This window comes from Microcaecilia unicolor, chromosome 1 (genome assembly GCF_901765095.1).
Source record: "Microcaecilia unicolor chromosome 1, aMicUni1.1, whole genome shotgun sequence".
NCBI classification, from domain to species: domain Eukaryota; kingdom Metazoa; phylum Chordata; class Amphibia; order Gymnophiona; family Siphonopidae; genus Microcaecilia; species Microcaecilia unicolor.
The window spans coordinates 617,736,630-617,879,481 of record NC_044031.1 but is presented as its reverse complement, the minus strand read 5'-3'; the positions used below and the strand labels follow the sequence as shown (position 1 = coordinate 617,879,481).

The window sequence follows — 142,852 nt, the reverse complement described above, 5'->3', positions numbered from 1 at the left end:
AGGCACTGGAATCACAAAGACAGGTTCTAGATACCCAGGGCTTTTTTTTGAGGGGGTACTTGGGGGTACCGGCAGCTTTTCCATTGTCTGCTAAAATTGACCCATGGAACCCAAGTTTTAACGAAAGAGCTCAGACTCTACACACCAATTCTGTCTTGTTATAGATTCTGTGACTGATTGCAGGGGGCCTACCTATTATGGGGTAGGTCCCTCATGGATCACGCCGCGCCTGAAGAGTGTCCTAGCATTTAAGTACTGGCACCTTTTTTGCTAGAAAAAAAATCACACAGTAGATACCATATGCTTTCTACAGCTCTAGGACAATTTGCACCTGGACAATAACAAAGACAGACCGGCTAGTGTTTGATAGAGGCAGCTTGATGATTTACAGGATACCTAGCCAACACAGTCTTCTTACATAATGGCAGCCATGTACTCTAGCCCATACGCTTGTTTGATAATGCTAAGTGTGTAAATTCAATTCACAAAGTCTGGGAGCAGCAAGGAATTCGGAGGCTAGGATGACATCACAGCACTTGGCGGCAACATGTGACATTACAGAGCCTGAGAGCAGCAGGGAATCCAAAGATAATGTGACCAGCACCAAACGGTGGAGATACTGTAATGTCATAGAGCCCAGGTACAGCAAGGAAGCTGGAGGACAGCATGCTATCACAGCATCTAGGAGGAAAAGAGAGTGAAGATGGTGTGCCCTCACAGTATCTAGGAGCATTAGGGAATCTTAAAAATATTATAGCATGAAAAGAGCTCAGGCCGGGGACAGCAGCAGCTGGAAGAACTAGGCTATCCTTGAGACAATATACCATAGAACTGCAAGGAACTAAGACACTGTGATACTAAAGAGCCAAGGTAACAGCAGCAAATCCTGGAGCTAGTGTGAGCTCATGGAACACAAATAAAGTCACAGCTTCCCCACCCCCCCCCCCCCCCCCCAAAAAAAAAAACAACCAAAAAACAGGCTGTACACTAGTACATATAAACTATGTAAAAAGTACATGAAAGAGAGAGTACTTTGACCCTTGAGGTTAGGGTTACCATATTTTGTCCTCTGAACAAGAGGACATGTCCCTGCCCCGCCTCCTGTCACATATTCCCCTCTCCTGCCCGTCTCCTCCCCTTACTATCTGCTGCCCTGGTGGTCTAGTGACCTCTTTGGGGCAGGAAAGAGCCCCCTCTTTCCTGCCTGGAGCTCTGTCCTTACCCTGCATCCTGTTGCAGTGACGGTCTCGGGATTCAAAATGGCCACTGAGAGTTGAAGTCTCGCGAGGCCGCGTCAACTCTTGGCAGCCATTTTGAATCCCGAGACCGTCACAGCAACAGAATGCAGGGCAAGGCAGTGCTCTGGCCAGGAAAGAGGGGGCTCTTTCCTGCCCCGAAGAGGTCACTAGACCACCAGGGCAATAGATAGTAAGTAAGGGAAAGGGAGGCTAGGATAGGCCCAGAAATCCGGACGGACAGGCAAAACCCGTCCGGACATGTCCTCAAAGAGAACATGTTCGAGTAAATCTGGATGTATGGTAACCCTTTCTGCTGAAACATGGCCCTGTGTCGTCTTTTTTAAAGTGTGGGTGCTTTGTCGATAAAATTTCATTTATCACACAATGGAGTGAGTGACATTATACAGCCTACAAAACCAATGACTGCTGAGGACAGGGTGGCATATGATATGCAGAGCAGGAGGAGCTATCCAGACAGACAGAAGAGACGAGAGGAAATGGGCTTGGGAGGGGGGGCAGGGGAGAACAGACTTGTACCTGCTCAGACCTTTCTGAACTCCAGAAGTGCTAATCCATCCATGAGCACTAATGCATGGCTGACTCACCTTGCTTGTCCATGGAAAAAGCCCAGGAATGGTGTAACACTGCACCTTACAATGGACACAAAATCCTGGGGACAATGCAATATCAAGAGCGCCTAGGAGCAGATGCAAACACTAAGGCTAGTGTGACATTTTGACCAGGAAGCAGCAGGGAATCCCAGAGATAATTTGACAGACTATAATAGAGAAGTCCACAAATATGATAACAGACACTAAATTCCAGAAATATAGCACAGACCTTGGAAGCAGCAGGGGATTGGGTAACACCTCAGAACCAGACCAGTCAGGACAACTGGGGACAGGATGACACAGCTCTCGTTGAAGTACAGAATCCCAGGGACGATGTGACATCACAAAGGCTGGGAGAAGCAAGGGATGCTGTGGCTAGGGTAGCATCATGAAATTGAGAGGAAGCAGATGAACAATAAAGACCCTGTCACAGATAGAATAGAGGGCTTCTGTCTAATCTCATCATGGAGCAGCTTTCACACTGGAGCTACTTATAACTATTAAACACCAAAGATCAGAAATAGTATTTTATTCAATGTATATACAATTAAATTATCAATATCCACACAACCTCCACAAACAAGGCCTTGATCTTCTTAGAGGCCAACTGAATTTCCATTTCAGCACCAAAACTGGCCTTATATTCAATCAGCTGTGTTTTGGTGCTGGATGAAATGCTGGTGCATTTTTAGAAGAAATCAACCCCTACCCCCCCCCCCCCCCAAAAAAAAAAAAACACTGCTCTCCTACCACCCATAGGCCTGGGGAGGGCAGCGCTTTCTGTCAGGGCAGGGGGAACAGTTTCTGTTTCAGGTGAAAGCAAAAAAACCCCAGTTTGGTCACTCTATACCTCTGCTGCCTGCCCCCCCCCCCCCCAGGATGCTCTTTAGTGGGATGCCTTTAACTTCCTGTTCCCAGCCACAGCTGAGCTCACCAGTTCCAACTCCAACTGCAATCTCTTACTTTTCAGCTGCTGGACTGGGGTGTGACCCTCAGCACTATCCCTCTTATACAAATAAAAAATAAATGACTAAACAAGAATATGGAGACAATATGAAACTAAGGTAATAGGTACATTGCTGCCAGGTCAGAGTCCTCACCTCCCTCTGGGTACCTCTTTATTCTGTCATACATTCCTAGTTTTCATAGGCTGGTAGTCAGTTACCAGGAATGTCTGTATTACAGTTGTACATTCTCCATAGGGACATTGCTACTAAGAACTTGTCCTTCCTATGGGACGCTCCCTAACCTCTGGAATCTACCGATATTACTGTGGTCCCTCTCCTGAGGCCCTGGCCTGGGAGTTGCTATAGTATTAATTAAACCCCATGTAACTACCCAGAGAGAATTGCATACAGTATATTAATTTGCTGTCAGGGTCTTTTGGGACCTTATAAAATAAGATCAGAATGAACCAAGCTGGAGAGCTTTAAGCTCTCTTAGCAGTGGCAGTTCTCACACAGCTCTAAACACTAGAGTCCCACCACCTTCCTGATGTATTTTCACAGAAGCCAAGTGTCAGTGTGCTTTATACAATAACATGACTGCACCAGAATTTCCTCCAGCTCTGGGTAATTCTTTTCTCGCCATGGGGGCAGCACCTGGTGGTTGTTAAAGGTCTGCAGACTAGGCGTGCCTCTTTTCAGTAAGTCATACAGACAAGACCAGCGGCTCTGGAGAGCAAGCCTGGTCCTATGGTTCAGGATAATACCACGGATGGTCTTTTTAATTCTCAGCTCCTTCAGGGCAGGCAGGTTGAGGTAGCTGAAGACCAGGCCCCGGCTCTGAGATACATCCAGGTGCTCCAAAGACTTGGATTCCAGCAAATAAGAGACTCCCAAGTCTTTAACTGGAACGAGGACCTGAAGAATCAGGCTGTGGAGGTTAGGCAGTGCCTTCACAAGTTTCTGCATAGTCTCGGGAGGGACCGCTTTGAAAACCCAGAAATAGTTCAGCTCCAAGATTCGGAGCTGCTGGAACTGAGTCAGTACCGCCACCGAGTGCTCGGACCAATCAAAGGGCAGCTTCATCTTTGTCAATTTTGGAGAGCTACAGGCCAGTCTTTCAAAAAGGGTTTGGAAACCAGTGAACTGGTCATTTCTGGCCAGGCAGATCTGGGCCATGCTATCAGATGGATGGAAGGTGTGGGGTTTCAAGTGGGTCAGTGTCCATTTAAGTTCCAGCTCCTTCAACTCGCCACAGTGAATGCTCTCTAGGAACTGCAAGAGGAAGTTTGCCCACTTGGTCTTCTGGTCCCCCAAGTCAAAGCTGGCTCGCAGGACCAAGAGGCTGGCACCACGTGAAGTGAGGTGGTATGCATACTGGTGAACCCACTTCTTCCACCTCTCAAACTCCCTGACGGATACCAGTACCTCCTCCATCCCTGACTGGACAGGTCCCAGCCTCATGAAGTCTGCCACCCTCCACAGCCTTGGAGTGCGGATCAGTTTGCTCCAGTCTGTGCATACCAGTGCTGCAGTACACTTCTCTACTTCAGAGAGGAAAGAGAAAATGTGAAGCTGGCAGTCCACAGGCAACAGGCTGAAAGGGAAGGGTGGCTGCACTTGAGCCTTGGGCCGACACTGCTCAGATGGTGACTGCCTCCAGCCAGGTTTCAATTCCGCTAGGTGTGAGGCCCTCACACAGCAGGCCTCTACAGGTGCCTCTTTCCGGGCCAGCTTCCTTTCCCGGGACATTCTGCATACAGTTACCTCCAAAACATGGATTTTCTTCCACTCATCACCAAAGCTGGATTCACACCTAGTCAAAGAATACAAGGCAAACATCAATGTTTAGATCTTAGCACCTTTCAGCCCTGCAAGTCCTGGAGAATTCTGGATTCTCTGCGGTTTGTGATACCTTCTTTTGAAGCAACATGAAAATGATCTCAACAGCGAAATTGTGTAAGATCTTGAAAACAGTCGTACACTACTGTATGTGAATCAAAGGTATCACAACATGAAGTTAACCAAGAACATACCCAACAGCATCACCAAACTTTAAAGAAAGAGAAACATTCAAACGACGACTGCGTACCAACGTATATCCACATTTCATTTAATGGAGTCCATGGACTGTAAGACAGCAGAGCCATATGCTATGTGATAGCTGGACCACTAGGGATCAATTTGGTTTCTACCTCCTGAATCTATGTGAAGCAAAGTGCTGCAGAAGGAGACTAATAACTACTACTACTAATAGCATTTATATAGCGCTACCAGACGCACGCAGCGCTGTACATTTGAGACAGTCCCTGCTCAAAGAGCTTACAATCTAGGTAACACAAACAGACAAGACATTAAGGGCAAGGAAATTACAGGGTAAAGAGGAACAGGGGAGGAGGGCAAATGAGTAGTGGTTAGGAGCCAAAGGCAGTAGTGAAAAGGTGAGCTTTCAGCATAGATTTGAAGACAGGTAGAGATGGAGCTAGACGTATGGGTTCAGGAAGAAGGTTCCAGGCATAAAGTGCCGCAAGATAAAAGGAACGAAGTCTGGAGTTAGCGGTGGAGGAGAAAGGGGACGACAAGAGAGATTTGTTCAGAGAGCGGAGTTCACAGGGAGGAATGTAAGGAGAGATGAGAGAGGAGAGGTAGTGAGGGGTCATAGAATGTATGCATTTAAAGGTCAGTAAGAGGAGTTTGAACTGTATACGGAAGCGGACAGGGAGCCAGTGAAGTGACTTGAGGAGTGGGCTAGTGTGGGCATAACGGTTCTGGCGGAAAATAAGTCGAGCTGCAGAATTCTGGACAGATTGGAGAGGAGAAAGATGATTGAGTGGAAGACCAGTGAGAAGTAAATTGCAATAGTCCAAGCGAGAAGTAACAAGGGTGTGAATAAGGGTTTTGGTGGCATGTTCAGAAAGGAAGGGGCAAATTTTGCTAATGTTGAAGATAAAGAAGCAACAGGTTTTGGCGATTTGTTGAATATGAGCAGAGAAGGAGAGAGAGGAGTCGAAGATGACTCCAAGGTTACGAGCTGAGGAGACAGGGAGGATATGAGAGCCATTAACAGAGATAGAAAATGGGGGAGGAGGGTTTAGGGGGAAAATGAGAAGTTCAGTTTTAGCCATGTTTAATAAGATGTCTCTCCTGAAAGAATATGCTTTTCTTAAACATGGCAAAGGGTTTGCACATTTGCTGGCCATGAACAGTAACAGTGGGGGGGGGGGGGGGGGGGGGGGGGGGGGGGGGGGGAGGTGGGAGAGATATTTGCTATTAAATATGTACTTTAAGAAGCTCCCTGGCATGTATTGCAACAATGGGAGCACGTGGGTGCATCCAAATTTATGGTTCAGCCCCAGATACCTTACCCATGGCACTCATCACTCAGTTCATTTAGACTCCCAGGCAGTCTGCTTCTTCTCACAGGTCTCCCAGTGTCAGTAATGCCAAGTTACCCAGTTCCAGATGGAAGATTCTAGGCAGTCCTTGATTTCTGGCAACCCCATCCTGGTGGGACTTGCAACACCAATTTCAATGAGCAGGATCAGGCACTATAAATCCCACACTGCTTTGGGATGTATGTTGAAAAACAGGACTGAGAACCTGGCATTTTTGCAGTTTATCCAGAGCTTGAACATGGGAGCTGCAGGTGTGGAAGGCTGTGCCTAGCTTGGTTTCCCCTCACTCCTCCAGCCCATCAGCACTGAAATCAGAAAGGAACAGAGGAAGGAAGCTGCTGGGGGCACAAGTGCAGAACACAGCAGAGATCACATTTTGGTCTCTGCAATGACCCTCCTCTCTAGTACACACGAGTCAATATTCAGCCTGTAGTAGCTAGGGTTTTTTTTTAATTTTTTTAGCTGCCGCTGGCATTATTCCCAGATAGTCAATGCAGGGCCAGGTCCAGGCAATGGCACTGAATATCTGGGTTTATGCGTCCAGTTTTCTTTTATGCAGTTAAGTATGATATTCAGCACTTTACCACCTAAACACCACATAAAGATAGGACTGACTTTTACACAGTTCGGTTTGATTGCTGAATATTGGCACAACCACATAAATACCAACTTCACCTCCAGACTGCCTACAAAATACCAGCTTTCACCTTAGTGGTCTGTGGTGATATTCAGTGGTAAAAGGGGCGTAGCCAGACTTCGGCGGGAGGGGGGTCCAGAGCATATTTTAGCCCTCCCCCCGGCGCCGCAGACCCCTCCGCCATTTTGAACCCCCCCCCCCCCCCCCCCCCCCCGGCGCCAACCCTTTCAACCCCCCTTCCCGCTGCCACCAACCCTCCCCCGCCGTCACCATCACGTACTTTTGCTGGCGGGGGACCCCAACCCCCGCCAGCTGAAGTCCTCTTCTCCGGCGCGGCTGTGTTCCTGGCTGATCTGCAAGGCTTCGTTCTGTTTCTGTGAGTCTGATGTCCTGCACGTACACGTCAGACTCACAGAAACAGAATGAAGCCTTGCAGATCAGCAACATGGCCGCGCCGGAGAAAAGGACCTCAGCTGGCGGGGGTTGGGGTTCCCCGCCAGCAAAGGTGGCGGTGAGTTAGCGGGGGGGGGGGGGGCAGGGCCAAATCTATGGGGGCCCATGCCCCCGTGGCCCCATGTAGCTATGCCCCTGAGTGGTACTAACTGGTTAAGTGCTGCTGAACATCAATGGATAGCTCCAAACAAGCAAATCAACCAACCAACCAGGAAATGTTTCTGGCCGGTTAAATTGCTTTATTTTAAATCTTTTTATTGAGAAAAACAAGAAATAAACAGAGCAGTAAATGGTACACTTCCTTATGTACAGTACATCCAACAATTAAACACCCCCAGTTGGAATTTGCCCACATCAAATTTCCTCTGCTGTTTGGATGATCAGTCTTCCAATTTCCTAAGGTCCTGCAACTTTTCACAATCCAACTATGATTTGACAAATTTGAATAGTTTTGATTAAGGAGGAAGGAAGACAAAGTGCAAAGAGATGGAAAGGGAGAATTTAGAAAGAAGGGGGAGTGATGAAGGTGGTGCTATGGACATGAAAGCAGAAGGAAGAAAAGAGGGAATGCAAACATGATGCGATGACTGAGAGAAGAGGGGCAGAAAAGGATGAAGAGAAATGTCATCATTGACTCGGTGAGAAAACTAGAAAAGAGTATTTGAGATGCAGATGGAGAAAGACTGCCCTAGCTCTTTTTCAACTGCATTGCCAGTGGCTGAATTCTATTCTGGTTAATGTGGAATCTAGCCCACCAGAATACACTCCCCTTCTCCACAGTGGTCCCCCAGATCCTAACAAATTTAGAGCCCTTTGACTTGCACCATTGTCTCAGCCACAAGCTCAGCCTGCCTCTGAGTTAGGAGTGTTTCTGTTACCTGAGAGGTTCAGGATTTCCAAAACCTCTCTTCTGCATCTTCCTCTATCATTGGTATCCAAAGGAGCCATGACAACTGTCCCTCCACTCCAGCACGCTGTTAAATTGCTTTAGTCAAGTAGTTAACAGCTCTATACAAAGGCTGCAGAATAACCTGCACATGAGCAGTAGTTACAAACCTAAATGAAGGCATGGGGGATAGCCCATATGGCACTGCAGTTACAACCCAAAACACCTTACTGACAGGCTGCATAAGCTACACTGGTCTTTGCCTACCATCACTCAGTATGCTATTACGTCTACTTCCTTCCTACCAGGCTGGCAACTTACTGTTCCCAAGGGATCCCCATAGCCACAAGTTCTCATCATGAAATCACCAATAACAAAAGCAGTCCTCGCCCTACCCTCCTGGGCATACACCCGTGTGAGAGGGTACCACAGCTCTTCACAGGCAGGGCTCTGCTATAGAATCAGAATTTATCTATTCCTCCACCCTCCACTAAAAAAAAAACAATAATCATTTCTTATTTTCTGTAAAGGCTCATATGCTACAATTACATAACAAATACCTCATATACAATGACAATGTTATTTCTTATATCTTTGCCATTTATTGTTCCCATTTACCCCTACCTTCCCTTACCCTGATTCTATTTGTATTTTTTTTTTAACATCGACCGTATTCGAGCTCCCAAATACGGTGACTTGTAAGCCACATTGAGCCTGCTAAAATGGGGGCTACAAATGCTGCAAATAAATAAATATACATTAGAGCAATTCTGTATAAAGTGCACCTAACTGCAGAATAAACACCACATAGAGGCTTCTTCTGCCCAAAGCGCTATTCTGTAACCTTGCGCTTAACTGGCATAGTACGCAATTGTGAAGGGGGTGTACACATGGGAGGCACGTGGGCATGTCAACCATCAACATGCGCAGCTTACAGAATACTATAAGTTGTGTGCGTTAATTGGCACATCTAGGTGCACCCACTTATGACTGCCATTGACTTTACGTAAGTGGGTCCACCAATGAGGGTTTGCAAAAGTATCGTATAATGGATGCACTTATAGAATTGGTGCTTCCCACACTGCATCAGGGCATAATTTATTGAATTACTCCCTATATGTGTAAGTCAAATATGCACAAAAACTAAGTTAATTCTTTGCCATGGGTTTTACTGAAGAGGATGTTGGGTTCCACCTGTACCAGCAACATGCATTGACTGTGGGGAATCAGAACACCTAAGGCAAATCACTGTAAATCTACTAGATGTAACCAAGCAAATTGACAAACTAAAGAGTAACAAATCACCAGGACCAGATGGTATTCAGTCCTGAAAGAGCTCAAACATTAAATTGCTAAGCTGTTACTCATACTCTATAATCAATCATTTAAAATGGCCACAGAGCTTGAGGACTGGAGGGTGGCAAATATAAGGTAAAATTATGTATAATCATACCTGATAATTTTCTTTCCATTAATCATAGCTGATCAATCCATAGACTGGTGGGTTGTGTCCATCTACCAGCAGGTGGAGATAGAGAGCAAACTTTTGCCTCCCTATATGTGGTCATGTGCTGCCGGAAACTCCTCAGTATGTCGATATCAAAGCTCCATCCGCAGGACTCAGCACTTAGAGAATTACACCCACGAAGGGACACTCTGCCCAGCTCACCACCGCCGAAACGGGGGAGGGGAATTAACCCAGCTCATCCCCACACAAGTGGGGGAGGGGAATCCGTCCAGCTCATCCCCGCGGAGCGGGGGAGGGACACCACACCCGCCGATGCGGGGGGATCTGGCTTATCCTGCAACCGCAACCGCGGGAGGAGCTGACTGACCCTAACACCGCCGAAGCGGGAAGGGTACAAAACTGCCCTACAGCCGCACGAAGCGGGAGGGAGTGCCGGCAGAATTTATGTCTCAATCCAGCCCCGTAAAACGGGGGGGAGAGGAATGCAGCAGCTCACTGTAACACAAACTCGTCTCAACTCTTGAAGAATCCAAGTGAAAAAACTTGAACACGAAGTCTTTCTGAAGTAACTGAAGACTAAACTTGAACCTGAAATGCAACCAGAATAAAAACAGTACAGATATCTGGGAGGGGCTATGGATTGATCAGCTATGATTAATGGAAAGAAAATTATCAGGTATGATTATACATAATTTTACCTTCCATATCATCAAGCTGATCAATCCATAGACTGGTGGGATGTACCGAAGCAGTACTCACCCAGGGCGGGACATTGAAATCCCTGACCGCAACACTGAAGCTCCAAACCGGGCCTCCGCCCGTGCAGCCACAGTCAAACGGTAATGCTTGGAGAATGTATGAGCCGAAGCCCAAGTTGCCGCCTTGCATATCTCTTCCAAGGAGACGGATCCGGCATCTGCCATCGAGGCCGCCTGAGCTCTAGTGGAGTGAGCCTTCAGCTGGATAGGCGGCACCTTCCCCGCGGCCACATAAGCCGCTGCAATGGCTTCCTTGACCCATCTTGCCACTGTAGGCTTAGCAGCCTGCAGACCCTTACGAGGACCTGCAAACAGGACAAACAGATGATCCGATTTCCTGAAATCATTGGTCACTTCCAAGTATCTGATGATGACTCGTCTCACATCCAGATATTCAAGAGCGGAGTACTCCTCTGGGTAGTCCTCCCTACGAAAGGAAGGGAGACAGAGCTGCTGATTCACATGGAAGCGAGAACCAATCTTGGGCAGGAAGGAAGGCACTGTGCGAATAGTCACTCCTGCCTCAGTGAACTGCAGAAAAGGCTCTCGACATGAGAGCGCCTGGAGCTCGGAAACTCTTCTGGCTGAAGTAATAGCCACCAAAAAGACTGCTTTCAACGTCAGGTCTTTCAGAGATGCCCTCGACAAGGGTTCAAAAGGCGGCTTCTGCAATGCTCTTAGCACCAGGTTGAGATTCCACGCAGGCACCACTGAGTGCAGAGGAGGGCGCAGGTGATTAACTCCCTTGAGAAAGCGCACCACATCTGGCTGCGAAGCCAGGGAAGCACCCTTCAGGCGACCCCTGAAGCAAGCCAGAGCCGCTACCTGGACTTTAAGGGAACTGAGCGACAGGCCTTTCTCCAGACCTTCTTGCAGGAACGCCAACACTGAAGAAATTGGAGCAGTGAAGGGAGAAAGTGAGCCTGCTTCACACCACGCTGCAAACATACGCCAAACCCTGGCGTAAGCAGTAGAAGTAGAGCGCTTCCTCGCTCTTAGCATAGTGGCGATGACCTTGTCTGAGAAGCCCTTCTTCCTCAGACGCTGCCGCTCAATAGCCAGGCCGTAAGACCAAAGGGGGAGGGATCCTCCATCACCACGGGACCCTGATGTAACAGGCCCTGCTCCACTGACAGCCGCAGAGGATCGTCGACTGAAAGCCTGATCAAGTCCGCATACCAGGGACGTCTGGGCCAATCCGGACCCACCCGGATTACCCTGCCGGGATGCTTTGCCACCCTGTCTAGCACCCTGCCCAACATGGGCCAGGGCGGGAACACATAGAGGAGCTCTTGTGTCGGCCACTGCTGGAGAAGAGCATCTACTCCCAGGGATCGAGGGTCCCGTCCTCTGCTGAAAAAGCGCGGCACTTGGCAATTGGCCGATGACGCCATCAGAACTAGGCTCGGCTGGCCCCAGCGCTTCGTGATGTCCAAGAACGCCTGAGCAGATAGTTGCCAGTCTCCGGGCTCCAAGGGATGGCGACTGAGAAAGACCGCCTTGACATTCATGACTCCGGCAATGTGGGCCGCTGAAAGCTGCTCCAGGTTCGCTTCCGCCCACTGGCAAAGACTCATAGCCTCCTTGGCTAGAGGGGCGCTCTTGGTACCTCCCTGGCGGTTGATATAGGCCACAGCCGTGGCATTGTCCGACCGGACCCGTACAGGCTTCAACACCAGTACCGGGATGAACTCCAATAACACCAACCGAATGGCTCTGAGTTCCAGGAGGTTGATAGACCACTTGCCTCTGCAGGAGACTAGAGCCCCTGCGCTGTCCTTCCCAAGCAGTGGGCTCCCCAGCCCATCAAAGAGGCGTCTGTCGTGACGACAATCCACTCCGGGGTCACCAGAGGCAATCCAGCAGACAACTTGTCTGTCTGCGTCCACCAGCTCAGCGCCTTGCGCACTGCTGGGTCCACGGGAAGGCGCACAGCATAATCCTCCGACATCGGAGTCCAGCGCAGCATTTAGCTGTAGTGGTCTCATATGAGCCCTGGCCCAGGGCACTACTTCCATCGTGGCCGTCATAGAGCCCAACAGCTGCACGTAGTCCCAAGCCCGAATAGGAGAGGCTACTAGGAACTAGTCCACCTGAGCCTGAAGCTTGACAATCCGATTGTCTGGCAGGAACACTCTGCCCACTTGGGTGTCGAATCGAACTCCCAGATACACCAGGGACTGAGTCGGGCGCAGCTGGCTCTTCTTCCAGTTGATGATCCATCCCAGGGAGCTCAAAAGAGCAACTACCCGGTCCATAGCTTTGCCGCACTCCGCATAAGAGGGGGCTCGGATCAACCAGTCGTCCAGATAAGGATGGACTTGTACTCCTTCCTTTAGCAGGAAGGCCGCTATGACCCCCATTACTTTGGAAAAGGTCCGCGGAGCAGTAGCCAACCCGAAAGGGAGGGCTCTGAACTGGAAGTGTCGTCTCAGGACTGTAAAACGCAGAAAGCGTTGGAGAGGAGGCCAGATGGGAATATGCAGGTACTCTTCCTTGATGTCCAAGGAAGCCAAGAACTCTCCTGCCTTCACTGCCGCTATAACAGAGCGGAGAGTCTCCATGCGAAAGTGCCTCACTTTCCAGGCCCGATTGACCCCTTAGAGGTCGAGGAGGCCGGACAGAACCTCCTTTCTTTGGAACCACAAAGAAAATGGAGTAACGTCCCTTGCCAATCTGATTTTTTGGCACCGGAACGATCGCACCCAGGCGGATCAGGTTGTCCAAGGTCTGCTGCACTACCACAGCTTGACCGGAGACTTGCAGGGAGAGAGTACAAACCCGTCTCTTAAGGGTTGGCAGAACTCTAGCTTGTAGCCGTCTCTGATGACTTCCAGCACCCACGCGTCTGAAGTTATAGTGGTCCACTCGCCCAGAAACGAGGACAGCCGTCCTCCAATCTGCACTGGGGCGTGGACCAAGGCCCCGACATTGGGTACGAGACCCTGGGGGAGGACCGGAGGGAGCACCTCCGGGACGGCGGTCTCTGCGAAAGGAATGCTGCTTGGGGGAGAAATTCCTCTTGAAGGAAGAGGGGGCAGAGGAACCCGACTTGCCCGGGCGGTATGGAGGTATCGGGACGAGTACTAACCCGAGCCCTGACCTCTGATAATTTCTTGCCCTTAGACGTGCCGAGATCGGTCACGATTTTGTCCAGCTCGACCCCAAAGAGCAGCTTGCCTTTAAAAGGCAATCTAGCCAGGCGGGATTTAGAGGCGTGGTCAGCAGACCAATGTTTCCGCCAAAGCCACCGCCGCGCAGAGACTGTCTGAGCCATGCCTTTAGCTGAGGCTCTCCAGACATCATACAGCAAGTCTGCCAAATAGGCTAAGCCCGATTCCAGGGCCGGCCAATCAGCCCTCAAGGAATGATCCGAGGGGGAAGCCCGCTGCACCATAGTCCGGCACGCCCTGGACACATAGGAGCCGCAAACTGAGGCCTGCAAACTAAAACAGCTGCCTCAAAGGACGACCTTAAGGCCGCCTCCAATCTTCTGTCTTGGGCGTCCTTTAGGGCCGTGCCACCTTCCACCGGCAACGCCGTTTTCTTAGTCACCGCAGTGATTAAAGAATCCACGGTAGGCCACAGATAGGCCTCACGTTCACTCACAGCCAAAGGATAGAGGCGGGACATAGCCCTAGCCACTTTAAGGCTCGTTTCCGGGACATCCCATTGAGCCGCAATTAAGGTGTGCATGGCATCATGCACGTGGAAGGTTCTAGGCGGGCGCTTCGTCCCCAGCATAATGGCAGAGCCAACAGGGGCTGAGGGAGAGACGTCCTCCGGAGAGGAAATCTTCAAAGTGTCCATGGCCTGTAACAACAGGTTGGGCAAATCCTCTGGGCTAAAAAGCCGCACTGCAGAGGGGTCATCCGCTCCATCCGAGCGGGGATCTATCTCCTCCAAGGAATCCGCAAAGGATCGTTGGAAGACCTCAGACACGCTGCCCTCATCTACATCGGAGGAGACAAAAGTCCTCCAAGGCCTGGGAACCTCAACCTCTTTATCAGAAGAGGGAGCAGGGGCAGCGTTTTGCATGAGGAAAGCCTGATGCAGCAGCAAAACAAACTCGGGGGAAAAACCCCCCAGACTGTGCACTTCCGCAGTCTGGGCAACAGCCCTAGACGCACTCTCAACCGGCGCTCGCACTAGCGGGGGAGAGACATGCTGCGCATCCAAAATGGCGTCCGGCGCGAAACTCCGTGAAGGAGCCGCGCGGGAAGAACGGCGCTTAACTTTAGCCGCTTTTGTGCCGTCGCCCAAATTAAGGGCGTTCATGGCATTAATGTCTCCAACCTCAAGGGCGGCCCACGAAGAAGCCGTCCGAGCCGCGTGGCCGGCCAAGATGGCGGAGGCGAGGAGCGGGGGATGGGCGGTTATGGCGGGAAAAAAACCGCCACGCCGGAGGAACGACCGGGACATTCATCGGTCACTAAACTATCACCCATCAAGGGCGAATCAGGTTGTAAAACCCCCGCATCCCCTCTAGAAGCGCTCCAGCGATCCGGGGAGCGACCCTTTGCGCCCTCGCCCTCCGACGCCATTGCCACGAGGAGAAGAATCGGGGAACCCCCTGCCCGCTATAAAAAGGTAAAATTACCTGCTTGCCGCTCCGAGCTGTAACGAACTGGTGTCCCAGTGAGTAGCTGCAATGAACGTTTAAAGAAACGTCGAATTAAACGCCTTTAAAGACGTTTAAAAATTTTTTTTTTTTTTTTTTTTAAACGGAGCCAGCGGGAGGGGGAGAAAAGGAGGGACCTGGCACCACCAGGTTTGCACTTGCTCAAAAGAGCCCTCAACCCCAGGCCTCAACAAAACCTAAGGATTAGGCTTGGAGGCCTAGCCAGAGCTGCTGCTGTGTGTGACCACCACCTGCTGAGATAGAGAACATACTGGGGAGTTTCCGGCAGCACATGACCACATATAGGGAGGCAAAAGTTTGCTCTCTATCTCCACCTGCTGGTAGATGGACACAACCCACCAGTCTATGGATTGATCAGCTTGATGATATGGAACATCCACTTAAAAAAAAGGAAGGAGATTATAGGGGAGAGACAAATGTTGATGTGAATAATACATCTGTTATACTGTATGGAGCGGAGGAGTGGCCTAGTGGTTACAGCACCGGTCTTGACATCCAGAGGTGGCACATTCAAATCCCCACTACTGCGCCTTGTGATCTTGGCAAAGTCACTTAATCCTCCATTGCCTCAGGTACAAAATTAGATTGTGAGCCCTCCAGGGACAGGGTAATACTTGAGCTACTGCTGAAAAAGGTGTGAGCAAAATTCAAATAAATATATTGGAACAATCTATTGAAGACAATTTATTTTTTGTTTATTTTTGTTACATTTGTACGCCGCGCTTTCCCACTCATGGCAGGCTCAATGCGGCTTACATGGGGCAATGGAGGGTTAAGTGACTTGCCCAGAGTCACAAGGAGCTGCCTGTGCCTGAAGTGGGAATTGAACTCAGTTCCTCAGGACCAAAGTCCACCATCCTAACCACTAGGCCACTCCTGCACTCCAATACTGAAAAGGTTATGTTGCTTGTTTCTTTCGTGTTTGAGCGAGACTTAAATGCAATTTTAAGACTTTACTTTCACAATTTGAGTATTCCTTTTACTGGGACCTTTGACATGTGGAGGGGTATTTTCGATGCGACATGAAAGTCTGATTTAGGACATTTTGCTGAAAATGTCTAAAAATCAAATGGCGAACATAGTGATTTTCAAACCAGAAAAAGTCTATCTTTTTTTTTTTTCAAAAATTTGCTGTTTTCTAGATGTTTTTGTGCTCAGTGCGTCTATCTTTCGGTACCATTTTTGAAAAAAAAAAAAAACATCCTAGAGAAAAATGCACAAAAATAAAGTCATTGGGATGTCTAGGGGCTATACAGACATCCCAGCAAAGCAGTGGGGCAGTTAAGGGAGCACTGCAGTGGACTTCACATAACAGGTCCCAGGTACACATCTCACCATAACCCCCTTATATTGTATGGTGAGCCCTCCAGGAATAGCAAAAAGTGTACTGTACACTACTACAATAGCCCTTAAGCCTGCACATGTCATCTAAATGTAGGTACAGTAGGTATTTTGTGTTTTTTTGAGGGCTCACACTTTCCACCACAAGTGTGCCAATTAGAGTGGGATATGGGCCTGGCTCCCGTTCTCTGTAGTCCATTGCACCGACCACTAGGCTACTCCAGGGACCTGCTTGTTGCTCTAAGACAAATGACCATTATATCTACAGCTGTCATAAAGCCTGGTATGTACTCTCACTTTCACCTCTTAAGGGAGTGGGAGGGGACCAGTGTCCACTAGGAGATTAAGGAGGTGGGGGAGTCATGCCTTTGTTTCTCCAGTAGTCATCTGGTCAGTTTGGACACCTGTTTTGTCACTCAGTTGTTATTGAAACAGGTTCAGCCTAAAATAACATTTTTTGCCCTGGACATTTTTACAATGTTCCATTATCACAAAAAAAACCATCTAAGTTATATGCCCGCTCTCATTCTACCCCAAAACATGTCCCATTGAGATTTAGACGAACTGCATAGAAAAACATCCTAAAAATGGGTTTTGAAAATAGTGATTTGGACATTTTGGCAAAAAAAAACCCATATGCTGACTTGTGCCACTTTTGGACATTTTTCTGTTTTGAAAATAAGCCACTTAACATTTCATAAATGATGTAGAAAAGGAAGCAACAATGAGGTTAACAAATTTGTTAAAACAGGATCTGCATCCAGCTTCTGTCCACCTTCTCTCCCCTTTCCATCCAGCTTCCGCACACCTTCTCCATTCCTTCCATCCAGCTTTCGCCCACCTTCTCTCCCCCTTCCATCCGGCTTCTGCCCACATTCTCTCCCCCACTCTATCCAGCCTCTGTCCCCTCTCCCCCTTCTGTCCACCTTCTCTCCCTCCTCCATCCAGCTTCTGCTCACCTTCTCTCCCCCTTCCATTCAGCTTCTGCCCACATTCTCTCCTCCCTCCATCCAGCCTCTGTCCCCTCTCCCCCTTCCACCCTTCTGTCCACCTTCTCTCCCTCCTCCATCCAGCTTCTGCTCACCTTCTCTCCCCCTTCCATTCAGCTTCTGCCCACCTTCTCTCCCCCTTCCATTCAACTTCTGCCCACCTGCTATGCTGTGGCTCTAGCTCTCAGCAGCAGTCTAACGCAGCGGTTCCCAAACTGTGCACCATGGTTAGACTGTTACTGAGAGTTGGAGCCACAGCATAACAAACCACCCTGCAACCCGGAACAAGGTTAGTTTTCAAACCACCCTGCAACCCAGAACAAGAAGGTTAGTTCCCTATTAAGGTGGGGGGGGGGCACCTTATTTTGCTGCTGCTGCTCATCTAGAGAAGCAGCAGCGGCAGCTTGAATGGCGGTGGGAGGGAGGTGCAGAAAATATGCCACGACACACCTGCAAATTTTCCTCAGCGCCCTGGGGTGCCGCCACACACAGTTTGGGAACTACTGCCCTAGGGCCTTCCAGATTTTTATTTGGCTCCGGCCTGCGCCCACCTCAGTGTATGTGACTAGAAACGCTGCAGTGCTTTTAGGGAATTGAGATCTTATCTTTGTGGCCCTGGTCTCAGGTGCCCCTGACCTGTGACGAGGTAGCTGGTGCCCCGACTGTGTGTGGTGAGACCAGGGTTACACACATAAGGAAAATAATTCCTCTATGCCTTTGTTTTAGGATTGTACCTGCTGCTCTGTGCTGGTTACACCCCTATTTGTACATCCTCTGATCCTAATGTCATTCCTGCAATACTTAGAAGCATTCTTCAAAGATCTTCAGAAATACTGTATAATCTGTCTTTAATCTCAATTTCCGTATTCTTATTAGTAGGGTACTGTGCAAACAAAAGCCATGTTTCTGTACAAATTGTGCCTTTAAAAAAATCAATTTCTGATCCTTCAGTGAGCGATTCATTATAGCAATCAGCTAAATAAATCCTGCACTTCCACAACTGACTGAACTGATCCTATGAATACAAGTTGATAGCCTTTTCTTCTGATTAACAGCATAGATCCAGGGCATGGATACAGAGACTCCCCTCTCCTGGTAGGTACCTGTATTCCAGCACACATTCCTCTCCCATCCAAGGAGAATCCCTGCAAGAGAAGTAAATTAACACAATCCTTTCTTTTGGCTACTGGGCATGCAGTTGGCTAGCACTTCCCCTCCATCTCCACCTGTTACAGCCCTGTCACCTGTTGAAGCACAGGAACCAATGCAAAAAAAGCACACAAGAGCCTTCAAGTCTGGGACAATAAAGGAAATGTATTTGGTATATGACCCGACCCGAATATGAGCCCATGTGTGCTTTTTTTGCTTTGGTTTGTGTACCCTTGATCCCTCTTTAGTTTTCTGCATGTACTTTTGAGGGATGGCCTTCAAGAACTGGGATAATGTGTTGACCTATGCAACATGGCCGTGTCTGGTCATATTCTGAATAAATTTTCTTTATTGACCCAGTCTTGAAGGCCCTTGTGTTCTTGTTTAGCTTTGGTTTGTGTACCCTTGATCCCTCTTTTCTTTTCTGAAGCACAGGAACTAGGAATTGCAATGTCCTTTCGTCAGAATCGTCCCTGTATATTCAGCTGCTCCACCACAGATCAAGCTGGACTGGATTTCCTCTCAAAATCACTCTGGATTTCATTTAAGAAATAAGCTTGGCGTGTATAAGCCTTCCCCTTCAGTTTTAGGCCTGCAACTTTGGAGTGACAGCTTCTTGCTTGCAATACCACTCATTTTACACACACTTACACACACACACACAAAGCACAATTGTGTGCTTGCTATAGATCAGAAACTGGCTGACTGTAACTCCTCGATCTCCATCTTAAAGAGCCAGCGTAGGCTGCAGTCATCCTGAGTGGAGTAGATCACTAGAGGCAGGCTCAGCATGGGGTCCAAGCTTCAGCAGGAACCACAAGTGCCCCGAGGAGAATTCTAGCAGGAAAGGGGCTCAGCCTCAAGACCACCTAGTATAGACCTGCTGGTTCCCAAAAATCCTGCTAGAAGAAAAAGTCTCTGGATGCAATGGGAAGTCTCCAGAGGAGGCAGAATAATGTTCGGAAACTTTAGAGCTGTGATCACTGGTGCAGACTGACGGGGATGGGGACATTGGGTCATCACACACACTCACATTGCGCTGCCACTCCTGTTCTCTCTCAGCCAGCGCCCCTTCCCATCCCTGGATACTCACTGCTTTGCTTGCACTTACGCTCTGAACGGTGGACTGGCCCTGCCGCCCCTCACTGACAAAGACCTCTGGCACTTCCTCAAGTGTCTGTCTGCCTCTTCTGCAGGGCAGGGGCCTTCCAGGACGAAGGCGAATCCCGCCCCTCCCTTACCTCATTGGTTACTGGTCACATAGTGTGGCCAAGACTCTTCCGGCATGGGATACGTCATCGCGAAGCCCAAGCGGGTGGAGCGCTGCTAAACGGGACGAGGAGGTTGGAAAAAAAAAAAAAACAGAAAGGAGGGGTGTTCCTATCTTGTCCATTATATGGGCTGAAGCCAGTAGGCGGAGCTTGCCGCCGTTTTAGTTCACCCAAAAGCCAAAACAATAGCAAAACGCTATTGAAAACAATAGAAAAAGATTATTAGAAATAAAGGACTGCTTATGTGTGGTCCATCTGTGAAAAGTCTAAACCTGATCCAGCTGGATAGGAAGTGCCTTAGAAGGTAGAGGACAAAAGGCTTTTTTTTTTTTTACTTATTTGACAGTTATTTAATTTATCTGAAAGCTTCCCATTACCATATTTTGTCCCCCAAAAAGGAAGACATGCCCCACCCCCTCCACACACCCCACCCCAGCCCCTTTCACACCCACCCTGCTCCTGTCACACCCTCACTTCGCCCCCGTCACATACCCCGTCGGCCCCCTCCCCTTACCTTGGTGGTGACGGGCCAGGCCGGGTTACCATATGGCTCCAGAAAAAGGAGGACGGATTGAGCCAGCCGGGTTTTACTTCCATTGCTTTCAATGGAAGTAATTGAGCCAGCCGGGTTTTACTTTCAATGGAAAGCAATGGAAGTAAAACCCGGCTGGCTCAATCCGTCCTCCTTTTTCTGGAGCCATATGGTAACCACTCTAGTGACCTCTTTGGAGCAGGAAATGGTTGCCGAGAGTTGAGGTCTCGCGAGGTCACCGCAACTCTCAGCGGCCATTTTGAATCAGCTTCAAGGATCAGCAACAGGAAGGGGGGCTCTTCCTGTCCCGAAGAGGTCACTAGACCACCAAGGGGAGGGGGGCCGACGGGGTATGTGACGGGACCAGCAAAAGAAAAAGTAAAAAATGAAATGAGGTTAAGCATAGATGAGCAGCTTACTCAACCCCGGTCGCACCCGCACTTCCAACGGCAGAGCTAAGTATCGTTATCATCTCATATAACAGTGTGCTGTTTTAGCTCTAATTGAAGAATTGAATATTAGCATTTTCCAGGCAGGTAAGGGAGGGCTGTCAGTGCGATGATGGTGGAAGGGGTGTTGGCATTACAAGCTGTCCTATAGCTTATCTCATGCACCTAGTTCTGAGCACTGTTCAAATCATTTAGCTATATTGCACATCACTAGTGATACAGGGTTCATTCAAGTCACAACCAGTAGATTAAAATAATAGCTTTCTGATTTCCCTTTATAGATTAATATCCTGAGAAACCTTTAGTTTATAGATCCCCAGATTACTTCTATTATTAAATTTTAACCGCCAGACCTTTGACCATTCTTCTAACGTTCGGAGATCCCTTCTCATCCTTTCTACTCCCTCGAGGGTATTGGCTATTTTCGTGTCATCTGCAAAAAGGCACACCTTTCCTTCCAACCCTTCAGCAATATCTACCACAAATATATTAAACAGAATAGGCCCCAGCACCAACCCCTGAGGAACTCCACTGCTCACCTTCCTTTCCTCCGAGCGGATTCCATTTACCACCACCCTTTGCCACCTGTCGGTCAACCAGTTCCTTATCCAATTCACCACTTTCGGTCCTAAGTTCAACCCTTTCAGCTTATTCACGAGTCTTCTATGGGGGACCGTATCAAAGGCTTTGCTGAAGTATAAGTAGATTACATCTAGCGCACGTCCCTCATCCAGTTCTTTGGTCACCCAGTCAAATAAGTCAGTAAGATTCGTTTGGCAGGATTTTCCTTTGGTAAAGCCATGTTGCCTCGGGTCCTGTAACCCGTCGGCTTCTAGAAAGTTAACCATCCTTTCTTTCAGCAGTGACTCCATTATTTTTCCTACCACCGACGTGAGACTTATCGGGTATATGGACAGGGGCAGCCCAAGACAATCTGCCGCCTGAGGCGAGGAGTGAGCTGATGCCTCAGCTACTCTGCTGTCTCTGCCTGGCTCCTCTGCTGCCCTCCCCCCCAGCCACAGTCTGACATCTCCCCCCTTTCTTCCCCAAATTTACTGTTTCTTCTTTTTCAAAGGGCGGCAGCAGCATCAATTCCCATGGGCAGCCCTGCCACTAGTCCTGGCCCTTTCTCTGTACTGTGGCCTGCCTTCGAGGAAACAGGAAGTTATGTCAGAAAGGTGGGCCACAGTAGAGAAAAGGGGCTGGGATCAGTGGCAGGGCAGCCTATGGGAATTGCTGTTGCTGCCACCGCAACATTTTGTAAAACAAGAAAAGAAACGGTAAATTCAGGGAAGGAAAGTGAGGAAGGAAGGGCAGGGGCAATGCCACTTCAGAAGAGTGCCACCTGAGGCCCCCACCTCGGCCTAATGGTAGGGCTGCCGCTGGATGGGAGGGGGGAAGAGCCCAGCCCAGAGACAGGATTAGCAGAAAGTGACAATAGATGACATAGTGGGATGGAGCTGGAAGGCAATAAAAGTGAGCACACGGTTTTTGGTTGTCTTCACCCCTTCCAGGACCCGTGAGGAGAGGAGGTATCCTGGATAGGCCCAATAACCTAAAGCTGAATAAAGAGGAGGTTTTGCCAACAAAAGCATTAACTGGAGTGTGAGGAGTGCTCTGGGTGGGTAGAAAGGGTTAACCCAGCCCGGGAGCAGAACAGGAAAGAGTAGCTCGTGGAAGTACACTTCTGGAAGATGGTAAGGCAGGGAAATCTGGTCCTGAGTCCAGCAGGACAGCTTGCTGCAGAAGCGCTGCAAGCACAGCCTTCAATTATTATGCCCAAAAGGATAGGTATTGGACTGGTGATGCTGTAAATATCTAAATACCCTAGAATTTATAAAGAGACTATTAATTAAGTAGTTAAGATGGGAACAAAGCGGGCCGCCTCCTGGCTAGACTAGCAAGGCTAAGAGGGAACAAGAGGCAGGTTTTACAAATCCAGCGGGCCCAGGGGGTGATAGAATGAACTGAAGACAAGATCAGCGAGGCCTTTGCCCGATACTATAGAGAATTATCCGAGAGCCCCGAGGGAACAGGTTTGTCAGAGGCTATGTAGCTGGACCATATAGACTTGCCCAAACTCAGTCAACGAGACAGGGACAAATTGAGTCAACCAATTCAAGAGGATGAAGTACGCTTGAGTATAACTCAAGGGAAACTACTCAAGGCACTGGGCCCAGATGGCCTACGTATAGAATTTTACAAAATGTTAGGGGAACGCATCGCACCGACCTTGACCAAATACTATAATAAAATAGTGGACACGGAACAAATGCCAGACGGATTGTCTTTGGCACAGATAGTGGTGTTGCCAAAACCAGGAAGGGACCCACTAAGACCAGAGTCCTATAGCCCCATCTCTCTTTTAAATGTTGACACCAAACTACTGGCAAAAGTAATGGCAAATAGAATGAAGAGAGTGCTGCCCAAATTAGTACATGAAGCACAAGTTGGTTTTGTGGAAGGCAGAGCAATAGCCAAAAACCTGCGAAAAATCATAGGGGCTTTAGAGATGAGCAGGTGGAAAAATACCCCCTCCCTGCTTATGTTTCGACGCAGAGAAAGCGTTCGATAAAGTACACTGGGCATTCATGTTTGCAACGCTAGAAAAATATGGTTTGAAGGGCGGTTTCTGTCGGCAATCCGGGCCTTATACCATAATCCCAAAGCAAGGGTGTGTTTAATGGGGTGGAATCGAGGGAATTTCCAATACAACGGGGAACCCACCAAGGGTGTCCACTGTCCCCGATGCTGTTTGTGTTGACTCTCGACCCGTTAATTTGGGACATATTAGCTAGTCCGACAATACGGGGGGGTGAAGATAGGTCACCTGGAATTCAAAATAGCTGCATTTGCAGATGACCTCTTAGTGTACATAACAGAACCACAGGCCAGTGGCGTAGCCACAGGTGGGCCGGGGCCCACTCATTCAGGGCTCAGGCCCACCCAACAGTAGCACACGTTTAATGGTAGCTGGTGGGATCCCAAGCTCGGCCAGCTGAAGACTTTCTCCTGATGGTAATGAAAACGCTACTCTCCACGATACCAGCACCTGCGCATGCTGCTGCGGACTGTCAAGGTGGAAAGAAGCATTTTTCCACCAGCTGAGATATTTTTTTGGGTGGTGGTTGGGGGGAGGGAGAACACTTGGTGCCCACTCACTTCTTGCCTAGGCCCACCCAAAATCTGTTGTCTGGCTACGCCCCTGCCACAGGCATCGTTTAGGGTGTTAATGGAAATACTAAAGGAATATGGAGACTATGCGGGATTCTGCCTAAACTTGACTAAATCAGAGGTACTAGCTTCCTCGGAGGAGGTTAAACAGCTATGGGGCCCGGATTTCCCCCTGAGTTGGGCGGAAGGGTCTTTTAAATATCTAGGGATTAGATTGACCATGGACTTAGAGCAAATATACCACCTAAATGTAAATGCCATGTTGGCAGGGACAAGAAATCAACTGAGACAATGGGAAGACCTCCCAATCACATTAAGGGGAAGGATAAGTCTAATAAAAATGGTAATATTCCCACGATGGCAGTTCCTTATGCAGACCCTCCCAGTGCACTTACGGCAGAAAGACGTGACGCAGATTCTACGAGCATTCAGTACGTTTTGTTGGACAAACAAGAAGCCTAAAATTCAAATAAAAATGATGATGGGAGGATGGGATCAAGGAGGGTTGGGGTTACCAGACTTAGGCTTGTATAACCAGGCATGTTTGTTGAGGCATGTGGGGGACTGGGTAGGCCAATCAAGTACATTTACAATGGAAATGGAATGCGCCTACTTTGCCCCCTACGACACGCTTACAATGTTACACCTAAAAAGTTACCAGATCCCAGCTCAATTTAAACTCAGCATGTTGTTACAACCGATGCGTATGGCATGGAAGATGAACATGGGAGGCCAGCCCATAGTATCCGAATTGTTGGCCCTGAGGGGTAATTCCAATTTCGAAGCTGGAAGGAGTAATAACGCTTTTTTGCGTTGGGAAAAGTTAGAGATTACAAGGGTGAAACATTTGTTAGGAAGCGAAGGAGACCTAATGAAATACAACAAGGTAAGATAGGGAATACATGGGGAGATCATTTCGCATATGCCCAGGTTGTACATGACATTAAGCATCTTGATCAATTGAGTTTACAGATGAAAATAGGGCAAAAAATAATCACCTTTTTCCATAAGTTGGAGATAGGGGGCCTGACGGTGTCCACTTTACATAAAGCCCTGGTGAAGAGTGTCCCCCCTAAGAATTTTGGTTATATTAAACAAAAATGGGAACAAGAATCGGGGAGGTCCTTGGAGGGGTGGGATGTACGGGCAACACTGAAACATATCCTGGTTCTCTCAATAGATGAGAGGTATCGCGAATGTGGGTACAGGGTGATAATGAGAGCATACATGTCAGAGATGCAGAGGTGTTGCCTCTAGAAGCCCCTGGCTCTATACATTCAGAGCTCTCAGGGGCTGGGCTGCTTCATCATTGGCAAACACCCCTGAGCTACTAAACAGTTCAATATCCTGCATGCACTTAATTTTTCTTTTTCTTTTTTTCTATTTTAATTTTTTGCTTCTCATGCAGAATATAAGTCTATAAGGAGTTTAGCTTGAAAACTACCTCAGCTAAGAGAGCACACAGCTCTAACGGACCAACTTGGAACAAAAATGGCTTCTCGGGTTTAAATACTCTATTACATCAGACGCCAAAGGTTGGCCTGACATATCAGCTTGCGTTCATACAGGACTTTCATTTAAACAAACCCCGGATGTCTCTACTACTTCAAATATCTTAACATCCATCACCAGATCATCCAAAATTAGAAAAAATGACCTCTTAGTTGAGGTGTCTGCAAAAAATGCTTTTCAAGAGAGATAAGTACTGTGAAGTTTTGCCTAGTATTAAGTTTGGCTTTTAACTACATATTCTCTCCGTTGTAGATTGATGCCGACCTTATGACCCTGAAGCAGGTGACGAAAAGCTGGCCACCGTTGGTCGTGGTCGCGCTCAGTGCCAAACAATAAAGAAAAGATCGGACCCCTGGAAAGCTAAGTAGTTTTCAAGCTAAACTCCTTATAGACTTATATTCTGCATGAGAAGCAAAAAATTTAAATAGAAAAAAAGAAAAAGAAAAATTAAGTGCATGCGGGATATTGAACTGTTTAATAGCTCAGGGGTGTTTGCCAATGATGAAGCAGCCCAGCCCCTGAGAGCTCTGAATGTATAGAGCCGGGGGCTTCTAGAGGCAACACCTCTTTAATTCAATGATTTATTCTGTGGTCAGGATGTATGCCAGTTGTGCTTTTTCATATCTCCTTCATATTTGAGTTTGTTATATAGATAACGTAGTAAGAAGGAGATAACCTTCACAATTTACTTTAATTGATTAGCATACATGTCAGGACAGCAATGGGGACATATACACAGTACTCGGGAGGCAAAATGTACCAATTGTGACCATACGCCCCATACGTTGTATCATGCTTTTTGGGGATGTCCGGGTGTGCGAGCCTTTTGGGGCTGGGTGCAGCGTTTTTTGTCCAAAACAACGCTGGCACCGGTAGGGGGGATTTGGGATAATTTTGTGCTAGATACTCCATCAGCCTTTAGGGCGCAGGCTGCAGGACTGCAGATGTGGTGCCGCAAGGTATGCTTAGTGGCATGTAAAAATATCCTACAGAAGTGGATAGCACCGGAGCCGCTGGCATACTGGCAATGGAGGAACCAGGTACACGAACTAGCTACATGGGAAGCTAGGGAGGCGAAAGGGAACCCGAGGTGAAAAAAACATTTTCTCTTGATATGGAGTTCTTACATACAGGGGCTAAGTCCAAGAGGGCAAAGCTTGCTTCTTAACCTGCTGTGAATAAAAAGTAGAAGGCTTTAAGATGAACATTGTTCTTCATCCTTGTAGTGGTTGGCACAAGGGGGGGGGGGGAGGGGAAGGAGATAGGCCTACCTGGACTATCAGAAACTAAGTCCAGGTAGGCAAAGAGGAAATACGAGGTACATGGAAAGAAGGGGGGGGTGGGGGGACAGGGAAGGAGGAGGGAAGGATAGGAGTGGGGAAGGGGATAAAAATTTTAAAAGTTTGCTGATGGAATGCGACACATGGGTGTGAGGAGCTATGGCAAGTAATTGGATATCTGCACCCTTAAAAGGTGGAATAAGTTTGTTTCGGTTAAAATGTCATCAGGGGAAATGTTGAATATTTGAAAGTAGGAAGGAAGGGGGGGGGGTTAAAAGATTGATGACAATATGTTTCATTATGTTATTGCTGAAGCCCATCTTCTCTCTATGATGGTTGATACAAAATATTATGTATACGTGATCTCAATGATGTCATTAATAAAAATTGTTGAAACATAATTAAGTAGTTAAGATTTACACCTCTTTCAGCAAAGTAAACTGGATATAAAATAAACTGTTTATTATAAGAAAGTATTAAGTTTGGCTATCTGCCTGTTGCAACATTCCAGTAAGGTTCTGTTTTGCATAAAATAAACTTTGGAGTGAGAGTGAAGTTATTTTGCTCCCAGACTGAGAAAGAAATAAAAGTAAAAGTGAGGCTTAAAACCCTATGGCCTACCAGAATCAAGACTGGCCCTGGCCTGTGCCCAGTGACCCTGGTTTGGGTGCTTACCTGAAGAACTAGCTGGTGCCTGAAAGCTTTGGTGGGACAAGGGTTACATCAGGCATTGGTCATATGCAGTGCTGGTGCCCTCACAGCTAAGTGGGCAGATATGACATGATATTCTCAGTCACTGAATATTATCCAACACCCACATAGCTTCTGAGACGACATCTGACCCAAATATTCAATGCCAGTGCCCGGACATGGCTCAGCATTAAATATATGGCTTGATTCTGCCTGTGGCTGTAAGCAGTTTAAAACCCACTAACCGCTGCAGACTGAATATTACCTCCACCGTTTTTGATGAAGGAACATTGGCTTCCAGTCTCTTATGGAATAAAATACAAAATGTAGATACTTACCCCTGGATTCTATATAGCGCGACTTAAATTGCGCTTGCAAATCCAGTTAATCCAAAATCCAGAGAATGTGGTAAAGGTGTTTAGCTTAGCGGAGTTTAAAAACGGTTTGGACGGCTTCCTAAAGGAAAAGTCCATTATTAAATGGACTTGGGGAAAATCCACTATTTCTGGGATAAGCAGTATAAAATGTTTTGTACTTTTTTGGGATCTTGCCAGGTATATTGTGACCTGGATTGGCCACTGTTGGAAACAGGATGCTGAGCTTGATGGACCTTTGGTCTTTCCCAGTATGGCAATACTTGTGTACTTATGTAGGAACAGAGCTTGGCTGTATCAGAACCAGAAATACAGTACACAGGAGCAAGGCTTACAGGTACAAGGTTCAAGAACAAGGGGCCCTTTTACTAAGGCATGCCAAAAAATGGCCTGTGCTGGTGTAAGCGCGTGTATTGGATGTGTGCAGGTCCATTTTTCAGCGCACCTGCAAGAAAAGCTTTTTTTGTGGCCGAAAATGGACGTGAAGGCAAAGTTAAAATGAGCGCGCGTCCATTTTGGGCCTGAGACCTTACCACCACCCATTGACTTAGCAGTAAGGTCTCACATGTTAACCGGGCGGTAATCATTAGCACGCGTATACTGCCGATTACCACCCAGTTAGTGCCACGTAGTAGAAAATAGAAAATATTTTCTGCCGCGTGTTTTGTACAAGCATCAAAAATAGAATTACCGCCCAGGGCACGCAGTAGCTGGGTGGTAGTTCTAATTTGACGTGTGTTGGATGCATGTAGGCACCTACACGCCTTAATAAAAGGGCCCCGAGGTTTGCAGAGCAAGGCTTTTAGGAACAAGACTGGCTTGTTGTGAAGGCAAGATATGAAAGTCCCAAGGTTCCTTATAAAGGACCTCACTGATGATGTCAGAACTTCTGGTGCCCAGGAATTAGGCTTTGAACGCAGTGAGGAACACAGCAGGCACCAGAGCGAGGCTAAGGTACTGGGACATCAGAATGAGGCTTGGATAGTCTCTGGAATGAGGATTGGCAAACAGGGAAACAGGCAGCAGAGTCATCAGTGCAGGAGGAATGTAGTGCAAAGAAGTCGTGGAGCCTGACCATCAGAAGAAAAGGAACATCTTGAAGCGGGGGCATGGCCACAGCTGCGACCGTGACAATGCAATGAGGTTATTAATAACTGCAGTTAACAGTAAAATAGCATGTTTTAATGGTAGCTCACATTGATAACTACCCCCTTATTTAAAGAAACAAGAAATGTCTCTAGAAATCAAAATCACTGAGCCAAGTATAGGACAGTCAAGCCATTGTGACATCACTGATGAGGTTGGCTCTTAGGCATTGGTGGATTGAGGTATTAGGACATCACAATATCAGTTCTGGTTACCAGAGACTGAAACTCTTCACACTAAGGACAGAAGTCATCAATGGCTACTGTTACAATGGGTTATTAGTCTTATTACCACTCACTCGTGTTCATTTTAGCACAGGTCTCATTTTATAAAATGAGATCTTGTGCTCAAAATAGCATGACTTATTGTAAAATAACCTGTCTTAATCCTAGTCCACGTTGATAACTTCCCCCCTTTACACATGTAAAAAGGCCTCTTATATTACTCTACATGTACAAGTGCACACAACAGGGGCGTATCTGCGTGGGGCCACAGGGGCCTGGGCCCCCGCAGATTTCACCCTGGCCCCCCTCCCTGCCGTCAACCCTCCCCCGCTGCTTACTTTTGCTGGCGGGGGGCCCCAACCCCCGCCAGCCGAGGTCCGACCCGAAGTCTTCATATTTCGTCTTCCTCCATGGCCATGCTGCAAGGAAGTAACGCTGCAGTGCTAATTCGCTGAATCCAGTTCGGAGTCTGACGTTGCAGCACGTTGTACGCGCGTACAACGTGCTGCGACGTCAGACTCCGAACTGGATTCAATGAAGCAGCACTGCAGCGTTACTTCCTTGCAGCATGGCCACGGAGAAAGACGAAATATGAAGACTGCGGGTCGGACCTCGGCTGGCGGGGGTTGGGGCCCCCCGCCAGCAAAAGTAAGCAGCGGGGGAGGGTTGACGGCGGGGAGGGGGGTGGAGAGAGGAAGCGGCGGCGGCGGCGGCGGGGGGGGGAAGGGAGGCAAAAATGTGCCCCCCCTCTCTGGCTCTGGCCCCCCCCTACCGCCAGATTCCAGATACGCCCCTGGCACACGATGATAAGAGCATGCATACTTGTGCTCTGGGACAGAGGCTGGGTGCAGCACTAGCAGAGTCACGATTTATAGGCTTTGGATGATCACAGGTATTATGCGTATGCTCAATTACAGCAGCATTAGTGCCACTTCATTTTACCCACTATTTCTGCAGATGTTTTGCTATAATTTTATAAAGACATATGAGGGTTTAAGGGGTGATCCAGGGGTGAGACCTGTAAGCCTGACATCGGGGCCAGGCAAAATAGTGGAAATTATTATAAAGAATAAAATTACAGAACACATAGACAAACATGGTTTAATGGGACAGAGTCAGCATGGGTTCAGCCAAGGGAAGTCTTGCCTCACCAATTTGCTTCATTTATTTGAAGATGTGAACAAACATGTGACTAAAGGTGAGCCAGTTGATGTAGTGTATCTAGATTTTCAGAAAGCTTTTGTTTCCAACAGTGGCCAATCCAGGTCACAAATACCTGGCAAGATCCCAAAAAGTACAAAACATTTTACACTGCTTATCCCAGAAATAGTGGATTTTCCCCAAGTCCATTTAATAATAGTCTATGGACTTTTCCTTTAGGAAGCCGTCCAAACCTTTTTTAAACTCCGCTAAGCTAAAGGTCTTTACCACATTCTCTGGCAACGAATTCAAGAGTTTGATTACACGTTGAGTGAATAAAAATTTTCTCTTATTCGTTTTAAATTTACTACATTGTAGCTTCATCGCATGCCCCCTAGTCGTAGTATTTTTGGAAAGCGTAAACAGATGCTTCACATCTACCCGTTCAACTCCACTCATTATTTTATAGACCTCCATCATATCTCCCCTCAGCCGCCTTTTCTCCAAGCTGAAGAGCCATAGCCGCTTTAGCCTTTCCTCATAGGGAAGTCGTCCCATCCCCTTTATAATTTTCATCACCCTTCTCTATCCACTATATCTTTTTTGAGATGCGGCGACCAGAATTGAACACAATATTCGAGGTGCAGTCGCACCATGGAGCGATACAAAGGCATTATAACATCCTCATTTTTGTTTTCCATTCCTTTCCTAATAATACCTAACATTCTATTTGCTTTCTTAACCACAGCAGCACACCGAGCAGAAGGTTTAAACGTATCATCAACGACGACACCTAGATCCCTTTCTTAGTCCGTGACTCCTAATGTGGAACCTTGCATGACGTAGCTATAATTCAGGTTCCTCCTTCCCACATGCATCTCTTTGCACTTGCTCACATTAAACTTCATCTGCCATTTAGACGCCCAGCCTCCCAGTCTCATAAGGTCTTCTTGTAATTTTTCACAATCCTCCCGCAATTTAACGACTTTGAATAACTTTGTGTCATCAGTAAATTTAATTACTTCATTAGTTACTCCCATCTCTAGGTCATTTATAAATATGTTAAAAAGCAGCGGTCCCAGCACAGACCCCTGGGGAACCCCACTACCTACCCTTCTCCATTGAGAATACTGACCATTTAACCCTACTCATTGTTTTCTATCTTTTAACCAGTTTTTAATCCACAGTAGAACACTACCTCCTATCCCATGAGTCTCCAATTTCCTCTGGAGTCTTTCATGAGGTACTTTGTCAAACGCCTTCTGAAAATCCAGAAAGACAATATCAACCGGCTCACCTTTATCCACATGTTTGTTCACCCCTTCAAAGAAATGTAGTAGATTGGTGAGGCAAGATTTCCCTTCACTAAATCCATGTTGACTTTGTCTCATTAATCCATGCTTTTGAATATGCTCTGTAATTTTGTTCTTAATAATAGTCTCTACCATTTTGCCCGGCACCGACGTCAGACTCACCAGTCTATAATTTCCTGGATCTCCTCTGGAACCTTTTAAAAAATCAGCGTTACATTGGCCACCCTCCAATCTTCTGGTACCACGCTCGATTTTAAGGATAAATTACATATTACTAACAATAGCTCTGCAAGCTCATTTTTCAGTTCTATCAGTACTCTGGGATGAATACAATCCGGTCCAGGAGATTTGCTACTCTTCAGTTTGTAGAACTGCCCCATTACATCCTCCAGGTTTACAGAGAATTCATTAAGTTTCTTCAACTTGTCAGCTTCGAATACTATTTCCAGCACTGGTATTCCACTCAAATCTTCCTCGGTGAAGAACGATGCAAAGAATTCATTTAATCTCTCCGCTATGGCTTTGTCTTCCCTGATCGCCCCTTTTACTCCTCAGTCATCTAGCAGTCCAACCGATTCTTTTGCCGGCTTCCTGCTTTTAATATATCTAAAAAAAAATTTACCATGTGTTTTTGCCTCCAACACAATCTTTTTTTTCGAAGTCCCTCTTAGCCTTCCTTATCTTAATAGTAGCCCATGCTGATAACTTCCTCCCTAAAGAATGAAGATGTATTCTTTCTGTCTGAGTTATTTAGTCAGTGGGGTTATCTTTCTCTCTTATTTTCTCCACTCCTGTATAACAATGTGGACACAGATAATCGAAGGAATCGCTGATTCTGCATGGTTACGGTCTCACCCATCTTTCCCAGACTTCAACCAAAATAGGAATATTACTCAGATGCGCCATAAATTACAGTAAATCCTGTTTTCTTTTTAATTATACAATAAAAGTGAATTTTATTTAAAAACAAAGTTATAAAAGAGAAATGAGGCATTGTGGTTGCCAGCTGGCTCCGTGCTAATAAGGATAGCTGAACCAGGTCTGATTTTACTCCGTTGCATATAGGGATTTGTAATCCTACTCTTAGAGAAATAAAGATGCAATGGGGAAAAATAAGGACCAGATCAGACTGTCCTTGCTGACCTTGAGTCAGCTGAAAAACCTCTGCTTGCTGATGGAGTAGACCAGACAGAATGGGAAAGTTAACTGGTTCAGGATGTATATCTGGCCTGGTCCAACTGGTTGTCCAACTGGTTGTTGACAAAAGGAAACAGAAGAACAGTATTCCTCGCAAGTTCACAGGTCATCAAACACAGCGAAGTCAACAAAAGCGTCAGAGCTTAGATGATGCCCAAAGTATAAGCAGTTTATTAAAACATCCAATGACTCGACACGAGCTGTGTTTTGGCCACAATGGCCTGCCTCAGGAGTCTTCTGTCTGGATGTTTCTAAACTCACTAGCTCTTCAAATAAAACAGCAAATACTAAAACACCTTGTGCAGCTATAGATATCTTTTGACAAACAGATACACAAACTTTCTATCAAGTAATAAACAAACCCTCCACCAGTTTGTGCATTTTTTTTTTTGTCAAAAGATACCTGTAGCTGCACATGGCGTTTTAGTATTTTATGTTTTATTTGAAGAGCTAGTAAGTTTAGAAACATCCAGACAGAAGACTCCTGAGGCAGGCCATTGTGGCTGAAACACAGCTCGTGTCAAGTCATTGGATGTTTTAATAAAGTGTTTATATGTTGGACATCATGTAAGCTCTGACTCTTTTGTCACCTTCCTGTATTTGATGACCAGTTGGTTGTTGACTAGCTGCTACTCCTCATGGCAGTGAATTGGAGTGCTCTTGAGTACTGACTCAATAACATATGGGTTGGGTCAGTACATAGGTGCTAGCACTTAAGCTCTGAGGAGGAGGAGGAAGTTGGAGTGCGGATGAGTGATGACTCCACTGGAAAGCACAGGAGGGAAGGAACAACAAGAAAAGCAAATACGTAAAATATTCCTGCACTTCTAATTCAAAGAGAGAGAATGGCAGCTCTGCATATGTCATTGCTCCCAGTAAATAAAGATCTTTAGCCAACCAATGATGCCCACAGACCCTACTCCATCTCTGGTCATCTCCTTTCCTGTCTTTACTGGGCACTTGCCCATACAATTCTGGGGTCTCTGTTTTGATGTATGTCAGAAGTACAGAGCTGTGAAGTTCATTCATCCATGGGATGAAAATGGAGAGACACAGACTGGGCCCAGCCTTTTCTTCCTATACAAAGGATCCTCTGGTGCAATCTCTACTGATCTCACAAGATTGGGTACTTAAATCCATGCCTCAGACACCTGTGCATGAGAAATGCAGTGCCCAGAATGCAAGATCAACAAGCTTAATTGCATTTATTACCAGCACACAGGAGGGAAAAGATGGTCCAAGCACTTCTCTTTTGGTGACATATGCTGACTAACCAAAGTCCTGTACTATTCATGATAAAGCCACATCCAGCAACAGATTCTGGGAAAGACATGGCAGAAAGTATGGGATAATATTGAAGTCCATACCTCATAGACCTCTGGGCTCACTTGCTTAGATACTAGGTCGATGCCCCTGGCCGGTTGACAGCTGGCTAGGTGATGTTCTTGTGCACAGGACTGACAACAAGTGAACTACACCCTTTAATCTTTACGGATTTGCATTCAGAGGATCAGCCTCTATTTTGGATTTTAAAATGTGTATGTTTTCTGCCTTAAGGTGCAAAAAAAAAATCACATTCAATGATATGTCACTTATTTCTCTTGTACACAAAACTCATAAGTGAATATTGGTTGTTGATGAGAAATTTAAAGATTTAAATCATGGACAATGCTGGTTTAGTGCGATGATAGAGCGACTCCTTTATTGGGTTGAGATCATGTTTTGTTTTCCGAGCACTCACTTTATATTTTATTTATACTGATATATATGATGAACCTGGGTAAATAGGAATAATGTATTTCTCTCATAGGTGCATCAAAATGCTCCTCAAAACAGCATTTCAAAGCTTGTTATGCCAGATTAAAAGAGGTGTGTGGTGAGAGTGGTGTAAACAGTGGGCTGAGTATGGAGAAGGACACATTTTTTAATGAATCCAACCCTTGAACTCTTGGATGAATGCAAGAGGCATGGTTCTGTTACCACTGCCTGCTTTAGCACTGGCTCACTGCAACGCTAGAATAAGGGCAGTGTTCTAGATTGGCTCATTCTGTCCCAGGACGTTAGGAAAACCATAAAGCTGTAACTTAAACAATGAAATGTATCTTCTTCTTGCTTCTGCCTCTCCTGATCTGGGTTATATTTCTTACTGACCCATGGCAAACGTGAGGCAGTGTGCTAGCACTGGGCACGGACAATCTTTACACTGTTATGATGGTATACTCTTGTTCATCCATCCTGAACAATGTTGGCACTTTAGCAATCTCCAGAGGTTCACAACAGTATTGCATCATCCAAAGAAGCCTCTCTGCTGTCCTTCCCCTTCCTTTGTTCCCACCATCCCTCAGCAGTGGATCTCGTAAGCAACCTGTGGCTGGAATAGAAGTCCCTGGTTTACAAAGATGTCGCTGGTTTCCTGCCCGCATGGTTCCTCTGCCTCCAAGGTCTGCGTAGCCTGATCCTGTAGCTGCTCCACCAGGTGAGGAATCGTCGGGAAGTTACCCAGTCCATCTGAGTCCTTATAAGTGGCAAAAAGTGGTTTGTTCCTGTCAATGACGAACATCTCATGTCCATGGTCATCTCGGTATTCCTCCAACTGGGCGAAGATGGTAGGGCCATCAGAGTAGTCATTGACAAAGAGGACATTTTGATCTTTCTTGGCCTTTTTCCTTTTGCGGTGCCTCCTGTAGATCATGATTATCAGAAGAAGAGCAATGAGTGCCAGCAGGGATATGCCAATGGCGATGACAGTCTGGGTGGCCATGCTCAAAGCATTGAAGTCCATGCTTTCCATGTCATACAGCGGCTCCTGACTGATGTCTATGGAAGGGTAGGAGCGAGACTGTTGGTTGGACAGATTAACCATTAGGTGGAACAATACCTTAGCTGTGCCCCCAGGGTTGGAAGCTTCACACTCATACTTCCCTGCATGGGCCACTGTGATGTTGCTCAAGAACAGCATCCCGCTCCCTGTGTCTGAGTCAAATTGTTCCCCCACGCTCCGCTCACTTAGTTCAAAGGTTCCACCCTTGCTGGGACTCATGCTAACTTTTGAAGGGCCTGTTCTGGAATGAATCACTTTTCTCCAGGTAACCAGTGGCTGTGGGTATCCTGATGCCTGACAGGAGACCCGCAGATCATCGCCCAGGTGGGCTGTTACCTCCAGGGGTTTCACCTGCACCAGAGGTGGGATGCAGATCAGGCTGTTCCCTGAGATGTCCAGGAGACTCTGGTAAGAGAGGCGTGGTGGCTCTGAACATATAATTTTCTTGTCCAAGGAGCTAAGGAGCCGTTGGCCTTCCTCTTTCATCCAGGCCCTGAGCCAGTACAAAGCGCAGTCACATCGCCAGGAGTTCTCTATGGAAAACAGAAAAACAGAGTCACCAAGAGTTATAACGAAGGTATGACACAACATTCCCAACTATATATACAACACTGGAGGCCAAATATTCAAAAAAAAGCTGAGTTTTTCCATTTCAACACCCCTATATTTTTCTTCCATCCCTCCACCCTCTCCATTATCTTTCTCTCTTTCTCCTCTCTCCCTCCCGAGCCCAACATCTCTCCCTCTCTCTTCTCCCTCCACTGCCTTCCCTCCATCCTTATCTCCCTATTTCCCCCTTTCCCTCGCACAATCCAACATCTCTCCCTCCCCTTTTGGCCCTGTCCCAGAGTTCTTTCTTAATTCCCCCTTTCCCTTCCCCCACAGTCCGGTATCTTTCCATTCCCCTGTCCCCAGCTCTCTCAGGTCTGCCAGGGTCTGGGCTCCTCCTCCTGCTGTGGATGGTCCGGCATCTCTCCCTCCCTTCTTGTACCCGCTTGTGGCTGTCTTGGGTTCCCCTCCCCCCTCCCAGTGTACCATTTCAGATCTCAGAAAGTTTTCGGCCCTGCAGTGTGCCAGTGGCAGCCTTACTCAAAGGCTACCTGCGGCCTGCACCGGGCCTTTCCCTCTGTTTCATCTCGCCCTTCTGAAAATGGAAAGTTGTGTCAGAAGGAGGCGGAATGGGTCAGAGGGAAAGGCCTGGTGCAGGACACAGGCAGCCTTTGAGTAGGGCTGCCACTGATGCACTGCAGGGCCAAAGACACTCAGATTTGAAAAGGTACACCAGGGGGACCTGAGAGAGTCATGGGCTAGTATAAGAGGGGATGGAGAGATGCCTGACCATCCACAGCGGGGGGTGGGGGGGGAGGGAGAGGTGCAGGAGGGAGGCAGACCTGAGAAAGCTGGGGGTGGGGGAAAAGAGAAATGCCAGACTGTGGGGGGAGATAAATGGGGGAATTGAGAGAACTGTGGGCAGGGCCAAAAGGGGAGGGAGAGATGGTGGACTGTGCAGGGGGAAGGGGGAATAGGGAAAAGCTGAAATGAGGGAGAGAAGGATGGAGGGGAGGCAGTGGAGGGAGAAGAGAGAGAGAGAGGGAGAGATGTTGGGCTCAGAGGGAGGAAGGAAGGGGACAAAGAGAAAGATAATGGACCTGGGATGGAGATGGTGGATGGAAGGAACAAAAAGAGAAGGGTGTTCGATTGGGTGGGTTGGGAGAGAAGGAAGAGAGAGAGATAATAAACCTGAGGGGGAGAAGGATGGAGGGAGGGCAGTGGAGGGAGAAGAGAGATATTTATACTGAAAGATCCGTGGGGGCATGGGAGGGGAGGGAAATATGCCAAACCATCCACAGCGGGGGGAGGTGCAGGAGGGAGGCAGAAGGTAGACAGCAATCATGAATCACAATTAAATTTTTTAATCGTGATTAATAACTAACACGTTAATCGCAATTAAAGTGCAGCCCTAGTTAAATCACTTTGAATATTGAGCCCACAATATCCAATTCAAAGTCCTTCTACTTCTCAGGATAGCTGTGGCTGGAGAACCTGTAGAAGGACATTTTACAATAATAGATGCTAGGAGCTGTTCTTGGATGACCCGCTAAGGAACACACACCAAATCTACATATTCTTTCTCAAGTCCACATTACAAGGTTCTGGTTCCAGCCACCTTACTCCTATCCCACTATGCCCTGGAGATTGCTGATCTACAGGCAAAATTACAGGTTTGAGCCACAGCCCTGCATTCTGTGGCATGGGGGACCTGGGTTCAAACCCTCCATCCTTTCCAGTGTCTTCGGCCTGCATGTGTATGGAAGAATAGAGGTCAGCTGCTGTTACTGCCGGCCAGTGACTGCTCCTGAGGGGGCATCTTACAGGAGACATCCCTTCAGCCCTCTGGTTGTTGCATCACAAGATATGGGGAGATGGACAGAAAGATGCATGTCAAAATTTCCTGATGTCACAGAATTACATTTACGGGTCATCTGGTTGCCTACTAATGAAATGTGGTGGCCGATTCAGTTTGTATGGTCACTACTGAATTTCTACAACAGTACCTTGTGAGAGTGCAGGTGAAAGGGGATCCGGGAAGGCACGAAGAAAGGGGGTACAGGGAGCTGGGGAATCCCAACGGGGCAGATTTCATGTGCACAACACCCACATTCAGAAAGCTGGGCTACCGGAGGCAGAGAGGTTGGCTGGGTTAAGGAAGAAGGGGAGGAACTACCAGTCCAAGAATCCTTCTCTTCCCCACCCGGCTGTGCAAGAGTTAGGGGAGGAGATAGAAGATTGGGAAATGGTCTCTGAGGAAGGTGATGAGGGCCAGCTGGAGAGATTGGGGGCGGGGGAAGTTGAAGAGGAGGATAAAATGGAGATTACTGAAGGACTAGGGGAGGAACAGATGGAGATTGGAGCCCTGGCTCAAACCCAAAAAGCTGCTGTAAGAGGGTGGCTAGCTGTACCTTGGAGAGACTGGTGGAAGACCGGAGGAGAGAGGCTGAGGCACTGGGGGAAATCTCTACTAAAGAGGAAACAGGTGCAGCCTGTGTGAGAGAAAGAGAGCTGGGCACAATTGAAACCCCAGCCTGAACCAGGTGGGAATAAAGCTGTGTAACTGTGCTGTAAGAAGGTGCAAGAAAGACTGTGTAAACTGTTTCATACTAAAAAGGTCTGGGCTGCAACCTACCAAGCTATTGGGTTTTTCCCTCTGATAATGTACTGTTCCCTAAGTGAAGTAATCTGAGCTAAAGTGAAGGGAAGTTATATGGACTGTTTTTGAACCTGAGTTTGACTGTGTTGAACCTGAATTGTGCTCTGGGCTGCTAGCCTAAACAACCTGGAGTGAAGGGTGTTTTGTTGATTTGAAGCAAGAAAATAAAAGCTCTTACTTATAAACATTGGGCTTTGAATGTGCCTCTGTGAAAGGAACAGAGGGAGGAGGAAGTCCTGGGAGTTCACAGGGCCTGGAGCCAAGGCTCAGAGGAGCCAGATTGCTGTGGAGTGAAGGCAACAGTCATGTGGAGGAAGAGGCAGCTAAGCAGGTCAAGCCTGGCTGGGTCTTGGATGGGCAACCCAGCTACAACCTGAATCTGCAGTTTGGATGGATACCAGCCAGTGAACAGTGCAAACCAAATCAGTTTTTCTGGTTGCACCTGTGGGGCAGGACTGAGATGCCAGTGTTCCCTCACCTGTCAATCTCAGGACCTGAAGGCTGATAAGAGGCCTGAGAGTGGACCGGCTGATGGTTCTCAGGCGGTTCCTGCTGAGATCTAGAAGGGCGAGTGAGGAGAGTCCGGCCAGAGCCTGCTCCTCCAGACTCTCAATTCTGTTCTCCTGCAGATGTAGCTCCTGCAGCCGCTGAAAAAAAAAAGATAGACAAGAAGAACCTGTTACCTGCAACACCCTACTAAGACTTCACCTTCAATGCTGGAGATCAGGGTGTATATGCTTTTCTTGTGATGGAATTTTTATTGTTTTATATGTGTAATTTTTAGAGGTTTCATTATCTGGAGAAAAAAAATATACAGGTCAGTATTTAAACTCTGCAATTCAAGTTCATGTTTATTTTGATAAACAGATGATTGTATTCCATTTAAATGCCAAATATCCAACTCCAGCTGCTACATATCTGCTCTTGTCTGTATAAAGGCAATATTCAGCACCTTTAGCACTGTGATATAGATATCTGGATCAGGACTGCCTTCTTCCTGTTGGTCTGGATAGTTGTCTGGTATTAGCACTATATATTGTCAGTTTCTAGATAATAGCAACAAGAATAAAAACCTCCACCAAAAAGTTTTAATTTAATCTCCATAATTATTATATTAGTGTGTTCATAAATGCTGAGATGGCATCGACATAAACCAATGCCAGAAAATCACATCTCTTTAAGTTACAATCATTGCACAAATGATGTTATAAAGTGTCAAAAAATGTAAAAACAAACAAAAACCAGAAAGGGGTTACAAAAAAGATTTTAAAGTTAATTATTTGCCTTAAGGGAAGTTTCAATACTTACTACTACTACTAACTAACATTTCTAAAGCGCTACTAGGGTTACGCAGCGCTGTACAATTTAAACATAGAAGGACAGTCCCTGCTCAAACAGCTTACAATCTAAAAGACAAGAGAACAATCTAAAGACAAGTGAACAATCTAGAGGACGAGTGAACAGTTAATCTGATAGGGTGGATAGATTGGGGCATTCTATATTTCTCGAGCGGTTAGGCGCCGAAGGCAGCATTGAAGAGGTGAGTTTTAAGCAGAGATTTGAAGATGGGTAGGGAGGGGGCATGGCGTATGGGTAAAGGAAGATTGTTCCAGGCATAGGGTGAGGCTAGGCAGAATGAGCGGAGCCTGGAGTTGGCAGTGGTGGAGAAGGGTACTGAGAGAAGGGCTTTGTCCTGTGAGCGGAGGTTACGGGCGGGAACATAGGGGGAGATGAGGGTGGAGAGGTAGTGAGGAGCCGCAGACTGAGTGCATTTGTAGGTAAGGAGGAGGAGCTTGAATTGTATGCGATATCTGATCGGAAGCCAATGATTTGAGGAGAGGGGTGATATGAGTATATCGGTTTTGGCGGAATATAAGACGTGCAGCAGCGTTCTGAATGGATTGAAGGGGGGATAGATGGCTGAGTGGGAGGCCGGTGAGGAGTAAGTTGCAGTAATCAAGGCGAGAGGTAATGAGAGCGTGGTCGAGAGTTCTGGTGGTATGCTCAGAGAGGAAAGGGGCGAATTTTGCTGATGTTGAAGAGGAAGAAGCGACAGGTCTTGGCAGTCTGTTGGATATGCGCAGAGAAGGAGAGGGAGGAGTCGAAGATGACTCCGAGGTTGCGGGCAGATGGGACGGGGAGGATGAGGGTGTTATCAACAGAGATAGAGAGTGGAGGAAGAGGAGAAGTGGGTTTAGGAGGAAAGACGAGGAGCTCGGTCTTGGACATGTTCAGCTTCAGGTGGTGGTTGGACATCCATGCCGCAATGTCGGATAAACAGGCCGATACCTTGGCCTGGGTCTCCGTGGTGATGTCAGGTGTGGAGAGGTATAGCTGGGTGTCATCAGCATAAAGATGATACTGAAAACCATGAGACGAGATCAGGGAGCCCAGGGAAGAGGTGTAGATTGAGAAGAGAAGGGGTCCAAGGACAGATCCCTGGGGAACTCCAACAGATAGTGGGATGGGAGTGGAGGAAGATCCATGGGAGTGTACCCTGAAGGTGCGGTGGGAGAGATAAGAGGAGAACCAGGAGAGGACAGGGCCTTGGAACCCAAAAGAGGACAGCGTGGCAAGAAGTAAATCATGATTGACAGTGTCAAACGCGGCGGAAAGATCGAGGAGGATGAGGATGGAGTAGTGACCTCTGGATTTGGCCAGGAGCAGGTCATTGCAAACTTTAGAGAGTGCCGTTTCAGTCGAGTGCAGAGGGCGAAAACCGGATTGAAGTGGATCGAGGATGGCATGAGAGGAGAGAAAATCAAGGCAGTGGCTGTGAACGGCGCGCTCAAGTATTTTGGAAAGGAAGGGTAAAAGAGAGATGGGGCGGTAGTTGGAGGGGCAGGTAGGGTCAAGTGAAGGTTTTATACCTAATGCCTTTACATGATGGAAAATGCAACAGCAATCTGTCACGGTTGACTTATCTCAAAGTGCCAGCCGGATTTACAAGCCAGATTTATTTTCCTTCTAGTACAGTACAGTCTCGATTATCCGGATAATACGGAAAACAATGATAATACGGAAAACAATGATAACCTCTCAAACAATGCAGAAACAAAGGCAGTAAAAGCAGGGTGCCAGCTCACAATGGTGCTGTTTTGTGGTAAAAGTAGGGTCCGGGGTTTGGAAAATGGAAAAAGAAGCTGCACGGCATCATGGGGGTTCTGTTGAATATGCCAGATGGTCAGATAATTGAGACTGTACTGTACCTCTAATGTACTCTTTTGTTATGATCTCCAGATAAAGACTAACTCTTCCTGGGCGGTTTATATGGATCTTAAGCTGCATTATCTGCTCAGCCTAATGGTATCCGTCCTCCAGATAAGCAGCTATGATTGAAATATGTTCCTTTTCTTGTGGTTCTAAAGAGTTTGTCTGTGGTACAGTGAGATTAAGGAAGGTTTGCCAGATTTTGTGGGGTAACTGGATATTAATGTTACCAGCAACCTCAGTCTGACTACCCATGCAGGGCATTCTGAGTCCAGAAATAGTATTTATATGTCATCTAATAGCTACATTACAATGAGGGGCTTGATATTCAAAGAATTTATACTATACTATTGAAGTTTTTTAATCTCACCAAATCCCTTATCCAGGTTCAGAGCGTGTTACATAGCATCATAAAAGAATAACATACAATAACAACATCTCTCCTTATAATTAATCTAATTAAAACGACACCTCAAACAGTCATATCTTAATTTTCTTAAGAAAAACAATATATGAGAATCTCTGCCGAGTATCTAGAGGTAGAGAATTCCATATTTCAATTGCACAATAATATTAAGAACCTTGAAGCACACTTTTATACCTAATGCCTTTACATGATGGAAAATGCAACAGCAATCTGTCACGGTTACAAGTTCCAACCTGTCCACCCAGCAGATTTATTAAAAAAGGAAAATTATCAGGTACATCTCCATGCAGAGTTTTAAACTTAATTCGTAGTTCTACTGGAAGCTAGTGCAGATCCAAAAACAATGGTGTCAAATGGTCATATTTTGACTTCTGATATATCAGCCTGGCAGCTGTATTCTGGACTAAATGTAATTTCTTCATAAATTTTACTGATAATCCAACATATAAGGAATTACAGTAGCCCAATGACGACAGTACCAGAGACTGAACTAACACCCTGAAATGATGCTGATAAAAATAAGAATGAATTACTCTCAATTGCCTTAATTTAAAAACAAAAAGATTTTTGCAATACTGACGTAATCTGCTCTTCAAAATTCAAAGAGGAGTCCAAAAGGACACCTAATACTTTAGACACAGTCTGCCCAATATTTAGTGCTATTTAACCTGTCAGAATGGATGCTAACAAGTTAAATAGCGCTTAACCGGGTATCTGTCAATTTTCAGCAGGGGATAACCAGCTATCCTCTGCTGAATACCAGCGGTTAGTGGCTGGCAGATAACTGGTTATATCAAGTGATATAACTAGCTATCTGCCAATTTTTAAACCATCATAATTTGACTTTCTTAAACCTTAAAGCAACAGTATTATGTTTTGATAACCGATTTGACATCCTTTAATGCTCCAAATACACAAATTAACATACAAACTAACACTGATATGAACTCCAGTAAACTATTCCTAACTATTTACTGTCTCACCCTAATCCAGCACGCACTCATAACCCCGAGCATAGACAATAATAGTCCCACACCTCACAAACCATTCACGCAACCCACACACAATATGCCTAGTCAAAAAATCAAAAAACCTACTATCCACGGACACCATCAACAGAAAGGAAAGAAAGAACTTAACAAACACTCATAACAAGAAGGCAGACAACTGATAGAAATTACCACCACCTCAAACCCAATTGAACACCACCAACTAATACAAATAGGCTACATCAATGCCAGATTGGCAGTTAATAAAACCACAATTATAACCGACTGGATTACTGATGAACACCTCGACTTCCTACTTATTAGCGAAACCTGGATCCATGACTCCAATGACCCAATAATTTTAGAGCTATGTCCCCCAGGATACAAAATTACTCACTGGACAAGAGAAAGAAAAAGAGGAGGAGGCATTGCTATAATTTACAAGTCGCAATTCACAGTCACAACAACAGCAGAATCCATGCTTCCCCAACTTGAAATAGCCTCAGTCAGAATCAACCACCCTAAACTACGTGATCAATTAAACCTAATCCTATTTTACAGACCCCCGGGCAACTGGCAAGACTCACAAACGCACTTTATGGATTTCATATCGAATACCTGCGTTTCCACCCAGGACCTCCTCATAGCAGGAGACATCAGTCTCCATCTTGAAGATACCAAATCAAGCATACAAAGTGGACAGCCACGCCATGGTCCGATCACTACAAAGCAAACCTCTCCCTCCGCTGGAGAACAAAAAAGACACAACAAAAACAGGAGCAAAAAACCTATACTACAAGAGGCAAAATAGACCCACCAACATTCTGGCAGCAATTCTACACAGACGAATGGACAACACCCACAGATTCACCCCAATTTCTCCAAGAATGGGACAACAGATGTAGAACAGTACTAGACAACATAGCACCAATTCAAACCAGAACCTCACATAGAAAAAACTCAATACCATGGTTCAATGAAGAACTGAAAGAACTAAAAACACAGGTCAAAAGATCAGAACGAGCATGGACCAAGAAAAAAGACGAACATACACTCAAAGACTGGAAACAGCTACAAAGAAAATACAAATACACTATCAGACAAACTAAAAGAACGTACTACAAAACTAAAATAGGACCAAACTACAAGGACACACACAAACTCTTCTCACTCGTAAATAAACTCCTAAATACTACACCGGTCACCTCTAACAACACAGACAACCCATCCGCAACCAATCTTGCGAAATACTTCAATGAAAAAATTATAAAGCTCCGACGCATGATACCTACTACCACTGAATACACAAGCATCCTTGGATGTCTAGATCCAAAACCTGAGGAAAGCCCAGCAGATTGATCATGGACCAATTTTGACACGATATCGTCAGAGGAATTCTCACAATGGCTCGGAAAATATGCCAAGTCACAATGCAAATTAGACATCTGTCCCAATAGCCTAATAAGATCCGCCCCCAAACAACTCAAAAAAGACCTCACGAATCATATAAACCACAGGCTTCAAAATGGTCTCTTTCCCAAGGAGAAAGGAAACATCTTACTCACTCCGCTGCCAAAAGATGCTAAGAAAAGCACAATGGACCTAACCAACTATCGCCCAGTAGCATCTATTCCGTTCATAACCAAACTCATGGAGGGTATAGTAACGAAACAACTCTCTGACTACCTAAATAAACACTCAATACTGCACGAGTCCAAATCAGGATTTCAATCAAATCACAGCTCCGAAACGGTACTAGTATCTGCAATGAACTCATTCAAACAAGCAATTGCAACTGGTAACAACATACTCCTCCTACAATTTGACATGTCCAGCGCCTTTGACATGGTTAATCATGGAATACTACTACATATACTAGAATACTTCGGAGTAGGAGGTACAGTTCTTAAATGGTTCAAAGGATTCTTGACCACAAGATCATACCAAGTAACAACGAATGCGGACATATCAGCCCCATGGACACCTGAATGTGGAGTTCCCCAAGGATCCCCACTATCACCAACTCTCTTTAACCTAATGATGATGCCTTTAGCCAAACTTCTAGCCAATCAAAACCTTAATCCCTACATATATGCAGATGACGTCACGATTTACAGCCCATTCAAACATGATCTAAACGAAATCACCAACGAGATCAACCCAAGCCTCCACATCATGCACTCCTGGGCGGATGCATTTCAGTTGAAACTCAAAGCAGAAAAAACACAATTGTCTTGTACTCACCTCACAACACAACAAAAACAACTACTCTACAATAACCACACCATACTGTTCTCTCCCCGTCGCACAAAATCTAAAAATCCTAGGAGTTACCATCGACCGAAACCTCACACTCGATACTCACGTGAAGAATACAACGAAAAAGATGTTCCACGCCATGTGGAAACTCAAAAGAGTAAAACCTTTCTTCCCAAGATATATCTTCTGTACCTTGGTACAATCAATGGTAATAAGTCATCTGGACTACTGTAATGCACTATACGCTGGCTGCAAAGAACAAACCATCAAAAAGCTCCAAACAGCCCAGAATATCGCCGCCAGACTCATATTTGGAAAAACCAAATATGAAAATGCAAAACCCTGAAGAAAAGGATGCCGCCACTTTTGTAGAGAAGGCTAGACGATATTTAATATAAACAGTGTATTTACAATTTTTCTGCATAGCTCAATGGGCTATTGCAGGAAGCATTTCTTGATAAGCAATATACAAGCCAGAATGAATGATCAAAACAAAGCAATGTAAAGCAAAGAAATCAGGATGCTATATACAGACAAAGAAAGCAGAGACAGACAAAGAAAAATTCAAAAATGCTTGCTACCTCTTTGTTCCAATCTGATTTTATATCGTTCTTCTTTGGCATCTGACCAATTCTCTCATACAACATTCCTGTGCAAGTCTCTGAATACCACAAACTGTTAATCATGTGCAGAACATCTGCTTTCTATTACCCCCCTAACTTCTAGCCAACAGACTTTCTGGAGCCTGCCTCTGGCTAATGTGGGCCCCATCATGTCCCAGGAGATTTTAGTGTTGAAACAGCTAGCTCTGCATGTTTTTTTGAAGCATTCCACTCCAATTTTTTATGCTTTTATTCAACATTTTTATGCTTTTATTCAACATCCTCCCTTTGAGGACTGATATTCCAGGCCTCAACACATGTGTTTCAGCTCCAGTCTGTTTTCTTACCTCCTTTCTAAATCTCCTCCCCCCTTGTTTGTGGCATTCAGTTTCTGCACGCTTTTTCAATATTTTTGGCTGACATATTAAAGTTCTATTTATTCTGAATTTCAGTTATCATTGTTATTTTAAAAACATCCTGGCACATCTTTGCAAACATGCTAATACATGTTGCATTAAACAGATTCAATTGTACTAGGGTACAAAATTTATATTTCCTTTGAATACAGACAGTGAGCTTCATCAAAGGGGAATACACTGTCATTCATTCTTACTTCTCATTAGTTGATGTGGCATTAAAAATTACACAAATTAAAAGCATAACATTCATTGAATCAGTTGTTACAACATTCTGCGTGTAAGTGCACTTTATCAGGGGAATGTGTTCAGTTGTCATACTATTAATCAGACACCAACATGATGTCTGTGGGTACTTGTCCATAAGCAAGGCTTGCTTATAAATAGTCTCATTTGTCCAATGAAGGTTTTCATCATCTCTTACACAGGTATTATTGGGATCACAGTCATGGTTTTATCATTGTAGTCCCATATATCATAGCTGGCAAGGACAAGGATGATGTCAGTCAGTGGGCACATATGATACAATCAGTCAAATTCAACATCTTGGCCACTGTAACAAGTCTATTCTCATATGTGTTCATTGTCCATTAACAAACAACAACAGTCCAATACCATCATGTTTAGGGACATGATGTTTGTTTATTCTTTGTCCATTTCAATGTTATTAATTCGTCGAATATCTGCTAAATGTATCCAAGAAGTATGACCTTCCAGACGGGCAGAGGTCTGAGTAAGGGCCGTGATAGCAAAAGGCCCTACATACACAGGATCCTTCCATGTTTTATGTGTAAAGTTCTTTCGTAGCACTAGGTCACCTACTTTAAAAGCACAAACATCATTAGTAGTTCCTGCCTGTGATACTACATTTGTTCGGATCATATCACTTGTCAGGTTCAACATAGGTTGTAGCTTTTGCCAGTACTGAGCTGTGCTATCAGTACTTGCTGTCTGCATCGGGAAAAAATGACGTCCTGTCTGAATTTGGAATGGGGTCAATTTAGTACGCCCATTAGGTTGGGCCCTTATAACCATCAAAGCTAATGGTAACAAATCAAGCCAGGTATATGGTTTACCTGCTGTTTCCTTGTTTAAAGCCTTCAGTAATACTCTCAATTTAGTTTTTAAAATACCATTGTAGCGCTCCACCAAACCATTGGAGGTGGGGCGATACACTGATACTTTTCTGTGTGTTAAACCCATAATCGTTTCCATTTCTTTCAAAACACTGTTATTAAAATGCGTCCCGTTATCAGAAATTATTCTAGACGGACACCCATGGCTTGGCATAATATGAGTTATCAGACATTGTACCACCTCATGTGCTGTCTCCCTTTTACATGGAAATGCTTCTACCCACCTTGAAAAAGCATCCACCCAAACTAACAAATACCTTTTTCCCTGCACTGGAACAATCATATCGGTAAAATCAATATACCATTCTTTTGCTGGGCCTTCTGGTATTGGAAGTGTCCCAGGCGATATTTTAGGACCTCGTTTAGGTATGTTAATATTGCATACCATGCAATTTTGCACAACCTGTTGAATCAGGTTATCAATTTTTAAAGTCCAAAACCTTTGTTCAAACTGTTGTCTCATTGTTTCCTTATTCCAATGCATGGTTGCATGCCAACCAGCCAATACCTTAATCGCCTGGCTCATTGGCATACAAGGTAATCCTTCTTCTGCATTAAACCATTCACTTCCCAATTTCATACATCCTCTCTTCAACCATTTTTCACTTTCCTGTCCCTCTGGCTGCCACATTTCAATCTTATCTACATTCGTAAGTGGCCCTTCCTGTGTCTGTCTAGTATTATACAAAATCTTTTCACTTTGCTTAACCACCTCCGTTGCTGCTGCATCAGCCATTGCATTACCTAATGCCTCAAAGGTTGGCTTTTCAGTGTGGGCCGGGGTCCACACAACTGCAGTTTTTCTACCTTCACGTTCCCTTTTTGCCAAAATTTCAAACAGCAATTTCCAATATGTGTAATGTTGTAGATTTTTACCTGCACTGGTTATCATCCCCCTACGCTGCCATTTTAATATATGATACTGTAGTGAACTTGCAACGTAACCACTATCAGTATATATAGTAACATTTTGAGTCATATCAGTGTGTTGTAAGGCCGTAATAACGGCTAAAAGTTCAGCATGCTGTGCAGTCTGATCAGGAGGGGTTTTATATTGTACTTGCATTATCTTTCTTAGATTCTCATCTACCTGCACGCAGGCAAAGCCTGCAACAGTCCTTTCACAAGCTCCATCTGTAAACCATATTAATCCATCAGATAAGGGTTCAAAAGTAAGACAGTGAAATGTAGGGATTTCTATAGTATCGATCTCACCCTTTTGATCGACAGGAAAAAGCAGATCTATCTTATTTCTCTGTTCTTTAGTTAATGGTATTATTCTTATATCTTGTCCTAAAAGTACTGCTTGATATTTTCCAAATCTAGTGGCTGTCAATGCCGTCTGGCTAGGGCTCAACAGCGTTTTAATCGTGTGGTTGGTATGTATTACAATAGGAACAAAAGGCATTTGTGCTCTCCATTTACCTACTGCAGCCACTATAGCTGTCAGTAACTTTGGTATTTCTTTCATTCCTTTTTCCACATGATTAAAAGAGCCTGACAAAAAAGCTACTGGTGCATTTACTTCATTGTTTTGATTAATCATAGCTGCCCAACTATTTCCCATGTCTTTTACCCACAAATGCACAGGTGATTGGATATCTATTACTGCTAACGGTCCTGGAGATAATAAATCCCTCACAATCTTAGCCAATACCATCTTATCCTGTTCTTCCAATACAATTAGTGTATTCTTTGGTGTGGCTGCGGGCAGTTTCAAATGTTTATAAAGTCTCATTACTTTTTGTGTATAATTTGGTATCCATTGTCTGCAGTAATTTAACATTCCCAAAACAGCACGTAACTGGGTAACTGTTTGCGGTACCGGAGTTTCATTTAAAATAGATATAACTTCAGGTATAATGACCTTATGTTCTGCTGAAACATTTTGTCCTAAAAAGGTGACAGTAGACTGAGCTATAACACATTTTTCCTTATTACATTTATATCCTAACTCTCCTAATAACAAAAATAATTTTGTAGTCCAATCTAGGCATTCTGCTTCAGTCTCAGCAGACAGTAGAATATCATCTACATAGACAAACAATGACACCGTGTCAGGCAATTGACTCCTGAAATCCTTTAAATCCATCATTAGTTGTTTTGAGAATACCGATGGACTATCAGTAAAGCCTTGAGGCATCCTAGTCCACCTATATGCCTCATTCTGTACTATAAATGACGTCAAATCCCTAGACTCTGGATGAAGAGGTATTGAAAAGAATGCATTAGACAAGTCAATAACAGTGTTATATGCATATATATTCTGGGTATGCAAAAGAGTAGCAGGATTTGCACAAATCGGAAATTGATTTTTTGTAACCTCATTTAGCTCCCTTAAATCATGTACTATCCTTACATTGTTTTCCCCTTTCGGGACAGGAAACAATGGGGTATTGTACGGGGATACTGAAGGTTCAATAATACCACATTTCAATAATTTACCAATGTGTTCCAGGGTTTTGGATACTAATTTAGGTCGTATGGGGTAAGGGTCTTGCTTCGGCCCCTTTGCCCCTTCTATTAATTCTATCTTATGGGGTTTTGCATTTATGGCTAGTCCATATGGTGAATCACTTGTACTCCAAATATGTTGTGGTAATTCTTCCATAACCCTTACTTTATTTTCATTATTCAACTGCTGGACCATGGTGAGCAAACTTGGTATTTCTTTATTTCCAAAATCTAAACACAATCCTAATTGAGACAATAAGTCTCTACCACACAAATTTACTGGGCAATCAGGTGCCACTAAGAAGGGTACCACAGCCTCCCTTGAACCGTGCGGTTGGCATTCCAAGCGCACCAGAGTGGGTTCTGTTAGCCTTTTTCTTTGTTCTATCCCCGTAAATCCCACTGTTGTTCTATACTGATTTGAAAGTTTAACTCCCTGTGGTTTTGCACACAACACAGAGGTACTCGCCCCTGTATCTATCAAAAATCTCACAGGAGTTCCATATTTGCCAATTGCCAATGTAATAAAGGGTTCCCTTGTGTCTAATCTGAAAATCATTCCCTCTTCCTGACACTGGTCTGCTTCCAGTCAATAGCATTGGTCTGGAATATTCTGCCAAGTTGGAAAAGCATTTACAGTGCCTTGTCTCTGTACTGCAGCCCCTGGTCCCTGTGATTGCATCGCCGGCTGCTGTATTGCAGTCTGCGGGGCACTCACAGGCATCCCTACTACTTGTGGCATTAATCCTTGCTGCGTTTGCATTTGTACTTGGGGCATTCCTGCATTCTGATAACATTCTGAAGCATAGTGACCATATTGCTGACAAATCATATTGTTCAGATGTTATTAGAGATTTTAAATCATCTCTTTCCCTATTAGCCCTACACACAAAACTAGCTAGGAATGTGACTAATTCAAGCCAGATGATCTCTTAACACTGCAGGAATCTCACTTAAAAAAGAGTCAAACAAAGTTAAATTGCAAAGACATTCCACATAGAGAACTAGAAACAGAATAACACATATTTTAAAATAAACAGAGATCAGAATTCCCTATAAGACAAAGAACTTATTTAAATCTAATCTAAAACAATCTTTTAAAAGGAACAAAAAAAAATTTCAGTTCTTTCAGACCTTTCTAACCGTTAGCTTAGCAACAGCCAGACACCGAGAAATCAAAAACAGATGACATTCCTCAACCTTCAGGCTGAACCAAAGGCTGATTTTCCTGTTCTCGCTGTATTTTTTCTACATCTGCATGAAGAAGATCTGCTGCTACAGAAAATAAATTCCAAATTGTAAGATGTTGTTCTAAGCTTTTCTTCTGCCTAGTTTTATTTTTATTTTCTTGTAAATAGCTCAGGAGAGATAATAATTTTGGACGATCAAACGATCCATCTTGAGACCAGCTCAAAACAGAATCTTTTCCTCCATATTTGACCCATTTCTCATGTATTTTTTCAATCTGTTTTTTTTCTAATGGGAATAATTCTATGACATGCTGCAAAGGGGAGCATTTTTTTGAACTATCTAAATCTAAATACATAGCATACACAGGAGGCTTTTCTTTCTTATCTGCCCCTTTCCCTTTCATTTTATTCTGACTATTACAATTTCTCCTATAGAGCCACAACCTACAAAAATATACTACTGCACCTAAACCAAGAAAATATACAAAACAGAAAACTACAAAGCTAAACAAATATACCAGTAATAAGGCCACAGTGTAAGCTTACTCACGCGTCTTCTTATTTCTCTTTTTAGCAAGCCCAGGAGTTATCACCTGTATGTCCACGTCAGTAGTTTGATCAATCCCACATCAGTGGAGCACAGAAATTAGGCTTAAACAACGCTTGCTCTCTCAAAATCCTGTAAAAAACTTCGTTAACAACAAACACTTAATTTGTTATTCGTCTGGCCTTCTCTTTTCCGTGTGCGGCCTACTCCTACTCCTGGCTGGCTCGCCACTTTGAAGAAAAGGATGCCGCCACTTTTGTAGAGAAGGCTAGACGATATTTAATATAAACAGTGTATTTACAATTTTTCTGCATAGCTCAATGGGCTATTGCAGGAAGCATTTCTTGATAAGCAATATACAAGCCAGAATGAATGATCAAAACAAAGCAATGTAAAGCAAAGAAATCAGGATGCTATATACAGACAAAGAAAGCAGAGACAGACAAAGAAAAATTCAAAAATGCTTGCTACCTCTTTGTTCCAATCTGATTTTATATCGTTCTTCTTTGGCATCTGACCAATTCTCTCATACAACATTCCTGTGCAAGTCTCTGAATACCACAAACTGTTAATCATGTGCAGAACATCTGCTTTCTATTACCCCCCCTAACTTCTAGCCAACAGACTTTCTGGAGCCTGCCTCTGGCTAATGTGGGCCCCATCATGTCCCAGGAGATTTTAGTGTTGAAACAGCTAGCTCTGCATGTTTTTTTGAAGCATTCCACTCCAATTTTTTATGCTTTTATTCAACATTTTTATGCTTTTATTCAACAACCCCTAAGAGAGAAACTTCACTGGCTCCCACTTAAGGAATGAGTTGCATTCAAGATCTGCACAATTGTATACAAAATCATTCATGCAGATGCCCCATTCTACATGCTAAACCTCGTGGACTTGCCTCCCAGAAACGCCATGAGATCATCCCGCAAATTTCTCAATTTGCACTTCTCCAGCTGCAAAGGACTAAAATACAAGCTGTTACATGCCACCACCTTCTCTTACATGAGCACGCAGCTGTGGAATGCACTACCTACAGCCCTGAAAGCTATCGATGAAATAACTAATTTCCGCAAATCTCTGAAGACACATCTATTCAACAAGGCCTATAAAGAGAATCCATAGCCTTACAAACTACCTCACCAACTCACCCAACCACTACAGTGCACTTATATCTTGCCTAACACATTCCTTCTCTCTTCCCTCACCTAAGTCTTGGTACTTTACTAATTATATCTGAAATCATGGAATGATTATGTCATAACCAAACTCTGTAAGTCACATTGAGCCTGCAAATAGGTGGGAAAATGTGGGATACAAATGCAATAAATAAATAAATATTTGGCCGCATCAAACCCTGGTATATCTTTGGCCAGTTTAAAGATAACTGGTTATGTCTGAACATCGACGTAGCCGGTTATCTTCAAATCAGTAGGAAAAACCCCCTGGATATTCAATGCCGGTCACTGTGGGAGACAGCCCGACTACCTCCTACGTCAGACTCACCAGTCTATAATTTCCCGGATCTCCCCTGGAACCTTTTTTAAAAATGGGCGTTACATTGGCCACCCTCCAATCGTCCGGTACCACGCTCGATTTTAAGGATAAATTGCATATCACTAGCAGTAGCTCCGCAAGCTCATTTTTCAGTTCTATCAGAACTCTAGGATGAATACCATCCGGTCCAGGAGATTTGCTACTCTTCAGTTTGCTGAACTGCCCCAGTACGTCCTCCAGGTTTACCGTGAAGTCAGTAAGTTTCTCCGACTCGTCCGCTTGAAATATCATTTTCCGACACCGGTATCCCACCCAAATCTTCCTCGGTGAAGACCGAAGCAAAGAATTCATTCAATCTCTCCGCTACGTCTTTGTCTTCCTTGATCGCCCCTTTTACCCCTCGGTCATCCAGTGGCCCAACTGATTCTTTTGCCGGCTTCCTGCTTTTAATATACTGAAAAAATTTTTACTATGCTTTTTTGCCTCTAAAGCTATCTTTTTTTCGTAATCTCTCTTGGCCTTCTTTATCTGCGCCTTGCATTTGCTTTGACACTCCTTCTGCTGCTTCTTGTTATTTTCAGACGGTTCCTTCTTCCATTTTCTGAAGGCATTTCTTTTAGCCCTAATAGCTTCCTTCACCTCACTTTTCAACCAGGCCGGCTGTCTTTTGGAGTTCCGTCTTTCTTTTCTAATTTGTGGAATATGTTTGGCCTGGGCCTCCAGGATGGTATTTTTGAACAGCGTCCATGCCTGTTGTACAGTTTTTACCCTCTCAGTTGTCCCCCTAAGTTTTTTTTCCACCGTTCTTCTCATTTTATCATAGTCTCCTTTTTTAAAGTTAAACGCTAACATATTTGACTTCCTGTGTATAGTTACTTCAAGGTTGATATCAAAACTGATCACATTATGATCACTGTTATCAAGTGGCCCCAGTACCATAACGTCCCTCACCAGATCATGCGCTCCACTAAGGACCAAGTCTAGAATTTTTCCTTCTCTTGTCGGCTCCTGCACCAGCTACTCCATAAAGCTGTCCTTGATTTCATCAAGGAACTGTACCTCTCTAGCGTGTCCCGATGTTACATTTACCCAGTCAATATTTGGATAATTGGATAATTATCCAAATATAGACTGTGCCAATTTATGTCACTTTTTGAATGTGCATCTGTTTCAAAAATGAGCCTGATAGTGGAATTAGAAAAGGTTCAAAGAAGAGCGACCAAAATGATAAAGGGGATGGAACTGATCCCATATGAGGAAAGGCTAAAGAAGTTTGGGCTCTTCAGCTTGGAAAAGAGACGGGTGAGGGAAGATATGACTGAGGTCTACAAAATCCTGAGTGGTGTAGAACAGGTAAAAGCGAATCGATTTTCAGTCTTTCAAAAAGTACAAATACCAGGGGACACTCAATGAAGTTACATGGAAATACTTTAAAAACAAATAGGAAGAAATATTTTTTTCACTCAACAAATAGTTAAGCTCTGGAACTCATTGCCAGAGGATATGGTAACAGCAGTTAGCTTATCTAGGTTTAAAAAAAGGTTTGGACAAGTTCCTGGAGGAAAAGTGCATAGTCTGCTATTGAGATAGACATGGGGGAAGCAACTTCTGTCTCTGGACTGTTAGCATGGATTCTTGCTACTAATTGGGTTTCTGCCAGGTACTTGTGACCTGGCGTGGCCACTGTTTGTAAAATAGAATATTGGCCATTGGTCTGACCCAGTATGGCTACTTGTATGCTCTTATGTATGGATATTTACACCAGGTTTTTAGTGGTGTAAATGGCTATGCCTAAATGTAGGTGTGTTACCTGATCCTATGTGCTATTTTATACATCATGTCTAACTTTAGGTGTGTTATGTGGAATGGCACTAGGCACATTAATCGGACGTGTCTAGATTTTAGATGCCATTTACAGAATCTGACCCTATATGCAGGAACTTTCTTTGTCCCTAGAGGGCTCACAATCTATGTTTTTGTACCTGGGGCAATGGAGGGTTAGGGGCAATGGAGGGTTAAGTGACTTGCCCAAGGTCACAAGGAGTTGCAGTGGGAATTGAACCCAGTTCCCCAGGATCTCAGTCCACTGCACTAACCATTAGGCTACTCCTCCACTCCTCACTGCAGACTATCTCGGAGCCACTGGGATATACATCGGGGCGGAGCGTGTACTTAACCGTCTAACAGCAATATTTAGTCTGGTTAGCTGTCTAGATGTCAGGCTGAATATCACCACTATCCGGATAGTAGCAGCAGTTAGTGCTGAATCCAGATATTCTATGCCGACCACTGTCTGGATACCAGCGCTTAATATCTGGATTTAATTTAGCCTCAGCAGCTGGCGCTACAAAACAAATGGCAGAATTTTGATCCAAATGCAAATGTAATGGCACATTATCACATAAATATAGCCCACATGACATGATAAAGTATCTTACATTATAGACATGCATTCTAAGACCCCAACACAGAGTAATATCACACATCATACCATCCAGTACCATACAGTGTATATGAATTGCTATGTCAACTCGATAACTAATCTCACTCCTAAACTGAGACAATTAATAACCATCAGGAAACCTGGAGGTTGAAGAAAGACAGCATGCCACTCCGCTATCTTGCCTTAGCACAGTGTCTGACTGAAAAGCTGACTTCTTCCCAGGGGTGGCCCAAGGCAGGATGCTGCCTAAGGTAGTTCCCCCCCCCCCCCCCCGGGCCAAGATCTGGCATCTCCCCCTTTCCTTCCTCCACCCCGTTCCCCAATTTTACCTTCTTTCTCCATTCTCCAAAAGCCGGTGGCAGCAGCGATTCCCATATGCTGCCCTGCTACCGGCACTGGCCTCTTCTCTACTGTGGCAGCCTCTGATTAAACAGGAAATTACATCAGAGAGGCAGGCCACAGTAAAGAGAAGAGGCAGGTGCTGGCGGCAGGGCAGCGTATGGAAATTGCTGCTACTGCCGGCTTTTAAAAATGTAAAGAGAAGGTAAAATCAGGGAACAGGATGGAGGAAGGAAGGGGGAGATGCCACTCCTGAAAGAGTGCCATTTGAGGCCCCCACCTGAGGTGGCCTAATGATCGAGCCACCCCTGCTTTTTCCTTATAATATTCCGTGCCGTTGGTCCTTTTTGCAGATCTCTGCCAATCTAACCTCAGTTAAAGGCAGTTTATAGACTATCACATGACAGGATCACATGACTCTGATATATATGTACTGCGCTGGGTACATGGATGGCCTTGTCGCATATCTTTACCTGCAAGGGGTAGAAGGTGTAATCTTGCAGTCTGCTGACTTGGTTCCCTGCCAGGTAAAGGACTTTGAGGTGCTGCAGGCCCTGGAAGATGCTGCTGTTCAGTTCCTGGACATGGTTTCCATTCAGGGCCAGCTCCAGCAGCACCTGCTGGCTGTGGAAAGCCCCTGGTTCCAGGGTGCAGATGCTGTTGTTCTGGATGTACAGGTACTGGAGCCTGGAGAGCTGCACTAGGTCCTGCTGCTGCAGCTGAGCAATGCTATTATCCTGCAGGAACACCGTCTGCAGGGAGGCCAGAAAGAGAAATCAGACCATGAGTGCACCTCCTATACCATGCACATGCAGTTTCAGTATCACTCATTCACTCAACGATACACTCACTCATTCCTCCCATCACTGACCTCACACACTGTGACGGAGTGCAGTGGGCTGAGATCCTGGGGAACTGGTTTGGATTCCCACTGCAGCTCTTTGTGAGCTTGGGCAAGTCAATTAACCCTCAATTGCCCCAGGTACAAAAAAAAAACACTTTAGATTGTGCACCCACTAGGGACAGAGAAAGTACTTGCATATAATGTGTACAGAACTGCATACGTCTAGTAGCGCTATAGAAATGATAAGTAGTAGTAGTAGTAGTCATTCCTCCTATCACTGACCTCACACACTGCGATGAAGTCTCATCCTTCTTCCCATCACTCATCTCACACACTGAGATGGAGTCTCACTCATTCCTCCTATCACTGACCTCAAACACTGTGATGGAGACTAACTCATTCCTTCTATCTCTGACCTCACACACTGCGATGGAGACTCACTCATTCCCCATATCACTGACCTCACACACTGTGTCTAAGTCTATCAATCTTTTTGATATATCGCCTTCTATTGAAGCACAAATCAAGGCGGTTTACATATATAACTATTCAGGTACTTGCACTGTCCCAGATGGGCTTACAATCTAAGTATATTGTACCTGGGGCAATGGAGGGCTAAGTGACTTGCCCAGGGTCACATAGAGCTGCAGAGAGAATTGAACCCGGTTCCCCAGATTCTTAACCCACTGCCGACCATTAGGCAGCAGTGGGAATTGAACCTGGTTCCCCAGATCCGCATTCCACTGAACTAACCATTAGGCCTTCTTTCAATTCCTAACCATGACTCTCTTACTCAACACCCTCACTTATCACCCCTACCACTGCAATTTCCCCACCCCTAGCTGTCTGTTTGTCTGTCCAATTTAGATTGTAAGCTCTGTTGAGCAGGGACTGTCTTTTCATGTTAATTTGTACAGCGCTGCGTAAGTCTAGTAGCGCTATAGAAATGTTTAATAGTAGTAGTAGTAGGCCACTCCTCCACTCCTGCTGGAGTCTCACTCGTTCCTCCTATCACTGGCCTCACACACTACAATGTAACACACTCCTAATAAGTGAGAGAAAGAGCTCAAAGATTGTGAGAGCCTTTAGATGAGTGTGATAATGTTTGGTACAGCTTTTACCAATGGGGTGTTTAGGGGTAGAGAAACAAGTGGTGACCTGTGCAGGGATGAAGAAGCAATCCAAGCTGTGCAGCACTGAATGTTGGGAAGAAAAATATTATGGATACCTGTTGGAGGATGACCATTTGTGTGGAGAAAAGAGCACCAACGTTAGTAACAGCAGCACTGAGCTGGTGGGAAGAGCCAGAATCCAGGGTAGACAGGGGAAGAGTGAGAAAGATGAAAAGTTTCCCTATCATTGCACATACCTGAGTAGAGGGCGGGATACTGGAAGGAAACATCTTGAGACTTTTGGAGCCACACTCGACAGTCATGCTGTAACACTGGCACTCTGCTGGACAGCCCTGGGTCCTGAGAATGAGGAGGCCTGATATGAAGAGAGCGAGTACAGGGTCCCCAGGTGCCATTTTAGACATCAAGCTGCCATAGAGGAGAAAGGACTTAGTCAATGCACGATAAAACAAAAAAAAAAATTGGAGATTTAGTGAAGATGAAATTCACAGCTTTTGACCTCTGTTGTGTGACCACCAGAGAAACCAGCGTTTAACACAGTAACACAGTAAATGATGGCAGATAAAGACCTACACAGTCCATCCAGTCTGCCCGAAAAAGGTGGTAGAGTTGCACCTGCCACTCTGTGTAGGTATTGCTCATTCATGATTAAACACTGGTCAGCAATTTGTCATCATGCCAACCTGTATAGGCAGTTAAATATGATGGATTCTGGGAATAATATATGATAAAAACAAAAGTATTGCTAACAGTATTTAACTTGCTAATTTCAACATTAAGATGTTTTACCCTCCCCCTTGAAATGCACAGCACCCTCACTCGTACCATTTGATAATAAAGTGATATACAAGGCGCAGACTTGATCTTCATCTGTCTTTCTCTATACTTAATTCCCTTTTTCTTACCCCCATTTCACACACTCACTCATAGTCCCAATTCATTTAACACCCCCTATTCATACCTACCTCCTTGAAATTCCTATCAGTCTCACCATTACCTAAAACACAGACACACTCCTCACTATCCTCTCCAAAATCCCACTCAGTCTCTTCCATCCATAATTCCTTGTTCTGTCCCCCAACACACTCCCATTCAATCACCAAGTCCCAGTTCTTTCAATTTTTCTTCTGCTTTGTTCCCTTTTCTCCTCCTAATTCCATCCTGCTTCTCTCTCCCCTTCCTAGACACATCCAGCGTCTTCTGTGCTCCTCACCCCCACCCCACCCATCACATCCCTACTGCTCTGTTCCCTGAGCCACATCCAACTTCTGCCTTGTTCCACTCCCCCTCCTAGTCACATCCAGCTTCTGCTCTGCTCTCCTTTCTCTCACACTCTCAAGTTCTATTCAGCTTCCCCCCACCCCTCATATTCCCATCCAGCTTCTAACTTGCTCCCCTTCCTTCCTTTCCCAGGGCCCATCCAACCTAACCTGCTGCACTTGTGCTAGCAATCATTGATGGCAGGCTCCATCTTCTCATCAGGGCCGGGCTGTGTGATTTCTCTGCTGCACTTTGAACCACAGGGCTCTGTGTCTATGCAGCCTTGCACAGTTCAACCCTCCCACCACCACCTTCTACCCTTCCACCTAATAATATCTGACTTCTCCTACCCCAAGGAATCCTAATCCACCCTGTTAAAATGTCCAGGGTGACAAAATACAACCTGCTCTGTATTCCCTAGTGGGGGAGAAATAAGCCCCATGAAGCAGTTATGATTTTTTAATCTGTGGATGAATAATAAGTCATGAACAATCTCAGGATTCAGTCTAGCTCTCCTGTCTTCCTCAGTCCTTCCCGCAAAAGAAAATATCCTCTCAGAAGACATGCTAAGAGCAGGAATGCAAAGGAGCCCCCGTGTCAGTTTTCACAGTTTTGGCCAGCACTTTTGCTTGTTTCTCAACAAAAAAAAAAATCAAAACATTGTTGTCTGCATGAGAGAATGACACAGGGATGAGGCCAAAGTTTGTCCCAGTCCCCGCTGACTCTGTCCCCGTCCCATTCTCTACCAGGTACAACAGAAGTACCTGTACATGATATGTGAACCGCTTTGATTGTAACCACAGAAAAGAGGTATGTCAAAACCCCTTCCATTTCTGATTGTTACATTTGTACCCTGTGCTTTCCCACTCATGGCAGGCTCAATGCAGCTAACATGGGGCAATGGAGGGTTAAGTGACTTGCCCAGAGTCATAAGGAGCTGCCTGTGCCGGGAATCAAACTCAGTTCCTCAGTCCCCCCCCCCCGGACCAAAGTCCACCACCCTAACCACTAGGCCACTCCTCCACAGCTGTTTACAGCTGTCTTTCAGTGCTCAGTTTTCCCATTGGTTGGATCCTACCAACAGTCTCTGCTGGTAGGGATACTGGAAGCAGGCATGGTGGGCTGAGTCACAAGGGGGTAGGGGGAAATAGATAAAGGTTTTAAACTTTGAAGAATTACCAGACTTGTCAGCCACCCTTCTAGCTTTAAGACATTAATACAAACATCTAGAGAATCCTGAAAAAAAAGCCTGACAGCTATCCTAACCTTCTGAGTCCTGAGCATATCTGACAGGGCCTCCCCCCCAAACATTTTGGACCTAGGCATATGTGTCATTTGCCAATGTCTTAATCTGGCCCAGTATGATTCAGTCAGTAGGTTTCACAGTAGAATTTACAAACAAAAGAAAATGAAATACACCACTAAAGCACAACCTATCAGTGATATAAGCATGGCAGCACTGGGGAGGAGGGTCCATATTGGAGAAAGTGTGAAACATTGTCATGGAATTATTTATAATGCCTATAAATGCATACATCTCTGTATATATTATGAATGTGTATATCTGTGTGTGTGTGTGTGTGTGTGTGAATATATGTGTATCTGGTGTCTTGTGTATCTGTGTTGTATGCATTTGTGTATCTATACATTTTGTGTGTCTGTATATCTGTGGTGTGTGTGTGTGTTGTGTGCACGAGTGTGCATGTGTTTGTACGGGTTGGCTCTCTGTGGTCTGTGACCAGGAGATTATAAGAGAGGCAGTTTGAAAAGATCAGTTCCTTGACTGCTTTGTTTATCTGTGTCAGTTTTTACACTGTAGAAGCTGGAACTGCTTCTCCTGTTGAAATAAATTGGGTTCTTTTATTTATTTATTTATTTTGGAGAGCTTATGTCTCTTGTAACCCTGGCTCATTTTCAAACTCAATCTGGTTAAGGTTTGTGGCAGCCATTTTGAAGATCCAGCTGTGCCAAACAGGAGCGAGCAGGTCGTTTCCTATAAGACTACCAGGGAGTGGGCAGGTAAGCCCACCATGATCCGGGTTGGGGAGGGGTGTTGTTCTTGATGGTCAGGGGAGTTCAGAAGGGGGGGGTTTCAGGATGTTCAGTGTGTATTAATTTATCTATTTTATATTTATTTATTTGGCTTGACACATGGTGTTTTAGAATTATGTTCTTATTATTTATATTAATGATTATTTATTTAATACTGTTCATCAATGTTAAATGATATGTTTATTTTATTTGTTGTCAGTTACTTTAGCCCCTGACTCAGCCCTTACATGGGCGAAACACAGCCAGTGTCAGTCTTTTTTTATAGACCTCATATAAATAAAGCATTTCTCAAAGGACCTTTTCCTGTGTGATCTGCTCCTTTCATATCTTTGTATCTGTTTATACCTAGCATTCCTGGAGGCAGCAGTTTTTCCGTACCTAGCAATGCTGAACCTGGCCGCTGACAGCAACTGAGTAACTACTTGTTTATATCAGCTAGGTAGAGCGGTCTCTTTTCAATGCCTGAAAAGGCCCAGCTGCAGGACAGATGATACAGAAAACACTTGGTACCACTGGAGCCGACTCTGTGGGTGCTGTTGGTGCTTGAGCACCCCAAATATTGAGAAAATTCCTTGTATGTGTCCAGGGAGGGGTCATTTCCATTGGGCTTAGCACCCCCAATAATTTTGAAAAGTTGGCTCCTATGCTTGGTACAAGACACATCCTGCTTCACCTGCTCCATTTCCTGACTCTGACAGGCAGATACTCAAAAGTCACTGTTAAATGCTGCATGCGTTTATAGCGGCGGTTAAACTTATCGATTTTGAAACAGTGATTGATGCTCAAAGGAAAATCGCATGCAAATGAGATGCACGGAATTCTGCAATGGACTCGGTAGGGAAAGTGCCTTGCACATGTATAGAACAGCCCCTCGGTAAGCGTCGATGCTCTGCACATGCCCAGGAAAAAAGGCTTGCGTCCAGTAACGTCACATTTGGAACTTCCTTTTTTTTTGTTCCACAACAACTTTTAACACTACTGTTATGTGCAGGACACACACACACATAATACACACACATGGCACATTTCACACACATGCACGGATACTATTAAAAATGTTCCACAACTTTTAACACTATTGTTACATGCGGGACACACACACACACACACACACACACATAATACACATACATGGCACATTTCATACATGTGCAGATACTATTAAAAAATATAAGCAGACTGCTCCATTGAGAAGTTGTGCAAGCAGAATGCTCCACCTCCAGACCTGCTGGAAAATTTTGCACATTATGGGTAGGCGCTCCTTTCTGTGCAGTGCATGGAATGCCCATTTTAATACTAATAAGCTCATTGTATTATATTTGCATAGGATTATCGGTAGCTGCTATGGCAAACATATCCCTGTTGAGTCAACCTAACCATCCAGAGGACCAATCCTATACTACCCATATAGTCGACAATTTGAATGGACAATGAACAAGCTCCATGACCAACCTACACCAACCCCCCCCCCCCCCCCCCCCCAAGACTCATAACCCCAATACCCTATGCAGCATGTACCCTCTTCACCGGTCTGTATCCTGTCTGACTGATGATTCTGCCCTACTGACTTGTTGTGTTCTCACTCAATTCATGTCTGTAATGTTTCAACAATAGTCATATAATCCCTCTGAATCTCTTAGGAAGTAACCCAAACCTTCTTCTCCGAGAGACAACCGCTCAGACTTGCATTGTTCTGTTCGAATTGCTAACCTGTTTAATATCTTGTAACCGTCCACTTTGTTCCATATAAGCCACATTGAACCTACCAAAAGGTGGGATAATGCCTTAATGCGGAATACAAATGCAATGAATAAATAAATAAATAAATAAAAGTGAAGCTGAATAACGTGCAAGCTAGACTGGCTACACCCAGTCTAAATCACTGTAAGCATGGTAAGCTTTGAGCATCGGGTTATGAGCTCAGAGCTGATGAGGAATGGCACTGGTCCAGGCCACTGCTAATCAGGAGGAAATTGATGCCAGTGCTTTGCAAGAAGCTGAGCCAACCAGAGCATGAAGAGAAGGAAGGGGAGTCTCTGACTTTGGTAGGAGATAAAGATATTGACTTTTAAGACAATGACCTCTCATTAGCAGCCACTGAGAGAGAATGAGGGAGCTAGACACAGATATGCAAAAAAACAGTAATTAGCTTTTTCATTTTACAGCCTGAGAAAGTTCAAGAGTTTATTTTATTTTAATTTATCTGCAGCACAGGTGATCTCACATCCAGCAGGTGGCTCCAGAGACTGGGTTACTATGAGATGACTGTAGCAGTTACCAATCCACACCAGATTAATGTAGTGAGGTCACTGGATGTGGACTTGGTTCATCCGCTGATTTGTTACCCTGTATGAGGTCTTAGAATAATGAGGAGAGAATATGTAATTTGTGATTTGTCTCTGAGGGAACCTTTTACTAAGCGGTGGTAAGCCCAACGTGGGCTTCCCGCTCCCTATAACGGAAGTACCGCCAGGCTACCGCAGCAGCCCAGCTGTACTTCCCACCCCTACCGCTCCGTCATTTCCGGCACTATTGTTGTAGCACCAGACTGTACCTGGTTACCGCTGGGTTAGCATGGGAGCCCTTACCTCCAACCTCAATGGATGGTGGTAAAGGCTCCCCCCCCCCCCAAAAAAAAATGGCCGCGCTGCAAGTGCTTTACTTGCTATGTGGCCATTTCCTGCAGGAAAGCAAGACCTTCCCTTTTACCAGCTGCGGTAAAAGGGGGCCTCAGCGTGCCAACACCAGTGCTGGCCCCTTTTGCTGCAGTTTAGTAAAAGGAGCTCTAAGTAACACGCAATGCAATTTTAAATTGTTTTCCTTTGTTTTCTCCCTTTCTCTCTCTGCTCCTGCTCTGTCGCTTTTCTTTCTGTAAATATTTGCTCTAAATGACAATAAAGAGAACACGTTTATTATTTTAATATGACGTCTCCTTGTGATATCCGAGGAAGAGAAGAGGTCTCAGGCATAACCACAGGTTCAGGGATTTACAGTTTACATTTACTTTTTATGAATATTTAGCAGGCTCTCAAAATGTGCCCTCCAATACAGCTGGAGGAAAAACATTCTGGGCCTCTGCTCCAGAAAGGTGCCAGCCAAACTGAATAGGAGAAGGTCTATTTCGAGAGTGCAACCCAATATTTTTATTTAATTATATATTGTTTATTGTATTTAAAATATTTATATCCCATTGCTTCCAAAGTTCAGTACAGCTTACAACTCACATACACAATTTAGTCAAAATAGGATTACTAGCACTGAAGCTTATAAACCTCTGTGTTAAAGGAGGAGCCTCATCCCTTCCTCCTCCTGGAGGTGGTCCAGTAAGGAGCATGTGGGAATGCAATGTGTGTATGTGGAGGGGGGGGGGGGGGTGTCATCCAGTGGTGTGCTAGAGCCGGCTTGCACTGGGTCGCCAGAGCTGTTTGCTATTTTTTAAAGAATTTTGGGAGCCGGTTGTTAAACTTTAACAACCGGCTCCCAAAATTTGGGCTGGGGTGGCTCAGGTCCCCTCCTGGTGGTGTTGGTCCAGCTGCCCTGTGGCTTGGGCATCTCACTTGCTCTCCTCCTCTCCAACCCTCGCAGCACCAAACAAAAAACAGTGTGAAACCATGTGTGGGGCCGTAGCCCTGCGTGCGCCGATGCCGGCTCCCTTCCTCCTCCCTCTCCAAAACAGGAAGTTACATCCTGAGGGGAGGGAGGAGAAAGGAAGCCGGCAGTGGTGCACGCAGGGCAATGGCCCTGCGCACGGTTTCATGCTGTTTTTTTGTTTTGCCCACTGGGAGCGTGAAGGTCATACCTCGTGGTTTCTTCAGGCCACCGCAGTACTGGCCTGGGAGAAGAAAGGACGCCGGCAGGGATGACGGCTGCATGGGGGAGAGGAAAGAGACTTCCGTGAAGTCAAGTTGAATCAACGGAAGTTTGTCTCTTTCCTCTCCCCCATGCAGCCGTCATCCCTGTACATTCAAAACAAACAGTCCTTTGAACTGCTGCATCCACATTGTTGTTCTTTAATGTTGGTAGCATTTTTATTTAATCTCACTTAAATTTTCAAACATGCCAGCTTGTGCAGTATACGAATGTACACAGAGGAAATATAATAATGGAATAACTTTTCATAAGTACATAAGTACATAAGTACATAAGTAGTGCCATACTGGGAAAGACCAAAGGTCCATCTAGCCCAGCATCCTGTCACCGACAGTGGCCAATCCAGGTCAAGGGCACCTGGCACGCTCCCCAAACGTAAAAACATTCCAGACAAGTTATACCTAAAAATGCGGAATTTTTCCAAGTCCATTTAATAGCGGTCTATGGACTTGTCCTTTAGGAATCTATCTAACCCCTTTTTAAACTCCGTCAAGCTAACCGCCCGTACCACGTTCTCCGGCAATGAATTCCAGAGTCTAATTACACGTTGGGTGAAGAAAAATTTTCTCCGATTCGTTTTAAATTTACCACACTGTAGCTTCAACTCATGCCCTCTAGTCCTAGTATTTTTGGATAGCGTGAACAGTCGCTTCACATCCACCCGATCCATTCCACTCATTATTTTATACACTTCTATCATATCTCCCCTCAGCCGTCTCTTCTCCAAGCTGAAAAGCCCTAGCCTTCTCAGCCTCTCTTCATAGGAAAGTCGTCCCATCCCCACTATCATTTTCGTCGCCCTTCGCTGTACCTTTTCCAATTCTACTATATCTTTTTTGAGATACGGAGACCAGTACTGAACACAATACTCCAGGTGCGGTCGCACCATGGAGCGATACAACGGCATTATAACATCCGCACACCTGGACTCCATACCCTTCCTAATAACACCCAACATTCTATTCGCTTTCCTAGCCGCAGCAGCACACTGAGCAGAAGGTTTCAGCGTATCATCGACGACGACACCCAGATCCCTTTCTTGATCCGTAACTCCTAACGCGGAACCTTGCAAGACGTAGCTATAATTCGGGTTCCTCTTACCCACATGCATCACTTTGCACTTGTCAACATTGAACTTCATCTGCCACTTGCACGCCCATTCTCCCAGTCTCGCAAGGTCCTCCTGTAATCGTTCACATTCCTCCTGCGACTTGACGACCCTGAATAATTTTGTGTCATCGGCGAATTTAATTACCTCACTAGTTATTCCCATCTCTAGGTCATTTATAAATACATTAAAAAGCAACGGACCCAGCACAGACCCCTGCGGGACCCCACTAACTACCCTCCTCCACTGAGAATACTGGCCACGCAATCCTACTCTCTGCTTCCTATCTTTCAACCAGTTCTTAATCCATAATAATACCCTACCTCCGATTCCATGACTCTGCAATTTCTTCAGGAGTCTTTCGTGCGGCACTTTGTCAAACGCCTTCTGAAAATCCAGATATACAATATCAACCGGCTCCCCATTGTCCACATGTTTGCTTACCCCCTCAAAAAAATGCATTAGATTGGTGAGGCAAGACTTCCCTTCACTAAATCCGTGCTGACTTTGTCTCATCAGTCCATGTTTTTGTATATGCTCTGCAATTTTATTCTTAATAATAGCCTCCACCATCTTGCCCGGCACCGACGTCAGACTCACCGGTCTATAATTTCCCGGATCTCCTCTGGAACCTTTCTTAAAAATCGGAGTAACATTGGCTACCCTCCAGTCTTCCGGTATTACACTCGATTTTAGGGACAGATTGCATATTTCTAACAGTAGCTCCGCAAGTTCATTTTTTAGTTCTATTAATACTCTGGGATGAATACCATCAGGTCCCGGTGATTTACTACTCTTCAGCTTGCTGAACTGACCCATTACATCCTCCAAGGTTACAGAGAATTTGTTTAGTTTCTCCGACTCCCCCGCTTCAAATATTCTTTCCGGCACCGGTGTCCCCCCCAAATCCTCCTCGGTGAAGACCGAAGCAAAGAATTCATTTAATTTCTCCGCTACGGCTTTGTCCTCCTTGATCGCCCCTTTAACACCATTTTGTCCAGCGGCCCAACCGACTCTTTGGCCGGTTTCCTGCTTTTAATGTATCTAAAAAAGTTTTTACTATGTATTTTGCTTCCAACGCTAATTTCTTCTCAAAGTCCTTTTTTGCCCTCCTTATCTCCGCTTTGCATTTGGCTTGGCATTCCTTATGATCTATCCTGTTACTTTCAGTTGGTTCTCTTCTCCACTTTCTGAAGGATTGTTTTTTGGCTCTAATGATTTCCTTTATCTTACTGTTTAGCCACGCCGGCTGACGTTTAGTCTTTTTTCCCTTTTTTCTAATACGTGGAATATATTTGTCCTGAACCTCCAGGATGGTGTTTTTAAACAGCATCCACGCCTGATGCAAGTTTTTTACTCTGCGAGCTGCTCCTTTCAGTCTTTTTTTCACCATTTTTCTCATTTTGTCGTAATCACCTTTTCTATAGTTAAACGCTAGCGTACTTGATTTCCTAGTTTCACTTCCTTCAATGCCAATATCAAAACCGATCATATTATGATCACTGTTATCAAGCGGCCCTCGTATCGTTACCCCCTGCACTAGATCATGAGCACCACTAAGGACTAAGTCTAGTAGGTAGAGTAATTTGTTATAAATCGTAATTAGTGTGTCGCTTGGAGGGGCTGGTAATAGACAGTCTAACACGTGTTGTATTTGTGCAGAGATTTTTTTCTTCTGGTAAAGGGCCACTAAAACAGGCATCATGTTATGAGAATCAGGTGCTCAACAACCAGAGTTTCTATATATATATTTATTTATTTATGACATTTATATCCCACATTAAACATGAATTAGGTTGAAATCTGGGAGCATTTAAAATCTTTTTTTTTTCCTGTGCCTAGATCAAAACTGAATCTTCCAATTTCGGACACCCTTAAAATTCTTGGAGTCACCATTGATCGACTAACACTTGAGAGTCACACGAAAAACACAACCAAGAAGATGTTCCACTCAATGTGGAAATTAAAAAGAGTAAGACCTTTCATCCCAAGGACCGTCTTCCGCAACCTGGTACAATCAATGGTACTCAGTCATCTAGACTACTGCAATGCACTCTACGCTGGCTGCAAAGAGCAAATAATCAAGAAACTTCAGACAGCTCAGAACACTGCAGCAAGACTCATATTCGGTAAAACAAAATATGAAAGTGCTAAACCCCTGCGAGAAAAGCTACACTGGCTCCCACTCAAAGAACGCATCACGTTCAAAACATGCACCCTAGTTCACAAAATCATTCACGGAGACGCCCCAGCCTACATGTCAGACCTGATAGACTTACCACCCAGGAATGCCAAAAAATCATCCCGCAAATTCCTTAATCTTCACTTCCCCAACTGTAAAGGTCTAAAATACAAACTAATGCATGCGTCAACCTTTTCCTACCTGAGCACACAATTCTGGAACGCGCTGCCGCACAACTTAAAAACGATCTATTAACTAACTTCCGCAAACTACTGAAGACCCATCTCTTTAACAAAGCATACCTCAAAGATCAACAAATATGAACTCCTATACATATATCCAGAATTGCCTGCTTGTTAAACTACTATCATGTTTTATCATTATCATGTTACCCAATATCCTTCTGCTATACTAAATGTATATCTTCTTCTATATTTCCACTAGTCATGATGTATTGTAAGCCACATTGAGCCTGCAAAGAGGTGAGAAAATATGGGATACAAGTGCAATCAATCAATCAATCGATCAATCAATCAATAAATAAATAAAGATGATTGGCATCCTTGCCAGGAAAGGTATGCCTAGCATGCCCACATGGGGGGGGGGGAGAATGAGGAATGTGTTGCCCCCCCTACAAATTGTACAGCTGGTTATGCCCGGAGAGAGAGCCTGTTAAAAATTTTCCAGCACATCACTGGGGTCATCCCACTCTGAGGCTTATCCAAGCCTTGGGTCCCTGCTCTAGAGAATTGTTTCTCAGCCCAGACCTCAGCACATACCCAGCCAGTCAGGTTTTCAGGATATTCACAATGAAAATGCATGAGATAGATTTGCATGCACTGCCTCCTATGCAGATCTCTCATACATATGCATTATGGATATCCTGAAAACCTGACTGACTGGGTTGAGAACCACTGGTCTAGAGACTAAAGAAGGTGAAACAAGCAAAGGGATTGCCAGTGTTATCCACAGCTGTCCCCACAGGCAAAATGAGCTGGTCATTGGGGAGACCTGATCCTGATTTTAGGTCTGAAAGAGCCAAAGAATGAAGCTCTATCACACAACACTCCTTATCAGGGAAAGGACCTGAGGTGCAGATACTCAAAACTCCAGCACTGTTCTGAATAGCGCCTGAGTTTTCCCGCCTGATCAGTGTGGCTGATCAGCTCCCTCATGCTGGCATGCAAATTTAAGCGTGGTCATAGCAGTGGCGTAGCCAGACCTGACATTTTGGGGATAGTGCCGTAGAGTACACTTGATAATGTATTTCTAAGTAAACCGTCTGTCCTGCGTCAACAATAACCCCATACACACTTATGGAAACTTTGGAAACATTAACATTTTTATAACTTAAACTTTGCCTTTATAGTAGAATTATGTCTGGTCAACATCTCAACATCTGGCAAAATAATTACCACAATGGCACATATCCTTCAACTTTGCTTTATAACAAATATCAATTTCTTATAAAGCTGTATTAATAAAACAGATAAAATACCTTTGAAGTAGCAGTTTAATTACATAGCCTGAAAATCTAATATACAAAAAATATCAACCCCTGACACTGCACACTGGACCATCATGCTGTTAATTTAAACATATATTTTGCATCCACATAAAGCTCCATAATCCTTCCTCTAAGAATGATATTTAAAAAAAATTAAAGATATAGCAAAATTAGAAAAGGTTCAAAGAAGGGCAACCAAAATGATTAAAAGATGTGAATTCCTCTCATATGAGGAAAGGCTTAAGTGGTTAGGACTCTTCAGCTTAGAGAAGAGATGGCTGAGGGGGGATATGATAGAGTTCTATGAAATCCTGAGCCCATTTTTAAAAAAGGCTCCAGGGGAGATCCGGGAAATTATAGACCGGTGAGTCTGACGTCGGTGCCGGGGAAAATGGTAGAGGTTATTATTAAAAACAAAATTACAGAGCACATCCGAGGACATGGATTACTGAGACCAAGTCAGCACGGCTTTTGTGTGGGGAAATCTTGCCTGACCAATTTACTTCAATTCTTTGAAGGAGTAAACAAACATGTGGACAAAGGGGAGCCGGTTGATATTGTGTATCTGGATTTTCAAAAGGCGTATGACAAGGTACCTCATGAAAGGCTACAGAGGAAATTGGAGGGTCATGGGATAGGAGGAAATGTCCTATTGTGGATTAAAAACTGGTTAAAGGATAGGAAACAGAGAGTGGGGTTAAATGGGCAGTATTCACAATGGAGAAGGGTAGTTAGTGGGGTTCCTCAGGGGTCTGTGCTAGGACCGCTGCTTTTTAATATATTTATAAATGATTTAGAGATGGGAGTAACTAGCGAGGTAATTAAATTTGCTGATGACACAAACACATATGTCGCCCATGGATTTCTACACCCTAAGTGCATCACTTTGCATTTCTTCGCATTGAATTTTAATTGCCAAACCTTAGACCATTCTTCTAGCTTCTGTAGGTCCTTTTTCATGTTTTCCACTCCCTCCCGGGTGTCCACTCTGTTACAAATTTTAGTATCATCCGCAAAAAGACAAACTTTACCTTCTAACCCTTCAGCAATGTCACTCACAAATATATTGAACAGAATCGGCCCCAGCACCGATCCTTGAGGCACTCCACTACTCACCTTTCCCTCCTCCGAGCGAATTCCATTTACCACCATTCTCTGGTGTCTGTCCGTCAACCAATTCCTAATCCAGTTTACCACATCGGGTCCTATTTTCAGCCCATCAAGTTTATTTAAGAGCCTCCTGTGGGGAACCATGTCAAAAGCTTTGCTGAAATCTAAGTAGATTACGTCCATAGCATGTCCACGATTCAGTTCTCCGGTTACCCAGTCAAAGAATTCAATGAGATTCGTTTGACACGATTTACCTTTGGTAAAACCATGTTGTCTGGGATCTTGCAACTTATTGCAACATAATTTATTTCTTTATTTGAATATATTTACCACATTCCTGATGAAATTCAGCCATGGCTGTGTAGTTTATCAAAGCTCTTTTCCAGATGTAAAAGAGATTTCATATGCAGAACATCCTTATTAAAATTAACCCCTCCCTCCCTCCCCCAATTTATAGCTGTCCTTCCCAAGGTCAAAAGAAGTGTGAGTGGCAGGAGCATGTTTTGAATATGGGTCTCCAGGTCTGTTCTAAGCACTGGGCCACCCTCTATCCCTCATTTATTATTCAGCCTTGATCTTTATCAATGTGCAAACTGGGAGGGAGATGCATCAATCAAACGTTAAAAAATAAAAAACGTAAAAGTGCTTAACGATTTTTAAAAAACGAGGAATGCAGTACAAAAACGCTCCAGAAATGTTCGGATCGGTATTGCAAAGTAGGATTTATCACAGAATCGTTAAACCCATCATTAATCAGCGCCAAAAGCATGCGCAGAGCAGCCGAGCGTTATGCTGGCTGCTCTGCGCATGCTACAAAGATGTCACAGATGTCAAAACAAAACCCCCCCCCCCCCACAAACACGTGTGTTTCGGGAGGGGCAAAGGCGTTCGTCATGAGCATCCTGTATGTACGCCTTGCCCCCCCGCTGCTCCCCGTTGCTCTCCGCTTCCCCCCCACCCCCCCATGAAAAAACTCCAATTTTAGCAGCCCCAGCCCCAGGCTGGCCCTCCTCCCTTCCTGTGTAATCTCCCACACTTGCTCCGCCTCCCGCCATGCTCCGGTCCCATGCCCCGCCCCCACCGCCCCCCCCCCTTAGGTCGTCGCCGCCACTCCCCCCCAACGACCCCCCCTTTGTCTTACCGGCCCGTGCAGCGCCTCTCACCTCTGCTGCACGAGTGTCATGTTCTCGAGGACCTAGGCATTCTGTCAGGCTTCTTCCCCGGGAACCCTGGGTACGTGAGTCCTTGGACCACGGCCAAGGAGCGGCAGTGGCAGGCAAGATCACCTTCGGAGCCGAGAAGAGACAAGGCTGGACTGGAACCCCAGACTGGAGTCCTGCACTGGAACACTCGGGACTGGAACACACCGGACCGGAACACACTGGAGTAGGCTTCACCTATGCTTAGCTGCCTTTCCCCGAGGGTTGAGCCCTCAGGTTCGAGCAGCCGGTAGGGCTTACAGGAAAACCAGAACTGGAACCAGCAACAGGAACAACCGGAGTCAGGATCCAGCAGTGCTCCCAGGTACCTAGGCTAAAGCAAGGCAGACAGGCAGGGAAGAGGACACAGGAGCTACATACAAGCTAAGCTCAAGGGAATGGGAATGACAGCTACGCTTGCCAGAGGAAGGGTTAGACTGGAGCTACAGTAGCTAACAGATAGAAAGGAGAGAAATGGCTGCAGCATCAGCCGCTGACCAACCTCAGACAGGGAGCAGCACCACTGCACAGGGATAACAGAAAGGCTAGAAGCCCACAGAGAATAATAAACACAGAAAGGCAGAAAGCCTGCAGGTCAGAGAGATACACCCAGAAAGGCTAGAAGCCCACAGAAAGGCTGGAAACCCCCAGGCCGCAGTAATACCCCCAGAAGGCCTGGAAGCCCACAGGTAAAAGGGATATACGCAGATAGACTGGAGGCCCTCAGAGCAATGGGCACAGAAGGGCTGGAAGCCCACAGAGCAATAGACACAAAACAGCTGGAAGCCCACAGAGCAATAAACACAGAAGGGCTGAAAGCCCACAGAGCAATAATACCCTGAGCCAGAAGGCAAGGCCCAAAGATGATAGTAACTCGCAAAGCAGAAGGGCTGGAAGCCCACAAGAAAAAGACAAGGAAAGCTAATTGTGCAAACAGCACACTAACCTCGGGACCTAAGGCACTGCGGAGGCATTGGCAATGCAAAGGCAAAGGCTGCAGTCTCTAAGTGCTTAATAAAGCCCTTCAACACCAAAGGCACAGCTGCAGCAATCTCTAAGCACGACGGGGGCTGTTCAGGCACAAACCACAGAGCAGGCAGAAAGCACAGTGAAACACAGAGAGGCTTCCCACACCCAGGTGTAGTGTAGTGAAGCAATTAGAGTCATGCTGCTGGATGCAGCCAGCACAGAGAGCCAGAGCTACCTCAGAAAGGACAGACAGAAGAAACAGGAGCCAGCTAGGAAGCTGACCCCCAGGAATAAGGTAAGTCTGAGGGAGGGCGGGCCCAGGAAGAAAGAAGGGACGTTTGAGGAGGCCTGCTGAATCGCCGATCAGCTGTTATTGCCCGTGCAGCAGAGGTGAGAGGCGCTGCACGGGCCGGTAAGGCAAAGGGGGGGTCGTTGGAGGGGGGGAGCGGCGGCGACGACCTAAGGGGGGGTGGCGGGGGCGGGGCATGGGACCAGAGCATAGCGGGAGGCGGAGCTAGTGTGGGAGAATACACAGGAAGGGAAGAGGGCCGGTCCGGGGCTGCTAAAATTGGAGATTTTTTGTGCGGGGGTGGGGGGCAAGGCATCCATACAGGATGCTCATGACGAGCGCCCTTGCCCCCTCCCGATTTTTTTTTCTTTTTTGGTGCTGAGGGATAGGGGAGCAGCGGTGACCTGGGGCGTCAATAAAGGACGCCCCTGATGCGCGTTTTCGCCCCCTAGTTATTGTTTTTAATAGATTTCACTTGTAAACTTGTAGCAGACAGCCCTAACAAGAGGTACACACTTCTCGTTAGATTTCCTGCCTTTTTCCTGCGTAAAGGCAATCGGAAAAGGTTAGTGCATCTTGTTTCAATGGGGTTTGTACACTAATTGCTCATCTGCATTCCGTTTTCGTTAGCTGCTAGCTTCCTTGGTAAAAGCCCTTTGATGCATGCAATGGATCAAAATTTCCTAGTTGGAGGGTCCTTAAAGGCTCATCAAGCTTTAGTGCATCTGCCTCTGGGTGTTTGGGAGGGGAGAGGAGGGGAAGGGGAGTTTTGATGGTGATCACAAAGGGAGGGGATGGGACTTGATATACTGCCTTTCTGTGATTACAATCAAAATTGTTTACATATTATATACAGGTACTTATTTTATACCTGGGGCAATGGAGGAGTTAACTGACTTGCCCAGAGTCTCACAAGGAGCTGCAGTGGGAATTGAACCCAGTTCCCCAGTCTCAGGCCAGGGCCCTAACCACTAGACTACTCTTCCACCCAAAGCAGCACCCCTGATATATTTAGAATGACAGGCTGAGTAGGAAATGCTTTCTGAAACTTAAATCATGAAATGTTGCCTCAGAGATGCAAAGTGACAGTGGGGATCTTAATGATTTTAATTGTCAAGCACATTCTCTCAAAGCAAGCTATTTTATTTAAATCAGAGCTGCTGCTGGTAGGAAGTACAGCATGAGCTTCAGTGCCTTTGTTTTGCTAAATCTTTTGAATATTACTTTCCATAATCTCTTCATTTTAAACATCTGACAGCATTTCAGTGCTGCAGCTCTTTCTTCTTACCCTGTACCAAGAACTCTGAAAATCCCCTGAGAGCTCTAACCATCTTCCCCTCTTTCCCCACGATCCTCCTACCCTCCCACTCTCCCACTCTGTGCCTCCTCACACACCTCCCTCCCCTCCTTCTCCATCCTCCTATCCTCCTACTCTGTGCCTCCTTTCACATCTCTCTCCCCCTTCCCCCTCCTTCTATCCTCTCACTCTGTTTCTGACCACACTTCTCTCCCTTCCTTCCCCTATTCTCCTCTGCTTACTCTGTGCCTCCTCACATACCTCCCTCCCCCCTTCCACATCCTCCTATCCTCCCACTCTATACCTCCCCTCACACCTTCCTTCCCCATCCTCCCACCCTCCAACTCTGTGCCTCCTTACACAAATCCCTCCCCTCCTTCCCATCCTATCCTCCCACTCTGTGCCTTCTTTCAGATCTCCCTCCCCTTCCCTCTCCTTCTATCCTCTCACTCTTGCCCCAATGCTCAAAACTCCGGTACTGAAGTTGGATCAGCACCCCAGAACAACTCCCTAATGTTCAACACTAAAGAGATGCAAATATAGGCGCACTCATACCATTGTGTATGTAGGAGGATAGTGTCTAGGCATATGCACTAGAGCATGCTGCAGCCCTAACCCAACCCCTTCCTTCTTAAATGTAAAAAAAGAAAAATCTGGCCTGGCCCTGGTGTTCTGGTGGGCCCCAGACTCCCCCCCCCCAAATACCAAAGCCCTGGTGGTCCGGTGGACCCTCACCCCCCAAATAGCAAAAGCTCAGGTGGTCCAATGGATCCCAGACCCCTACCCCCAAAAATAGATTAAACCCTGGTGGCCCAGTTGGACCCCTGGCCAGGACCGCCCTGAGGATTACCCTGATAGCGCCTCAAACCCCTCATACCTTGAAGAAGGAGAAGCTTGAAGAAGGAGGAGGGGAGAAGACCTGCTTCCTCTTGCTGGGCATGTCATCAAAACACACCCAAGCAGGAGGGATTAGGATTAGGGGGGTGTCAGAGAAAGAAATACAAAGCGGGACTGCTTTGGAATGATGGCATATAGCAATTCCAGACTGCAAGGGCGGAAGGGTGTAGAGATAGTGGTCCTCTGCAAGTAGGGTTACCATATTTGTGGAGACAAAAAGGACACAAAAAAATAAAAATGGTTGCTTCCTTTGCTAAAGAAATATTTAATCGTGACAAATATTTAAATGACTTTTAGTTCATGAACACACCTCAAACACAAACTTACAGTACAGCAGTACACAATAATCTACTTTTCAAAAACTTCTGGATTTGAGTTTGACTGAGTCTGAGCCCAAGCGTACTTATCAGAAGAGCAGATATCCCTCAATGGCTTTGGTTGGCTTCTGAGATACATGTGAAAGTCTTTGCATGACATATGCTTAAAGTTGTGCTGCACAAACAAAATTCCTATGACAGATTCAACCAGCAGGGAAACTCGGAGATCAGCAATGCCTTTATCTCTTTAGTGTCCAAACTGACTGATAGGCCAGAGATGGTTTCTCTTATTATGTGGGTAGGTGTGTTGGTCATAGGCACACAAAAGAAAAAAGAGGATATTTTCCTAAAAATTTAAAAAAACTGGAAGACATACAGTGGGGGAAATAAGTATTTGATCCCTTGCTGATTTTGTAAGTTTGCCCACTGACAAAGACATGAGCAGCCCATAATTGAAGGGTAGGTTATTGGTAACAGTGAGAGATAGCACATCACAAATTAAATCCGGAAAATCACATTGTGGAAAGTATATGAATTTATTTGCATTCTGCAGAGGGAAATAAGTATTTGATCCCCCACCAACCAGTAAGAGATCTGGCCCCTACAGACCAGGTAGATGCTCCAAATCAACTCGTTACCTGCATGACAGACAGCTGTCGGCAATGGTCACCTGTATGAAAGACACCTGTCCACAGACTCAGTGAATCAGTCAGACTCTAACCTCTACAAATGGCCAAGAGCAAGGAGCTGTCTAAGGATGTCAGGGACAAGATCATACACCTGCACAAGGCTGGAATGGGCTACAAAACCATCAGTAAGACGCTGGGCGAGAAGGAGACAACTGTTGGTGCCATAGTAAGAAAATGGAAGAAGTACAAAATGACTGTCAATCGACAAAGATCTGGGGCTCCACGCAAAATCTCACCTCGTGGGGTATCCTTGATCATGAGGAAGGTTAGAAATCAGCCTACAACTACAAGGGGGGAACTTGTCAATGATCTCAAGGCAGCTGGGACCACTGTCACCACGAAAACCATTGGTAACACATTACGACATAACGGATTGCAATCCTGCAGTGCCCGCAAGGTCCCCCTGCTCCGGAAGGCACATGTGACGGCCCGTCTGAAGTTTGCCAGTGAACACCTGGATGATGCCGAGAGTGATTGGGAGAAGGTGCTGTGGTCAGATGAGACAAAAATTGAGCTCTTTGGCATGAACTCAACTCGCCGTGTTTGGAGGAAGAGAAATGCTGCCTATGACCCAAAGAACACCGTCCCCACTGTCAAGCATGGAGGTGGAAATGTTATGTTTTGGGGGTGTTTCTCTGCTAAGGGCACAGGACTACTTCACCGCATCAATGGGAGAATGGATGGGGCCATGTACCGTACAATTCTGAGTGACAACCTCCTTCCCTCCGCCAGGGCCTTAAAAATGGGTCGTGGCTGGGTCTTCCAGCACGACAATGACCCAAAACATACAGCCAAGGCAACAAATGAGTGGCTCAGGAAGAAGCACATTAGGGTCATGGAGTGGCCTAGCCAGTCACCAGACCTTAATCCCATTGAAACTTATGGAGGGAGCTGAAGCTGCGAGTTGCCAAGCGACAGCCCAGAACTCTTAATGATTTAGAGATGATCTGCAAAGAGGAGTGGACCAAAATTCCTCCTGACATGTGTGCAAACCTCATCATCAACTACAGAAGACGTCTGACCGCTGTGCTTGCCAACAAGGGTTTTGCCACCAAGTATTAGGTCTTGTTTGCCAGAGGGATCAAATACTTATTTCCCTCTGCAGAATGCAAATAAATTCATATACTTTCCAAAATGTGATTTTCCGGATTTAATTTGTGATGTGCTATCTCTCACTGTTACCAATAACCTACCCTTCAATTATGGGCTGCTCATGTCTTTGTCAGTGGGCAAACTTACAAAATCAGCAAGGGATCAAATACTTATTTCCCCCACTGTATGTGATGTGACATATCTCTTGTATCCTGCTAACTCCCACTATCCAGCGGTTCAAAGCAGTTAACAGAAAGAAATGTAAAAAAATAGAATTAAAAGAATACTAACCCCCCTGTTTACAAAGCCAGCTCATTCAAAGTGAATGGGCTGCGTCAGCATTACTGCACCGGCAGCCACTAGAATGGCTCTGTAAACGGGGGTAAGTTAAGTAACGTTTAAACAAAAAAGTCTTCAAATTTCTCTGAAACTGAAAATAACTAAAAGAACTTTGTAATACATATGGAAGTGAAAGCCAAAAACGAGGAGCCTGCTAACAGAATGAGGACTCCAGAATCCTATATAATAATTTGCACCTCCAACGTTCCATCGCTGTCTGGCTGCCTGGGTTCGTAACATCTGATGACGTCAGCCAGCCTCCAACGTTCCATTCCCCCTCACTGCCTCGCCCTCGCGTCAAAACGTAATGACATCAGAGGGCGGAACAGTGAAAGGGAAGGGAACGCTGGAGGCGAGCTGATGTCAGGATGTTACCAACGGAAGGGAAGCCAGCCAGGCCAGCCAGAAAACGATGAGGTACAAAGGAAGAGAGAATCGCGGCACATCGAGGGGAGGGCAGGGCAGGGCAGAATCGATGGACATGGATGGGATGGGAGGAGAGGACAGGACAGAAGAGAATCGCAGGACACGGATGGGAGGGCAGGGAAGAGGAGAATCACTGGACATGGAGGGGAGGGGATGGGAGGGGAGGGGAGGGAAGAGACAAAAAAATTGCTTACAAGAGAGCCTTTCTAGGGCCTGTTTCATTGTTGAGGAAACAGGCTGGGTTCCACTAGTATTTTTATATTTGATACCAATAAAAGAAGGGAGTAACAAATGAAATGGATCTTGTGATCTTGAGCTATCATGAGCCAAAGGAAAAAAAAAATCAAATATCTTAAAAACTAAACGAGCTATCTTAAACAAAACTCTCAGATGAATGGGAAGCCAGTGCAGAGTAGCAAGGGCAGAAGTGGAACTATCAAATTTCTTAAGACCCAAAATAAGTTTAGCCGCAGTATTTTGCAGTAATTGTAATTTCAAACGTAATTTTTCTGATACTGATGAGTAAAGAACATTACAATAATCCAAATGACTCATTATACTAGAGTGTACCAAAATGGAAAAATGAGCCCTGTCAAAGAACCGTCGAATAAGATGCAATTGATGTAATTAAAAAAAGACAGCTAGAGTTAAATGAGAGAGAGGAATCTAACATGATACCTAAAATTTTTGAAGAAAGATCTACTTTTATAAATAAATTACTAGTCACTGGAAAAAAAGTCAGGAATGAAGTTTCCTTACATGCAAGTCAAAGAAGTCCTCTTTAAAGAGGACGTATGGTAGCCCTATCCATGGGAGCTGGGGAAAGGAAGGAATAAAGTAGTCGGTGCAACAGGTAGCCATGGCTTGTGGCGCCCTCCAGAGGTCAGCACTCCCCCGTCCATGCTTAGCCCTGTCACACACCTCAAGACAGTGAAACCCTTCAGGCTCTCCTGATCTATCCATTCTCTCTTCCAACTCTTTTGTCCAGTTTCTGCTATTGTATATCTCTGGCTCCATCCCAGGACCGTGGCCGTACGCTATGTAACTCACTCACAGGTTTCCCCTCTCCCACTCGCTTCACCACCACCAACGAGAAGAGACGGTGCACTGGAAACAATTATTGTGCCTTTTCATATTTGCACCATGTGCGGCCACAGCATTCACACAGTCCTTAGTACAACACTGCTCTATCTCTCCCTCTTGCCCCCCCCCCCCCACAGCCAAGGATCCTCTAGCTTATCCCAGGTTTTACCCCTCACTTCCCCACCCCCCTCCCCACAGCTAAGGATCCTCCCTGCTTATCCCAGGCTTTACCCCTCAGTGCTCCTCAGCTAAGGATCCTCTGCACTTACCCCACTCCTCATTCCCCCATGGCTGTGGATCACCTGTGCTTATCCCACACTCCTCATTCCCCCATGGCTGTGGATCACCTGTGCTTATCCCAGTCTCTACCCCTCATTCCCCCACAACTAAGGATCTTCTGTGTTTATTCCAGGCTTTAGCCCTCACTCCTCTCCCTCTACAACTAAGGATTCTCTGTGCTTATCCCAGACTTTACCCCTCATTTCCCCACAGCTAAGGATTGTCTGTGTTTATTGCAGGCTTTACTCCTCACTCCCCCTCAGCTGAGGATCCTCTGTGCTTACCCCAGACTTTATTCCTCATTCCCTTCACAGCTGAGGATTCTCTGAGCTTATCCAAGACCTTGTTGTACTCTGTTACCTTTTTCACCCGTTCTGGTGGGAAATTGATGTCTGTTGTCATCATTCATTCTTTGTTTCCTTTGCAGCTTATCTCCTATGTCCTTCCTTTTAATAATTTGGAACCCAGGTGCCTGTGTATTACAGTCTAAGGAAAGGGCCTCTGTTGTGCAGCTGCTCCAGTTCTGTGCTGATTCTCTCTGCCTCCCTTTTCCGTGCTGAATGACAAGAGGGGACTATTCAATTGGACCTAAATTAGATTCTGGATAGGGGACATCAGGAGGTCAGACGGGAGAAGCAGAGATGGCGTTTTGCCAGGATTGTGGAACTGACAGGTACTTAAGGCCTGCTCTTGCACTGACTCATTAACAAGGATTCCCCTGGCTCTGGATAAACATTCCCACTTCTTACTCAGCCCCCAGCCAACCCTCCTGACACTGAAATATGTTCCTCTTGTACGCAGGTATGTCTGGAAGACCTTGAACTTTGTTGATCCCCACTAGAGAGTGCTGGTGGGGTAGTTTGCACTCTTGCTTTCCTGTCATTTCTGAAGTTTCTTTGTGCTTCCTTTTCTGTTTTCGTCTGTACACCGCTGTGCTCTGCTATGTCAGTTCTAGCGGTATAGCAAGTTTTAATAAACTATAAACTGCAGGATTTGTGCTAATGTTGTCATAGACTTAACATGTGGGTGTATTTACTATCCCTTAATTAGGAGGCATTAAGTGCTCCTACGTTAACTCTGCGTTAGCCAGTAACTGTGCATTAAGTATAACGTGCTAACTGGTTAACGCTTCCATGCCCATGAAACATCCCCTCTCCAAAATATCTGTAAAAAATAATCAGTAATGTGTGGGTTAGCACGCACAAACAGGAAAAGTAACGCAAAACACTTTAAATAATTTCTGTGGTAGCCTTTTGTGTGCACTAACTTTGTATTAAGGGATTAATGGCCTTTAGTAAAAGGGCCCCTGTATCTTAGTTTCAATGCGCAGGAGCTAGAACTGCTTTTCCCATTGAAATGCATTTTTTGGGAGGGGTGGCTTATTTCTATGAACCTCTCAGTCCAATCTGGCCCATTTTTTTGAAACATAGTAACATAATAAATGACGGCAGATAAAGACATGAATGATCCATCCAGTCTTCCCAACAGTCACATTCATTATCAATTCAAGATTTAAATCAACAACAATGAACACAATATTATATACTTGATCATGGTCTTTCCTTGGTGTTTCTGGGACATAGATTGTAGAAGTTTATTAACAACTGAGCAGAACAGAGCACAGAATTACAACTTGAACCCAAGCATCTTTTCACTAGTTCCGCACCCCCCCCCCCCCCCCACCATGTCAAATTTTATATTCTGCTATATTATGTTACACTTGTATTTATATTCCACCTATATAGGTCAAGGACAGATTACAAAAGTCAGATAGGCTAGACCAGTTGTCTAGGAGCTACAGTCAGGAGAAACGGAGAGAGAACTTATAATAACCACTTACTTAATATACCTGTCAAGCTTTAAATTATCCATTTGATAGACCTACCTTATTGAATAGGAATACCTTTAGATGCTTTCTGAAGTAAAGATATTGAGTACAAGATCTCAGATACATTGGGAGTCGATTCCAAAAGTTGGCTAGCTGGTACTGAATAGACAGAGTGAGATGTTAAACATTGGAAATTTAAGTTGAAACAGGTTACGAGTATCATGCCTAGTAGAGGGGCCTCATAACAAAGATGCTAAATTTAGCATATAGTTTGGAATTTCCCCATTGAGAATTTTAAAAGTAGTAATGCCCAGCTTGAACTGTATTCGCTCAGTGACAGGATGCCAGTGGAGCCTGGAGTAGTGCGGTTGAAGTAGTTCAAATTGAGATAGTTCAGAACTAACAGCAGAGTTTTGTACTAACTGTATACAATGAATCAATAATTTTGATCAAACTGCTAATTACAGTAGCCCAATCTAGGAAGAATCAAGGATTGGACCAGAAGTCTAAAAGCCTCAAAATTAAGATATTTTCTAAAAAAAAAAAAAAACAACCCTAATTTTCTTACTATTAGGAAAGAATGCTTAATAATTGATTGGGTATGAAACTGCATAGTCAACAGATGATCTATTTCAACTCCTAGAATTTTTGAATGAAGATCCAAAGAAAACTGACCACACTCCAAAATCTAGGGACTCTACATACCTTGAATCTGACTTGGGGCCCAACCATAAGAACTCAGCTTATTCTTGTTTAGTTTAAGCCTGTGAAATGTGATCCAGTTGTCTATTAGAGAGACACCTGATAAGGGATAGCGTATCAGACCAGAGTTGAAAAATAGGTAAGATTACTGTATAAATCTGTATAATAAAGAGTGATCCAATTGTCTATTAGAGAGACACAAGTGCTGATAAGGGATAGCATATCAGAGCAGAGTTAAGACACAGGTAAGTGTTCCATCTTACCTTGGTAGAGAATAACACCCAAGGACTGCAATAGTAAGTTGAAAAGCGAAGGAGAAAGAGGGGAGCCCTGGAGGACACCAAAGGACTCCATCTTTTGGGAAAAGACCCATCTTTCCTGTCTGTGTAATAGTGGTTTGTCAAAAAATCATTGAACCAAGACAGGACTGAACCCTGAATACCAAAATGATTCAGGATGTGGGTCACACGAAAAGACGAAGAGTGGGGACAGAATCAGGCTCTTCAAAACAGATCAAATATAGATTCAAATTTTAATAAAGGATGACTCAACATGGACCATGTTTTGGCACTGAAAGTGCCTTCTTCAGGAGTCTGCACAAATACAAATAATGACAAATATAAATATCTTGAATATATTCCAAAAAAGAAAAACATAAAAACATAAACATTGAATATTCAATAAAAAGCTAAAAACTTCTAAAATTCAAATTAGATATAAAAATGAGCTACAAATTAGATAAAACACAGGGTGTGGGTCATCAGTTCAAAATCATTTTTCCTTTTTTTATTATTATTTTCCTTATTATTTTTCCTAATACCTATTCTCAAACATCATAATACCATCGCATTTAGTTATGTTTACATATATGCACTTTTGTGCATTTATAAAAAATTTTGAATTTCATGTATCACTATTATATTTTAAATATATTATTACTGTTATTTTTTTTATATATGCTTTCTGGATTCCAATTGTGTGTGGTTTATCTCTAAATTCTTTTATACGTTTATATTTTTATTCCTTGTATAATTTTTGCAGTTTTTACTGTTGTATGCTTATTTATTGATTTGTTTACTTTTATTATTATTTTTATTGTTCTTTGTGTGTTTTTAAACTTTGTGTGTTTTTAGACCCCTGAAGAAGGCTTTTTCTGCTGAAACAGACCGTGTAGGGTCCCAATAAACTTTGTTTGGAGCTCTTACTCCTGTGTTTTGGCTGGTCACTTGGACTTGTTTTCTTCCACCCTGTGTTTGGTTTGCTTGCGTTACTGTGGAAGGAGTGGACCCCCCTTTCTCCTTTGTTTCCAATTTATAATGGACAATAAGACTATCTAATCCCTGATTACCCTACAATTTGAAGTGCCTAGACTGGAGGCTTAATTTCCAACATATCTTCCTTCAAAGTAGTAACCTTCTAGTCCAAATTTTCAAAAATGGAGTTTCCACCTCTGCAGTAACATCACACAACTGCGACACAGTTCCCTTAAGCAATGACTCAGTTCTTCTTACTATTATCCAAATGTCCGCAAGAGATACCTCAGAACCAACCCAGGTTCTAGTTTGAAAACTGAACTGGATGACAGTCACTGCTTTAGGAAGCTTCACTGACTTAAAAAAAAAAACTTCTGAACACACTGACACCGCAGCCAAAACACCCTCATTTCTAACAAGAGCGGGAGTGCCCATTGACTGCTTACAAGGAAGAGAAGCTGACAAAGGAAGAGAGGGAGGCATCCTGCTGCCTCAATTAAATGAAGCTCTTCTAATGGAGAGGAAGAGGGATTATTTTCCATAGCTGTCGAGTGGGAAACAATTATATGCTGATCCATGGGGCCTTTGGCCAGAGGTGTAGAGGAAGTTGGGTTTTTGGCCTCTATTTTCCTTTTCCCCTTATTTGTAATATTCTGGAGACATAAAGGAAATCACACCCACCATATAGCTGCTATAACCCACTATAATCTGTATATAAGCCACAATTACAAGATAGAATTCAGCCTCCAAAGTTCTCTGAAGCTGCTCTGAAGGGGCTCCAAAGGGGTCTGGCATGTCCCTTTGGGCATGCCCCATTGGGCACATGCCTGTGGCTATGTGCTGCAGTGTGATCTTGTTTTTATTCCAGCGCCCTGATGATGTCTGTGCCAGCCAACATGAGGAGCATCTCCTGCACTGCCTCCTCCTTCCCTTTGTGGCTCTAGGCACATACAACTTCAGGTTTAACATAATTTAGTTTAGTTAGCTGGTAATATTCAGCAGCAGTGATCAGTGTTTGATTTAAACACTAATTGCTGTGGTTATTTTATACCTGGATAGTCAATGCCAACATCTGGATACAGGCCGGAGCTGAATATCTAGCTGTAACTTGGCCACCAGCACTGATCCAGGTATTGGCAATATTCAAACTGGTACCTGGAAAAGAAACTGGTAGAAGTTAGGACAGCTTTGTTCTTAACTTTACCTGAGTGGTTACCCAGTTAGTAGACTGAAGAATCGTTGCTACTGAGTAAGTGAAAACTCACCCTTGCTCCACTCCTGCATTGCCCCAGCACTACTTGCATAGTACTGATGTGGTCTGTCTGGATTTTTAGAGGCATTATGCAGTGAGTGAGACTTATCCAGGCAGAAGCCGCTCCTACCTGGAAACATGCTGCTGAATATCAGCTTCATAGTTTGTAACACCAAATGAAAGTCACATAAAAAAGTAAGGTATCTATCAAGACATCTTGACTTTGATACAGCAACATATATATTTGGATTTTGCTCACATCTTTTTCAGTAGTAGCTCAACGTGAGTTACATTTAGGTACACTAGGTACATAAGTACATAAGTAATGCCATACTGGGAAAAGACCAAGGGTCCATCAAGCCCAGCATCCTGTCCACGACAGCGGCCAATCCAGGCCAAGGGCACCTGGCAAGCTTCCCAAACGTACAAACATTCTATACATGTTATTCCTGGAATTTTGGAGTTTTCCAAGTCCGTTTAGTAGCGGTTTATGGACTTGTCCTTTAGGAAACCGTCCAACCCCTTTTTAAACTCTGCTAAGCTAACCGCCTTCACCACTTTCTCCGGCAACGAATTCCAGAGTTTAATTACACGTTGGGTGAAGAAAAATTTTCTCCGATTTGTTTTAAATTTACTACACTGTAGTTTCATCGCATGCCCCCTAGTCCTAGTATTTTTGGAAAGCGTGAACAGACGCTTCACATCCACCTGTTCCACTCCACTCATTATTTTATATACCTCTATCATGTCTCCCCTCAGCCGTCTCTTCTCCAAGCTGTATAGCCCTAGCCTCCTTAGTCTTTCTTCATAGGGAAGTCGTCCCATCCCCGCTATCATTTTAGTCACCCTTCGCTGTAGTTCCCTGTTCCAGGAAGGCTCGCAATCTAAGTAACTTGCCCAAGGTTACAAGAAGCAGCAGTGAGATTTGAACTGGCTATCTCTGGATGTCAAGACCAGGCCACTCCTCCACAATATTCTGTGGATTCTTTACTCATGTATGAACCACAACGAGAATTAAGTTCTGTGGTGAAGAAACAGCTACAAACCTCTATTTGTTGTTTGAAACAAGAAATTGTGCGTTTTCTATAGCTGGGGCTTATTTGTGGAGCAGTCTGCCAGGCTATTTAAGACTTTGTACAGATTTTCAGAAATTAAAAAAATTATTGAAGACTTTTTGTTTTGTAGAAGAGTATATTGGTGGATAGGGATTAGTTTGTCTTGATAGCTCTTTCCAGGAGTCAATGATGTATTAATAAAATGTTATTTTGTTTGTCACTGTTTGATGTTTTTCTCCGATATTGTGTATGATTGTAACCCACTTGGGAATAACTAGTGAGGTAATTTAATTTGCTGACAACACAAAGTTATTCAAAGTTGTTAAATTGTGAGAGGATTGTGAAAAATTACAAGAGGACCTTACGAGACAGGGAGACTGGGTGTCTAAATGGCAGATGATGTTTAATGTGAGCAAGTGCAAAGTGACGCATGTGGGAAAGAGGAACCTGAACTATAGCTACGTTAGGAGTCACTGACCAAGAAAGGGATCTTGGTGTCGTTGTTGATGATACGTTGAAATGTTCTGCTCAATGTGCTGCGGCGGCCAAGAAAGCAAATAGAATGTTAGGTATTATTAGGAAAGGAATGGAAAACAAAAGTGAGGACGTTATAATTCATTTGTATTGGTTCATGGTGCGACTGCACCTCAAATATTGTGTTCAATTCTGGTCACCACATCTCAAAAAAGATATAGTGGAATAGAAAAGGTACAGAGAAGGGCAACGAAAATGATAAAGGGGATGGGATGACTTCCCTATGAGGAAAGGCTGAAGCATCTAGGGCTCTTCAGCTTGGAGAACAGACGGCTGAGGGGAGATATGATAGAGGTCTATAAAATAGCGAGTAGAGTGGAACGGGTAGACGTGAATCATTTGTTTACTCTTTCCAAAAATACTAGGACTAGGGGGCATGCGATGAAGCTACAAAGTAGTAAATTGAATACGAATCGTAGAAAATGTTTCTTCACTCAATTGTGTAATTAAACTCTGGAATTCATTGCCAGAGAACATGGTAAAGGCAGTTAGCTTAGCGGGGTTTAAAAAGGGTCTGGACTGCTTCCTAAAGGAAAAGTCCATAGACTATTATTAAATTGACGTGGGGAAAATCCACTGCTTATGTCTGGGATAAGCAGCATAAAATGCATTGAGTTTTCTGGGCTCTTGCCAGGAGTAGAGGAGTGGCCTAGTGGTTAGAGCATAGGTCTTGCAATCCAGAGGTGGCCAGTTCAAATCCCACTGCTGCTCTTTGTGATCTTGGGCAAGTCACTTAACCCTCCATTGCCTCAGGTACAAATTTAGATTGTAAGCCCTCCTGGGACAGAGAAATATCCAGTGTACCTGAATGTAACTCACCTTGAGCTACTACTGAAAAAGTTGTGAGCAAAATCTAAATAAATAAATATTTATGACCTGGATTGGCCAGTGCAGCAATACGTACTGTATGAGTTTAAAGCAGGATATACATGTTTGAAAATAAATAAATAAACACGAATGGCCTGATATTCAAAGCTACTTATTACTACTCGGAGAAGTAGCTCTGACCACATCTGGGTTTTCAGTAGTATAGATGGGAAGCTGAAACTGTCCAAGACCATAATCTCAGAATGGGCAGGCAGCATTTGTACTCTAGAAGAGGCACATATGCTCTCTAAAGAAAAGTTAGTATTTGCACTTGAAGATATTGAGCAAAAAGATAAACAGATTGCTGATTTATTAGCTCAATTAGTAGTCACAACTACAGAAACGGATAAACAGATTTAGAAACTCAGGTTTGCATTTTAACAGAGACTAATGTGCACTTACAGGCAAGGCTGGACCCTGCCGGGGAAGAACCTGATAATAAAAATAAAGAATGCATTTTACCTGATTGTTATGTAGAGAACGAATGCAACAAGCAGGGCACTTCTGAATTATTTAATCAGAAAGAAATAAGTGCTGAATCTGAGAAGCAAGATCGTATCTTAAGACGGCTGCCAGATTGATTTTAAGATCTAGTAGATCTGAAAGGGTGACTCCTCTTTTCAAAAATTGCACTGGCTTCCGGTTATTTCAAAATGGTATGTATGGTTTTTAAAGCTTTGGACAGTCAAAATTCTGTTTGTCTCTCAAAATATCTGCAAGATGTGCCTCTCGTGGCAATACTAATACCTTGTTGTTTCCTGAAATATTTGAGTAACTCTTTTCAATACTTAGCGGTAAAAATTTGGAATGATATACCATAGGATCAGATCTATTTGGTCTTATTTTAGTTTTAGAAAACAACTGAAGGCTTTATTGTTTTCAGATACAGAATCAATATAAGTACATAAGTACATAAGTAATACCACACTGGGAAAAGACCAAGGGTCCATCAAGCCCAGCATCCTGTCCACGACAGCGGCCAATCCAGGCCAAGGGCACCTGGCAAGCTTCCCAAACGTACAAACATTCTATACGTCAATGTAAATCTGTGGGGGATAATGAGGTACTAACAAAGAAAAAGTTCTTAAATTGGGAGTAGGGAATGTTTTCCCAGAGTAAGTAACCTCACACTCATTCCTCCTATTACTGACCTCAGACACTGCAATGGAGTCTCATTCCTCCTGTCACTGGCCTCACATACTGTGGATAGAATCTCACTCATTCCTCCTATCAATGACATCACACATTGTAATAGAGTCTCACTCATTCCTCCTGTCACTGACATCACACACTGCGACGGAGTCTCACTCGTTCCTCCTATTACTGACGTCAGAGACTAATGAAATTTCATCCACTCTTCACATCTCACTACCCAGGGGATGAACATCTCAGAGTAAGCTAAGAATGGAAACAGCAGAAATGCTGCTGCTTGCTACCCTACGTTGGAGGATTACAAGATGAAGTTAGGGCTGGGTGAGTGCTACTAATTCTGACAGTGATGGAGTATGATGTGAACATTCCGACGCTCTGTCTCTGCCTATAAGTATGTGCTGCTAAGCAAGGCTTTATCAGGGCTGTCAAGTTCCTGAGACATGCTGTTTTAATGAGGTCTGTGTAAGAAGCTTGCTGCTTTACACTCCTCCTTTCTATTTATTTATTTAGATTTTGCTCACACCTTTTTCAGCAGTAGCTCAAGGTGAGTTACATTCAGGTACACTGGATATTTCTCTGTCCCAGGAGAGCTCACAATCTAAGTTTGTACCTGAGGCAATGGAGGGTTAAGTGATTTGCCCAAGATCACAAGGAGCAGCAGTGGGATTTGAACAGGCCATCTCTAGATTGCACTGTGTAGAGGTCTGATGGAGAGACACCCCCTACAATGACACCTGCAAAATTTATCTCAAAGTATCTTAAGGGTAGAATGAACAATTTGATAAGAACATAAAAAATGATAAATAATCCCATCAGAAAACACAGAGTTGATTACAAGACTCTTGAAGTCTGAGAACGGGGGGGGGGGGGGGGGGGGGGGGGGGGGAGGATGAAACGAGCCCTCAATTATTCTCACAGCTATGTGACCTTGCAACATGAACCACTGACCTTCAGTGACTTCAGTATTACTACTACTTATCATTTATATAGCACTACAAGGCATTTGCAGTGCTGCACACCATACACAAAAAGACAGTCCCTGCTCAAAGAGCTTACAATCTAGATAAGACAGGACCCCCTTCAATCTCTTCTCCATGTCCTTCATCTCCAGAGACCTACTAACTACAGGTAATCTGCTACGGAGTACATGGATGGACTTGCAGAAATTGCAGAAAGCAGACTCAGACCTGAGTGAGGTAACTCATATGGCTACATAGGTGTCAATATTCAGAATGATATAACCAAGGAAGGGAGGCTCAGTAAGTGGGCCATCCTAGGATTTTCAGCAGCACCTAACTGCACAATTGCTGCTGAAAATACAGTGTGACTGCTAAGCCCTGAATATAGTACTATCATTAATACTGAATCTTCTGTGACCGCTCTCTGGGGGCGCTCATGCTCTGCAGTCCCTGGGAGTCCCAGGCACAGGCTGTGCAGCTCAGCGTTAATCAGCTCATTTTACTGATTTCTCATTATCAGCTGCTATTGATTTCCAGAGCCTGCAGGCAGCTGCTGCTGGGTGATTTGCTTTTACGTTCTTTGTGTGTCAGAAATCATAATAGATTGCTCCCACAGGCACAGGGCAGCTCTCGGCCTCTCCTCAGACAAGCACCTCCTGACAGGCTCTGAGCAGCCAGGAATGCCAAGGAGGCCAAGGCCAACTGCAGAGTGTGACTGCTCCAGTAGTGCCTAGTGCCGGAGGAGGTCAGACAACCAAATAATCTCTAGCTTTACACTTCTGTTCCTCTCTCTGTCCCTACCTCATTCCTCAGCAACTTCCCTTTATTTCTCTCCTTCTTTCTCAGGAAACTTCTAAAATACCATACAGCTTAAACAGCTGGAGAAACCTCAGGGGAAGAGAGAGTACCCTGAGACACCCAAGGTCTGAATACATTATGGAGAATGACCTCAGGGGAAGAGAGAGCACCCTGAGACACCCAAAGTCTGAGTACAACATGAACAAGTGGAGAGAGACCTCAGGGGAAGAGAAAGCAATCTAAGACTCCCAAAGTCTGAGTATAACATGAACGACAGGAGAGAGACCTCAGGGGATGAGGTAGTACCCCAAGACACCCAAAGTCTGAGTACAACATGAACAACTGGAGAGAGACCTCAGGGGAAGAAAAAGCACTTTGAGATACCCAGAGTCTGAATACAACATGAACAACTAGAGAGAGACAGAGGAGGAGACACCACTCTGAGACACCTAAAATCTGAATACAATATGATGAACTGGAGAGAGACCTCATGAAAGGAGAAAGCATCTGGAGACACTCAAAGTCTGAATATAGCTGAAGAGAGACTTTAAGGGAGGAAAGAGCACCTGTAATCCAAAGCTGCACTGAAAGTCTGAATATACTATGAACAACTGGGAAAACCCTTCAGGGGAGGAGAGGAGATGATTATAGTATCCAGTGTACACCTGCCAAATCTATAAAATGTAAATATTTGAACATGTCCCTTACAATCAGTTTTACAATCTTGCTTTACATGAAGCTCTGGGACTCTCAGCTTGCCTGTTCATGAGCTAAGCAAGGCGCAGTGCCCCGTAGGGTGCACGGAGCCAAAAATAACATGGCGCCGTGCCCCGACGGGCATGCGCTCCGTGGCCGGCTGGGAGTGAGCAAGGGAGGAAGGGGCAGGACCCCGACGCTCGTGGCTCCCCGCTGGCCATAGGAGGGGCTAACCAAGAAGGGTTTAAAAGCCCCAGAAGAGAGCAGGGTCAGCCTCTTCGTGGCCAGGTCAGCGGACGATATGTTGTATTTAAAATAAAGCTGCGGCCCAGTTGTGCCACAAAAAGAAATACCATGTGTGAAGTCTTATTGGTGTTATAGTGGTAAAGAGAAGAATGGTGGTCCTGAGGGGTCTCGGTTGCCTATGTTACTGCACTGATGCCTAGCCTGGTAAGACTGATGCTGTAGAAAGGAGAGCTCAGAATAAGACCAGTTGAGGGCAGAGGGAAGAAGGAGTGGGCTCTGGGTGCTGTGTACAGCTTTGAGAGGACAGCTGTTTTGACTTTTAGTGACAGTGGATTTGAGACCTGGCTGTGTGGTGATCCCAGTGCAGATGTTCAAGCCCTCATTAGATGGTAAACTTGTCTGGGAGATACGCTGATGAATTATAAACTATTCTCAGAGCAGCCCTGGGCAATTGTTGAGAAGCCAACCAGCATCAGCTTAGGAGTGCCTCTTTCTGGGAATGTACAGAAGCCCAAGAAATTAAAAAAGAGACAAGCCAGGCTAGGGAGGGGGATTAGGGACTTCTGGGGACTCTGTTTTTCAGTTTTTGCACACGAGTCTCCTCACTGAGGGACACAGATCTGCTATGTGACTTTGGCTATGCCCAATGCATTCTGGGATCTGTAGTCCTACTTCAGGGGCCTTAGCTTCAGCTCAGTGGCTGCTAGCCAAGCAATCTGCATTTTTTTGAGCCTGGTTTCTGTTCCTTGCACCACCACACCTACTGGGCAGACTGACAGCACAGAAGCACCAGATTGTAGGGTGAGCCATGGCCTATAGACTCTCACTGAGATGATTGGGCTACAGAATGTGATTTATGGAAATATGAACAATTCCTCAGGTACCTCAAGAGGTTCTTATTGAATAGGAAGCCCAAAGGAAGAGGGGGAAGCCATAGGGCTGGAAGAAAAATGGGGGGTGAGGGGGGGGGGGGGAAAGGGGGCAGAATCTCAGAAGGTCAGGACTAAGGTAAAGTTTCTGTCCCGGAATCAGATCTCTTGACAGCTCCGAGGACACCTACCTTCTCTCACCGTAAGCTTCTGGCCACTTCATGTTGCATGAAAAAGCCAATGTACATGATTAAAGGGGGGGGGGGATATCCTCTTACAAGCAGCTGCATTTGGTGCTTTGCAAGTGGGACACTCATGCCCAGATGATCAAAAGCCCCGTGCTGTTCCAAACAGTGCTCTAAAATAGCGCTGGAACAGCACGGGGCCGTATTGGACCTATGATCAGAGATAATGCATGCAAAATTTAAGCAGCACAATTATCTCTGATCATGGGGTAGAAGTGCGGGAGAATTGTGCCTGAGCATATGCTCAGCACAATCCTCCCGCACTTGTTTGACAGGTCTGGGCTGTCAAAAGCCCAAACCTGTCAAACACAGGGGCTGGAGGTCCATGGGACCACCAGGGCCTCACTACCCCTGCCCCGAGCAACAGGGGCTGGAGGTCTGGTGGACCTCCGGTCCCCCTGACGATCCCACCCCCCTCCAGGTTCAGGGAGGGCTGGAGATCCGGTGGGTCTCCATCCCCCCAACCCCCAAGCAAATGGTCCCTGGTGGTCCAGTGGACGCCGACCAAGCCCCCCCCCCCAGCGACAGGGGGGCTGGAGGTACGCTGGACCGCCGGTCCCCCCTCCCCAACATTGACAAGGGTCCCTGTGTGATGGACCTGTCATTCCATCCGCCGCCCGCCCCCCCCACCTTGGTTGGAGGAGGGATGCAGCCTGCCTCCCTCCTCTTCCTTCAACGCCGCAAAATGGCGGCATCCAGCCCTGCCCAGTGCATTCTGGGATCGTCGGGGGGACCTCCAGTCCCCTGTCGCTGGGGGGGGGGGTGGTTTGCGTCGTTGGGGGGAATGGGGGTCTGCCAGCATGCAAATGCATGCTGAAAAGGGCTCACCATTCCTCCCCAATGATCTGCAAACCCTAACGCCAACTCGGAGCTGGCGTAGGGTTTGTCACGGCCAGCGACCCAATCTTTGGTGCGCTGGTCTCTGATCATTTGGGATGAATGCGTTAAGCGCTGATTAGCATGCATTTGCATGCTACTTGCGCTAAGAGCCCTGTTTAGCATGCATTTGCATGCTACTTGCACTAAGAGCCCTTGAGCGCGTTGTTTCACGCGCTCGAGGTCTTTGATCATGGGTCAGTAGCAAATGCCGGTGCTAGTATGGCATTATAGAGCCTCTAGCGCCGGCGTTTGCTTTTGATCATCTGCCTGTCATTTCCTAGGCTTGGGCCAGGAAAAACCAGCTTCCTGCATAGTTAATGCTTTCAGGCAGCTGTCTCTTATTTGTACGAGTGTCACTTTGAGCAGGACTGAGAGAAGTCCCCAAGATTAACAGTAAGGTGAGACTAATGCTGTGTGCAGGTACTGACACTCTGATATTAGTAAGAGGCTCCTATGAGGAACTTGTTAAGATAATACTCAGGGATTTCAGATCCAGAATACTGTAAAAGTGAGTAACACATAAAGCGGCCGATGCCATGAACTGTGCTATCCTTTAGTGAGGCAGTTTACTTCTGGTTTTCCAGAGCTACTACTACGTATCATTTCTATAGCACTACTAGACGTATGCAGCGCTGTACACTTGAATACGAAGAGACAGTCCTTGCTCAACAGAGCTTACAATCTAATCAGGACAAACAGGACAAAAAATGGATAAGGGAATTACTAAGGTGGGAATGATAAAACAGACATATGTACTGAGAAAGTGAATAGGGGTTAGGAGTTATAAGCAGCATCAAAAAGGTGGGCTTTTAGCCTAGATTTGAAGACGGCCAGAGATGGAGCTTGATGTACCGGCTCAGGAAGTCTGTTCCAGGCATATGGTGCAACAAGATAAAAGGAACGGAGTCTGGAGTTAGCAGTGGAGGAGAAGGGTACAGATAAGAGAGATTTACCTAATGAACAGAGTTCCTGGGGAGGAGTGTAGGGAGAGATGAGAGTGGAGAGGTACTGAGGAGCTGTAGAATGCATTTGTAAGTCAATAAGAGCAGTTTGAATTGTATGCGGAAATGGATAGAGAACCAATGAAGTGACTTGAGGAGAGGGCTAATATGAGCATAGCGACCCTGGCAGAATATAAGTCATGCAGCAGAATTTTGAACAGATTGAAGGCGAGGTGGCTTAATGGGAGACCTGTGAGAAGAAAGTTGCAATAGTTTAAGTGAGAGGTGATAAGAATGTGGATAAGGGTTTTGGTAGTGTGATCAGAAAGGAAAGGACAAATTTTTGTAACATTATAGAGAAAGAAACAACAGGTTTTAGCATTCTGTTGAATATGTGCAGAGAAAGAGAGAGATAAGTCAAAGATGACCCCAAGGTTACGAGCTGATGAAACAGGGAGGATGAGAGTGTTATCCACAGAGAGAGAGAGAGAAAATGGGGAAAGAGGAGAGGATGGCTTAGGGGAAAGATAAGAAGCTCAGTCTTGGTCATGTTTAGTTTCAGATGGCGGTGAGACATCCAGGCAGCAATATCAGACATGCAGGCTGATACCTGGGCCTAGATTATTGCTGAAATTTCTGGTGTGGAGAGGTAGATCTGGGAATCGTCAGCATAAAGGTGATGCTGAAAACCATGGAATGAGATCAGAGCACCAAGAGAAGAAGCATAGATGGAGAAAATAAGAGGCCCAAGACAGAACCCTAAGGTACACCAACTGATAGTGGAATAGAGGATCCACCAGAGTATACTCGAAACGTGTGATGGGAGAGATAAGAAGAAAACCAGGACAGCCCTGAAATCCAAGTGAGGACTGCATAACAAGGAGCAGGCGATGATCAACAGTGTCAAAAGTAGCAGATAGATCGAGAAGGATGAGGATAGAATAGAGACCTTTGGATCTGGCCAGGAATAGGTTGGAGACTTTAGCAAGCGCTGTTTCAGTTGAATGAAGAAGGGAAAAGCCAGATTGAAGTGGATCAAGAATAGCTTGAGATGAAAGAAAGTCAAGACAATGGCAGTGAACAGCATGTTCAAGTATCTTGAGGAGGGAGATGGGGCAATAGATGGAAGGACAGGTAGGGTCCAATGAAGGTTTTTTGAGGAGTGGTGTAACTATGGCATGTTTGAAGGCATCAGGAACAGTTGCACTGGAAAGTGAAAGATTGAGGATATGACAGATAGAAAGGATGACAGTAGGAGAGATATTGCTGGGTTGGAATAGGATCAGAGAACAGGTAGTTTCGAGGAGGAAAGAAAATGTGCAGTTTCCTCTTCAGTGATTTCAGAAAAGGAAGGTTGAGAGAATGGACTGAGGGAAGGAGAAGTGGAGGTGACTTGGTTGAGAATTCAAGGTTAATCTTGTCAACCTTATCATGAAAATACTCAGCCAGCGTCTGGGGAGAAAGTGAAGAGGGAATTGGAGGTGAAGGCACTTTGAGGAGAGAGTTCAGTGTGGTAAAGAGACGTCGAGGGTTTGAGCCAAGGGAGTTTGTCAACTGGATGTAGTAGTCCTGTTTTGCAAGTGAAAGAGCAGACTGGAAGGAGGTCAGCAAGAATCTGAAATGTATGAAGTCAGAATGGGCATGGGATTTCAGCCAAAGGTGTTTGGCAGATCAGGCATAGGAACGTAAGTAGCGGATTCTAGAGGTCAGCCAAGGCTGGGAATTTGTACAACTTACAGAACGGGGAATGGGAGGAGCGAGAGTATTCAGAGCAGAGGAGAGAATAATATTATAGGAAGAGACAGCCTTATTTACAGACTTGGATAACACAGTGGTTGAGAAGAGGTTTGAAACACTGGAGGACAGAATAGAAGAGTTAATAGCCTGTAGATTCCTAAATGTATTAGTGGAGATTGGACAGGACTGGGGGAGAGGGTGTTTAAGTGTGAAAGTTATCAGATGATGGTCAGAGAGGTGAAGAGCTGAGGCCCAGAAACTGGAGAGTGTGCAGTTGGAGAAGAAGATAAGATCAAGACAGTGGCCATTCTGGTGAGTAGAGGTAGTGGAGCACAAATGAAAATTGAAAGAGGATGTTAAAGCGAGAAACTGAGAAGCATAAGAGTCAGAGGGATCATTAGCATGAATGAGTGGAGGAGTGGCCTAGTGGTTTGAGCACTGGTCTTGAAATCCAGATGTGGCCGGTTCAAATCCCACTGCTGCTCCTTGTGATCTTGGGCAAGTCACTTAACCCTCCATTGCCTCAGGAACAAACTTAGATTGTGAGGCCTCCTGGGACAGAGAAATATCCAGTGTACCTGAATGTATCTCACCTTGAGCTACTACTGAAAAAGGTGTGAGCAAAATCTAAATAAATAAATGTTAAAATCCCCAAAATGAGGGAAGGAGATGAAGGTTCAAGAAAGAAGGAAAGCCAGGAGTCAAAGTCAGTGAGAAAGGAAGAAAGGGACTTATCAGGGGGTCGATAAATGACTGCTACTCGGAGAGGTAGAGGACTGAATAGACAGAGTGGAATTCGAAGGAAGGAAAGCAGTGAGACTGAGGTGGAAGAAGAGGTTGAAATCTACAAGAGGGTGAGAGTAGTAGCCCGACACTACCTCTGCGGCCAACTGGGTGAGGAGTATGGGAGAAAAGGTAACCTCTACAATACAAGGCCGCAGCTGAAGCAGAGTCTTCAGGGCAACGCCAGGTCTCAGGGCAAACAGATGGAGAGTATGAGAGATAAAGAGGTCATGAATGTAGGAAAGTTTGTTGCAGACAGAAGGGCATTCCACAAAGCACATGAGAAAGGCAGAGAAGAAGGGAAAGGAGAGGAACAGAAATTAGACTAGGGACATCATGGTGTGACCTGCATGAATAGGATGAGAGCTGACGTGGAGGACCAGGATTGGGATTGATATCCCCAGCGGAGAGCAGAAGGAGCAAGAGTACGGAGAAGAGTAGGAGAAAACAGCGACGAAGGTGAGATGTATTCAGACAGAATGGAGATGGTTGAATGAAAGGAAGGAAATGTTGAAGGTTGAGAGCTGAGAAGGGACCCCCTCCCTCCCCCCTCTCTGGTCTCAGGACCCCCTCCACCCCCCCTCTCAGGACCCCCTCCCCCTCTCTGGTCTCAGGACCCCCTCCCAATGTCTCCCCTCTTTCTTTCTGCATCCTTCCATCCAGTGTCTCCTTTTTTTTCCGTACCCTTCCATCCAGCGTCTTCCCTCGTTCTCTCCCCATCCTTCCACCCATCTACCCTCTCTCCTGATCCTTCCATCTAATGTCTCTCTCCCCCTCCTTCTATCCAGTGTCTCTCTATCTCTCTACCCTTTTCTGTTCAGTGTCCCTTCTCTCTCCACATCCTTCCAGTCTCTCCCCTTTCTCTCTGCATCCACTCATCCATCTCCCCCTTTCTCGCCCCATCCTTCCATCGTGTCTCGCTCCCCATCCTTCCATCTGTTTTCCCTGTTTCTCTCCCCATCCTTCCATCCGTCTACCCCCCTCTCCCGATTCTTCCATCCCATGTCTCTCTCTCTATCCCCTTCTTTCCCTTCAGGCCCGCCCACCCAACACATACATGCCAAGTCTCCCATGAAACACGCGGTGCCAGCTCCCATTTCCAGCCACTGCTGCTTCTCCTGTTGAGCAGCAGCGGCCGGTACAAAAACTAAAACAGCTGATTTTAAAAAGCAAGCGCGGCACCACGGGAAGCCATCAGGCATTGTCTGTCAGCTCTGCAGCCACTCCTCTCACCTTTCATGTCGCTGCGCTCCTCCGGGGTCTACTCCAGGGGCAGCGACGTGAGAGGTGAGAGGAGCGGCTGCAGAGTCGACAGTCAATGCCTGATGGCTGCCTGCAGTGCCGCGCTTGCTTTTTAAAATCAGCTGTTTTTGTTTTTGTACCGGCCGCTGCTGCTCAACAGGAGAAGCAGCAATGGCCGGAAATGGGAGCTGGCGCCGCATATTTCACGGGAGACTTGGCAGGTCTGTGTTACTACTACTACTACTATTTAGCATTGGACTGTCTTTCTTCTATGTTTGTGCAGTGCTGCGTATGCCTTGTAGCGCTATAGAAATGCTAAATAGTAGTAGTAGTAGTAGTGTTGGGTGGACGGGCCTGGAGCGAAAGTGGCTGGGCCTGGGCGGCGACCTCGGGGAGGCGGGGAGCAGTGGCTGCAGCGACCTCGTGGAGGGGGGAGCGGTGGCGACCTTGTGGGGGGTGGAGGGGGGAGCGATGGTGACCTGGGGGGGTGGAGGGGGAGCGGCGGCGGCGACCTTGGGGGAAGGGCGTGGCGGCGAGGGTGGGGCCTCATGGTGCTGTCATGCGGTTGGTCAGTGCTGCGTGTGACGTCAGCCTGGGCTTCGGAGCCTAGCAGACCAACTCAGCCACGAACACAGGCAGCAAGACAGAACGTTGGAGTTGAGAATTATTATGTAGGATAAGATAGAGTAACAGGAGTAAGAAAATAAGGGACAAGTTAAAGAGAGTTGCAAATGAGGTCAGAAAGGTGCTTGAACATTATCATCAGTTGAACCCATGGTACTTAACTGGGTTGTTACCTTATGATGCTCCCACATGACCCTTGCATATGTAATCCCCCAGAGTTACTGAGGGGAGGGTTCTGAGGTTCTGGGTGGTAAAGGATCTGGGTTCCTGGCTAAGCAGTGTTGGTGAATGTCAGACCTCGCATGCCACCAGGGTCACCAACGGGCTCCAGATTTGCCTGAGATTGATTCAGTCTTGGGGTTCCCCACTGCCTGCTGGGATATGTAGTTCTAGTTCTGACTTCCATGTTGCATTTCCTGACACAGGCACTGAATTCACTTGCTGTGCAAATCTGGAGCTCAGTAGAAACTACACACAAACTGGTCTAGTTTCCAGAACAGATAAACCGTTTAAATGGATATAGTATCCATATCCTATATAATAATTCTCACCTCCAACAGGATGTGCTTGGGACAGTGCCTGCCGGAAGTGGTCTGCTAGGCAGGCATGCACTGACCTCAGTGACATCAGTGACAGACAATTTGGCAAAGCAAAACAATCTGAGTGCTGGCCATTAGGACACAGGGTTGATAGGAGAGTTTTAAAAGACTGAAGGAACCAAAAGTGTTCGTGGGGGGGGGGGGGGGGGGCAAGTTCTGAATGAATGAAAGAAATGAAAATTTACGAGAGGAACACAATCTGAATGCCGGGCATTTGTACACAGGGTAGATAGGACACTTTAAAAAAAAATGAAGGACGTGAAAGTATTACATCTTGGGGGAGGGGTGAGGAGGAAAGCGGTTGGGTATCCGGATACTGGGCATTAGGGCCACGGGGGTACATAGACTTTTGAAAGCCTTAAGGAACCCAAAGTGTGGGAAGGAGGAGGAAAAGGAGGGGAGGGAACGGGGTGAGGGGCATTAGGAACAGGGGAGGGGGCCCTGTCACACACTCTCATTCTCACACACACACTGTCACACAGACAGTCTCACTCTGTCACACACCCGCACATTCACTCTGGCTCTCTCTCTCAAACATACACACTCCCAGGAAAACCTTGCTAGCGCCCGTTTCATTCGTTCCAGAAATGGGCCTTTTTTACTAGTATCCAATATATCTCATGAATATTTGTACAAATATTGCTCAATGATCCCTGTCACACAGGCAAAACTAAAAAGAGGAGAATAAGCTGATACAGGGCATCTTGGGGTGAAAAGCATACTTATAATAATAATAACAATAACAACAACAATCTCACCTCCGCCAGGATCAGCTACGAATGTTGGGACTACAGAACAGAGCCAATATCTGTGCAGAATGCATGTCACACCCTTCCAAAGTCCAAAATGGATAAGAATCTCAGCTGCCTGACTTGCTGGGGGAGAACAGAGAGTGGATCACTCAGATTTTTTCTTTTCCCTTCTCTTTTTCAGCATTATACTGGAGACATATCCAGCCGGCCCTGTAATTTAATCCATAGCAGTTTTATCATGGTGATACGATATGTGTGCGCAGATGAGTCTAGCCATGATATGATACAGGACAGCACAGATAATTCCATGTCCTGGCATGTAATATTTATGTCAGTCACAAAGCTGGAGCTGTCAAACCTCCTGATCCTCAGAGACCGTCTGAGCCAGGTCTGCTTTAAAGCTCCCAGTCCCATCCCATGGCTTGAATCGTAAAATCAGGACTGACTTGGAAATAGGTTAACCCCTGTCCACATTCTGACATCTTTGGTTCAAATATATACACTGCAGTGAGCCTGCTGTCTGTCTCCAGAAATGGGGGTGTCGAGGTCAAGCTTGTGAAGCAGCTGTTAGATCAGGTCTACAGAACAGCAGAACACACAATGTAAGACACTCTACTATGAGCAAGATAATATTTCATTTAATATTCATCACTCACACCAAAATATATAAAACCAGATTTTTTTCGACTAGCTTTTGCTGAAGATGGTTGATTTACATTTTTACTCCCAGCACATGTCCATCAGAAATACACACATTTAACAGCACTGCAGAATATTCATGTAACAAAAATATGATAAATATCACTACAATACAAACTACCATAATAAACAGCATGGAAGAATATTCAAATAACATAGATAATACGTCAGCATAATAACAATGAAACATCTAATAAGCAATGCAATAGAACATTCAACTAGCACAGATATGATGTTAATGCTTTTGGAGTGGAGGAGTGGCCTAGTGGTTAGAGCACAGGTCTTGCAATCCAGAGGTGGCTGGTTCAAATCCTGTTGCTGCTCCTTGTGATCTTGGGCAAGTCACTTAACCCTCCATTGCCTCAGGTACAGACTTAGATTGTGAGCCCTCCTGGGACAGAGAAATATCCAGTGTATCTGAATGTAACTCACCTTGAGCTACTACTGAAAAAGGTGTGAGCAAAATCTAAATAAATATAAAAATACAATGAGACAGACATCTTACTATGAGGAGACAAGTGCAGATATATAGATGGGGACAAGATGGGTGGTACAGAGTCAGTTGGGATAAATAGATGGGTGACTAAACTCAAGGCACTTGTACAGTTGAACAAGATATGAGGAACTGGTCTAAGTTACAGCGTGTGCAGCAAGCTGGTTCGGCTACGGAGTGAGTGTATGCTTGGGAGAAGAGCCAGGCTTTCACCTGGTTCCTGAAATATAGGTAGACTCAGGTTAGACGTAGCCAGGGGCATAGCCAGACCTCGGTGGGTCCAGAGCCCGAGGTGAGGGGGCACATTTTAGCCCCCCTGGTGCAACTGACCCCCCCCCATGCCATCTCCCTTCTGTGTTACTATTCTTCCCCTTGTCTGGTATCTCCCCTCTGTGTCCATATAACTTCCTCTCCAGTGTCCAGCATTGTATCTCTATTCCGTGCCCTGAAGAGGACAGGTACAAATCAAAGTAGGGTATACACAAAAAGTAGCACATATGAGTTTATCTTGTTGGGCAGACTGGATGGACCATGCAGGTCTTTTTCTGCCGTCATTTACTATGTTACTATGTTATGTATGTATCCTCCTTCCCCCACCCCCTTGTCAGACATTGCTTTTCTATGCCCATATTCCATCTCCATACAGCATCTTACATTTGTGTCCCTGTCCCCATGCTCCTACCTAATGCACATCATCTCCCTTCTGTATCTGTACACCTCCCTATGTCCCCTTTCTCCCTCCTCCACACCGTGTCCCTCTCCTCTCTGACCCCACCCCAACCAGATTCTCTTCCTCTCTCTTCCCTTCCCCTTATGCATCTGGCTCTTTCTCCCACTATAGGTTCAGCATTTGACCCCCTCTTTCTTTATCCCCTTGCCCAACATCTTTTTCCCTCCCCTCTAACCCCTCCCATAGGTCCAGCAACTTTCTCCCTTCACTCCAGCCCTCCTTGCAGGTCCACATCTCTATCCCTTTCCTTCAGCCATCCCCTGCATATCCAGCAATCCAGCACCTCTCTCCCTTCCCTCCAGCCCTCCCCCCATACATATCCAGCACCTCTCTCCCTTTCATCCAGCCCCCCTACATGTCCAGCACCTCTCCTCTTCCCTTCAACACCCTGCATATTCAGCACCTCTCTCCTTTCCTCCAGCCCCCCCCACATATCCAGCACATCTCCCCTTTTTTCCAACCCCCCTGCATATCCAACACCTCACCCCTTCCCTCCACCCCCCTTCCCTCCAACCTTCCCTGCATATCCAGCACCTTTCCCCTTCCCTCCAACCTCCCCTGCATATCCAGCCTCTCTCCCTTCTCTCCAGCTCCCCTTGCAGGTCCACATCTCTATCCCATTCCTCCAGCCCTCCCCTGCATATCTAGCACCTCTCCCCCTTCCCTGCACCCCCTCTGCATGTACAGCATCTCTCCCCTTTCCTCCAACCCCCCCTTTGCAAGTCCAGTACCTCTCTCCCTTCCCTCCAAACCCCTGCCCCTTGCAAGTTCAGCACCTCTTCCTTCTCTTCAGCCCCCTCCCCTCCCAGGGCCTGCACCTCCATGTCTTCCCTAACCCACTGCAAGTCCAGCACCTCTGCTTTTTCCTTACCCACCACCAATCCAGTACCTCCATGTCTTCCTTACCCTCCTGCAAGTCCAGCACCTCTGCACCTTCCTTACCCCTCCAGCACCTCTCCCTTCCCTTCAGCCCTCTCCCCTTGCAGGGCCAGCACCCCACTGTCTTACTCACCCTCTCTCATCCCTACCGTAGTGCTTGCATTTACTGCTATCAGCGCAGTCTGGCGTCCTGCTCCGGAGCCTTCCCTCTGCTGCGTCCCACCCTGTGTAAACAGGAAGTTGCCTTAGCACGGTAGAGGGAAGACCCGGAGCACGACGCCATGTCTGTGAGTTGCTGCCAGGCAGGGCCGATAGCAAACTGCAAGTGCTGCGGAAGCGGTGGGAGAGGATGAGGAAGACACGGAGGTGCTGGAGCTGCAGGAGGAACTGGATCCAGCTGAAGGGATGGTGGTGAATCTTTTGTGGCTGTGCTTAGGCCCACCCAGGCCCACCCACAGCTATGCCCCTGGTTACAATAATCTAAGGAGCTCAAGAGCAAAGATTGTACTATAAGCTGAAAGTGTTTTTGATCAAAATATTTTCTTACATGTTGTAAATTTTGCATCAACAAAAATTATCTTTGTATTAGATTAGAAGTCTTTCCTACCAACCTTTCTGTAGTGTCACTTATGAAAGTATTCAACAGAACCAAATCCAGAACCGATCCCAGCCTCAGTGTTCACTGCACCCGAAGAAAGTCCAGTGTTAGACAACAAGAAAGCCAGATCAAAAAATTTGCAAGCCCAGAAGGAGGAGGCAATGAATCTCACTACTTTTCTTGAATCGTCACTTGAGGTGATAACTCAAAGAACAACTTTGTTAACTGCCTTTGCACTGGAATTAGATAGAGATGCAGTGCTCAGACTCTCTCTTAGACATCTAGATTCTTTATTTTTGGGTTCAAAGATACGAGTGTACCTGGATTTATCTGGTGCCAGTAGGGCTCCCACCCCTGTTGGTCAGCATTTTACAGGACCAGGACACTGTACCAGTGACTTCACAGTGAGAATCCTGAAAGGTAACTTTAAAACCATACAAGAACGTAAGACCTTTGAAGTCAGAATGATTGAATATTTTAACACCCAACAGAAAGGACTTAACAAGGATCTGGGGTTCCTAGCCCATTATAAACAATAAAGCTGTATTTCTCTGTTGATCACCCTCCCCTCACCTATCCACACTTATCCTGTTAGAATATCAATGATATGCTTTGATGTCCCCATGCATACCTCCTACCCACCCCCATCCTCCCACCCTGTCAGACTGTGATAGTAATGCTTGAATGTTTTCACTTATATACACTGTCAGCTAGCACATTTGCTTATTTCCGATCTGACGAAGAAGGGCAACCTTTGAAAGCTAATCAAGAAATGTATTAAGTTATGTCCAATAAAAAAGGTATCATCTTATTTTCTTTTCCATGTTTTATTTTGTTTGATTTCCATTGATAACCTTAAGAGTGGACTAACACGGCTACCACACGCCTCTACTCTAGGGATACACAAAAGAGATGCAGGGTATTTTTAAGCTTGCGTCCTAGGGTGCTTGCAATAGGTGCCAATTTCCTGTTAAGATTTCCCTGTGTATGCAGAGTATTGCACCAGTCTAAATCCTATCAGTTTTTCGAACCCAATCAGTTGGAGGATTTCTTGATAAGTAGAGAGAAGGTTAATGTGGTAAAAGTCACATATGTAATACTGTATGACAGCTTAGAGTGGCCACTTAGGACAAGATGTTCTCTTTAATTAGTTTTGCCTCTGTTTAATTTCTTTTTCTTGGATCGTTTTTTCAAATTGTATTGTGGACGATAGAAAGGAATTCTTAGATCTGATTTTTTTCCCCATTTTTTATTGTATTACCTATTTGTGAAAACACTCATAAGAGCTTATTATGATTGTTAAAAATTTAATAAAGAGAAATATAAAAAAAAAGAAAGCCAGATCAAAGATAACCACAGATCCTTTTTGCTCGTGAATAGGCTGAAAGGGTTGAAGTTAGGACTGAAAGTGGTGAACTGGATAAGAAACTGGTTGACCGACAGGTGGCAGAGGGTGGTGGTAAATAGAATCTGCTCGGAGGAAAGGAAGGTGAGCAGTGGAGTTCCTCAGGGGTCAGTGCTAGGGCCTATTCTGTTTAATATATTTGTGGGAGATATTGCTGAAGGGTTAGAAGGAAAGGTTTGCCTTTTTGTGGATGACACGAAAATAGCCAATAGAGTGGATACCCTGGAGGGAGTAGAAATGATGTCTGAGGATCTAAAGGTGAAGAAACAATGCGCCAAAGCAACGGCCGTGGCCAGAAGGATGCTAGGCTGCATAGAAAGGGGCATAACCAGCAGAAGAAAGGAGGTGTTGATGCCCCTCTACAAGTCGTTGGTAAGGCCCCACTTGGAGTATTGTGTTCAGTTTTGGAGGCCATATCTTGCTAAAGATGTAAAAAGACTGAAAGCGGTGCAAAGAAAAGCTACAAAAATGGTATGGGATTTGCGTTGCAAACCGTACAAGGAGAGACTTGCTGACCTGAACATGTATACCTTGGAGGAAAGGAGAAACAGAGGTGAAATGATACAGACGTTCAAATATTTGAAAGGTATTAATTTGCAAATGAACCTTTTTCAGAGACGGGAAGGCAGTATAACTAGAGGAAATGAAATGAGGTTGAAGGGGTGGCAGACTCAGGACTAATATCAGGAAGTATTTTTTCACGGAGAGGGTAGTGGATATGTGGAATGCCCTCCCGCGGGAGATGGTGGAGATGAAAATGGTAATGGAATTCAAACATGCGTGGGATAAACACAAAGGAATCCTGTTTAGAAGGAATGGTTCCGCGGAATCTTAGTGGAGATTGGGTGGTGATGCCGGAAATTGGGAAACAAAACCGGAGCTAGCCAGATTTCTACAGTCTATGCCCTGATCGTGACTGGATAGGGATGAGCTGGAGTGTAAATTTTAAGGGGCTTCGACGTCAGCTTCAGAACTTAGTACAAGAACAGTGCTGGACAGACTTCTATGGGTATACATATAAAGTATCACATATCATGTAAAATGAGTTTATCTTGATGGGCAGACTAGATGGACCGTACAGGTCTTTATCTGACGTCATTTACTATGTTACTATGTATGTTACTAAGTTTACACTGATCATCAACCCTTTCACACCTCACTCTATGGACTGAGGCAGCATTCCCTCTCTGGGATCCTGAAACTCCTAAGGCCCCCTCTCCACATGCATTTCTGCTGTACCTGAAAGATAGAAAGCGTGTTCCCCTGCAAATGAGGCTTCAACAGCCCCTGAGCACCACTGTATGGGAGAAGATATTTATTTTCCAAGAGCCCTATCAAGAAATCCTTGTTTTCTGCTCTGTAGCCAGAGCAGAAAACAATCTGTCTTTTCTCTAATTACCTTCCACATTCCTTAACACCTAATAAATAAAAAGAATGTTTATTAAACTTTCATCAAACACCCTGCAGAGGGCAGGGAGTTACAGCTTCTCATTAAGAACAGAAAAATACTTGAAGGACAAAATTTCTGTTGATTTCAGATGACCTTCAACACAGAAGGGGCTGAAAGATACAGAAAGGACAGGCAGCGAGTGGGTCAGTGAGAGGGGGATATATAAGGAGCCAGGTTTATCGCAAGACAAGCAGCTAAAACTGAAAATGAAGAGAAGCACACATCCCTGCAATATACCAAGCTATAAATTGTGCTACCACATATCACATGGGAAAACATTCAATATAAAGGGGTTCTCTTCATGCTGTTTTTCAGATGTAGTATATATTATTCAATGCAGAAAAAATATGAAGAAGGGTGTTATATTGGGGAGACAGACCAGATGATAAAGACAAGAATCAACTCACTCACCGCCTCAACTCGTGTACGAAAGAGGCAGTATATGAAATCAATAACGATAAACAGGTACCACATCAAACACCAGAAAGCAAATAAGGTGACAGCTCTGTAGCTGAACATTTTCAGCACAGAGAATGCGTGGTTGAGAAGTTTCTCATCCCAAATTAAAGATTCATCCACCTTTAGAGCGCTCAAGGAACTGCATAAGAGAGCTAAAATCTCCATAATCTCATCATGGCCATCAACTAGAATGTATGCACACCCTACATAGTGTTTTTATTTTTTTTTCAGACTAGCATATTGGCTAACATAAGAATAGCCATATTGGGTCAGACCAATGGTCCATCTAGTTCAGTATCTTGTTTCCAAAAGTGGGCAATCCAGGTCACAGGTACCTGGCAGAAACCCAAATAGTAGCACCATTCCATGCTACCAATCCCAGGGCAAACAGTGGCTTCCCATGTCTATCTCAATAACAGACTGTAAACTTTTCCTCCAGGAACTTGTTCAGACCTTTTTTAAACCCAGATACACTAACTGCTGTTACCATATCCTCCAGCAACGAGTTCCAGAGCTTAACTATTCTCTGAGTGAAAAAATATTTCTTCCTATATGAAGAAGTACAAAGATCAGGGGGCACTCAATGAAATCACATAGAAATACTTTTAAAACAAATAGGAGAAAATAAGTGTTGTGCTAACCTTTCAGAATACTGTCAGTTGTGTGCTTAACTGCCAGCATTCACACCAGCCATTGACATGCACCTAAAGTTAAGCGTATAAATACGGACTTAGCCAAAATTCTATAATGGCAATTGTCAGCATAGAATGTGGGTTTAGCATGCATTATCCTAGCGCTTAACTTTGGGCAACCTTTATAGTATTACATCCAATGTGTGGAAAGTCTGTACTGGAAACTAGTGTCCAGCACCTTGGGTTCTGAAGGGAAAATCCTTCTTTTCCCCATTGAAGAACATAAGAACATAAATGTTGCCATACTAGGCCAGACCGAAGGTCCATCAAGCCTAGTATCCTGTTTCCAATAGTGGCCAATCCAGGACACAAGTACCAGGCAAGATCCCAAAACAGTAGAACAGATTTTTATACTAATCCTTGAAATAAGCAGTGAATTTTCTTGAGTCCATCTTCATAATGGCTTATGGACTTTTCTTTCAGGAAATTAGTCAAACCTTTCTTTAAACCCTGCTAAGCTAAGTGCTTTTACCACATTCTCTGGCAACATATTTCAGAGTTTTTAATTACATGTTGAGTGAAGAAATATTTTCTATGGTTTCTTTTAAATTTACTACTTAGTAGCTTCATTGCATGCCCCCTAGCCCTAGTATTTTTGGAAAGAGTAAACAAGCAATTCACATCTACCTATTCCACACCACTCATTATTTATAGACTTCTATCATATCTCCCCTCAGCCATCTCTTCTCCAAGCTGAAGAGCCTGTCACTTTAGCCTTTCCTTATAGGAAAGTTGTCCCATCCCCTTAATCGTTTTCTCCTCTCTTCTCTGTACCTTTTCTTATTCCGCTATATGTTTTTTGAGATGCGGTGGCCAGAATTGCACACCAAATACAGTCACACCATGGAGCAATACAAAGGCATTATATCATTCTCATTTTTGTTTTCCTAATAATTCCTAACATTCTATTTGCTTTCTTAGCCACCACTGCACACTCAATTCCAAGCTTCCAAGTTTATTGATACATGAGGTTCCATTAAAGCAGTTTACAATACAGAGTCCAAAAATACCCCAAACAAACCTAATAGCAAGAAATGAAAAGGAACTACAATGGAGGACAGGACTGAGCAGAGAAGAACCCAGCCAGGATTGAAAGGTACAGTATCAAGTGGACCCCTTGCCCAGAGGAGTGCCTGAGAGGGATGCTGCAATGAAGGGGGAGATGCTGCTGGTGGGAGATGTCAATCGCCAAGTGTAGATCAGAGCATCACATCCGTGGAATCGGAGAGTAGAAAAAGCCTGGACTCCTCTCAGGGAGCTCTGATGAGACAAACTGAACCGAAATTCATGAGGCAGGGGGTTCTAGGGTTTCCAATCAACTAAATATACAGATAGTTCATACAAAGAGCTCAAAAATGAAGCTGTCTGTGGTTGTAAATCCCGGCCACGTCCCTCTCTTCTGTTTTCCTCTAATGGAGGCTGATGTTATTAAAGCTGCACTTCAGTAGTGGAGGGGTGGGGGGAGGACAATCCCTGATAGACGCTGCTGCTAGTAGGGAGAGATCTATGGCCCCCATTCAGTTTATCCTCCAAGAGACACACTTCCTACCTCTTTAATTGATCTTCCAAGGGCAAACCTCTCATCCTACGACTGCCAATAAAAATGGAGGGGACAGTGCTGGATCTGGTGCTTCTGAATGAGAAAAGTGTTTTTGCTTCTAAAAAATTTTTTTTTAAATCTCAGATTTGTCACCATAGTTACAAATTACACAAAGTTTCCAGCTTAGTAAATATACAAAGAGCAACATCTTGCACTCTATTAATTAGAATGCAGAATGCTGACAGTAGCTGCCCCCTCACTGGTACTGAATATTACAATATGTGCGGGTAATGCCCATCTCTGAACCTCTCTCTCCTTCCTCCTACCACATTGCATGTTCTTCAGTTGCTGTCATTATTTCATGTTGGAATAGAAGAGAACCTTTTCTGAAACTGAATACGTCATTCCTCAACTCCATTAAATGCCTCCTTTTGGATCGTGTCCGGCCTATGCAGCCCATTCCTTTGTCCAACATTTCAGGGAATATTTCATCAGCCTTGGGTAAACTTACTAAAAGGTTATTTAAAAAATATTCTCATGTATGAATAACATTACCTCTTTCCTACTCCTAAAGAGATCCTATGATGCTCCCTCCATCCACATATCTAGACAAGGCACCTTATCTTCTCCTACCATCCATTTACAAGACATTTTCATATGGGTTGGTAAAACCAAAGGGAAGGGATCTTGTGTCATGTGATTCTTGTTTTTCCTAAGTCAGTGGTTCCCAGGGAAACAGGTTCCTTCTACATTGAAAAATGTGAGCTACCTCTAAAATTTACAAATTGCTCCAGACTTTTTGCAATATTCCCAGAAACAGTAACTAGAGACCACTTCTGTCTTACATTTGTCACACATCTAAGAACGTAAGAACATATGAATTCCCATACTGGGTCAGACCAAAGGTCCATCTAGCCCAGTATCCTGCTTCCAACAGTGGCCAATCTGAGTACAGTACAATATTGATTATCCAACGTAAACAGGACTGAGCCATTGATAGATAAGTGAAAAGTCGGATAATATGGAAAACAATGGAAACCCCCTTAAAATGCACAGAAAACATACTTTATGCATAAAAAAACAGGCATAGGGTATCTGTATTTAAAACATTGTATTGTTTATTAACACTAACCAGCAGCATGTGAAGCCTGAAAACAGGAAGAGAACCTGTGCACTTCTTATCGGCAACAGAATGATGTCACCAGGGGATCTGTCAGACATGCTTGATGGTCGGATATGCCGGACAGTCAGATTATTGAGACTGTACTGTACCCCTAAAAACAGATTCCAAAGTACTTACCCTCAGGAATAAGCAAGCTTATGATACCCTAACACCTTTAATTCCTACAACTCAAATTGCAACAATCTTATCTATGAGAAGATAGCATTGTAAATACATTGGCTTCTACAGCACCAGTACACTTGCTATTGGGGAAATACCATGCAGGACTGCTCTGGATCCTAGGGCTGTGCATTTGAGTGATTTGCTTTGTTACCACACCATACAAAAACATTGCATGCTACATCAATGTAATGCATGTTAAACTATGAATTAACATGTGTTAAATAAGTACATAAGTTTGGCCATACTGGGACAGACTGAAGGTCCATCAAGCCCAGCATCCTGTTTCCAACAGTGTCCAATCCAGGTCACAAGTACCTGGCAAGATCCTAAAACAGTACAATACATTTTATGCTGCTTATTCTAGAAATAAACAGTGGATTTTCCCCAAGTCCATTTTAATAATGGTCTATGGACTTTTCCTTTAGGAAGTAATCCAAACCTTTTTTAAACTCCTCTAAACTAACCGCTTTTACTACATTCTCTGTCAACTAATTCCAGAGTTTAATTACACATTGAGTGAAGAAATATTTTCTCCAATTTGTTTTAAATTTACTGCATTGTAGATTTGCGTGCCCCCTAGTCCTAGTATTTTTGGAAAGAGTAAACAAGCGATTCACATCTACCCATTCCACTCCACTCCACTCATTATTTGATAGACCTCTATCATTTTATTTATTTATTTATTGCATTTGTATCCCACATTTTCCCACCTCTTTGCAGGCTCAATGTGGCTTACAATACATTATGAATGGTGTAAATATATAAGAAAATAGACATTTAGTATTATAGAAGGATCTTGGGTAACATGATGATGATAAAACATGATAGAAGTGTAACAAGCAAATGTTATAAGACAATTCTGGTTATCTGTGTGGAGTTTACATTTGTTGATCTTTGTGGTATGCCTTGTTAAAGAGATGGGTCTTCAGTAATTTGCGGAAGTTAGTTAGTTCACAGATCGTTTTTAAGTTGCGCGGCAGTGCGTTTCAGAATTGTGTGCTCAGGTAGGAAAAGGTTGACGAGTGCGTTAGTTTGTATTTTATACTTTTACAGTTGGGGAAGTGAAGGTTAAGGAATGTGCGGTATGATTTTTTAGCATTCCTGGGTGGTAAGTCTATCAGGTCTGACATGTAGGCTGGGGCATCTCTGTGAATGATTTTGTGGACTAGGGTACATATTTTGAACGTGATGCGTTCTTTAAGTGGGAGCCAATGTAGCTTTTCTCATAGGGGTTTAGCACTTTCATATTTTGTTTTACCGAATATAGGTCTAGCTGCAGTGTTCTGAGCTGTCTGAAGTTTCTTGATTATTTGCTCTTTGCAGCCAGCGTAGAGTGTGTTGCAGTAGTCTAGACGACTAAGTACCATTGATTGTACCAGGTTGCGGAAGACGGTACTTGGGAAGAAAGGTCTTACCCTTTTTAATTTCCACATTGAGTGGAACATCTTCTTGGTTGTGTTTTTCGCGTGACTCTCAAGTGTTAGGTGTCGGTCAATGGTAACTCCAAGAATTTTTAGGGTAGCCGAGATTAGAAGACTCAGAGTTGGTGTATTAATAATGGTGGTGAATTTGTTTGTGTTATGTTGAGAGGTGAGTATTAGGCATTGGGTTTTTTCTGCATTGAGTTTCAGCTGGAATGCATCGGTCCACAAGTGCATATGTAGGCTTTGGTTGATGTCATTGGAAATTTCCTTTAAATCTTGTTTAAATGGGGTGTAGATCGTTATGTCGTCTGCATATATGTATGGGTTGAGGTTTTGGTTTGATAGTAGTTTGGCCAAGGGTATCATCATTAAGTTGAATAAGGTCGGTGAGAGGGGGGATCCCTGTGGAACTCCGCATTCAGGTATCCATGTGGCTGATGTAGTCGAATTGGATGTCACTTGGTATGATCGTGTGGTTAGGAACCCCTTGAACCAGTTGAGAACGTTGCCTCCAATTCCGAAGTACTCGAGGATATGTAGTAGTATTCCATGATCAACCATGTCGAAGGCGCTGGACATGTCAAATTGTAGAAGTAGTATGTTCTTGCCAGTTGCAATCATTTGTTTGAATTTATTCATGAGAGTAACTAGTACTGTTTCAGTACTGTGGTTAGTCCGAAATCCTGACTGGGAGTCGTGTATTATTGAGAATTTGTTTAAGTAGTTTGTGAGTTGTTTGGTCACCATCCCTTCCGTTAATTTGGTTATTAAGGGAATGGATGCTACTGGCCTGTAGTTGGTTAGTTCACTAGCACTTTTCTTTGCGTCTTTAGGTATGGGGGAGAGTAGAATGTTTCCTTTCTCTTTCGGGAAGAGTCCGTTTTGTAACATATAGTTCACGTGATTCGTTAGGTCTGTTATAAATTGTTGAGGGGCAGATGTCATAAGGTTGTCCCCTCAGCCATCTTTTCTCCAAGCTGAAGAGCCGAAGTCGTCCCATCCCCTTAATCATTTTCGTCGCCTTTCTCTGTACCTTTTCTAATTCCACTATATCTTTTTTGAGATGCGGTGACCAGAAATGAACACAATATTCAAGGTGCGGTCTCACCATGGAGTGATACAAAGGCATTATAACGTCCTCATTTTTGTTTTCCATTCCTTTCCTAATAATACTTAACATTCTATTTGTTTCTTAGTTGCTGCCATACACCGAGCAGAGGGTTTCAACGTATCATCAACGATGACGCCTAGAGGGGGAAAACTCCCAAATGAACCGCAAACAAATCAGAACATTTTTTTTGCTTTGTGCAAGTCTCTAGGAACCATGGGCCCATATTCAAAATGATTTAAATGGCCAGGACAGGCTCTTGGCTGTTTAAGTCACCTGTCTGGGGCTAACTGGGCATGTTCAGCAGCACTTAACTGGATAAATCAGTATTTTTGAAAGTAGTTCATGACTTTTTCCAAACATGCTTTCCTTTTCTCCTGTTTAGATTACAATAATGCTGGTTATACTGGGCTGCCTCGTTCCCAGTTACAAAGACTCCAGACACTGTAGAATACCGCTGTTCTTTTTTTTCTTAGGATACGAAAGTGGGATCATGTTATGCCTTTACTGAAGGATTTGCACTGGCTTCGAGTTGATTTTTATGTTCAACTTAAAATATTAACTTTGGCCTATGGCCACATCACCCTGACTGCACCTACTCTCCAAAGATGCTCAGGCCTGGTTAGTACTTGGATGGGAAAATACTAACCTTGGCATTTTTGGCACTTCATGACAGAACTCCTACAAATACTGCCATCACATATGTGCCATATTCTCTAGCCCGCTTACTACGGTGTCTTAATGATTATAGATTGGTTGTCCTGGGCCCAAAATTTGATCACTTAATTTTGACTAAACAAAGTGTTTTCTTTTTTCTAACACCCACTTTGTGGAACGATAACCTAAAATTGCTACATTCTGAACAATCCTACCAAAAGTTTACGGCAAGTTTAAAGACCCATTTTTTTTCAATGGGTTTTTGGGTAAAACCTGAGTTTTAAACCTTTTCAACATGACCTGGTTGAAGTAGGCAGCATTGCAGTCCAGCAGAATACTGTCTGCTATGGAAAATTTCCATTTTGAGCGTCTGTATGATTGAACCTGTCCTATTTGAAATTGTATTTCTCTTCTAACCACTTTGACCTGTACTTCTAGTAAAGGCGATTAAGTAAATACTAATAAGCCATAAAACCATAACCAAAACACTATTTTGTGGGCATTCCAGAGGTGGAATTGGCATTTATGCCGGTTAAGGGGCCCTTTTACTAAGGTGTGCCCAAAAGTGGCCTGCGCTGGTATAGGCGCATGTTTTGGACGTGCGCTGGTCCATTTCCTGAGCGTGCCTGGAAAAAGGGATTTTTTTTATTGTGCCGGAAGGTGGATGTGCGGCAAAATGAAAACCAACACGTGTCCATTTTTGGCCCGAGACCTTAACACCACCTACTGATTTAGTGGTAAGGTCTCACGTGCTAACTAGGCGGTAAGTGTCCAGCATGCACCAGGGGCGTAGCCACACCTCGGCAGGAGGGGGGTCCAGAGCCCGAGGTGAGGGGGCACATTTTAGCCCCCCGCCACTTTTGACCCCCCCCCGTGCCGCTGCCCCTCCCCTGCCACTTTTGCCCCCCACCTCTGCCGCTGATCTGTTTCTGTGAGTCCTGACGTGCAGGACGTCAGGAGTCAAGACTCACAGAAACAGATCAACGAATGCGCTGAAGACCGGCGCTGAAGAGGACTTTGCAGGAGTCAGCAAAGGTACCTGGTGGCAGAGGGTTGGCGGCGGGTGGGGGGGGGAGTCGAAAATAGAGGGGGCCAGGGCTAAATCTGTGGGGGCCCATGCCCCCGTGGCCCCACCTAGCTACGCCCCTGGCATGCACCAACTGCCGGGTACGCGACCCATGGTAGAAAATAGAAAAATATTTTCTACCGCATGTTTTGGGCACATGCCAAAAATGGAATTACCACCTCGGGCATGCGGTGCCAATTTGGCGTGCATTGAACGCGCGTAGGTGCCTATGCACCTTAGTGAAAGGGCCCCTTAACTGGCTAAGAAAGCTGCATAAATAGGACCACATAAAACACCGTCCTATCATTATGTGGTTCTTCATAGCCAATTAAGTGCTGAATCAGGTGACCCTCAGGGGGAGGAATGCTGGCTTCGGCCTAACCCCTGGTAAGCCTTTCCTCAGCTGAGAGGTGCCCAGCTCTACCACCGGCTGCCTTTCAGGTGCTGTGGAGGACTTGCAGCTCATCTGCATATCCTTACCGCCTTCTCCGGGGTGATACCCAGGTCCACTCCGATCCACTCTGGGCCTCCACTCTAGGTGCCAGGGCATTTCTCTCTTTACATCTAATCTTCTTCCCAGTTGCTAAAGTACCTCAGTCATTTATGGCCCCTATTCACATTCTTTTCCTAGCCCTGTCCCTTCCTAATCTTTTCCCTCACCCCCTACCTCTCTCCGCTACAGGAACTCACTGCCCATCCATTGACTTCATCACCTCACCTTCTCTCCTACCCTCTTCCTCCCTCTTGGCTTTTAATCTCCGCCTCTTTCTTCCGTCCATTTTGCTTTCCCCATTCCACCTAAATACCTCTCGCCTTCGACGCCTTCATGGCCACACCTCTCCTACTCTCCTCCGCTCTCTTTTACTCCTTCTCTTACTCTCAGCCGGTGACATCAATCCCAATCCTGGCCCCCCTCACCAACTATTATCCCAACTCTACAGATCTCACCGCGACCTCTCTAACCTCATCTCTATTTCTCTACTCCCCTCCTCTTCTCTGCCCTTCTCTTGCGCCCTATGGAATGCCCGCTCTATCTGTAACAAACTCGCCTATATCCAGGACCTCTTTATCTCGCATCACCTCCATCTGCTCGCCATAACAGAAACCTGGCTCTGCCCTGATGACTCTGCTTCAGTCGCAGCCCTGTGCCATGGCGGTTATCTATTTTCACATACTCCTCGCCCTGCTGGCTATGGGGGCGGTGTTGGACTACTTCTCTCTCCCTCCTCCAGATTTCAACCCCTTCCTCCACCTCAATCTCACTGTTTTTCCTCCTTTGAAGTCCACTCTATCCGCCTTTTCTCTCCTCTGCCTCTTCGAATAGCGGTCATTTATCGTCCCCCTGATAAGTCCCTTTCATCCTTTCTCAGTGACTTTGACGCCTGGCTTGCCTTCTTCCATGATCCTTCCTCCCCCTCTCTCATCCTTGGTGACTTTAATATTCCTGCTAATGATCCTTCCAACTTTTATATTTCCAAGTTACTCGCTTTAACGTCCTCCTTTAATCTCCAACTATGCTCCACCTCCCCCACTCATCAAAATGGTCACTGTCTTGATCTCATCTTCTCCTCCAACTGTTCACCCTCTAGTTTCCTTGCCTCTGATCTTCCCTCCTCTGATCACCATCATATAACTTTCACACTTAAATCTCCTTCCTCCCAGTCCCATCCTATCTTATCTAATTTATCTAGGAATCTTCACGATATTGACCCTTCATCTCTATCCTCCCATGTTTCAAACCTCCTCTCTACTGTGGCACCATCCACGTCTGTCAACGAGGCTGTTTCATCTTACAACAATACTCTATCCTCTGCCTTAGACACTCTTGCACCTTTGATGACCCGCCCTGTAAAGCGTACAAAACCCCAACCTTGGCTGACTTCTAATATCCGCTACCTACGTTCCTGTACCCGCTCCGCCGAACGCCTCCGGCGGAAATCTCGGGCCCTTGCTGATTTCTTACACTTTAAGTTCATGCTGACCTCCTTCCAATCTGCTCTTTCACGTGCCAAACAGGATTACTATATCCAACTGACCAACTCTCTTGGCTCTAATCCTCGACTTCTCTTCACCACATTGAACTCTCTCCTCAAGGTGCCCCCTCCCCCAACTCCCCCTTCATTATCTCCTCAGACCCTTGCTGAATTCTTTCACAACAAGGTTCAAAAGATAAACCTTGCTTTCTCTACCTCACCACCTCTCCCTCCATTAGTCCATTCCCCTCTCTCTCTCCTTCCCCTCATTCCCTTTCCTCCTTTCCTGAAGTTACTATTGAGGAAACTACACTTCTCCTTTCTTCCTCAAAATGTACCACCTGTTCCTCTGATCCCATTCCCACCCACCTTCTTAATGCCATCTCTCCTGCTCTTATTCCTTTTATCTGTCACATTCTCAACCTCTCACTTTCCACTGCGACTGTCCCTGCTGCCTTTAAACATGCTGTGGTCACACCTCTCCTTAAGAAGCCTTCACTCGACCCTACTTGTCCCTCTAATTACCGACCCATCTCCCTCCTTCCTTTTCTCTCCAAATTACTTGAGCGTGCTGTTCACCGCCGCTGCCTTGATTTTCTCTCCTCACATGCTATTCTTGACCCACTACAATCTGGTTTTTGCCCTCTCCACTCAACCGAAACTGTGCTTACTAAAGTCTCCAATGACCTATTACTGGCTAAATCCAGAGGTCAATATTCCATCCTCATTCTTCTTGATCTTTCCGCTGCTTTTGACACTGTCGATCACAGCATACTTCTCGATACCCTGTCCTCACTTGGATTCCAGGGCTCTGTCCTTTCCTGGTTCTCTTCCTACCTCTCCCTCCGCACCTTTAGTGTTCACTCTGGTGGATCCTCTTCTACTTCTATCCCTCTGCCTGTCGGCGTACCTCAGGGTTCTTGGTCCCCTCCTCTTTTCTATCTACACTTCTTCCCTTGGTTCATTAATCTCATCCCATGGCTTTTCCTACCATCTCTATGCTGATGACTCCCAAATCTACCTTTCTACCCCTGATATCTCACCTTGCATCCAAACCAAAGTTTCAGCGTGCTTGTCTGACATTGCTGTCTGGATGTCTCAACGCCACCTGAAATTAAATATGACCCAAACCGAGCTTCTCATTTTCCCCCCCAAACCCACCTCCCCGCTCCCCCCGTTTTCTATTTCTGTTGATGGCTCTCTCATTTTCCCCGTCTCCTCAGCTCAAAACCTTGGGGTCATCTTTGACTCTTCTCTCTCCTTCTCTGCTCATATCTAGCAGACTGCCAAGACCTGTCGTTTCTTTCTTTACAACATCCGTAAAATCCGCCCCTTTCTTTCCGAGCACTCTACCAAAACCCTCATCCACACCCTTGTCACCTCTCGTTTAGACTACTGCAATCTGCTTCTTGCTGGCCTCCCACTTAGTCACCTCTCCCCTCGGTTCAAAACTCTGCTGCCCGTCTCATCTTCCGCCAGGGTCGCTTTACTCATACCACCCCTCTCCGGCTCCCTATCCATTTTCGCATCCTGTTCAAACTTCTTCTACTAACCTATAAATGTACTCACTCTGCTGCTCCCCAGTATCTCTCCACACTCGTCCTTCCCTACACCCCTTCCCGTGCACTCCGCTCCATGGATAAATCCTTCTTATCTGTTCCCTTCTCCACTACTGCCAACTCCAGACTTCGCGCCTTCTGTCTTGCTGCACCCTACGCCTGGAATAAACTTCCTGAGCCCCTACGTCTTGCCCCATCCTTGGCCACCTTTAAATCTAGACTGAAAGCCCACCTCTTTAACATTGCTTTTGACTCGTAACCACTTGTAACCACTCGCCTCCACCTACCCTCCTCTCTTCCTTCCCATTCACATTAATTGATTTGATTTGCTTACTTTATTTATTTTTTGTCTATTAGATTGTAAGCTCTTTGAGCAGGGACTGTCTTTCGTCTATGTTTGTGCAGCGCTGCATACGCCTTGTAGCGTTATAGAAATGCTAAATAGTAGTAGTAGTAGTAATATTGCACTTAGGGGGTATTTTACTAATCTGTAGTAGAAATCAGCTGGCAGCAAATGCCGAGACACCCGTATTGTGGCTTAGTAAAAGACACCCTTAACTGGCTATGTTTTGCTAGCTCTGTTTACCTAGAAATCAACGCGAGGAACGTACAGGATTGAGTTAACGGAGAGCAACAAACAAATATTTGGAGTAAAAGACAATTTGATCCAGTGGAGAACGGGACATTGATCAACGGACTGTGGTTAACAGCACTTGGACTTTGGTGTATTTAAGTTAAGTGGTGATTGTTCTTCACAGTATGGAAATATTGTTTGTAGAGTAAGAGTGATAGAGAACTATCTCCTGTATTTATTTATTTATTGCATTTGTATCCCACCTATTTGCAGGCTCAATGTGGCTTACAGAGTATGGTAATGACATAATCATTTCATTTCATGATAACAGGTATGGTTCTTAGTGTTTGAGGATTAGGTAAGGGAGGGTCAACAGAATCGCTTCATGAAAACGGGAACAATTATTAAAGTTTGAAGGTTAGGTGAGGGAAGATAGAGGAAGGTGTTAGGTAGGATAGAGGAGAGCTGTATTAATTGTGTGGATTGTTGAGGTAGTTTATAGGTTATGTGTTTTCTTTATAGGCTTTATATGAACTCGAAGCTGAAGAATTGTTATGATTCTGCGGGTTTGGCTGAGGGGGAGGGGGGACGTCTCTTCTGATTGGCTGCCAGGGGTTGTGCTGACGTCAGGGGATAGTACTTTAGCCTGCAGCTGAAGAGTTTCTCTGCTTTTGCGTTACTTATTTGGTGGTAACAGGAAAGCCTGGTAGGTGTCTCTCAGAACTGCTCTAGGTTCTGACAGGGATCTGTGTTGATTTAGAGTTTTCTTTTCCTTCCCTCTGGGTTGGCTGCTGCTGTGTATGTATGTGTGGGTAGCTCTGTAATCAGGGTCAGCTGCTCGGTTGTTTAGTGGGGGCTGGGCATTGCTCAGCCTCCCGGGCTCTGGGCTGAGTGAGAGCGTTCTCCTTTGTTTGTTTGTTTTAAGGATTTCTCTTCCCAGTGTCCAGGCCTGCTGGCTCAGTGAGTTTAACCCTTTGTGTACAGCGTGTATTGTATTCCTGCCTCTGCCAGTGTGTTTGTTTGGATGGGCCCCACTCCCTCTCCAGAGGGGAAGAGTTCTCTCTGATTGTTTGTTGATTTATGGCACTCTCTCTCTGCTGGCTCTACAAGCTTAACCCTTTGTGTTCTGGGTGCCTCTGTCTACAGTGGGGTTGAGGCAAAGGCTTTCTGCCTTCCTTTTGTGTTTGGTTCCTCTGGCTTCTGCCTGGGGCTCCTACCCTGGTGGGGGGGATTGCTGTGTTAGTTTCCCTGTCCTGCGCTAGTCCCCTGCATGGGCGTGGCCCGCTCTGGTCCTTTGTTTCCCCCTCTGCCCTATTGCTGGTGTTCAGCGCGTGTCTGGCCTCTTGGGGCCCTCTGGGTTCTTTCACCCCTCCCTGTGTGTGATTGGGTTCCAGTTCAGCCGTGAGGCTCGCACGAGTGGCTCTGTCTGCGTGGGTTCCGGTTCGGCCGCGAGGCTCGCCTGTATGCCTATTTCCCTTCTTCCTGAGGGACTGTGGGGAGGGGTAGCTTAGGGGGTATTGTGTAGCTGGGGTGTGCGGTGGTGGGTCGGTCTCCCCTTGGCCTGGGTCGGCGCCCTGCTGGCCTCGGCCAGGGCCCAAGGGCTCACGACCAACCCAACGGATTACAAGAATGTACATTAGAATTTTATGTTTATAGTTTAGAAGAATGTGTGGTAAGAATGAAAGTAGTAGGACTAAATAAGAGGTAGCACATAGGGTGATAATACGCATTTGAGTAATGATAAATAAAATTTTAAATAAAAATAAAATACAGAATATTTATATAAAACTAAAAGTGGTTACGTGTAGTAGTATACAAAACGTAAGGGGATAGTTAAAGCTGTTTCCTCGACAGCTAGAACATCTTCCCCACATCAACAATCGATAGAGAGGTTCACCACGAGGCCATCTGCCCTACTTACCGAGTGGGGCCCTGCTATCCCGACAGGCAAAGACACCCTAGGAGATTTGGGGCTAGAAGTATCACTCTCCCCTTCAGAAAGTCATCAGCTGCCTCTACCCGAAGGCCGTCCTTCTAGGTGGGACCCACCCGAATCGGGAGTCGGTGAAGGTGAGGCCCCAGATCGGGGACCTTGCGGGACGAGACTGGAAGGAGGCCTGGAACCAGCTAGGTCTCAGGCTGAGCTCTGAGCTGGTTGCTCAATTACAGAAACCAGAGACGGTTACTCTGGAGAACATTTGGGAAGCTCTCCAGAGAGTGGATATGACAGTTGCTAGATCAGTGAAAGAGATCACGGAACTTGTGAGTACGGTGGATAACCTTACTACTTCTTTTAACACTACTAAACAAGAATTTAATGAACAAGTAAGCACTCTCAAACAAGATGTTATTCAATTACAAGGAATTTCAAACGCGGTAATAAAAGACAAACTTTCCATACAATGTAAACTTGAACAGATGGACAATTACAACCAAAGGTTGAATTTGCGATTTTTGAATTTTCCTAAAGCTATGGGGACTAATCCGCTTGATGCTTTCAAAATATACCTTCAGGAATTATTAAATTTTACACCTGAAACTATTCCTCCTTTAAATAAGATTTATTATATACAAAATAAAAAAACCCTGGAAAATTCCTTGGAAGCTAATCCCCAAGAAGATAAAGAAAGAGAAACTTTAAATATCTCTGAAATATTAGAAACAACTTTAAATGCAGACTCAGAGAGAGCGACACTTATAGTTTCATTTATATTTCAACAAGACTTAGAGGCTGTTAAACGCATATACTTTAAAAAAATGCAATCTTTGTTCCGTGGGAAAAAAGTTTGGATGTACCCGGACATTACTAAACAGACTCAAGAAAGGAGGAAACTTGTCTTCTCAATGAGAATGGAAACACTAGCTCTGGGGGCCTCTTTCTATTTGAAATACCCTTGTAAATGCGTGATTAAACATATGGGTTTAAAATATATTTTTATCAACCTGAACAGTTAAAAGCATTTATAAAATTTGAAAGAAAAATTGTTAATATCCTAAGATGATTATAATTTTTATTTAGGACAGATAAGCATACTAAGCATATTTCAATATTATTATAATTATACCTTATTAATTTTTCTAAAGACTAGTCCACCTATAATTGTGGTCTAAAGAAGTGTAACTATTATTATTCAAAAAAAAAATTTTCTTCTTAAGAACAATAATTATTGTTTTCTATCTGTATTGCTTGTCAAGTGGAATACTTGTTAAATGAATAAAATGAATAAATAAATAATAATAAAAAAACCCCAAAGCCTCTCCGTTGCTTCATTCATTACATTGGCTTCCAATAAAAGCTAGGATTATAAATTATTTTTATTTGCCTTCCAAATCATTTATGGATTGACACTGGATTACATGCTTCCCTTGATTGAACTTCCAGCTCGTAATTCTGGTTTCCGCGAGGGCGGGACACAGGGAGGGAAGGCAAGAAGAGACGCGATCTGCGACTGCCGCTTTGAATGAAGGGGGCCCAGAGCCGAGGAAACATGCAGGTGAGACCAGGGACTGCAGCACTGGCAGCCTGACCCTGGCACCGGGCCCCCCTTGGAGGCCCGGGCCCGGGGAATCTTGCCCCCCCCGCCCCCCCTCTTGGCGGCCCTGGGTCTTCCTACTTCTTCACTACCTCAACTGTAAGAAAATTATATATAAATCGGTCTTTTCAGCTGATTTTTCGTATCAATGTACTAAGAGGTGGAATTCATTCTAAAAAACTTCAAAGGCGTCCCCAGATTATACAAGCTTCTGAAAATCACTAAAAACCTTTTTTAAAACGTTATTACAAGAAAAAGATGAATTCTAATCCAATCTTATATGGTCTTTGAATATTTCTGTATATCTTTCATAACACTAAACTGAAATGTAATCATTCCGTAACATTGTGAAACAATTTGCATGGTTTTCTGTTTGGACTTATAAGATTTATTGTAAAGTACATTATGATTAATTGCAGTCAACTGCACTACACAGTATGTATTTCCCTAAATATTTGTATCTGTAAGCCACATTGAACCTAAGCATTGTTTGGGAAAAAGCAGGATATTTTATGTATTTGGATTTTGCTCACACCTTTTTCCAGTAGTACCTCAAGGTGAGTTACATTCAGGTACACTAGGTATTTCTTTGTCCCTGGAGGACTCACAATCTAATCTTGTACCTGAGGCAGTGGAGGGTTAAGTGACTTGCCCAAGATCACAAGGAGCAGTGGCGTTCCTAGGGGGGCTGACACCCGGGGTGGATTGCCGATGCGCCCCACCCCCTGGGTGCAGCGCCCCCCTCCGGATGCAGCGCGACCCCCCCCACCGGCGAAAGGACACCCCCCCTGCGAAAGAACCCCTTGGGTGCACGCCGCTGGGGGGGTGCCACGCGTGCCTGTCCTTCGTTTGTTCCATGCTCCTGCTCTGTCCCGGAACAGGAAGTAACCTGTTCCGGGGCAGAGGGAGCATGGAACGAACGACGGACAGGCACGCGCGGCACCCCATCCAGCGGTGTGCACCCGGGGCGGACCGCATCCACCGCCCCCCCCTAGGAACGCCACTGACAAGGAGTAGAGTGGGATTTGAAGCAGGCACCTCTGGATGTCAAGACTAGTGATCTATTATTATTATTATTAACATTTGTATAGCGCTACCAGACGCACGCAGCACTGAACACCTGACATAGAGAGACAGTCTCTGTTCAATAGAGCTTACAATCTAAAAATAAATATATCGTACCTTCACCAGCCAGCTCTTAAGGGTCATGAGCTCTACTACTAGACTTCAGACCAGCTGCATTCTGTTCAGTGATTTGTCATGAAAGGGGTTGGGGAGGGAGCTCCCTTCCCCTTAACATTTGAATGGTTAGCTGTTTACATTTCAGTTGTTTAAATGGTTGACTTTTTAAACAATGCTCACATCCTTTGTTATCATTCCAAGGATGCCAAGCTGCCCAGTTCCAGGCTGGGGATTTTGGGACAGTCCTGGACTTCTAAGTACACCATCAGGTGAATTATGGGACTTGCTGCCCTGATTTCAATGGGCAGGATTAGACACTACAAATCCCACACTGCTCTGGGGTGTAAGTTCAAAACCAGGACTGTCCCAAAATCTCCATCTTGGAACTGGGTAACTTGGCAGCTCTGCATTTCCACCCATTTCTTTCATCATTTACTGTTAAGGGTATTAACGTCATGCAGCTTTCCTAGAGCTAATTTCACAGATAGAGATCCTCCTCTCCTTTTCAAAATTAGTTCTTTGTATTGCATAACAGGGGGGGGGGGGGGGGTATAGTTAGCAACCCTTTTTTTTTGAGGGGGGGAACACAGTATTTCCTCTCTGCTCTTCCTCCTCTCCCCCATGCATTAAAAATCTTACCTTTGCTGGCGGGATGCCCAAGCCCCACCAGCCAAAAAGATCCACTCCCCGAACCCCGCCTGGTGCTGCCTCAGCAGTGTGGAAGTCAGCGATGTGCTTTCCAGCCACTGACGCAGGCACTACTCATGCATGCTGAGTTCACATATAAATTGACCATTTGCAAAAAGTGCCAGTATCGGCAGCTGGGAAGCATACCAACGACTTCCTCACTGTTGAGGCAGCACCAGGCGGCGGTGAGGAGGGGGAGGGGGTGTTTAGGCAACAGATCTCTTCAGCTGGCAGAGCTTGGGCATTCCCGCAGTTTTGGAGGGGACCTATGAGAGGGGGAATCCAAGTCCCCAAAGCCCCCTCCTGTGGCTATGCCACTGAAATAAATTATAATCAGTCATAATCTATGCACAAGCCACAATCTCCAAATCGCTAACAATGATCGACAGATCTCTAGCAAGAATCTGCATGCCATCACCAGCAATCTATGAACCACAAACCATGATCTGAACAATGATTAGTGTGAAAGGTCAAGGCTGCAAAACCTCCAGGGATTTAAAGACCACTAGCTCCCGGACACCTGTAAATCATAGGCTGAAGGTTTCAAATTTTGGATCTCTACAATAACCCCCCCCCCCCCCCCCCCCCCCCCCCCCCCACACACACACCTATATGGGTACAGTGAGCTTGCCTGGTTACCCACTCTGTCACACTTGGGACTCCTTTGCAAGTTTCCTGTGATGCAGAGGTGGATCGTCTGTGTGCAGCCAAATCCAGATGCTGCCCGGTCTAAATTTTAGAAGTATAGACTGGCAGCAAATCCTAATGAATGAGGTGGGCCAGTTCCTTCCCTGCAGAATGAGGCCTTGAAACAAGCTCTTAAATCAGACTGACAGCCGTAGAGAATAATGCCTAGAGGTACCACTAATAAAAGTGATCAAACTCCTTTCCTGACAGTAAAATGCTTGGCACAGAGATTTGTGAGTTTCTTGTGAAACTAGAATTGACTTGCAGTCAGAGTGCTGCTATTGTGCTCTGGGCAGTGACTTGAGCTGTTGACAGTCTGATATAAAGGGGTCAATCCAGAACAACCCAGCACCAGAAAACAAAAACGTACACAAGTGTAGAGAGTTTTCTGATTAAAAGCCAAAGAACGCCACATAACAGTTGAAAACCAATGTCTTTCTAAAAATTATCAAAAATTGAAATGGTAGCTCTCAGTTATCACCGGGGGCACCCCCACATAATAGCCTGGACAAAATGGCTCTTTTCAAAAATAAAAAGTATAGGCTATCCAAATGGAACAAATCCTTAATGAAAAGAAGGAGAGGGAGATTAAAACAAGTGCAATCATCAATTAACATTTCTCACCTCTTCTCATCCCTTCCCTTCATATGCAGCTTTCCCTCCTTCCCACCTCATCCCTTCACATGCAACAATTTCCCCTTCAGATGTCTCTCTTTCCACCCCTCTGTCTCCCCCCCTCCACCATCCAACATTGCCCTTCTCTTTTTCCTCCCTCTACCATCACCCCTCAGCCTCTCTTCCCCCATCATTCAGTATTAACCAGTTCTATCCTTCCTCCCCCCAACTATCAAGTTTTGTCCCTCTGTTTCTCCCCCGATCCTCACTCTTTCTTTCCTCCCATTTCCTGCCTCCAATATTACTCTCTCTTTCTCTCCCAGCCTCAGAAAAGAAAAACAAACTGGCAGCTTCCCTTCCTGCTTGCCTATCTGCCCGAAACTGCTCTCTCCCCGATTTGGTGCACGGGGACATACAGTGGGGGAAATAAGTATTTGATCCCTTGCTGATTTTGTAAGTTTGCCCACTGACAAAGACATGAGCAGCCCATAATTGAAGGGTAGGTTATTGGTAACAGTGAGAGATAGCACATCACAAATTAAATCCGGAAAATCACATTGTGGAAAGTATATGAATTTATTTGCATTCTGCAGAGGGAAATAAGTATTTAATCCCTCTGGCAAACAAGACCTAATACTTGGTGGCAAAACCCTTGTTGGCAAGCACAGCGGTCAGACGTCTTCTGTAGTTGATGATGAGGTTTGCACACATGTCAGGAGGAATTTTGGTCCACTCCTCTTTGCAGATCATCTCTAAATCATTAAGAGTTCTGGGCTGTCGCTTGGCAACTCGCAGCTTCAGCTCCCTCCATAAGTTTTCAATGGGATTAAGGTCTGGTGACTGGCTAGGCCACTCCATGACCCTAATGTGCTTCTTCCTGAGCCACTCCTTTGTTGCCTTGGCTGTATGTTTTGGGTCATTGTCGTGCTGGAAGACCCAGCCACGACCCATTTTTAAGGCCCTGGCGGAGGGAAGGAGGTTGTCACTCAGAATTGTACGGTACATGGCCCCATCCATTCTCCCATTGATGCGGTGAAGTAGTCCTGTGCCCTTAGCAGAGAAACACCCCCAAAACATAACATTTCCACCTCCATGCTTGACAGTGGGGACGGTGTTCTTTGGGTCATAGGCAGCATTTCTCTTCCTCCAAACACGGCGAGTTGAGTTCATGCCAAAGAGCTCAATTTTTGTCTCATCTGACCACAGCACCTTCTCCCAATCACTCTCGGCATCATCCAGGTGTTCACTGGCAAACTTCAGACGGGCCATCACATGTGCCTTCCGGAGCAGGGGGACCTTGCGGGCACTGCAGGATTGCAATCCGTTATGTCGTAATGTGTTACCAATGGTTTTCGTGGTGACAGTGGTCCCAGCTGCCTTGAGATCATTGACAAGTTCCCCCCTTGTAGTTGTAGGCTGATTTCTAACCTTCCTCATGATCAAGGATACCCCACGAGGTGAGATTTTGCGTGGAGCCCCAGATCTTTGTCGATTGACAGTCATTTTGTACTTCTTCCATTTTCTTACTATGGCACCAACAGTTGTCTCCTTCTCGCCCAGCGTCTTACTGATGGTTTTGTAGCCCATTCCAGCCTTGTGCAGGTGTATGATCTTGTCCCTGACATCCTTAGACAGCTCCTTGCTCTTGGCCATTTTGTAGAGGTTAGAGTCTGACTGATTCACTGAGTCTGTGGACAGGTGTCTTTCATACAGGTGACCATTGCCGACAGCTGTCTGTCATGCAGGTAACGAGTTGATTTGGAGCATCTACCTGGTCTGTAGGGGCCAGATCTCTTACTGGTTGGTGGGGGATCAAATACTTATTTCCCTCTGCAGAATGCAAATAAATTCATATACTTTCCACAATGTGATTTTCCGGATTTAATTTGTGATGTGCTATCTCTCACTGTTACCAATAACCTACCCTTCAATTATGGGCTGCTCATGTCTTTGTCAGTGGGCAAACTTACAAAATCAGCAAGGGATCAAATACTTATTTCCCCCACTGTAGTGCTTTGCAAGCCACTGACAGCGCTGCCATTCAAGCCCCCTGTGGTTACAACTTCATGTTCAGGCAGGAACGGCAGCGCTGAATCAGGTAGACAGCAGGTTCGGGCAGACAGGCAAGCGGGAGCAGAAGCTCCCTGTTTGATTTTCATGCTACCTCCGGCCCTGAATAAGTGAGAAGAGAGGAAGGTTGTGTTGGGCTGGGGCATTTGTCCCTCCCCCCCATGACCCCCCTCTGCAGTGAAACCTATGCTTCCATAGTCAGCCAGGGATCAGTATTCATTGAACACAGGAATAGCAAGATTTATTCATAGTTTGTTCTACCCCTGTCGGGGCTATTTTGTCAGGAGCCAAATTGTGGGCAGGCTTTTTTGTCGGGGCTATTTTGTTTATGGGCTTTTTTGTCAGGGCTATAATGTTGGGGCTATTTTGTCCCAGTACCATCACCGGGCTGTCCTGTCCTATTATGAAGAAGTAAATTTGAACAAGGCAGCTATAGTATCTCTCTCACTCTGCTCCGTTGACACATCCTTCAGCTACTAATATCAGTATGTGATAATAATAAAGTGTGTGAACCATGCTCCAGCAGTAAGTCAAAAAATCAAAAATCCAAGTGGCAGTTCCCACAATTCAAAATATGATCTGTATTAAAAATACAATGTCCACTGTATTAAAATGTCTACTTATCTTCAAAAGCTTCAGAAACAATGTCCAATACACTCTTCGCCAGTACTGTGGGGGTTCTAAGGAGCTCCATTTCAAATGCTTCCTTCATCAGGAACTCCTAAATACGCACCGCAATCAATTGCAAAGCAATAGTCTCTTTTCACAAGAAAGGCTGCAACAATGGAGACACTGAGAAGGGAACCTGACACAAATGAATGGCACGGGGCCTGACTCTTAGACTCCTCACTCTATGCATTATGACATGTTGCGGTGAATTAGGACCTTCTGATAGCTGGTTCTCACTCTTGCCCTCTGGAAGGATGGTCAGCAATTTTTCGTTGAGTGAACAAATATTTTCTCCGATTTGTTTTAAATTTATTAATTAATAGCTTAATTGCTTGCCCCCTAGTCCTAGTATTTCAAAATTTGTGCCTTAGTCCACAAACTTCTTTATGGAGAAGTCCCATGATACATGAATAACCTAATCAACCTTCCTTCTAGGAATACATCAAGAACATCCCGTTCATTCCTAAACCTCCATTATCCTACCTGCAACAGCCTCAAGTATAAATCTACTTACGCTACCTCCTTTTCCTTTATTAGCACCCAATTATGGAATGCTTTATCAAAAGCTGTCAAAACTACCCAAAATCATCTTAACTTTAGGAAATTACTCAAGACCAGCTTATTCAAGAAAGCCCACTCCCAGGATCCAACAAAAATCCTAAAGTCCTCCAAAGCAATACATTAATGGACTATTTTGGACTCTTTTTCCTTTCCCTTTTCCCTCCTTTCAACTTGTTCTTCTACACTCTCTGTTTACCACAATATATCGTAATTTATTAATAACCGGGTTGGCGATTGCCTTCTCGGTTTAATGTGAGCCACATTGAGCCTGCAAACATGTGGGAAAATGTGGGGTATAAATATGATAAAATAAATAAATAAATATTTTTGGAAAGAGTAAACAAGTGGTTCTCCTCTATCTGTTCCACTCCACTCAGTATTTTATAGATCTCTATCATATATACCCCTAGCCGACTCTACTCCAAGCTGAAGAACCCTAGCCACTTTAGCCTTTCCTTATAGGGAAATTGTCCTATCCCCTTTAACTTTTTTGTCGGTCTTCTCTGTACCTTTTCTAATTCCGCTATGGGACTCATCTTCGAAAGTGCATCCAAATCACAAAGTAGTGTGTTGGGGGAATTTCAAAAGTGGGATTAGGACGTGCCTAACCCTTGGATGTTTTATAGCCATAATGGAACAAAACAAATCATCCAGGACTAAAACCAAGATGTTTTGCTCTAGACCTGTTTTCAGAACAAATAAGGCATACAAGGTGCTCTAAATGACCAGATGACCACTGAAGGGAATCGGGGTGACCTCCCAATGGTGAATGACCCCCTCCCACCCCCCTAAAATGTGAATAGAAATATGACTTACCAGCCTCTATGGCAGCCTCAGATGTTAAAGTCAGGCCTTGCAGCTTGCAGGTCCCTGGAGTAGTGTAGTGGTCAGTGCAGTACACAGTGGGGGACCCAGGTCCCTATCTCCCTCTATCTGCTACACTTGTGGTGGAAACTGTGACCCCTCCCAAAGTCACCAAAATCCTATTGTACACACATATCGGTGCCCCATTCGCCCATAAGGGCTATTGTAGTGGTGTAGAGTGGGGGACAGTGAGTTTTGGGTGGGTTTTGGAGGGCTCAGGGGACAAAATAAGGGCACAAAGGCGAGATGGACACCTGGGAGCATTTTCATGAAGTGCACAGAAGTATCCTCTAGGGTGCCCATTGCTCTCCTGCAATGTCTGGGGGAGCAGTCTACTAAAAATACTGGCTCCTCCTAGATCCCAATGTCATGGAATTCTATATTTTGCACTAATTTATTTTTTGAAAATGGACCAAAAAACAAAATGTCCAAAGCACATAACCTTTTTCAAAACAGTATTTTGAAAAAAAAAAGATGTTTTTCGTTTTTTGAAAATGACCTTATTTCCTATTCAGATTTTGGACTTTTTGTGCAAAATGTCCAAGGTCAGACTTAGATATTATATCAAAAATGTCCCTCTACATCTTTTTGAGATGCAGTGACCAGAATTGCACACAGTATTTGAGGTGCAGTCCCACCATGGAGTGATACAAAGGCATCATAATATTCTCATTTTTGTTTTCCATTCCTTTCCTAATAATTTCTAACATTCTATTTGCTTTCTTAGCCACCGCTGCACACTGAGCAGAGGGTTTCAATGTATCATCAACAAAGACATCTAGATCCTTTTCCTGGGTGGTGACTCCTAATGTGGACCCTTGCATAATGTAGCTATGGTTTGGGTTCCTCTTTCCCACATGCATCACTTTGCACTTGCTCATATTAAACGTCATCTGCCATTAGGATGCTCAGTCTCCCAGTCTCATAAGGTCCTTTTGCATTTTTCCACAATCCCCTTGCAATTTAACAACTTTGAATAACTTTGTGTCATCAGCAAATTTAATTACCTCACTAGTTATTCCCATCTCTAGATCATTTATAAATATGTTATAAAGCAGTGGTCCCAGCACAGACCCCTGGGGAACCCCACTATCTACCCTTCTCCATTGAGAATACTGACCATTTAACCCTACTCTCTGTTTTCTATCTTTTAACCAGTTTTTAATCCACAATAGAATACTACCTCTGAATCTAAATAGATTTGCAATTTCCTCAGGAGTCTTTCAATGCCTTTTGATACACAATATCTACTGGCTCACCTTTATCCACTTGTCTAGTCACCCTTTCAAAGAAATTTAGTAGATTGGTGAGGCAAGATTTCCTTTGACAAAATCCATGTTGGCTTTGTCTCATTAATTCATGCTTATGTATATGCTCTGTAATTTTGTTCTTTATAATAGTCTACCATTTTGCCTGGCACCGACGTCATGCTCACTGATCTATAATTTCCCGGATCACTTCTGGAACCCTTTAAAATTTTTTTCGTTACATTAGCCACCCTCCAATCTTTTGGTACCATGCTTGATTTTAAAGATAAATTACATATTACTAACACTAGCTCTGCAAGCTCATTTTTCAATTCTGTCAGTACTCTGGAATGGATACCATCCGGTATAAGTGATTTGCTACTCTTCAGTTTATCAAATTGCCTCATTACATCTTCCAGGTTTACGGATATTTGTTTAGGTTTCTCTGACTCATCAGCATCGAATACCATTTTTGGCATTGGTATCTCTTCCACATCTTCCTCTGTGAAAACCAAATTTGTAAAGAATTTGTTTAATTTCTCCACCACAGCTTTGTCTTCCCTGAATGTCCCTTTTATCTCTTGGTTATCTAGTGATCCAACTGATTCTTTTACTGGCTTCTTGCTTCTAATATACCTAAAAAAAGTTTTTACTATGTATTTTTGCCTCCAACGCAATCTTCTTTTCAAAGTCTCTGTTTGCCTTCCTTATCAGTGGCCGCGAGGTAACCCCAGGTGGGTGGCAAGATGTTTCATCACAAGCATCCTTCACCTCTCTTTTTAACTATGCCGGCTGTCATTTGGCCTTCCTTCCTCCTTTTTTAGTATATGGAATAAATTTGGTCTGGGCTTCCAGGATGGTATTTTTGAATAATATCCATGCCTGATGATAGACCATTATTCTGACTTGGGGAAAATCCACTGCTATTTCTGGGATAAGCAGCATAAAATGTATTGAACTTTTTCGGGATCTTGCCAGGTATTTGTGACCTGGATTGGCCACTGTTGGAAACAGGATGATGGGCATGATGGACCTTTGGTCTGTCCCAGTGTGGCAATACTTGTGTACTTAAATGTTTGACCTTTGCAGCTGCTCCTCTTTTTTTTATTTTTTACCATTCTCCTCATTTTATCACAGTCTCCATTTTGAAAGTTAAATGTTAATGTATTGGATTTCCTATGTGTACTTACTCCAGTTATTATATCAAATCTCCTATTTGTTTTAAATCTACCAGATTCTAGCTTCATCTTATGTCCCCTGGTTCTACTATTGTTAGAAAGTGTAAACAAATGCTTCACATCTGTTTGGATCTTTGGCCTGTCATTTCCAATAATGTTGGATCTGACAGTTTATGAGACCCCAAAGACTATGGTGGTTATTTTAGAAGCATCACCAGATGTTTAAATGCCATTTTAGGACAGGGGCCATTCAGATGTGGAGAAGCTCACTACCTCTAAGTTGCCACAGAAAGGAAGCGGTCTGGGTGGGACAATACTGATGTGCATAGGGAATTCAGGTCTACATGAGGAAACCTGGCTGTTGGGATTTAGATCTGCTCTGAGCATGACTAAGGGCCTGCTGTAGGGGTAGATGTAAATCCCAACATTACTGGTCCCTGTGAGACCAACCTTCTCCCTATACACACATGTTCCCACCCCAATGGCTACATTCCTAGTCCTTCCCTGTCTCTGACAGCACAACCAACAAAACAATGACCCTCCCCACCTCCTGCCCACACAACATCACCCAACCCTCCTCATTACCATGACCTCCTCCCATCGAGGCGCAAAATGAGACCTCCAGCAGTAATATCATGGCATTATCACTAGAGGTCAGACTTCCATATATGAGCAAAATGCCTATGTATGGAATGCCTGACCTCTAGTGGTAATATTTATTTATTTATTTGTTACATTTGTATCCCACATTTTATCACCTATTTGCAGGCTCAATGTGGCTTACATAATACTGTGAATGAGTACGCCAGTCCGATAAAGAAACAAATACAAGTTGATATTGTGGTCGAGTAAGGTATTGTGTTTCAGATACAGAGGGGGTCGAGGAGAGGGAAGGTTATAATGAGTCCATTACAGGCTTTGATTTTTCTGTGTTGCAGAGTGTGGGTATTTATGTTGGATCGGTGGCATATGTGTTTTTGAACAGGTAGGTTTTCAGTGATTTCCTGAATCATGATATTTTACTGCTAGGGGTCTTGGCAGCCATTTTGAGACCTGGTGGTCATGAGGCGGGAGCAAATGATTATTGCTCTTCCCAAGTTAGATACCAGAGACTCCCAGTAAGATCAGGAATTGGGTCAGAGGGGAGTGGGGGGAGGGGGGCTTGTGGTTTTATGCCAATTGTGGGACCATTGGGCCCAATGTACTATTTTAATTCTGTATGTATTGTGTACTCCACCTTGGTTTAAGGCAGATTATAAATTATAATAACTCTAAATCTAAATTTCCACAGTTGTGCACAATTTCTTTGTCAAGTGTTGCTTCATAATTAATAACATGTCATAATAATTCATAATCTATAATTAGTAACAAAATAAATAATGATTGCTTTAACACCACCTTCCCACATCACACATAAAATATTAAATGTAACTTTTTCTAGAAGTTATTTGCCCAGGTAAATGAGCTATTTAAAAACTGCCCACCCTCCATGCGGTTAACAATATGTGCAGATGTTTCTTTCAGTTAGTGGACAGTCAGAATGTTATTGCTTTGCTTTGTTAACAGCTGCTCTTGCCACCCTCTTGAAACTGCTGCCCTAGGTGACTGTCTTCTCTTTTTTAATGGTTAAGCTGGCCCTGAATGTGAATATTGGCCAAGAAGCTGTACTACCATTGGCCACTTCAAGTGCGCTCTGCATTGCCACTTCCATTGTCCTATGTGACGCTGCAGCAAAAGACAGTGCCAAGTATTTTAGGGAAACAGCACATCAGAGGCTGAGCATTGTGCTCAAAGCACCGAGCCAATTTCTTGGCTATTTTATGATGCAGTCAAGGACAGCGAAAGACACAAGGGAAGAGGGCTTGATTTAGAAACTGGCTTCAGTGGTGTTCTTTCTGTACTCTCTAATTTTGTTTCACTATTATTATCCTTGGCATGTGTTCTTTTTATCTCTTTTCTTGTATTTTAATTGGCAATACATGTGCAAATTGTTCTGCCAATATTGTTTTCTGGATCTGAATATGGTTTGGAAAGAGAAGCGAGGGATGGGACAGAGCATTGAAGTGAAAGATAACAGGAAAGAGTAAAACAAAAGCAGAGAAGAGCTTTCAAGAGAGAAAAAAATGCCTGACACCTCCATCAGGCTACTGTGACTGGCAGCCAGGACACATCCTTGCAGTGTTGACAGATTGCATGGGCCAACTGGTCTTCTACCATCATCTACTAAGTTACTATAGGAGGGAGACAGAAGAAGAGTAAAGAGGATAGATGAAGAATAAGGAAAGAGCGAGAACAGAAGCAGACAGAAGAAGAAGAAGAAGGGGATAACGGAAATATGGAAGGAGGGAAAGAAGGGGAAGAGGACAAAAGCAAAGAGACAGAAGAGGAGTGAAAGAAGTGAGAAGGGGAGAGAGAAGAGGATCAGAAAGGGAGATATAGGAAAAGAGAGGAAAGGAAAGTGAGGAAGAGATGAGTAAGGGAGGGAAAGAGACAGGGAGAGGAGGGAGGGGGCGAAGGAAAACAGACATGAAGAAGGGAGTTGAGAGAAGGAGATGGGGGAGTAAAGATGAAAGTATAGTTTAGTTTATTCAGGCACTTGCTATACTGTAAATTTGTGTCATTATTCATTTTTTTTTTTACAGACTGTTGTAAGCCACATTGAGCCTGCCCGTGGGTGGGAAATTGTGGGATATAAATGCTATAAATAATAAATAAAATTTTGGCAGACTTCTGTTTGCTAAAAAAGCTGATTTTAAGCACTACCCGATAAGGGCTGTATATACTGCTTTTTATTTGAGATGGTACAGCTTAGTAAATGAATATATATATATATATATATATATATAGGTATTGGGCGCACGCTGGGCCATTTGTTACAGCGGCTGAGAAAAAGGGCTTTTGTTAATGGGCTTGGAAATAGCCATGTGCTGAAATTAAAACTAGAGTGCGCCTATTTATGGCCTGAGCCCTTACCGCTACCCACTGACTTAGTGGTAAGGGCTCATATGTTGCCCACGCAGTAACAATGCAGCGCGCACCAACTGTTGATTACCACCGGGAACGTCCCCCACAATAGAAAATAGAAACTTATTTTCTACTGCAGGATTCGGTGCACGCCAGTCTCAGAATTACCACCGGGCACACACTCACTAGCCCGGCAGTAGTGCCGATTTGGCGCATACTACCTGCACGTTAGCCCTCCCGCGCCTTCCTAAAAAGGACTCTGAGGTCATTTTTACCACAGCAGCAAAATGGCCGACTTTCTCTTTTTTTTGCGTTAATGGCCTTGCGGTAATGTTAGCGCAACCTTTAAAATCAATTACTGCGTAAGCACCTACCGCTATCCATTTTGTAGACAGTATGGGCCCACATGGTAATCCTGTGCTAATCAGTTAGCGTGCACTAATGTAGATGAGCTAACTGGTGCAGACAAACCCACTTTCTGCCCCAGAAACGCCCTCTCAACCCAAAAAATAATTTTTAGCACGCAGGTAGAACGCACATTTGGAACCTACTGCAGGACACCTGAGCGAATCCCATGGTAAGATTTAGATTTATTATTTACTAGTAAAACATGCCCGTTTCTGACACAAATGAAACGGGCACTAGCAAGGTTATCCTCCGAGTTCCAGCTTGGCCCCCCTACCTCTCCCCCATCTCATCCGAGTTCCAGGCCCCCCTCCCTCTCCTCTGAGTTCCTGGCTCCCCTCTCCTCTGAATTCCAGGCCTCCCTCCCTCCCTCTCTGTCCTCCGAGTTCCAGGCACCCTCCCTCCCCCTCCCTCCGAGTTCCAGGCCCCCCTCTCCTCCAAGTTCCAGCCTGGCCACCCTCCCTCTCTTCCGAGTTCCAGCCTGGCCCCCCCTCCCTCCCTCCTTCCCTCTCCTCCCCTCCCCTCTGAGTTCCATGCCCCCCTCTCCTCCGAGTTCCAGACCCCCGTGCCTCCCTCCCTCTCTCTCTCTCTCTCTCTTCCGAGTGGCAGCCTGATTTGCGTTGCCCGCCCTCCCAGTCCTCCGCCTGCCCCTCGCCTTCCTGTGTGCCACCCAGAATTTAGAAGTTCTTACCTCGGGTTCTGGCGGCAGCAGTGAAAGGCGAGCAGGCACGGCACTTCAGCCTGCCTTTCCGTCTGTCTCAGCTGTGCCTCTGGTCCCGCCCTCATTTCCTGTTTCCGGAAAGGCGGGACCAGAGGCAGAGCTGAGAGAGAAGGGAAGGCAGGCTGAAGCACCGTGCCTGCTCGCCTTTCACTGCTGCCGCCGGACCCCAAGGTAAGAACTTTTAAATTCTGGGCAGCACACAGAAAGGCGAGGGGCAGGCGGAGGACTGGGAGTAGAGGGCGGGCAACGCAGGTTGGGCTGCCACTCGGAGGGGAGAGAGAGAGAGAGAGGGAGGCGCGGGGGTCTGGAACTCGGAGAAGAGGAGGACATGGAACTTGGAGGGAAGGGGAGGAGAGGACAGGGATGGAGGGAGGGAGGGGGCGGGCCTGGAACTCGGAGGACAGGGGTGGAGGGAGGGGGGCGATTCTCCCGCGATTGAATCCTCACCTCCAACATTCTGTGGCTGGCTGGTGCTGGTTTCCCTTCCCTCTCATTGATCCGCCCTCTGACATCATCACATTCCGACACGAGGGCAGACCAATGGGAATTGTGTTACGAACCCAGGCATCCAGATGTAGAACGTTGGAGGTGCAACTTATTAGGATAACCTGCCCTTTTCCAGGCTGAGGTATAATATAATATAAAAAATACATAAAACATACAAAGCAAAACATAACCAAAAAGCTGTGCTAAGCTTAGCAAAAGGACCACTTAATGATTATGGGGCCCTTTTACTAAGCCATGGCAAAAAGTGGCCTGTGGCAGTGCAAGCGCATTTTTTGGGCATGTACTGGGCCATATTTTGCTGTGTCCTGGAAAAAGGGCCTTTTTTAAAGGGGCCAGAAAATGGACGTGTGGTAAAATAAAAAAACAGCGCACATCCATTTTCAGCCTGAGACCTTACCAGCACCCATTGACTTAGCGGTAAGGTCTCACGCACTACCCAGGCAGTAGGTATGCAGCGCACGCACACTGCAGTTTACTGCTGGATAAGCGCCATACGATAGAAATATTTTCTACTGTGTGTTTTTGTCATGCGCCAAATTCAGATCTACCACCAGGGGCATGTGGTAGGCCCTTATGTGCCTTTGTGAAAAAGCCACTATATATAAAGCCTGGCCATATACACACTGGGATCACTTTTAAAAAAAATCTTCTATAGATTGTTTTGAGCCTACTAGCTGCCCCTCTGCTTTTTTATTTTCTGTTAATGCGCATGATGCCAACTGGAGACAAAAGCATCTCATATCGCTAATGTTTACCAAGAGCAACCTGTACCAAGCGACTGGCAACATACAATAGGAATGTGGATCAGCCACACACTCATTGTGCTGACAGACTGGCCACCCTGTTAATGCTATTGTGATTTAACATGTTTGCAGCTTAGTTCATGATGCCAGGTCAGTCAGAAAACACCAGGCCCAAATGGGAACCACAGAAATAGAGTGCAGCAATCAGCCATCTGCAAGAGTGTCCGATGCAAAAGGACATTTATCATCTTGCAGGGACAGTGGTCAGTTCCAGCCACCTAATCATAGGTCCCTGAAAGCACTCAGGCCATTTATTGATTTAAAAAAAAATTTATATTCTGCATTATCACAAATGTTCTAGGCAGATTACACTCAATCACACGCACAATTAAGTAAGACAAATACATAACAACTAAAATTCTCAGTAAATAAAATAAAAAAATTGCTCAAAATTGCTCTCCTCATAATATACCTGGAGGCATATTTTCAAAGCACTTAGACTTACAAGTTATGTGAATGGGCATTTTCAATATGACGTCTAAGTCCGACTTTGGACGTTTTCCACAAAACATCCAAAATCTGAATAGAAAAGAAGGTCATTTTCGAAAAATAAAATCAATCTTTTTTTCAAAAATACTATTTTGAACAAGATTTTGTGCTTTGTATGTTTTGTTTTCTGGACCATATTCGAAAAAAAAAAAAAAAAATGTCCAAATGAAAAATGTAGAAAATCAAGCCATTGGGATACAGCAGGGGCCAGCATTTTTAGTAGACTGGTCCCTCAGACATCCCGGGAGAGCAATGGGGCGCCCTACCGGGTGCTGCAGTGGACTTCAGATAAATGCTTCCAGGTACATATCTCACCATTGCTCCCTTATCTTGCCTGCTGAGCCCTCCAAAACTCACCCAAAACCCACTACCCCCAACTGTCCACCACTACAATAGCCCTTATGGGTGAAGGGAGCACCTATATGTGGGTACAGTGGGGTTCTGATGAGTTTTAGAGGGCTCACAGTTTCCACCACAAGTGTAACAGGTAGGGGGAGGTATAGGCCTGGGTCCACCTGTTTGCAGTGCACTGTACCCACAACTACATAAGTACATAAGTAATGCCACACTGGGAAAAGACCAAGGGTCCATCGAGCCCAGCACCCTGTCCTCAACAGCGGCCAATCCAGGCCAAGGGCACCTGGCAAGCTTCCCAAACGTACAAACGTTCTATACATGTTATTCCTGGAATTGTGGATTTTTCCCAAGTCCATTTAGTAGTGGTTTATGGACTTGTCCTTTAGGAAACCGTCTAACCCCTTTTTAAACTCTGCTAAGCTAACCGCCTTCACCACGTTCTCCGGCAACGAATTCCAGAGTTTAATTATGCGTTGGGTGAAGAAATATTTTCTCTGATTTGTTTTAATTTTACTACACTGTAGTTTCATCGCATGCCGCCTAGTCCTAGTATTTTTGGAAAGCGTGAACAGACGCTTCACATCCACCTGTTCCACTCCATTCATTATTTTATATACCTCTATCATGTCTCCCCTCAGCCGTCTCTTCTCCAAGCTGAAAAGCCCTAGCCTCCTTAGTCTTTCTTCATAGAGCAGTCGTCCCATCCCCGCTATCATTTTAGTCGCCCTTCGCTGCACTTTTTCCAATTCTACTATATCTTTCTTGAGATGCGGCGACCAGAATTGAACACAATACTCAAGGTGTGGTCGCACCATGGAGTGATACAACGGCATTATAACATCCTCACACCTGCTTTCCATACCTTTCCTAATAATACCCAACATGCTGCTCTAATGGACCCAACTATAACATCTGAGGCTGGAATAGAGGCCGGTAAGTAATATTTTAATTATATATTTTTGGGGGGGTGGGAGGGGGTCAGTGACCACTGAGGGAATAAGGGGAGGTCATCTCTGATTCTCTCTAGTGGTCATCTAGTCATTTAGGGCACCTTTTTGTGCCTTATTCTGGACGGCTTTGTTTTGTTCCATTATGGCTGAAAAACGTTCAGGTCTTAGGAACATCTAAATCCCGCCTTTAACATGCCCCTGACACGTCCCCTTGAGATTTGGACGCACTGCAGAAGAACAGCATAGAAAAACGGCTGAAAAATAGGTTTTAAAAATACTAATTTGGATGTTTTTGTGAGAAAAACGGCCAAATGCTGCTTTATCAATCTGGATTCAGACCCGGTTATGGAACAGAAATGGTCCTCGCATCCCTACTAGATGATCTTCACAGAAACTGAGACAAGGGATTTGCCTTGATGTTAGTACTGCTAGATTTCTCAGCAGCTTTTGACACTGTGGATCATGATATCATGTTAACATGACTGAAAGAAACAGGTATCAGTGGAATAGTACTTGCCTGGTTCAGATCCTTTCTATCAGACAGGAAACAATCCGTAATGTTTGGCAGCAACTCATCACCATGACACTAACCTGCGGGGTACCACAAGGGTCGATACTGTCACCTATTCTGTTTAATATCTACCTCAAGCCACTAGCTGAGCTGATTCGGTCAATGGACACTCAGTTCTACATCTATGCGGACAATGTGCAGCTACTCATACCCATTGGACCTGACTTACCTACAGCCTTGAATAAACTGATTACCTGTCTAACATCAATTCAAGAATGGGCTAAACACAACAAACTTTGCCTGAACCCAAGTAAAACCGAGCTTCTCTGGGTCCCTAATACAAGTGGATACTACTACTTAACATTTCTAGAGCGCTACTAGGGTTACGCAGCGCTGTACAATTTAACAAAGAGAGACAGTCCCTACTCAAAGAGCTTACAATCTAATAGACAAGTACATACCTGACATCAAAATCCCTTTTGGGAAGTACAAACTCCCCCTCAAATCACAAGTTCAAATATCAAATATTATTCCTGCAGCTGATTGAACACTAATTCTGTGAATGCTCCTATGGTGGTGCATTGTTTGTTTTATCAACATAATTTTTCTAACCTTCAATGGTTTATTATTGAACAGATTTTTGAAAATTTTCAAGGGGACAGAACAAATTATCTTCTATTACGGGAACAATATTGGATATTTGAACTTTGAACTTTGTGCCATACAGCCTCATGGTCTTAATGAATGTATAGAGTGGAATAGTATTGATTGAACTCTGTTTGTTTGTTTTATAAAGTTCATTCAAATGGTGATGTCATTTTGGGTATTTTGGTTCCGTAGGAAATTGAGTTGGCGTCCCTCTTGTCTCCAGAGCCGTTTTGAAATTGATTTGACTCCAGTCTCAGCTCACTCTCAACTCTACTTGTTACCAGGGTTCCAGAAGAAGATGACGAAACGGAGCTCTGTAGAACCATCGGTTGGAGAGTTCTTGCTACCAATCTTCAATCTTTTGATTTTTCAGATAAGTGACTTTCTTACTGATTATTTATTATTTATTATCATTGAATGACTATTGTGTTGCATTGCATCTGCATTATTTTGGGAGTCTTTTTATAGTTTTCTCTTTTTTGGGGGACATTTTTTCAATTTTGTGATGTTTTCACTGATTTCACATTCGTACACACACGGAGATGGTGAACTCAAGGATGTATCTGGGCACCAAATGTAAGAGCATGAAATAGATGGCTCAGAGTTCTTGTTGCCTTAGTAAACTTTAGATGCTGGGTGCATCATAGCTTAGATAACTGAGAGTCACCATTTTCTTCACATTAATTTAATTTTTGTTTAATTGTATTTTTCATCTCTATTTTGTGGGATATTTTCTATTTGTTATAGTTTGTGTATTCCTTTATCATTTTGGTTTTGAAGGTGTCCTATGTAAAGCATGAATACAGCACTGACAGATGAAGAACAGATCATTATCAGAATACTGAGCAGGCATCACATCAAACCTATAAATGGCAAGTGACTGACTCACCTGCAAATGCGCAGTAGAGACTTCCCTCTCTGTCCCGCCCCCGCGTCAAGACGTGATGACGGGGCGAGGGGGGCGGGACAGAGAGGGAAACTGCGCGGAAGGGGAGGGAGGGAACTGCTGACGTTGCTACCGCTCCCCCCCAAGGTAGCCGCTACCGCCCCCCCCCGGAGTCGCCACCACCCCCCCCTTCACCCGGCCCGGGCCCTCTCTTCGTTATTCAACTTACAGCAGCGCCGAAACAGCAGCAAGCAGCTCAGCTTCAGCTCCCGTCGGCCTTCCTTCCCTGCCTGTGCCCCGCCCTCGCCGACGTGACGTCACACGAGGGCGAGGCATAGGCAGTGAAGGAAGGCCAACGGGAGCTGCTACTTGCTGCTGTTTTGGCGCTGCTGTGAGTTGAATAATGAAGAGAGGGCCCGGGCCGGGTGAAGGGGGGGGTGGTGGCGACTCTGGGGTGGGGGGGGGGGGCGGTAGCAGCTACCTTGGGGGGGGAGGGGACATGGGAGGTCTCAGAAGGAGGGGGGGCCTTGGAGCTGGGAGGGCTGGACTGAAGGGGGCCTTCCAGCTGGCTGGGAAGAAGGCACAGGGGGGGCCTTGGAACTGGGAGGGAGGGAAGGGGGCCTTGGGAGCTGGGGGGGCCTGGGGCCTTGGAACTGGGAGGGAGGGTGGGGGGCCTTGCAGCTGGGAAGGGGGGAGGACTGGAGCCTTGGAGCTGGGAGGGAGGGCAGGGGGGCCCTTACAGTTGTGAGGGAGAGCAGGGGGCCTTGGAACTGGGAGGGAGGGAGGGCCTGGGGCCTTGGGAGCTGGGGGGGAGGGCCTGGGGCCTTGGAACTGGGAGGGAGGGAGGGAAGGGGGCCTTGGGAGCTGGGGGGAGGGCCTGGGGTCTTGGAACTGGGAGGGAGGGAGGGCGGGCAGGGGGCCTTGCAGCTGGGAAGGGGGGAGGACTGGAGCCTTGGAGCTGGGAGGGAGGGCAGGGGGGCCCTTACAGTTGTGAGGGAGAGCAGGGGGCCTTGGAACTGGGAGGGAGGGAGGGAAGGGGGCCTTGGGAGCTGGGGGGGAGGGCCTGGGGCCTTGGAACTGGGAGGGAGGGAGGGAAGGGGGCCTTGGGAGCTGGGGGAGGGCCTGGGGCCTTGGAACTGGGAGGGAGGGAGGGAAGGGGGCCTTGGGAGCTGGGGGGGAGGGCCTGGGGCCTTGGAACTGGGAGGGCGGGGGGCCTTGCAGCTGGGAAGGGGGGAGGACTGGAGCCTTGGAGCTGGGAGGGAGGGCAGGGGGGCCCTTACAGTTGTGAGGGAATGGGGCCCCTTACAGTTGTGAGGGAGAGCAGGGGGGCTTGGGAGCTGGGGGGAGGGCCTTGGAACTGGGAG

General features: G+C 45.1%; 2 protein-coding genes across 5 annotated transcripts; both read right to left on the bottom strand.

The window, feature by feature from the left end:
- Window positions 1-2,952: 2,952 nt before the first annotated feature.
- On the bottom strand, window positions 2,953-19,779 carry LOC115480995. Of its 4 annotated transcripts, none has more exons than XM_030219987.1 (3): window positions 19,623-19,779; window positions 6,159-6,493; window positions 2,953-4,609 (listed from the first exon to the last, which is right to left on the bottom strand). In XM_030219987.1, exon 3 carries the CDS (start codon window positions 4,543-4,545, stop codon window positions 3,352-3,354), a length of 1,194 nt encoding a protein of 397 aa, XP_030075847.1. In that variant the 5' UTR covers window positions 4,546-4,609; window positions 6,159-6,493; window positions 19,623-19,779; the 3' UTR covers window positions 2,953-3,351. The 4 variants fall into 4 exon arrangements, with proteins under 4 accessions (XP_030075847.1, XP_030075853.1, XP_030075859.1 ...); XM_030219993.1 differs by lacking the exon at window positions 19,623-19,779 and adding an exon at window positions 18,466-18,507; XM_030219999.1 differs by lacking the exon at window positions 6,159-6,493 and having other exon boundaries at window positions 19,605-19,779.
- Window positions 19,780-35,041: 15,262 nt separating this feature from the next.
- Window positions 35,042-92,741, bottom strand: LRRC24 (leucine rich repeat containing 24). The gene is made up of 5 exons (XM_030190242.1): window positions 92,693-92,741; window positions 58,562-58,733; window positions 56,822-57,100; window positions 39,321-39,489; window positions 35,042-36,167 (listed from the first exon to the last, which is right to left on the bottom strand). Exons 1-5 carry the CDS (start codon window positions 92,722-92,724, stop codon window positions 35,155-35,157), a joined length of 1,665 nt encoding a protein of 554 aa, XP_030046102.1. The 5' UTR covers window positions 92,725-92,741; the 3' UTR covers window positions 35,042-35,154.
- Between the last annotated feature and the right edge of the window lie 50,111 nt (window positions 92,742-142,852).

What these genes read in the sequence shown, in the direction of transcription:
- LOC115480995 (XM_030219999.1), bottom strand. Translation starts at nt 4,545, where the DNA reads ATGTCCCGGGAAAGGAAGCTGGCCCGGAAAGAGGCACCTGTAGAGGCC.
- LRRC24 (XM_030190242.1), bottom strand. Translation starts at nt 92,724, where the DNA reads ATGAAGTGGCCAGAAGCTTACGGTGAGAGAAG. An exon ending in GAAGCTTACGGTGAGAGAAG is followed by an intron (nt 58,734 to 92,692) that starts GTAGGTGTCCTC and finishes CCTCTATGGCAG; the next exon opens with CTTGATGTCTAAAATGGCAC. An exon ending in TCAGGTCCTGAGATTGACAG is followed by an intron (nt 36,168 to 39,320) that starts GTGAGGGAACAC and finishes TGTTTTCCATAG; the next exon opens with AGAACTCCTGGCGATGTGAC.